The following is a 144,179-nucleotide window of genomic DNA, read 5'->3' on the forward strand; positions in this document are numbered from 1 at the left end:
GCTATTTTGCTATAATAAAATTTCCATTAGAACTTTGTTTATTATAGTACCCCCCAAATAACCATTTTTTAAAGAATTAAATGTATTCTGTCATGAATTTACAGTTGTATACATTGGGGAAGAATTGGGGAAGAGTTGAGGAAAGAGATAAATATATTCAAACCATGTATAAAACTCAAAGAACTGATAAAAAATGAAAATAATAGGAAGACATAAATGAGGAATAGAGAGAAAAAGTTCCATTAGCATTTGGGGATAATGAAACTTGGCAGGGTAGTTTTTGAGAAGAAAACAAAGCCAACACAAAACAACGACAAAGACCTGGGTTAGAACAGAATGTTTTGTTGTTTTCTTATGTATCCTGATGCTGTTCAGAATTAGACTGCTCTCAGGTTCAAACATTTCTTCTGATTCCCTGTTTTCTATCTCCTATATAATGTGTTATGAAAACATGACAATCTTTAGAAATGAACATAAGAATTTTCAAGGGTGTAAATTCAAATTTTGGCATTTTTTGCCCCATCTCCTCATGCATAAATAAGGAGCAACAATTACCACCCCCACCATCAGACAGTTGAGATGAACTAAGGTGATACATGTCAAAATTCTATCTCATACAGATTCAATAACTTAAAGCTATTCATTAGCATATTAGTTTAATGTAAGTTAAAACTTACATAATCAATCTACAATCTTGCCACTTGTCTCCTAGGTCGCATTAGGATAATTTTATTCTGTTTCTTTACTTTTAATATTTTGTTTTGTTTTTTTTCCATCTCTTAACATGCCTCTAATTTTGAACCTTATCATGCTAAAATTCAACCTCCAGGGTATATGGGTTACTCTTCTCATTGTTGAGCCCAAATGTACCTGACATATATGTCACTTAAAGGAAGCAGGGCCATTTTTCAGCTCAGAGTGAGAGGAGATACCACTCCATTGGTGGTCACCTTGCACCTAATGTCAGGAAGCGGAGAGAGAGAGAAATGATGTTGCTGGCTATGTGCTCTCTTTTTTCTGGACTGGGACTCCAGTCTAATAAAAGATGCCCCGCCTTCAGCTTTCTTCCCACCTCAGTTAGCCAATCCAGAAGATTTCTAAGAGAAATCTCCTACATAATTCGTAGGTGATTTTATATCCTGTCAAGCAACAGTATTAGCCATCACACACACACACACACACACACACACACACACACACACACACACACACACCACATATTCTTTAATTGCCCCTTTGATGTTGAAACTAAATTGACTCTCAATCCTAAGTGTCTTTTCATTTTTGGCTATTTCTAACATCATCCTTTTACCCCAAAATGTCATCTTATATTCGCCTACTTACATCTCTGTATTTTTACCCAGATCCAACATATTCAATTCCTTCCTTGCGTCTTCTCTCACTACCTCCATCATTTCAATATGTTTCTCTAGAATGCATAGAAGATTCTTTTCCCATGTCTTGCTTTTCCAACTTCCTGCTGCCTCTCCAAAGCTTCTTTATTGGTCTCTGTGATTATTTCCTTCTTGATTTTCTTTCATCTTGGTTAATTCCTGCAGAATCACTAGCTTTTAGTAAGTCATTGATCATTTAGTAATTTTTATACAGGTTAACAGTAATGAGTTTTTTATATGACAAAAATTTTACATACATTATTTTCTCAAAAGTTTATTAATAAAAAATATGTACTATTTATAAAAGAAGATTCTGAGATGTAAGAATGCAAAAATATCACCCTCTATTCTACCTTCAAGAAATAAACTACCAATAATTTTGTTTTGTTTTTTATATAGTAAGTTGTTCAATTTAGGTGTATGGAGTTTATTTGTGTCATTTGGCCACAAGAAAACTTTTAAATAATAAACAAATGTTGGTTTCAAATGGCTTGTTCACTTTTAATTGTGTGTATTTGTGTGCTATATGTACATGTGTGCAAGTATGTATTCATGTACATGCATACATACACAAGCACATAGATAGCTAGAGATCAATGTCAGGTATATCTCTTTAATACTTTGCATCTTTTATTGGGAACAGGCTCTCTCAGGTTTCTGTGTTAGCTAAGTCAGCTGACCAGGGCACTCTTAGGGTCTACCTGTTTCTACCCCATAGCACTGGAGTAATAATGCATGCACTGCCGCCTCCATCATTTGTGTGGGAGCTGGGGATCCAAACTTGAGTTCTCATGCTTGGGCAGCAAGCAATTTATCCATTAAGCTATCTCCCCAGCCTCACCTCTAATTACATTTAATAAATTACTATGCTGCACTCTGTGAGGATGATATTGATGAGTAAAATCCAACCTCTGTACAATCACCTATTTCATGTTAATCACGAAGATGAAGAGGATCGACATAAATATTTTGATCAGATTTTCAATTGTGGAATGGGGAGTGGAGGGAAAGGAACAAACCATAGAGTCACTGTTCAAACATTTGCAAAGCGCTATGCTTTGGATAGGTCTTAAGGATGTCCTTCAAGGCTTCTTGCACTGAAATTCCATTCCTACTCTGAGTTCTTTTAAGAGTGGAAATTTAATCTACATTGTTTATTGAAAAGGCCTTTGGGAGGTGATTAAGCCTGGGTAAGGGCATTCAGGTGGAGCCTCCATGATTAATCGATCCTTAGCCTAAAGGTTTAATAAATAAATAATAAAACGGCAGAGATACACAAAACAAACATGTATATTACTTGCCTCTGGCTGTACCCTGTATAATATCAGGCTGGGACTGTGTCAGCATGAAGGTCATCACCAGCTGTGCTTCTCAACCTTGGATCTCCAGAGTGAGGAGCCAAAATTAACATCTTGTCTTAAAAAAATAATCCAATCTGTAGTTTGTGTCATTGACAGCACCCCCAATACCCTGAAAAATATCCTTAATGGCGTGTTGGCGTGTAGTATCTATTAATTCATAATTATTATTAACACTTCACAAAAAGTTTACTGGGAGACTATTAAATCCTAAGTAATTTTTGAGATGTTTACCAGGATTAGCTAATGTATTATTTGCATGACTCACATGTGGCACATAGGGGTTCGCCAAAGGTCACACAGGAGAGAGCTGAGAGACAGTCAGTTACCACCGTAGTAAGCTGCCTTTGTAAAGTTTGGAAATGTGAGGCAGGCAGGTCTCAAATTCAAACCATCTGTTTCTTGTTCCCCTTTCTCCATGAAAGTTTGTTTACAGATGTTATCTCTGACAGAGGGTCCTTGAGCTGCTTTCACTGGAGCCAGAAACTTTCTTTATAGGGGTTTTGATTTTTGCTTACCTGTCCTGTATGTCCTCTTGTTGAGAGAGAGAGAGAGACAGAGACAGAGGCAGAGACAGAGACAGAGACAGACAGAGACAGAGAGAGAGACAGAGAGACAGAGACAGACAGAGACAGAGAGACAGAGACAGGGAGACAGAGACACACAGAGAGACAGTGATAATGATTTAAAACAGTTATCAGTAAAGCTGACTATTTTACTACTGGAATGAGTGTTTTACTATAGGAACTGGCTGGTAGCACTTGCAGAAAAAAACTTGCACAAATCAGAGTTTGGATGTGTATGCTGGTCAGATCATGCACAGGTCTCTCAGTGTTTGAGTCAAGCAATGACTAAAATTACAGAAAACAGTGCTAAAGACAGAGACATAGAACTTTGGCTGGCTGAAAAATGTAAATCACTGACTAACTCCCCAGAACCTTTGAGTCTATAGCGATAACATATCTTAAGGGAGAAAGGAGAGCATGGGCGAGGAAAGGAGGAAGAGAAGAATGAGGAAAGAATGCCCACATTCCAGAATGGCCAACGGGCCGCAGTCTTTTGGGTACTAGTCCTTTGAGTGTTGTATGGAAGGATCCCGGTCAAGCAGGGTCCCTCTAGAAACAACATTGTGGTAGAGGCCTTCTGAAGACTGTTTGCTTCTGGAGAACTGTCAAGAATTCCAAACTTTAAATCTCCTCCTACGACCACAATCCTGTTGCCAGTAGGTAAAATCCTACCTCTTTATAGCCGGGAAATCTTAGTCCCAGTGTTTATAGGCTGGAGTTTTACTACAGTTCTAGTCAAAATTTCCTTCTCCTTCTTTCCAATGTGGCCAGTGCTGTTCCAGGGACTTTTCTATGCACTCTTTTTCTCAAGGACAAAGACTTTTTAATAAACGTCTTTGGAGGCAACTTGAGAAAATACAGAGGAAATGAAACTCATAACTGTTGATAAGAGGAACTGTACATGAGTATCTTGTAGTGCTCTGTCATAGCTATGCAAAGTAAGAAAGACACTGCCCCCTCCATTATAATATTAATGGCTGTACAAGAAGAGGAAGAGAGACTTGAGTCAGGCAGCTTTTTCTATCTATTCATGTGTTGTTCTCTGCCCTTTATGGTCTTGAAGAAGTACCTTAAAAAATGGGTGTACCATGCTCCTGGACTTTCCAACCTCCAAAACCATAAGATAAATAAAACACTTTTCTTTATAAATTAACCAATCTGTGGTCTTCAGTTACAGCAATAGAAAATAAACTAAGACAGATCTCCAAATTTGAGGGGGAGAGTATATTTCGTTTCAGAGAGACCATGGTTTGGTCTTGTGGTTAGAGTAAGTGAGTCATGATCTGAGGGATGTTGCTGTTGTTGCTATGTGTTGTGCTCATGGATATGTGAATGTGTGTGTGTGTGTGTGTGTGTGTGTGTGTGTGTGTGTGTGTGTGTGTAGGCCCAAAGTTGACATTAGGTCTTTTCCTTTATTGTTCTCTGCTTAATTTATTGAGGTAGAGTTTCTCATTGAACCTGGAGCTTGCCAATTACAGTGAGTAAAGGTAGCTAGCTCACACAAGAATCACCTGTCTTTGCCATTCAAGTGGAGAAAATACATGTGACCACCATATCTACCCATCATTTCTGTGAGTTCTTGGCATCCTAACTCTGATCCTCACATTTGTTTAAAAAAACAAGTGCTTTATCCATTGAACCATTTCCTCAGCCCCCGATTTTAGTTTTAATGTAATAATTTCTATACTTTTGCAGAGGATTGGGGGGGGGCAATAACATATTGGAGTTGCTAAGGTCTCAAACAACTGAGTCAATGTTGGGGACACAGGCTGGAAATCTCCATGTCAAGAGTTCAAAATCAGGGAAGCTTTAATCTTTTTTTTTTTGTCAGAATCACAATACTCTAGCAAACAAAAACTTTCATTCTACTTTGGTAACATGGCCTATAGATTTAAAATTTTCTGCAAAGACTCTCTAAGTGAAGCTTATGGCAAGTGTACAAAATTCTCTGACATATAGGCTCCTGGTTCATGATTTACCTTTGTAGTTTACCACAAGCCGACTAATGCAGATGGGGCATGCCGTAGCAGACGTTCCCATAAACCGTATTAAAACGTCCCGCCATGGGGAGTCAGCAGAGCCTGGCACACTGAGGTGGGGATGTGGGGTGGCTAGGGAGGGAGGGCAGGAGGGTGGGTTGGAGGGAGGAAGGGGGAACCTGTGGGTGGTATGTAGAGTGAGTAGAAAATTTCTTAATAAAGAAAAAAAGGGCAAAGCAAAGTTATAATGATTTGTTTCAGGGGGCCAGTGGAATGGCTCAGCAGGTGCTTGCTAAGTAAGCCTGAGACCTAAGTTCCGGTCCTCAGAACTGACAGTGGGAGGGGAGAACCAACTCCACAAAGTTGTCTTCTAATCACCACACACATGATGTGGCCTGTGTGCCTTCCCCACAGTGTTAATAAGTGAATTTTTTAATAATACATTTTAATGATTTAAAAAAAAAAACAACGCCACTGTTGGTTGAAGTAGAGAGATTATTTTGTTCTCTTTTGGTGGATCGTGTTGTCTAAAATGTTTTTGCAAGGTTAAAGCCGAGGGGCTCTCGTGGTAGGTAGAAAACAGACCTTCTGCGAACACCACAGGTCATTTGTTGTTGTTGTTGTTGTTACAATTACTGAGAAACTTGTACAGTGACACAAAAAAATATTCCCAACTGAGGGTCTGAAGAGGGCAAGTCCAGGATCAAGGTGACAGCAGATGGATTACTGGGAGAAGTGTCAGTCTCTGGAAGGAGTAACAGTGGTGAGGATTTGGGCTGACTTACAGCGCTGCTGGTATTGACAAAAACCTATCAGGCAATCTTTCAATATTCCGAGAGTCTCCATGGGAGTTCAAAGGGAAAAGGGAAATTGTTTCAACTCACCTGAAGCGCGACACTGATCTTTTCACTTAGCTGTTTTTCCACTAGTTCATTCACCAAGAATTCTCAGAGGTCTGCAATTAGGGCTGTTTCAATTAAAGTTTTCAGTCATTTTTTTAGTTGATTAATTTTGTTCTTTAATAACTAACATGCATGTATTCATATTTTCTCTTTCTTCCCTATCACTCTCCCTTGTCTCTTTCTTTTTCCTATCGCCCTTACCCTGCATCCCTACCAGTGGATTCTAGTTTTCCTTTGTATTTTAAATCTGCTGTTTCTCTGAGTTACAGGCTACTGAGGTAACACAGATGAGAGTCAAGTGATTTTTTTCCAAACTACAGCTGAATGCTTCTAGAGATGTGAGAGAGCCTCTCCCAGGTCTCCAGATGGCCTTCCTTTTGTTTGCTTTGGTTCACGAATTCCAAAATTTTTATCTTAACTTTCGTACAATTTTTAATTCTTCTAGTTTTGCTATGAAAGTTGGATGTCTTTTGTTGTTACCTGTAAAAAAATATAAACACACTTGAGACTAAAAAGAATTGCGTATTCATACCATTTTGTTGCAACTATTGGTAAAAAAAAATTTTTTTTGATAACCTTATGCCCTGGGCTCTCCAACAAATGGCTACAGAATCCAAGGGCAAAACCAGTGAACCCATCGCTCTAAAAGTCTGGTGAGAAACAGTCAAAAATCAGCATCTCATAGGCAAGACAATACTTCTGAAAGTCTTGTCAACTTTTGATAAAGCCTTTGACAAAGTCTGACCAATAAATGTCAGTCTGAGACAATGTCTGCACGTCAGATTCCCCAGGGCTGGTTCGGGGAATTGATTTAACAAGGTTTACACTTAATCTCTTTCTCATGAACTTCCTGTTATTCACTCCCAAAGGAAAACAGCAAAGAGAGCAGTGTCAGAGACAACGTCGTTAAAAATGCAGCAGATTTCTACAAGGGCTAAGTGTGATAAATGCAATCAAATAATCAAAGCATCCCTGAAAGGGACTCTTAGGAGACGAACGTCACTATGCACTTGGTAGCCTGGTAAAAAGTAATTGTTACTGAAATCTAGAGGGAGCTAGAAAAATCTCCAGGCAAGATCATTCAAGGCCATCAGGGGGTTGATTTATTTCTGAATTAAGGGATTTTGGTTTGAGCAATGAAGGAGATATTATGAACTTGGTAGGACCTCTTGACTATTGATTTCCCTAAATAACAGCAGGCCCTCTCGCAGAAACAAAAGTTGCATTTCTGTAGGAGTTATTGTCATGATGGAGAACAGTTTTAAGGAAGGGTCTCAGAGTCAGAACTCAAGAAGTTTTGAGATAGATCTTTAGAAGTGAGGAATTGAGCAGACACCCAATTATACAATTCTTTAGGATTGGCTGGCACCAGAAAGGCTTTAGGAGTATCAACTGTTATTGATAAGCAGGCTGCCTGTCAGAGCGAGAATATTATTTCCTTTAATACATTAAATTTTTGGCAACGGTAAATTTGAAGCCAATGGCAAACTTAGATTGTTTGCCTGCAACCCTACCTTTATCAGACTAGAGTTTTCTAGGAGAAATTAGTAAATCATGTTGACATGGTTACAATTTTATTATTTCATGTTTATACCTGGTGTTAATTTCTCAGAGCCTATGACTTTAAATGGTATTTCAAACTGGAAATTATATAATAGTAAAAAAATAATAAAATCTATAGTCTGATATAGAAATAAAGACCAATATAACTGAAGAGTTCTAAAAATTGCCCCCATGTATGATTTTAATATTACTGAAGAAGCTCAAAATTCTTTTCTAACAAATACAGCACATACACAATTAGCTGCAATAATCAATCCTTTAGGTACAAAGAAAATACTACTGTACTTCTAAAATATACATTATTTATAGTGTAACTACCTACAGCAGAATTATAAAATAATAAAAATTCAACTTGCAAACTATAAAACACAAATCAGTTTTTAGTTAAAGACAAATATCAAAAATAATTTAAGCTATTGTGATGACCAATTTTGGTTGTCAACTTGACTGCATCTAGAGTCAACTAAAACAGAAATTGTTGGACACTCCTGTGAGGGATTTTCTTGATCAGATTACGAAGCAGGAAGGCCCACCCTAAGTGTGGGCAGTACTTTCTGGTGGAGGTCAGATAAAAAGACACGGAGGGAGAAAACTTTGCTCTTTTAACTCTTAACCCTCACTTTCCCTGGCAAGTTCATCTCGCTTGCTGCTAGGAGACCTGGGACACTCCTTCACAGATATTAGAACCAACTTCTTCACGATTCCAGCATAGACTGAAGACCAGCAGCTCCCCAGGGCTCTTCTAGGCCTTCAGCATCAGATTGAGCTAATGAGACATTGGGTTTTGTGAACTGAGCAGCTTGTGGCCTCTCCAGTGTGGGACAGCTATAGTTGGACTCTTCAGACCACATCCTGTAAGCCAATCTAATAAATCCCAAATATAATATATATATGTGCATGTATGTATGTATGTATGTATGTACGTACGTGTGTGTGTGTGTGTGTGTGTGTGTGTGTGTGTGTGTGTGTGTGTGTGTGTGTATGTATTTATTCTGTTAGTTCTGGTCCTTTACAGAACCCTTACTTATACAGATTTTGGAAACAAGAGTGGAGTAACTACTGTGCTGGATTCGACCATGTTGTTCTTTTCTGAAAGACTGTGAAATAATTTTGGAGCTTGGGGCTAGACAAGGGCTATGAGTGTGCAGAGCTTAATGAACTGTTATAGGAGCTTGGAAGATAGGGACATTGAGAAACATGTCAACAATGGAGGGATAGCTTGCAAAGTTTTAGAGGGACATTAAGAAACATGTCAACAATGGAGGGATGGCTTGCAAAGTTTTTGAGGGGTGGAAATTCTCTCTTAGAGCCATTTGTCTGATATTTTGGATATAGGATCTGTGGAAGCAAAACCTTTGCTTTACTGGACAATGGATGCTGGTTAGCTGGGGCTGAAGAATCAGCTGTGATTAGTAAGAGCCCAGCATTATTGAGGTGAAATATTTGGGGGAGTGTTTCCTCAGAGTCAGCACACAGGTGCTGTGATCCAGAGGGAGGCAGGGCTTCATCTCATGCTGGGAGCTGAAGTTGGTAGTGTTGTCTACATGGTGCTGACATTAGAAGCATGAAGAATGTGTGAGTGAATGGGTCATGAATTCTTCCTCCTTGGTTCCAGAGAGCCATTGAGGCCAGGCAGCATGTGACAAAACACTCCAGGTATGAAGGAGACCCTGAGAGGTCATTACGCAAAATAATGAAAATGAACCCTGGGTTTCTGACCCAAAGATGTTATAAATACCAGATCCTTGAGACATCTGCATACAAGAGTGGAACCAGACCAAGAAAAGATGCTTGTTGCATGTAGTAAAGCTGGAGGGGTGGATCCACCTAACCCTTGTTGACACTGGACATGGTATGGCAAGATTTGAAGTCTGCCCTGCGAGGGTTTAGTTTTGCTCTGATCCAGGTTTCCCTCACTATTGCTTTATTACTCCCTCTTGGAATGGTATTGGATATTCTGTGCCTTTGTATGATGGAAGTATGTAACTCCCAGGAAAGAGACTGCATTGAGTCTCAGTAGGCACTTTGAACTTTTAAATGGTGTCATAACTGTTAAGACTACGGGACTTCTGAGGCAAGATTAATGTAATTTGAATTATTAAATGGACATGAACCTTTGTGGGCTGGGGTGGACTGAGGTGGTTTGAAAGACATCGTTTTCCATAGACTCAGGTATGGAAGCTTGTTTCCCTGTTGGTGGTGCTGTTGGGGAGGTTTGAGTGGAGCAGCCTTTCTGGAAGAAATATGTCACCATGGTGAGTGGTAGGCTTTGAGAGTTCAATGCCTTTTTCTACTTTCAGCTTGCTTTCTCTGCTTCATGCTTTTGTTAAAGATGTGATCTCACAGCTTCTGGCTGGTGCAGCCATGATAAGCTCTTATTCCTCTCAAGTCGTAAACCAAAATAAGTTCTTCCTTCTGTAAGTGGCCTTGGTCATGGGGTTTTACATCATAGCAACAGAAAGGGTAACTACCACAAAAGTACTTAAGCAAACTCAGAGATCCCCTGCCTCTGCTTTCCAAGTCCTGTAATTAAAGGTGTGCGCCATCACCACCCAGGCAAAAGCTGTATTTTGAAGTTGTGTTCCTTAGAGACTAGAGCTATGAGAACCAAATGATTTGTCCATTCAATCAGAAAAGTTTGAATTACAATCACAAAACAAAATGAAGGAAGCAAGAAAGTAATTGAAATGAGATACAGGTTAAACTAAAGGAAATGGGCAGAATCTGACATTTGTTAGAGCATGCACGGTGTATCTAAGACACATAAAGGCCACATTTGCTGAAAACACCATTTGGGCCTGAAGTTGTCTCTCCTGCTTGGGTCATATTCCTGCTGAAGTACTGTAGAGAAGAAGTGTTAAGTTCTTAAGATGTGCCAGTCTGAGCCGGGTGGTGGTGTTGCACTCTTTTAATCCCAGCACTCAGGAGGCAGAGGCAGTCGGATCTCTGTGAGTTCGAGGCCAGCCTGGTCTACACAGTGAGTTCCGTGACAGGCACCAAAGCTACACAGAAAAATGTGCCAGTCTAAAAACTGGCAATGATATTGATCAGTCTTAAATATATCTAACCTCTCATCTTTTTTCAAGCATTAAAATATCAATACTTTCAAGATCCCCAAACAGTGAATCTTACAGTCCAGTTTGCTCAGGGATCAGGGATGGGAACAAACACTGATCCCACATGGAAACCATTACCCTACAGAGAAAATTAGGGGAGCCCCCAGCCTTAAGTAGGTACAATCTGGACAGGAACCAGTGCAAACTGAAGTGGCTTCTCAAGCAGTTAACGATTGTCTCCTTGTCAGCAGACCCTCCAAGCGGAAACCAACCAAATCATAAGGAGCACACACCAGCTTGATTAAAAATTGCTCGACCGGACTTCTTGTCCCAGGCATTGCTTCGTCTCCTGTGTAGGCTGGACATTCTTGTCGGTTCCCCAGCATAGGGCCTACAGTCTTCCCAGTGTCGCCACATTGACAATTCCTTTCTTACATCACTACCACTTGACTCTAAGGGACTCTCAAGGTGGCAGGTGACAGAACCTGGCCCCGAGGAGGCTAGCAAACTCTGATAAGAGGCAGACATAGACGTATTGTTATTTGCCATCAAACACGATCCTCAAAAAAAAAAAAAAAGGATTGGAAACCCAATAGCTCCACCAAACTGTAGGTATTATCTAACTGCTATCCAGTTCTCTCATCTCACTTTCTACTAACAAAGTAGTACTTTCTGGAAAACAAAAAAATAGTGAAATGTACCCCCACTCCTCCCCATACCTTCCTTTAGAAGCACATTTAAAGTAACAGTAGCGGGATCTTAAAAGACCTTGGAGGAAGTCACTGATAGAAAAAGGAAATTCAAAACAAGAAAAAAGTAAAAAAAAAAATATCTTTTAAACTTCAAAATATGTGAATGATTAATATAATTTTTTACGTGTTAAGTTGGGAAAATATCCCTAGAAACTTTTGTTTTACTTTCTAAAACTTCTTATTCTGTAAAAATGTGTGCTGTTAAATAATGTTGCTGCTGCTACTGCTGCTGCTTTTAATCCCTAGGCTTCATGCATGATGGGTAAGCATTCTAACCCTGGGTTCTATTGCCAGCCTTACTGTATTGTTTTTAAAGACTACTGATATTTCTTTTATTTAAACACCTTTTGCTAGAATTTTATTTGCATCAAACAGAGATAGCAGTAGGAAGATAACTATATTTAAGTGGAAAAAGTACGTGCTAAGGATTTAAAAAAAATCCTGTCACTAATACATTTTGATACATGTTGAGTTTGTCGATGTTATAGTATTCATGCCATGCTACACCCAGAGGCTGTTGGAAATGTGTAAAGTTCTCAATGCGGGTTGCCTCTTGGAGGCATTCTGACATCCAAGCCTTTTCCCAGAATTTGGTAAATTCTGGTGGTTCGCCAAGCATCTGTTTTTACAGCCACCCTTTGTGATTCCAAGTGCAATAAAAGTTGAGGATCACTGCACTGGGACAAGATTACAAGGACACTCCATTTCTACTTGAGTCACAATCCAGCCTGTCCTTAGCTTTTCTCTTCCTATAACTTTATTAAGATGTGAAGATAAATGTGACAAGTTCTTTAAATACACGTACACCAGGACCTCAGAAAGAGGGGAATACATATTGACAATGTCAAGATCCCAAGTTATCTCAACACATTGTAATGGGCTGACTGTGGCAAGGTAGAACTTCCTCATGTTAAATAACAAAGCCCAAATTAGGGCACAGGAAGGCAACCCTGCCCCACATGCAGAGGACAGCAGACGTGACCAAATTGCAGTATGCACGCAGATTTCTTGAGAAATTTGGTCAACTTTAAGTGTCCATTGCATCAAGAGTCGGTTTTGGCTGCCAGAAAATAAACTTGGTCCAAGGCTATGTCAACAAATGCTTTCTTTCCGGACAAGGAAGACCCTTTTCTTGCACGCTTCACTGGAGTATGTTAAGTATGGAGCCATGTTCTGAACAGCGTGCTTTATGAACATAAACTTAGCATGAAGGATGAGGGTAATTGGGGCTGTCGGGTTTTAAAATCTTTCACTGGTAGGAAAAGTTAGCCCTGGGAGAATGTGACAGACATTTCCAAAATATTCAAGGATCGTACATATGGAACTTAGGTGAGATGAAGTGTGCAAAATGCCAAAGTCAAAAGCCATGGATAGATGGGAGAAAATGACAACAAAGTTCAATAAAGGGAACGTGCAGAGCCATAACACCAAGTGTTCCCTGTTTGCAGGGCTGTTTAAGTGTTTGTGTAAACGTTGGGTAAGGAGACCTCCATATCTTAGGATTCGAATCACAAGGAAACATCTTTCCTCAATCTATAATTTTATGAATTTTGCACATTATTAGTATACTTATATAGTTTGTTTTTAAATAAATAAGATCCTTCATGTTTTGCACACTGTTGAAACTGCTTAACTGGAACTTCTGCAATCTGCCCACTTGACCCAAGGAGGAGAACTGCTGATGTCTCCCATAACACAGCAAAGTCCCTAGGTGTTTTTCCAAAGACAAACTGCATCACAGCAGATTGCGCTTTCAGCATATAAACTGCCCATCCTTACTGTCTTTCTCTTGTAAACCGAAGGTAGGTCTTGCAGAAACTTTTGGGGTGCGTCTCTTTCAGTGTCCTTGAAGACTCGGGGCTCATCTCTCCATCTGCTGGAGGTGTAGAACTTCCTGAAGAGCACTAACCTAGCATCTATCTCAACAGACTGCCCTGTATTCTGAGATGTCCCGCATTCTTACTTCAAGGGACACGACAAAGGAAGCAGTGGAGGTGGTGGGTGGAGAGGACACTTCTTATCCCATGGCTCCCAAAGGTCTCTGCCATAATGATGTCTTTCTCTTGGAGGATGTTTAGAACTCTCAGGCTGATTCCAAACTTCGTGGGGACTCTAAGGACAAAGCATGCGTGGAGTTAAGACTTGACCTTAAGGGACTGCCAGGGCCAAAGCATGCATCTCCTCCTACCCACTGTACTGTCCTCCCCCCAACCCCAACCCTCCCCTCAAAAAAAAAAAAAAAAAAAAACCAAACACCCTTTTTAGCAGTTGAGCCCAGTTCTGTGACCTCTAAAACTGGTCCTGAGGATCGAGCTCCAGTCCCCAGACTTAACTTGAGCCTCTGGTCGCCCCCAACCCCACTCCCGCCCCCCCAAGCCGAGTCCAGGGAGAAGGGGAGAGAAAGGGAAAGCCAAGGAGAGGATGGAGGTGGGGCTGGAGGAAAGCGTGGGGCTGGAGGGAGCGAGCGAGCTTCCGAGGGAAAGAGAGAGAGAGAGAGAGAGAGAGAGAGAGGGGAGGGAGGGCAGACGGGGCTCGGCACGCTCCCTCCCTCGGCCGCTTTCTCTCACATAAGCGCAGGCAGAGGGCGCATCAGTCATGCCCTGCCCCTGCGCCCGCCGCCGCCGCCGCCGCCGCCACCAGCACCAGCACCAGCACCGCCGCCGCTCGGCCCCGCGCGCGCAGGAGGCTCGAGCGCCCGGGAGCTCGCCGGCCTCGCCGCCGCCGCCGCCACCGGGCACCCCGCCGCCCTCCTCCCGCCCCCCCCCCGGCTCCGCCGCCGCTGCCGCCGCCGCCACCGCCTCTCCCGCGGCTCCCGCGGCCCGGCTCCTTTCACTTCGGGCGAGGGAGGGGAGGGAGGAGGGGGACCAGGGACCCGCGGGCTCCTCGGGACGGAGTGGAACATCTCGGGGTGACTGGGCTCCACCAACCCTCCCAATCCACCACCACCACCAGCAGCAGCAGCAGCAGCAGCACCAGCACCAGCACCAGCACCAGCACCACCAGCAGCAACCCCCCTCCCTCCCCTTCTTTGCAAAACGCCAAAACAAAACCCGCGATCGGCGGAGCCGGCCCCCCGGCGCCCTCGCTTCACCTCGCGGGCTGCCACCGAGGGCAGCTCGGATGTCCGGTTTCCTGTGAGGCTCGTACCTGACACCCGGGAGCCTCAACCCCGGCTCGGGGCTGCCATATCCGAGGGCCAAAGTTGGGAGCTGCGGAGTCCCCGGGAATCCGCTCGCCCAAGGTTGGGGCGGGGGGGGGGGGTCTCCCCGAAGGAAACCGCGGGACTGGGACGAGGACGGGAGCTCAGGCTTGCGCCCTCCAGCCTGCGCCTGCCATCCGACCGGCCTCCCCTGCTCCCGGTCCTTCCACCATGCACTTGCTGGGCTTCTTGTCTCTGGCGTGTTCCCTGCTCGCCGCTGCGCTGATCCCGGGTCCCCGCGAGGCGCCCGCCACCGCCGCCGCCTTCGAGTCGGGACTGGGCTTCTCGGAAGCGGAGCCCGACGGGGGCGAGGTCAAGGTAGGTGCGCGGACCCCGGCGGGGCTGGGCTGAGGATCCCCGCAGCGCCCAGCCTTAGACTGTGGGGCTTGCCTTTGCTGGGTGTACAGAGAACCTGCACTGGAGAGTGTGTGCATAATTATTTATTTAACCTTTGGATCCAAAGTTAGAGATTGGTGCACGCTTCCTTGGAGCAAAGTTTTCCTTCTTTTTTTTTTTTTTTTTTTTTTTTCCAGTGGAAAGCTGTTACTAGAAAGGAAAGCAAACTTAGAGGAGGGAAGGGCCCCAAGAGGTGTCCGGTGGCACAGATGAAGCATTCTCCTTCAGAGTGGTCTCCTAGTGCCGACAGGGGAGCTTGCACCCTGCCCTGGTGGCGTGACTCCAGAGAGAATTTCATTGCTGTAGGGAAATGTTCTTTTCTTTCCCTGGCTGGCTCTTTGAACTCCAAAGAGCTTCTGGGGTGTGTGACTAGACAACTTAGGTTTCTGCTCTTGGAGTGTTTGTAGCAGGAGCCCCGGGGCTCTGAGAACTAGTTTGGAAAAAGTGGAAGTAAATTTAGTGACTGGGCTTGAGGGTTTTAGATTTTTAGGATTAACTTGAACTAGCTCAAATCTCAGATATAACAGAGACTGGAAGCTTTTAAATCGTAGTCACGAGAGTCTTTTTCCCAACTTTATCAACTGCGTTTCTGAACTCTGGCTATGAGATAGCAAAAACTGAAGAGTCAATGTGTTTGTTTTATTTTGTTTGTAAGTTAAAACAAACAAACAAACAAACAAACATGTTAAGGTGCTTTTGAAGATATTCAGATTCTCAAAAGAAGCCATCTATCTTGTACTTCTCACTGGAACCTTCTAAAGGATATTTATAAATCTTTAAAGTTTGGAACTCCTGAAAAAGTTTTGTATTTACCGCACTGAAGGCCCCCTGGCTGGAACCAGGATGAAGTCGTTTACTGTAGCTGCCTGCTGTGGGGGAAAAAGCAAGGGGTGTGTTCCTCTCAACTTTCAGTTGACTCTATTGGGGAACACAAATTGAATGTACAGAGATTAAATCACCTTCCCTGGGTTTTGTCTGAGATACACTTTAACATGGACAAGACTACTTTCTAATATACCAGACTACCAGTGTGTTCACATTTGGGAAAAATAAAGACACCAGAATTTGTAGTTCACTATGAGAATTGTAACTTTCAGCATAAACATGTCACTGTAACTCTAGGGATGAGAAAAATCATTGTCCCCAAATGCCACAGAAATAAAGCTCTGAACCCAGTAATACTTCTTGTAATTGGAGCCCTTCAGGTTTGCCAGACCTGGTCCCTTTCTGACTCTTCAAATTCAAAGTGATGTAGGTATGACTTACTCAGACACCATTCGCATTGCCCAGAACTGGCTCTGATTTACAGTAGGAAAGTGGGAAGCATTGGGTAACACGAGAAACATTCCCTGATAAGCCAATAGCTTACACAACAGTCAGTTACCACAGAGTCAGTCCTGAATCACTGTACTGGAGCGTGAATGTGCGTTCGTGCATGTGTGCATGCGTGTCTGAGCACTCAGGTGTGTGTTGCAGCAAGGTACAGACTTGCAGGATAAAAAAGTTCCTTCATTTTTAATTTTCAAGGCTATTGTCATTAAATGTGTCCTTTTCTCTGGAAATCTACGTATTTTGTTTGCAAAAGTCTCTTTTCAAAGTTAACCATCTTTTAAATTCTGTATGTTGAACAAGAACTGATATTTTGTATGTGATAGGGTTTTTTTTTTTATCGGTAGGAGGAAACTTTATTTGTATCTCTGAGTTTCATGGGCAGTGTACTTTGGCAGTACTCAACTGTTCCCTGGTGAGTGAAGAGAACCTTGACAGCCTGTTTTACTGATGCCTCCAGTGAAACTGCTGTGTCCTTGCTCTGAAACTTGCACACAGTGACCCCAAACACTGGTGTGAAGACTCCATGTCTCTCCCTAGTGGCCTTTCAAAGCACCTCAGTTCGCTTCAAGCAAAGAAGAACCAGAGGGAAACCAATTATAAATTCCTAAAACCTCAAGAAGGCATTTCACAAGATACAAACAAGATGTCTATTATGCATTTTAGTAACTCATACAAAGTTTTGTTAATCAATAGATACCCATGTTGCTTTTTTTTTTAATTTACAAATATAGAAAAGCCAATAAGCTATGAGAAAGCTTGCACCCATGGCCATGCAGATAGTTGGAAGTGAATTTAGTAGGTTCCCTTTTCTGTTTTTTTTTTTCATGGTTGTATGATTTAATGAAAAGTTCTAAAATATTTTCTGAAGGGTGTTAATGCAAACAAACCAGTGTCAGAAAGCTAAATCAGCTGGATACTGTGGACATAAAAAGAAACATTCCAAACTTGTTATCAAACTAATGAATATTGCTGAGCTCAGAAAAGCACCTGATTGCTGTAGCTAATAATTTGCAGTCTGAGTCTGGGTAGAGCACACTCTGGTGAGTTGGAATGGAAGAATTTAGTTTTAAGAGATACATTGGTTGACGACAAAAAGTAAATCAGAAGGAAGACTTACCTCATACAAATTATCGCTACCAAACTTTTTTTCCTTTTATGGAAAGTATATTCTTTTCTCACCATAACATATCTGGATGACAGCCCTCCCCCCGCCCAATTCCTGCCACTTCCATGTTCTGTCTCTCATTAAAAAAACAAAAAGACTTCTATGGGATGATAGTAAAATGAAATATAATGAGATAAAACAAAAATGAACTCATCAAGAATTGGAAAAACAAAACAAAACAGAAAGAGCCCAAGAGAAGGCACAAGAAACAGATAAAAATCAAAAAGAGAAAGAGAAAGGCCTGAGAAGACATTATGAGACAAGGAGCCTCCAGAGATGCTGTTGAGTTCGCTTTCTGTTAGCCATGTAGCAGCCTACCTTTAACTGTAGTTTGTTCCTTCTGGGTTAGGGATGGGGTCATGTGTCCATTTCTTCTTTCAGCTCTAGGACCCTATCTAGTGCAGGCCCTGCAGGCCCTGCCATGCTGCCTCAGTCTTTGAGTTCATGTATGTTTTGATCATGTTGATTTAGAGGGCCTTGCTTCCTTGGTGTCCTCCATTCCCTCTAGCTCTGACACTTTCTGCCTCTTCTGCAGGGTTCCCTGAACCCTGAGGGGAGGGATTTGATGGAGACATCCCATTTATGGATGAGTGTTCGAAGGTTTCTCACTCTCTGCATAATGTCTGGCTGTATGTCTCTGTATTTCCTCCAATTTGCTGCAGAAAGAAAGTTCTCTGATAAGTAGCTGATCAAGTCACTGATCATACTTTTAAATACTTTTTAAACTCTTTAAATATAATATTTTAATTTTTTCTTTGAGAATTTTATTTATGTATACAATGTATTTTGCTCATATCCATCCTCCATTCTGCCCTTCCAACTCCTTCCAGAGCCCCCCATTCCCCAAATTTCATGTTTTCTCCATTTTCTCTTGAAAAAAGGTATGCAAATATGTAAGTCTTTACATAGTTTGGTTTACCATAGGCCAGGTTTTCTTTATCCGTTTTTTTTTCTTAATAAGTCTGTATACTTCTGTGTGTTTTAGTTTGTTATTTATGCTGTCTACTAAATCCATGGCAGTGTTCTTCAAAGTGCCATATGTGTGCCTGCACCAGAAGTCCCTAGAGGTCATTGTTTTCTCTTTTAACCTGATAGCAAGTAAATCTCTGGGCTTTGGTTAGGTGTATACATTTGAAATAATATCCCAAGTCATTTCTATTCACAATAAAAGTATTATGTGCTGCATATGACTGACTAAGTTCATTAGTTTTTATCATAGTCATCGTGTTATTATTCAGTTTGTGAACTAATATGTCAGGCAGAGGTCATCTTGAAAGACGTGGAAGGTTTTTTTTAAGCAGTTTATCACAGAGTTGAAAAAGTCAAGATACATTTTTATCTTTCATTATGAAATTGAAATTATGGAATTTTTATCTATTATGAAATTTATCTATCATTATGGAATTAACATTGTGTACATTCTGGTATTTGAGAGAGACTCATCCACATGGCTGTTTGATCTGGGAATCTTTGATCTCTGAGAGGAGCTTTTGGTTGTAACTGGGATGTGCATTTTTAATAGACGAATTCATCAACACCAGAACTATACTTGCTGTCCAGGATGGCATGGGGACATGAGAAGGCATATAGAACAGTTTGGAGCTGGTGTGTTACATAGATAACAGTGAGTTCTCCTAAGTACCAATATGTTTAGATAGTTAGATTTCTACTGGTTGTTTTACCAGCCAGCTGTGGGCCGTGGGGGAAAGATTAGTTATGATCTTAGCAAATAATAAGCAGAATATTGACATCAATAATATTATTAGCTAAAAGTCGTAAAGACTTTTACTTAGGGGTGGTCTAATTAAGAAGTAAAAGAAATACTTTAGATAGAGAGTCATGCACAGCTTCAGCAGGGCAGAGACAGAGGGACATGATGCAGGAGCTGCCCCAGAGGATGGACCCATAAGTCTGGGGATTGATCACAGTGAAAGTTGAAGGAGAGGGAAAAATTAACCCTGGCCTCAATGATTTTGTCATAGGACAGTATTGTTTTCCACTTGTAGAATTAGGCTATTTCGTAAAAGAGGATGGGTAGCAGTATAATTCCATAGATCACTTAAGATACTACTAGGAAGAAGACGTATTTGGAGAAGCAAAATAAACCTCAAAGCCCTTACACTATGGTTCTCAACTCTCCTAATGCTGTGACCCTTTAGTATAGTTCCTCCTGTTGTGAAGACCCCCAACCATAAAAGTATTTCATTGCTACTTCGTTACTGCAGTTTTGCTACTGTTTTCAAGATATCTGATATGCGGCCCCCAAAGGCATCCCACGCACCAGTTGAGAACCTCTGCCTTTATGGGAAGTAACTGTCTAGGGCCAGTAGGACTTAAGGCATGTAATAAACTTGTGACAGTTGTTACTACCATCTCTATGAAAAATTAAAAATATGGTATGTTAACCAGTATTCAACGTATAAAAATGTAATTTTATTTAAGTTAGATAGACAGTAAATATAGCAGCAATATGTCATCATTTGGTCGGAGCCTTGTCTGTGTTTCTGTCTTCTCCTATCTATGCTTCTTGGTAGGAAGCTCCCCCACTTCCACAGCACCAGAATTCCAAGATTAGGAATAAGATACTCTTAAACTCTCTGGACTTCATCCCACATCAATTTCTGTTAGCGTCTGGCTTAGAGTTTGACTTCTCAAGGGTCTCCTCTGAGGAGGGCAGAGGTTTGTCTAAGGGAAGAATTGGGTCGTTGTCCCCCTTTTCTGAATTAGCTGCTATTAAGGACAGACATACAGTGCTACAGCTTGGTTTTTCTCAAAGTATAATATTGTGTTTTTCTTATTCTTCTCTCCGGTTTTTGCCATTAGTCTGTATGATGCTCTGTTTACTTCTCTGAAGGCAGGGGTACCTGGGAGGATGGGACCAATAAGGCCGAATAAAGTCTCATGCAATAGCCAACTTTATTCAGAGCATCAGACAATTCGTACTCTGAGGATTAAGAGGAGTCACCTGAGTGGACAATTACAAGGGCAAGCCGTGCGTGGCAAAACCATGTTTTTCCATGCAGGCATATAAACAAATAACAGCAGGCACTTGTAATGAATAATCAGAAGTAAACCCACTCCTATCCACTACACCTGGGAGGAGCAGGAAAACACATTCCAAGAAAAAATTTATGTTTTTGATGACACTGAGGTCACAAGACTCTTGTTTTCTGACAAGCACTCAGAAATCTCGTCATATGACCCCATTCTTGGACTGTGTTCTGACAAAACATAGATACATATGGGTTTGTATCCAAAAGGCCCAATTCACCTTTCTTTGGGTTTCACTTTTTTGTATTTCTTCTCAACTATGATTTCCTGATTGATAACCATTTGTCAATGTCACACCATGAAAGCTGATTTAGGAAGCAGTCAAGTACTGACTGTAGTGCTTCTTCTTTGGGTCTATAGTCTTTTTCCTGGTCCACTGATTTGAGAAGGCTTGGGGTGGTAGATTTGGGGGCTATAGCTCTGGAGAGGGCCATACAGTCACCTTGTTTGCAGCCTGGGTGTGTGGTTCAGCTGTACCAGGTACCTGGAGACATGGGGGGAATGCCAGCTCCTTGCAGTGCCAGAGCTGGTCTTGCCTTAGCTGCTCCAAATGTACATCACCCTCTAGATATTAGCGATTCCTTAAGCATTGTGAGTAAAAGGGAAAAATCATGATCCTTGTCACCCTGAGAAACTTGTGTATCCTTTGCCTTGCTCGCCTCTCATAATCTGATGTCATTTTGATTTTCACTTCATCTCCGTAGATGGCTGCCATGTTATATCAAGGATGGTAAATATAAGACACAAAACACTGAACCAGCAGTAATAGCCATCTTTAGTCTTGGGGTATAGAGTGTTGTTGATGTTGTATATATGTGTGCATGTGGGGGTGCAGGTGTATTTGCTTGTATGTGCCCATACCTGTGGAGGCCAGAGGTCCACCTTAGCATCCATTTGACTCAATCTCTACTATTTTTTTGAAATGATGTTTCTCTCTGAATTCAGAGCTGATCCGTTTGGCTAGGGTGTTTGTCTCAGTGTCCGGACCCCTCTCGCCCGGGTTATAAGTGAACTCTGCTGTGCCTGGATTATTATGTGGGTACTCTGGTTCAAAACCAGGTCCTTATGCCTGTACCACGGCACTTTTCTGAAAGCCATCTCCCCTCTCAAGAATAGCCTTTTGTTGTTGTTGTTTTTTTTCTTTTTATAAAAAAAAAGTGAACCTTAGAAACATTTATCTAAAATAATGGTTTCACCAACCTTTTGGGTTTGTGGAAGGCTCACGCTCTTATCTCTTTTCAGAATCTCCAACTCTTTCACTCATTGTGTCAGCATGCAAGAAGACAGAGGAAAACGTTACAGCCTTTAGAACCAACTAGTCATAATTACTTATGAATGAGCAGGAACCTTTTCTGGCCTTTACCGTTGGCCACACTGTTGACTAAAACTAGATCCTAGATGGCCAATATTCATCTGTCTGCCTGCCTATCTGTCTGTCATCTGTCTGCTTGCCTGCCTGCTTGCCTGTCTTGTCTGTCTGTCTCTCTGGGTCAGGGTTTCATGTAGCCTAGGTTGTTCAGGAACTCTATGCATTCTGGGATGATGATGAACTCTCTTTTACCTCTCGAGTGATGGGATTACAGGATTTTGCCACAATGCCTGGTACATAAATGCCCCTGGCTTACAGAAATATTGAAAGAACAACTGCTTAACCAGGGCCCTTGCAAGAGTTTCTAATAGATTTTCTAAGTTTGCAGTGTGATTGTGGCGGGGGAGGGGGGACGGCTTTTCATGTCTAAGAAGCCTTCACAAACCAGAGGGTTCAGAAAGAACAAATCAAATGGTGCCTGACAAGAGGCACATCCCTTCTCCAACTGCTGGTCATGTGCTCTGTCATCTGTCAAAGATTGCATTACTCCTGGAGGATACACATTCCTGTTATTAGCTGAGCTGACCTTTTGCTACGCAGCTGTAGGTTCATATTTATGTAAATTGGGAGTTAAGGTATCATTGATTTTTTTTTCAAGTGAGAGAAAATTGGATGCAGCAAAAAGACTGAATAACAAGGGATGCTAATGAGTTTGGTCCGTATTTAAGTTCTAAAGTTTACAACAAACACTTTAGGCTTGTAATTGTTTCTTCTGCCATGTAAATGTTCAGTTCCTGTAGCTCATTCAGGATTTGTTTCAGAATTTGTAGTTTATGAAAACAGAGACTATGTTTAATTAGTTGGTTTTATTGAGCATTAATGGCAAAGTGTGTCTTAGAATATTTTTTTGTATGATGATGTCTCACTGTTCCCTTGTACTGACACTGCCCTGGTAGCTTCGAAAGATGGAGTTTGTGTCTTCTACAGGTTTTAAGTAGACTTTGTATTTGGTATTTATTTTTTACCTTATATCTTGATTTCCAAGTGGTCTTTTTCCTTTCACATAAAGTATATGGTCTTAAGTGGTGAAGGCTGGATCCACGCTTGCTTTTTCCTCTGCCTGCAGAACCCTTTTGCCTTGCTTTGAACTTCCAAGAACAGTGCCTAGAAGTCACCATTATTGTTCACAGCTTGTTGCAGGCACATGACAGCCCAGAGCAGAATCACTTGGACAAAGATTTAAGCAACAGAGAGGGATGTGGGCTCTGTGATACTTCCTGAATCCTTATCCTGTCTCTCCATGTTCACACCCTGCAAGTGCCTTATACTCTCTGTAGGACAGCACAGGTTAGCTTCTTCACAAGAAAGGTGAAGGGAACAACACGATGTCACACTATATCACTGAGGCTTAAAGAGTAGATAGGTAAGTAATGGATGATAGAGGAATGGATTAACACTATGACAGGCATGTGGTTAGCTTTCTATAATGTAATGGTTTGGCTTCATGACTAAGGGGAAAAAAATCAAAGCAGAGATTATATCATGGGCATATGGAGTAACTCTGATTATCCAGAACATTAAAAACAAATTTATTGCATATAATGTATTATAAATTACCCTAATTTCTAAGCAGTTATGTATGTTGAGTGTTAATTGTTCAGACTAAAGCCACACATGAAGTGCTCATAACATGTTTTCACCTGTTGCTGGGTGCCTAGGTTTTTGTCTGTCCTTGGAAGTGACAGCCCTGGCCTTTTAGGAAAATAGTTAAACATTTTAATATACTTTATTATTTTTTAATTATTCAATCCCCATGTATTTGTTTACTAGTTGTTTTGTTCATTCTTCTCTCATATTTTACATCTTGACCACAGTTTCCCCTTCCCCATCTCCTCCCCACCCTTTTCCCTCTCCCCCAGGTCCACTCCTTCTCCAGCTCCCTTCAGAAAAGAGCAGGCCTCCCGGGCATATCAACTAAATCTGGCATATCAAGTTACAATAAGACTAGGCACATCCCCGCATATCAAGGCTGAATGAGGTGTGAACCTCTAAAATCTCAACAAAATTATTATGTACGGTGATAAATGGGTAAATATAAAACTAAGTTAGTGTATAATGCCTAAAATAGTAAAATGCATTTCCACTGAAGAAAGTATGAAGAAAACGCAATGAAAGTTGCACGTAGCAGCTAAACTTCTGTGGATTTGCTAAGAAGAGTGAATTTTCATTGCTCTTTTGGGATTGTCTTTCTGAATGGCAACTGGTACAGGGTGTCCCTTGCTTGCTGTCCATTAGATGAGTCATGGAATCGACACTTTTTAGAGGAGTCTCGTTTGCCTGGGTGCTTTAAATGACCTCAATCTCCCACAGCTGGTTTCACTTGATCCTTCTATTAGGGCATCAGTCAATACTATGAACTGTATGATTCCCTTGCGTCCAATACGGTATGTTGCTGGGCACTGAGTGGTCAGGAAAAAGGAATTAAAAACAGAAGACATCAACTGGTTATCCCATGCCAAATGATCGGCCATGAAAACATATGCATGCAAGTAACATACAGACTAAGCTGGTCATATTTATTTATTTAGAAATATGTATGTAGATATACACACATAGGTATGTAACAGCAATTAAAGAAAAGGAGGCCATAAAAATAAGGGGATACACAATTCTACACTCTAAATATTTTCTAGAACCTAGTCATTTTCTTAGGATCCCAGTACTGATGTTCATTGGAGTATTTTAGGACTTTGAATTAGATATCAGTCCTGCTTCTAAACAGAACACAGTAGCCAGTCAGCGTATAAATGAATACACACATAGACAATACATTGTACATACATGTGTCTACATGCATACTTGTATCATCTTTTTAAAAGTCTTATTTTGAATTTTGATTTAAAGATTAGAATTTCATCTAAGCACACAAATAAGTTTCACAGCATTCAGATTTAGATTTTTACATTAAATAATTTCTTGTAGTGACTTTTCATTTCTATAGTATTTTTCTTTCCTTAAACACGGCTGCACTTTTATTTATTTGCTTTTATTTTGCTTTTTTGATCAAATCACGATCGAAATGACTGCTGATTTAATATTCTGTTACATGCAGAGAACATTTTCATGCAATTGATAATATTTTTGATTCTAGCTTGCTAAAATACTAGAAAAGGTAGAAAACAAAACAAAGTAAAAAGAGAACAAAACTTTGCATGTGTGTGTGCCATGCAGGGACCAACAGCCCATCTCCCTCACGGGAACTGAGGCATACAGGAACCTGCTTCTTTGCTTCCTCAAACAAGCAGTGTGAAATGTTTACAACTTTTTCAGAAATGGCAAACATAGTTACCTTACTTTCAAAAGAGTGTCGGGGGCAGCCTGATCTGTAGCCTTTCATCAAGAAAATGGCTCCTTTTCTCATTTGTCTGTTTATGCATCGGTCAGGTCCATCCCCACCGCATGTCTCCTTCTGACCAAAACAAGAGTAGACACATTTGGCAAAATTAAATCAGATTGGAATCTTAAATAACATTGGTCTTGATTTTCTTTTAACTTGAGTGGCCGCACAGCTGCCTTGTGTCCTGTAATTGAATTCCTATACTCTGTAAAACGCATTGCTATTTCCGCTCACTCAAAAAGTTTCTTGCAAGTAGCCAGTTGCTATCAAGGGCCAGATGTGGGTCTGTTTGAAACCGCCATGGTCTACTTCACTACAGTATCGTTGCCTAGATGGAATATTCTTAATTCTTTTTCTTTTATTTGTGTCTGTTGTGCTTATTTAGTGACTTTGTTCTTTTGAAAGCCCTCTTCCAAGTTTCTGTTTTGAAAATGGAACACTGACTTAGATTCATGTTTGCTTATGGGTCGTGACATTAATGACATCCTAGGAAAACAAACTAATCCTTTTGTCTCGGAGCCAAATTTTAGTTTTGAGAGGAGAGTGATTCATTGTTTGTTATCCTTGAGTCTCCTGACTTTCTTATATTTTTTTTTTATGTTTATCCATGCCAAATTCAAATATTGGGCCAAAATTATTCATAAGTCATGACAATCACACTTGAAACTGGGGTGTCTGAAGTTACTTTAGATGCATGCAATAAGTGAATAGTCATAGATATTTTCCAAGTCATAGATTTTTAATGTAATTTTTTTTCCCTCTCAACATTGCTAGTAATGATACCTGATGTGGTGGAGACGAATTTTAATTTAGAAAAGTACAACTTTGTGATGTACCTCCATGAGTAGAGCATCATTACATTACTGATTTATGGTGAAATGTGACAGTGAACTAGTAACAAGAAATTTACTGACGTATGACTGCTCAATTCCAAGCTCATATGACTGTTCAAGCTCTTAGTTACTTTTCTGTTGCTATGATAAGCTCCATGACCAAGGCAACTTATAAAAGAAAGCATTTAATTTGGCTTATTGTTTCAAAGATTAGAATCCATGATGCCTGACGGAATCAAGGGATGATTGAGACCTCACATCTTGATCCACAACCGCTGGGCAGAGAGAGACACGGGGAATGGCAGGAGTCTTTTGAATCCTGAAAGCCTATCCTAGCACACCACCTCCAGCAAGGCCATACCTCATAATTCTTCCCAAAGAGTTCCACCAACTAGGGACCAAATATTCAAATATATGAACCAATGAAGGCCATTCAAACCACCAAAACAGTCATAAAGGAGTGATGTTTCTGTGGCTGCCAAATTTTACACTGAAGTGACTCTGTTATGATCTATGTGCCCTTCTTCCTTTTTTTCCTTCCATTATTTCTACTTCTATACTTACGGGTTTGTTTGCCAGCCTCTAGTGGATGCTGTTGGGAAGTGGTGAAACCTTCAGGATTTGGGGGTCTAATGAAAATGAATTAACTTAGGTTAATAAGGCCATTCCCATGGAGAGGTTAGAATCACCTCCCCTACCCTGCCCCTGTCCTCCATCTCTCAGTGGGGTTAGGACTCTATATTACCCACCATGATATTCTATTTTTACCACATGCCAAAATGGCAGAGCCAAGTGATCATGTACTGAAACCTGAAAGCCATGAGTCCAAATAAATCTTCTATGTATGAAGTGTTGAGTACATTGTCAGTGTGCAGAAAGCAAACTCACACAAGGCATGCTTCAGAAGCTCCTCAGTCCTACTTTAGCTGACAACCTCTGAAATTCAAGTTTGCTTCTCTTGTGCCATTTTTATCATTATTGAAGCTACTCTTGGTAGAGATTTTACTACACCACTGTGAAATGTGTGCACTCTGCTGAGTATATGCCCGACGTGCCTCTGTTAATAGCTATACTTCTTGTGGGCTTGGACAGCTTCCTCTTTATAGGATCGTCTCAGACCAATAAAAATTTAAATTAAGCAAATAAATAATTTAATTTCTAATGTGAGTTGCAATACCTTACCAGCTAAAGTTTTTTATGCACTCAAGTTAAATTTTTGATAATGAGATGAACTATACATTTTATTGTATCTGTTGTGTATTGTGTATAAAAAGTAGATTTTTTTGCTTAGTGAATGGAATAAGTGAGTTTCAGTAGCACAGTAAAATGCCAAGTGCCCAGTTGTCATTAGTCTCAATTTTAATGAGTTCCACATAAAGGTGTACATGCTTAAAAATCTTTAATTCTTTAGTAAAAGGTCATCAAGATTTCTTAAGTGTGGATTTTAATATAGTGACTATGGATTTCACTCCAAATCAATGGCTTACCTGTGACTAAATAGTCTTAACTTAGAACATTGAAGTTCTGTTTTCTGTAAAAGTTTAAGTTCAGTCTTTATAGAAGTGTTTGTCTGAGTCTAAGACACTATCACACACACACACACACACATATATTATATATATATATATATATATATATATATATATATATATATATCATGAATATATTTTTTTGAGACCAGGTTTCTCTATGTAATAGCCTTAGTTGTTCTGGAACTCACCAGGCTGGCCTTGAACTCACAGAGATTCACCTGCTTCTGCCTCTCAGAGTGCTGGGACTAAAGGCGTGTGCCACCACACCCAACATCTACTATCATTTTAATTGTTTTTTTTTTTTTTTTTTTTTTTTTTTTTGATGAGGACTTTGTTACACTCTAGGTCCTATTATAATGCCAGGATAAGTGTATGAAGGTTAAAATGAGTTTTACTTTAGAGCATATCGTTTGACCATAAAGTAAGGCATCCCATTGGACAATATGCTCTTTGATACTCACCAATGATATAGTAACTGTTTTAAATCAAAATATTAGGCACACAGTAGGAAGTTTTCTTGTAGTACATTCCAACACTGCTTTTTCCAATATATTTAATTCTAGCATACTATTTTTCAGTTAAATATTTAAGTAGCTTTCAAATTACTTTAAGAAAATCGAAAGAGGGAGGGGGATAGTGCAGGTGTACATATACCACAGTTTATGTGTGGAGGGTAGAGGACAACTCTTGGGAGTCAGTTCTCGGCTCCCAACCTTGCTGAGGCAGTCTTTAGTCTTTTTTCTACTGTCCAGTATGCTACAGACTAGCAGGGTGGTGAGCTTCAAGTCAGTTCTTCCGTGTCTGCCTTCCATCTCACCAAATACTAGAGTTCTGGAGTTATAGATGCAAGTTACCCCATTACCCTATCAAGTGGTTTTGTTTGTTTGTTTTGGTTTTTAATGTGACTTCTTGGGATTATACTCAGCCATGAGGTTTATTTACAGGGTGGTGGTTTGAATGAGAATGGTTCCCACCGGCTCACATATTTGAATGCTCAGTCTTTAGTTTGGGGAACCATTTGAGAAGGATTAGGAGGTGTGGCCTTGTTGGAGGAGGTGTGTTACTAGTCTTCTAGGTTTCAAAAGCCCATGCCATTCCTAGTTAGTGTTTCTCCCTTTCTCTGCCTTCTGCCGTGGCTCAGATGTAAGCCCTTTGCTCTAGCTCTACACTTGCCTGCCTGCTAACACGCTCCCTGCCGTGATGGTTACAGACTCACCCTCTGAAACTCTAAGTAAGGGCACAGTGAGCTGTTTTCTATAAGTTGATTTGCTCATGAAGTCTCTGTACAGCTGCTTTCCTGTCCCCAAATTGCGTTTTCTAATTACAGAATAACTTTGTCCATCACTGCCAGGAATTTTTTTATTGCTTATGCACCTTCATATTACAATAAATGTGTATCTTCATAAAATACATGGAAGTATATATTGAGGTTTTTTTTATCAATTTGAGTTTGAACTTAAATTCTTTTAGAAGATGGGGCTTTTTATTATATTTTCGTCACTAATTATACATCTTCCTATTATTTTGGCTTATAGTTGATACCTTTTTTGAGGGTGGATTTGATTTTATTGTAATGTTAGCTGGTCTTATGACTTGAAATGTTTATTACATGTATAGTAACTATCAGTGTAGGACTATGTCTGTATAAAGTATGCACAAATAGTGTAAAGAAGCAGACATTTTCAACTCTGTGACACACTGTGGGGAAAAGCAGTCAGTCTGTGATTGAATTTTGCCAATTTGAATTTCTGGCTGGTTATTGGAAAAATAGTATATTTAGGACATGTTAAGGATCACTTTGTTTCAAATAGCATTCTTTTCTAGAGGAGGGTTCTACTTCCTTATTTGTTCTTTTCCCAAATGTGTTTTTTAAATTTACTTTTATTTTATTTTAGTTTCTCTGTATGTGTGTATCTCATATTTAATTTTGCTTCCTACAGAGGCCAAAAGAGTGTTCATATTCCCTGGGGTTGGGATTTCAAACATTTGGGAGCTCCCACGTGGGCCCTCTGCAATAGCAGCCAGTCCCTGAGCCAGCCCTAGAAATATGTTTTTTCTTGCCCTTTGGCAAATAGCAATATAAGTTCACTGAAACACAGTCGAGTCATAGAAGCTTCCAAACAATGCCACCTACAAGGACTCTGTACTTGTTACAGCTAGACCATCAGCATGGCAAGTCACACTGTCCTCTGTTCTGTGTGTTACTATTTTATATTTATATTTGTTTTGATTAAGATACAATATATTTGTGACTGTAATTGTGAGTAAAATAAAGCTTTATTTAAAAGTTATCGTAAGTTCTTAGATTTTAGGCCTTTAAAAAAAAAGCAATTCAATATCAGTTCAAGTAAACAAAGGAACCAGATACTTAAGTACACAGGGCCTGTGAAGTAGATACCACCAATCCAAACAAGAACAGCCTTGTATTTCTGTCAGTCACTTAATAACATCTGTCAGTGGATTCAGCATGTGGTTATTGCCCTTTCTGTTCTAGTGTTTAAGACTTAAAATCTGGAGGAACCAGGCGATAAGATCCAAGGAAGCAAACTATTTCATGTATTAAAGAGTTTTAAGAGTTGAAACTATTCCCATCTGGACATGTCAAATAATAAGCATCAAAGTAAGAAATACTAGACTAAGACTAACAAGGCTATCCATAACCTAAAAAACTGATGAAGAACATACACTTTAATAAATGTAAGTATTAAGACTAGGATGATATTTACTCTTGATATAGGTGAGTTGTTCATTCTGATATAAACAAGACACTGAAAACAAATAAACCTAAAACTTGTGTAATATTTTCCAATTTTCCTCAAATTCTTGGGCTACAACATTATCATAGAAAACTGCTCTTGAGCTCAGGTCTAGCCTTGGAGTGGGGAGGGGCCAGGGAGTGATGAGTCTTCTCTGTCCTTTCTGGTTCTCATTTTCCATTTTGCTTCAGCTTTCTTGTTAGGTTCCTCTGGGAAGCTTTGGCAACACCTTCGAAATATCTGAGGACATGAATATGTTGGGTTTTTATCTCCTCACAGATTTGATCATAGGTTGTGTCATAGGCCATTGCTCTGTCGGCTCTGATTCAATTTGTTTGTGCAATTCAACAAAATAATTGGAACTACTCATAGCTGAACTCAACTAACTAATTGAGGTCATGGAACCCAGCGTAACTTGTAGCTAGTACTGCCATAGGTTAGTTCTGGTTGATAAAATGTAGTAGGCGTTTATCCACCTTTTTTTTTTTTTAAATCACATTTCTGCTAAAGGAACTATTTTTCTTGTTTCCTTATTTTTCTTCCCTGAAAAACAGAGACTGTTTTATAATTTCAAATTGTAGTTCTGTGTGTCAAAAGATAATTTTTACATTTATGTGGACCAAGACTTTCATAGTTACTACATAAGTTACTTGATGGAAGATTGCCTTTCTAAATTTACACTATGGTGACCTGAATGTATTGACCCTTAAAGCTACAATAATTTGTATCTTTTTAATTCAACTTCTATAGTCAGCTGATGGATCCTTTAAAAATATTATATTTCTGTTTTATGTATGTTTTAAGATGACTTACTCAATAGGAGCTTTCAAATAAATAAAGGTATGTATTGGTAAGGCCATACTCTGCTCATTCTAACTGTTAAAAGTGTTCATAAAGAGAAGTTTCCTTGATGAGGAGAGAGGACTACATTTATCTATGTGTATAAGGCTAAATGTTTAGCTTGTTGGGGATTATGCTGGTTAAATACGTTAGTGGTTGTAGATTCTCTTCCATTATCATGACTTCATTAGTACTAAGTAATTAGGTAGGTTTCCAGTACCAGGCATGATTTCCCTCTTGCTGAGCAAGTCTTAAGTTCAATTAGAGAGTTGTTGATTATCAAAAAGGTGAACATGCCACCACTACTGCACTCTTAGGCTTATTGTGCCATGCTGGTCATTGATATTATGACTCAGGAGTCATCACTGGGTAGGATTGTTGGTTGCCTCCATCCTTTGGAAGATTGCGTGGTCAAGAATCTTCTCTTGCAACAGATGGAGACTGCTACAGAAAACCATAGCCAATCAAAATGCAGAGTTGTGGAGCCCAGTCCCAATGGATACATCCGCAAAACATTCCCACACCTAAGATACAAGGAACATTGTGGAGAAGGGATAGAAAGATTGCAAGAGCCACGAGATTGTGGAATTTGTTGTGAAACAGTGTCTCCTAGTAATGCCAGAAGCTACACCCATAAACTAACATAACTACCCCAAAATGAGCTGAACAAGGACCATGCCAATAGACATGCCAAACTAGACAGGGACAAGCCCAGAGGCCTCAACCCTATACAAAGAACTTCAGACAACTAAGGAAAGCTGAGAGTGGAGAAATAATCTTCCCCAGGGAAGAGCACACCACTTTGTTACCCAATACCAAATGGTCAGTCCTGAAAACATACATAAGTAACATTATACTGATTAAGTAGCTTATATTTAGGAATATATATGTGTATAAGTATAACATGCAATAAAAATTAATGCAAAAAAGACCACGTATTTGAAAGAGAACAAGGAAGGATATATGGGAGGGTTTGGATGAGGAAAGCAAAAGGAGAAATGTAATTAATTATGATTTAAAAAATAATTGTAAAAGAAACGTTTTTAGCCTGAAGATGTACCTCTGGCTAGCCCTAATTGTTTGGAAAACTAGACAGGATAGAGAGAGAAATTCTTGAAGGTTTTTTTCAATTCTTCTTGAAGGGAAGAAATTGTTGAGAAAAAAAATTGCTTGAGAAGTCTTGAAACTGACAAGGAACAAAGTTGAAGAAAATATTTTCTGAAATTTCCTTCAGATCAATGAATAATTAAAACACCTGGGCTCTTCAGAACTCCTGATTGATTATGGGCCTCGGGAACCCTGGGTGTGTCATCTCCGTCATCAGATGGGATCTTAGGAAAGAATGCTCAGTGAAATGTAAAACAGCTGGGAACACAGTTTATGACTTACAAGCTTATCACATCTGTCAACAACAGCCTGCAGATGTCACGTGAACTGTTTTAACTGCAGTTCTGAAACTCAAAGAATGTCTAGAGGTGATAAAAAAGCATGTCTGGGTGACTTGCAGAGTCCTTTTCTTTGGAAGTGCTCTGTCCAACATACTTCCAAATGTGTACAAACTGTTCTACACTGATTAAGTGTTTCAGGTTAACATTATTTTTATGTAGAAAAAAATCAAACAATAAGTAAAATATTATATATGTTAATATAATTTTTCTAATAGTTTACTTATAGACTTGGTACATTCCTTTTAATTAAATTCTTTTCTAAGTCATAAACTGGAGCTGGAGAATACAGGCCAGGCAGTAATACATCTAAAATACAAGATTTGAATCTTGATAAGCCTTCTCCCTCCAACTTACTCATTTCTCTTTTGGGTTAAGAATTTGTTCATTTGAACTCCTGGACATGTTTCTAAAATCACTTCTGCCAGAACATTTCCCATTTGGTTGCCGGTTAGACGTCCTCTGAGTTGGCAGAATTTGTGCAGCATATTTCCTATGTTAAGGCACTTTGACTGTATCAGTTATTTAAATCAGATCAATTGCCCCATCGCTTGTCCTGGTCTGAAGCAGGAGCAATTGATTTTGAGGATATTCTCACTTGGCAGTCTACAGGATATATCAAATCAAGTCAGGTATAGGAAGTAATATTCATTAAAACCTGTTCTGGTGTTTTCCTTTAAGACATAATCTAGATCACTGAATGACATCTCTACTAAGCTTATATAGGGAAAGCAATCTTTTTTTTTTTTTTCAAAAAAACTCCGAGACAGCATCTTCCTATATATCCCTGGCTCTCCTGGAACTTTCTCTATAGATCAGGCTGCCCTCAAATTCAGAGATCTATCTGCCTCTGCCTCTACCTCCCAAGTGTTGGTATTCAAGGTGTGTTCCACCATGCTTGGCAAAATCTATAATTTTATTCTGATTCTTGATTGTTTGGTAAAGTTTTAGTTTCGCATTCTTTTATTTTACATGGTGTTTGCTGTGAACATTCGACAAACTCCATTAATATGGACTAATTGCCCTAACTGTACACAGTTGCTGAAGGGCTGACAGGATGTCTTTTTCTCCTTTGGTGTCTAGGCTTCTGCAGTTATTAGCTACACCACACATTCCTTTGATATTACATAAAAACTAATGTATAAAATTAAATTTTAAAACTATCCTTGAATTTCATAAGATAAAACATTCACTAGAACTTTAATTTGGTATTCACTCTATTGAAATCATTTGCAGTGATGTAAATTAAGTAGTCCTAGAGTGTCCATTATTTAAGAAGTACATAATATGTGTGTCATAAATCTACTTTACGATATGTATCATTGATGATTATGGTTTCTACTTTTTCTCCCCTAGAAATTTACTGAGGACATGTAAGTTTCACAAGCATGGAATATTAAATTGCCATTTATTTTTATCTGAAATGAAGTTGTCTTTATAAGTGTATATCTGAGTTTCTGAAAATTAGCATTTTAAATGAATATTTATTGAGCATAACCTTATCTGAACGAATCAGCTGAAATCACAGAATTATTGCTGCTTTTCATTGATCAAGTGCTATCCTTCTCACGTTCCTCCTTGCCTTTATACAGTTTAACAGTTTGCTTTTAGTTTTCTTACTTAACTCTTCTTTCCCAGGCTTTCTTCTATATGCCTATTCTTTGATACTAGAAAGAACTTTTAATGGGTACAGCAAAACCATGAAATAATTTTATTTCAGTCTCAAACGATTTAACCAAAAATTTGAGATGATCAGTTAAATTGAGATTTGGGTGTACGTAACAAAAGTTGCATTTCAGTCGTTAAAGAAAGTGGGAGTTTATTTCTATGCAATAACCAGACAACCTCAGTGGGTGGTTAAGATACAGTACAGCATAGATGGCCTCTCCGTCACATCTCATCAATGCTCTAGGGTTCAGTCTCTTTTTCACTTGTTCATTTTAGCATGAGTGTGTGGTTTTCTTTACTGTTTCCCCTTTCATGGTTGCAGGGACTCTTATGCCTCTGTAACAGTATAGCTGATTGCAAGGAAAGATTAATGGAGCAGGGATGGGGTGGGTGTGGGGGGTAGTACCCCAACAAAAAGACAAAAGCTTCTCAGTTTTGATCAGAACTGTCTTTTTGGTCATCATTAACATCAAGATAGGCTGAGAAGCAAAGGATGAGTGATTTCAAAGATGTTCAAATTTTCCTTGTCAGGAAGAAATGGAATGTCACAGGATATGGGTAACATTTGTCGCATTTTGTTGCTGATTTCTAGATATTTCCCCTTTTTGTGGCTTATAATCTTGAAGCATCCTTTTTAGAATAACAGACAAGGTTAATGTATTCGAAACACTGAGTTTTGAGTAAGATTAATATGACTATTCATGTGCAAAAGATTTCAGACCTAATTTGCAGAGAGCATTTTTATATGAAATATTCATACAGATGAGGATGTGAACTCACTAATTTTAATGTGTCAAAAGTAGATGAGCAATAGAGAAAGCAAAATCTTGGGAAGGCGATCGTTCTCAAAAAGCACTGAAACAATGTAGGTTTCAGTCAAATAAAATCAAATTAGGTTATTATTACATTATTTTCTGTGACAAAGAATATTCCACCTTCTTTCACTTTCTTATTTTCTATGTACAAAGTTGAAAGCAGAAAACTTTCCAATATTAATTATCCCTAAGGATTTCCTTCCATTGCCTACTGTATGAACCATGACTTAGCATGCTTCAGTCGGAATGCTCAGTTTTTACATGTGTTTGTATGAAAAGTGCTATGTGATTATGGCAAAAAAAAACCCAAGTAATCAAGGCGGGTGTATGATTATATTTTTGACACTACTGTGACACTCCAGGTACACATGCAATGCAGTTGCTAAGGAGGAAAGTAATGCTTCCTTTTCTCAAGTGGATTCCTATACTGTTGGTTCCACTGGGGAACTCTGGAATTCTTCATGTGTGTTCAACAGTATGTACGTGTGTGTCCCTCTTGAACTCTATGATTTACCCACTAACAAAGGATATTAAGAAAGCCAGAAGCTCAAAAATGCATTTAGTGCATTTGTGATGTTAATGAAACATTGGAACACATTTCTCTATTTCCTTAGTATCCTTGATATTTAACCCTATTGATTTTATTATTCTAATTCTTAAAAAGTAGGTTTATTTATTGTTATGTGTATAAGTGTTTTTGTCCACATGCATTACATATGTCTACCACACATCTGCCTGGTATTCACTGAGGTTAGAAGAAGATATCAGATCTCCTGGAACTGGATCCAGTTCATATAGTTGCTAGCCACCATGTGGGTGCTGAAAACTGAACCCAGAGCCTCTTCAAGAACAAGTGCTCCTAACTATTGAGCCATCATCTCTCCAGCTTCTATTATTCTAATTCTTAATCATCCATATGTAAAACACATTTTCGCTAAGTGGACCACATATCAAGGATAATGGGACTTGGACATGGAAAGCACTTAAACAACAGATGAAAACATCTATTCCTTCAAGAATGTTTCCAAATGGAACATTTTCCCACTTCATTTCCTTTCTAGGATTTGACTAGTTTACATCATTTGAATTTTCATCTGCAATTGGATTATGTGCCCTTAATGTTCTGAACTGTTCTACATAGTATGACTGTCAAAATGGACTGTTGGTGTCCACATTAGAATTTACATTTACCATTGATTCCTGTTTTAAAAGATGTTTAAATGATTGCTATAACAGAGGCAATGCTTGCACAGTTATCAGTTATTACTAGTTTTCATTTAGTATGAAGTAAGAGGATGTTGTATGAGTCTCATGAGAACTTGTGAAGTCCAGTGAGAATGGCCACTCTGTGCACAAAAAGGTGCTCATCTCACACACATGACGAACCTCACTGTTCACCAGCCACAGTGCAGTTCCACAACTTTTATTAAACTTTAAACTGTAATCTTTTAGAACCACTGAACAGTGTGTTGGTTTCTAAAATAGCTCAGTTATTCCTTTTAGAGACAGGGCCCCAAAAGTAGATAATATCAAAGTTGAAACATGTTATGTGCTATTTTTATTTCCTGTCTGAGATGTCTACCTTGGGGCTTTATTTTGCTCTGTTGTCTTGGGATAGTGCCCTTGTGGTCACTGGAAATACCAGGTCACATTGTAAAAGAGACTTCATAGGCAGCCAAACAAACCTGCTAAATATATTTTAAATAATCATTTTGATGACTAATATCTTAAACTGGTTCCATAACAACAGTTTTAGTAATACTAGAATTTACTGTTTTTCATCCAAAATGACTTGCCAAATTCGAAATGAAAGTCTCTAAGTAGCCAAATATAATTGCCAGATATATTGTAAAATACTTTTTTTAAATAACAAAAGGCCTTTTTTTAAAAGCACAGATTCCTATTTTTAAGCAATAATATTTACCGAGGCTACTCAGTTGCTTCAGAGAGAAGTGGACCTGGTTTTTGCTGGTATAACTCCTTTAGGTATTTTGAGGTCATTGCCATAAAAGGTATAGCAGCCAACTAACCTCCAAGAGACTGAACATTTCCTCTATTTTAATTTTCCTAATTGCTGTTTTATAGTCCTATATAGTTGCCTGATACTTTGAAAATTGCCTGAAGACATTTTTAATGAATAAGGATTTCTTCCCAAGCATTGTAAGAATATACTTTACTGAATTTATTTACTATGGGTTAGTAGGTAAATAATATTTTTATTAAGTACAGGGAACTCGATTTGACTCCCAAATAATTCAAGTGTATTATCTTTAATCATTATATTTTGAACTATTAGTAGAGAGCATAAGGTAGTTGAAATCACATGGACTTTGGAGTCAGATCTAGGTTTGAATTGAGTATCTTAGGAAGTTTATGTTTTTCTGCCCATTAAGTCTGGGCTTCCTTGACTATAACCTGGAGAAACTATACATCTTTTTGCTTGTTGGAAAGCAAGACCATGCATGCTTTTCTCATTGTGGTCACAAAGTATCTGATGCAAACAATGTAAGGGAGAAAAGACCTACTTTTAGCTCATGATTTAATAGAGATCCCATGTTTCTGGACCCTTGGTGAAGAAGAGCATCCTGGCAGTGGAAACATGTGGCAGATTCTATTATACTTAACATCATGGCAAATAGGAAACAGACAAAGAGGGACAAAAAGTCTAGGCTCAAGATATCCCAATGACATTCCCTCAGTGACCAGCTGCCTCCATATAGGGCCTACCTCCTAAAGTTTGCAAAACCTCCCCGAACAGTTCTACCAGCTGGGGTCCATGTGGGGCATTTTACTCAAACTATTGCTCCTTAGCACTTTGCAAGGAAGTCCATTTAAAACAGTGGTTTAGGTTTGTGTTCAGTTCCAATAAAGCATTGGTTCCTTCTCCAGTGCCTGCCAAAATTGTTAAGTCCATAAGTATGAGTTACACTCCCATCGTGGCTCACAGGAAAAAATGAAGCTCATCTAAGCACCTGTTTATTAATGCTGTCTGTATTTGTTAACTTCACACTTAGGACCCATAGATAAAAATAACTCTTTTAAAGGTACCAATGACCTTCATGGCGTGAAGTCCAAAAAAGGGCATCAGACTCTGTTTTTGTTACGTCACTGTCAGTCACATAAGGACACAGAAAAGGAACAATTCAAGTGTTCTATGCTAATATGTCTCAGACAGTGGTTCCCAAACTGTGGGTAGAACAACTCTTTCACAAGGGTCCCATATCAGATATCCTGCATCTCAGATACTTACATTACGATTCATGACAGTAGCAAAATCACAGTTTTGAAGTAGCAACGAAAGTACTTTTATGGTTAGGGGTCATCACCATATGAGGAACTATATTAAAGGTTTGCAGCATAAGGAAAGTTCAGAACCACTGGTCTAAGAGATAGGATGGAGTGTATTCTATCCATACACGGTAACAGGATGTCTTACTCTGTTCAAGCCCCTGTAACAAAATACCTTAGGACTGAGACCTGGGTACAGCAGAAATTTATTATTCACAGTTCTAGTGGTCCAGGGTGGTCTAAGAAAGCAGTGCGAACAAGTCAAGAAGAGCGAACCAGTAAGCAGTACTCTTCCATGGGCCATTGTGGGTGGTGCCACCTCTAGGCAGGTGGTTCAGGGGGTCTAAGAAAGGAGATTGAGCAAGACATGAGAACAGAGCCATTGTCTCCAGTAAGAAGCATCTTCATCGGTTCCTGCCTGGTTCGTGCCCTGACTTCTCCTCGTAATGGACTGTAATCTCAAAGCTGGAAAAACAAAACAAAACAACAACAACAAAAAAACAACCTTCCTTCCCAAGATACTTTTGGTCATGATGTTTTATGACAGCCGTAAAAACCTTGATCAAGACCTGTATTTACCTCATTCATGAGACTTCTCCCTCAAGATCTAGTTAACTTCCAAAGTCCCTGAACACCACTACACTGAGGATTAGATTTCAATGTGAGTTTTATTTAAAAAACAAAAACAAACAAACAAAAAAAAAAAAACCCAGCTAGTTTTGTTAATTCCTAGACTGAAGAAAATGCTAAGTTTTGTTCAGGTGGCAGAGATCAGGAGGGAAGGGAGAGTGTAGTCCACAGTCTTTACTGGCATTTCTATGGAAAAGGCAAGAGTAGGAGATTTAAATTGTTCAGGATTGACCAGTTCGAATAGTTTTAGTAGACCCTAGAGTTCAAGGTTGACCATTGTTGATCGGCAGCTTTCAAAAGCAAGGTAGAGAAATACTGCTTCCTAGACAGTCGGAGCAGGATAGAGGAGTTGAGACTCTGTAACAACCCTCCCACTTTGTTTAATAACTTCTACAAATAGTTGATTCTTCTCATGCAGCTTTTGTTTTTAGTGATACTGTTTTATCTCACTAATTACCTTTTCTCATTTTCCCTGCTGGCTCTCCCTGCATGCACTCAAGCATTTTTTTAGTTTTACTTTGTTGTTGCTTGTTTTATTTGCTGATTGTCTTTCTTTTGGCATCTATCAGTGTGTGTGTGCGTGTGCATGTGTGTGTGTGTGTGTGTGTGAATGCACACTAGTGTGAAAGCCAGAGATTAGTGTCCCATGCCTTCTTCAATCATTTTCACCTGTCTTTAGAGACAAAGTCTTTCACTGAACTTGAAGTTGGACAGTTTTCTAGGATAGGTGACTAGCAAGCCCTAGGTATCCTTTTGGGTCTTCCTTCCCAACACTGAGGTGGAGTGTATATACCACCATGCCACATCTTTATCTGGGTACTGGGGATTGAACTCATGTCTTCACACTCGTGTGTCAAGCATCTCACTGGCTCAGTCATCTACCCGCCCCCTTCACCTTATTAATATGGAAATATCTGTATTATATATCCACTTTGATTATTTATTTGATTAGTTCATTTAAATCTCTATTTGTTGTCAGTGATCTCTTTTGTTCTCACTTTATAAATTTTCCTGAATTCTCCATCGTTGTCTGAATCTACCTTCTTAACTGTATAATATCATCAGTTCTTTATTATATATTATCACTCTAGCATGTTTAACACTTTCAGAACCAAGTTAATGGACTCCTCACTTCTTGGTCAAATTTGCTCTACACACAGCTTTTTCCAGTTCATGCAACTGCAGCAAATTAAATTGTTTTAAGTAGAACTCCATGTGGTTTTTCTTTATTTCATTTTTATTCTATGTTCAAATCATCAGGTAATCTAGTCCTCTTGACACAGTCTTGAAGGTATTTCCCAAGTGTTGCCACTTTCTCCCAAGTACTGGAGTCTCTGATGTGAGCCTCAAGGATCTGTTCAATGTCTAAAGGGGCCTATGCTTTCCATCTCTAGAGAATATTCATCTCAAAACAGGAATAATGATCATTTTAGAATATAAATAGAAATACAATATGATTTATTGTATCATATTGTATTTCTATTGTATTCTATGTGAGGCACTAGGATGGCTCCCTGCTTAAAACAAGATGTTTAATGAATGTTGGCAATGAAGTTAAGAGCCAGAGTTTCTTAATGTTAATACTGAGTAGTTTTTTTCTTATTTCCTTTGACTTTATGCCTTGCGTTAAAAAAAAAAAAATCTGTATATGCCCAATGTCCTGAAAACAGTTTTCTAGATGCCAGATTACTTTTACTCTCATATTTATATTTATGGCTCCCATATAGTGTTTGTATAGGGCAAAGGGAAGGGACTGAGATTAGTTTTTTCATTTGCATATTCGGTGACATCAGCATCCCTTCTCCCCACAGTCCACAATGTCACTCAAGTCATAAATGATGCTTCCTTACAGCTTCCGTTTGGGCTGTGCTTTGTTATTGTACCAACTGTATTTTGAATCAAGATGTGTTGCTTCCTTAAATTCCCTAATTTCTTATTTAATCTTAATGTATTATGGAGATATATCCATATGACATCTTTGAAACAAGTGCTTCATGATTATGTGAACTAATGGATTAAGTCCAAAAATTTCGACACAGGTGAAGATTTCTAGTCTCTTCTATTCATCTAATAAATAAGGGCTATTTATTCTGACAGTGCCACACTCTAATACAATATATATCTTTGAGACTTTGCTCCAGGAAGTTACCTTAGTTTCACATGTATTTATAACTTTTTGATTCAGTTTTGCCTTTTGGTCTTTTCACTAGCTTTCTTCTTAGGTAGATAACTGGAATATTGTTTCTTAGCAGAAAGTCCTATTCCTTTCAATGGGAAATTCTCCAGAGGCATTTAAATGTAATTCAAGAATAGTTGATTTATAAATGAGTGATTGCAACTCTGGTGTGTGTGTGTGTGTGTGTGTGTGTGTGTGTGTGTGTGTGTGTGTGCATGCGCGCGCGCGTGTGTACGTACGTGCATGTGCATGTGTCCATGCAGTTACACATACCTCTAGAAGCCAGAAGCCAAAGGTTGGTACTGGGTACCTTCTTCAAAATGCTATCCACATTGTTTCTTGAGACTGGATATCTCAATGAACCAGGAGCTCACTGATTGGATAGATTGGCTGGCCAGTAAGCCCTAGTGTTCTTCCTCTGTCTTCTCCACACTCAGATTACAGGTATGTGCCATGCCCAGCTTTTCATGTGGGTACTGGAGATCCAAATTCAGGTCCTCTGCTTGTGTCCCTAGTGCCTCACTGACTGAGTCATCTTACTATTGGCCTTGTTCAGGATGACATAAGCTCAGGAGTTGAGCACAGAGCTGAGCTTTAATTAATTAATTAATTGAGGATGAATGCTTCGAAGAAGCCTGGTTCAGTTCTTTTTCTCTTTCTTTATTAGGAAATTTTTTATTCATTTTACATACGAACCCCACATTGCCCCTCTCTTCCCTCCTCCCACTCTCTTCCCAGCCTTCCCCCCAAGCCACCCCTCATCCCCTCCTCTGACAAGGTAAGGCCTCCCATGGGGAGTCAGCAAAGCCTGGTCCATTCAGCTGAGGCAGGTCCAAGCCCCTCCCACTGTGTCAAGGCTGGTTCAGTTCTAAGAATGATCATCTGATGGTGGCTATGTAGGAAAGGATTTGAACATGAGCCTGACAAGAGAAAAACATTTGACAACACAGGTAGCAATGAGGTCTGGTGTTTAAATTCTACACAAACTAAGAAGTGGCCGTTACAGAAATCTAGGCTCCGTCTTTGCATATAAGTTATAAACTGTATTCACAGACTAACAACCGGATTTGGGAGAGAAATGCATTTCCTGGAAACAAGTTACCCTGCCAAGCAAAGCACCGAGTTCAGAATGATGTTGACTTGACAGATGCCACCTTGTATCCTTCCCGACGTGGATCAAGATGGATAATCACAGTTAATTTAGTTTTTGTCGGGATGGACGTTTTCTAGTGCCAGCTGCCAAGACCGAAAGTGTGCGTGCCCTGATGCTCAGGACTGTCTTCTGTGATTGATGCTTGGTACTTGTTCATCTAAATACAAGTTTAATGCTAGGAAGCTAAGCTATGCTAAAACTCTGATGTTCTGTTGGTATAGCAGCAAGGCAATATGGTGCATCAGGATTCAGGATGAGTAGAAAATAAAACCTATGAAGAAAATCAGAGACAGTTAAAAGATTTCTTCGCCAAAATGAGCCTTCAACTATGTAATCATGTGTTATTCGTTTCTGTCCATTAATCACACACTTGTCCATTTGCTACATTCCATGTGAGTGAACGCTTTTTGTTTAGGTCGTTGTAATAAACAAGCGTATGTTATTGAGTGGATGTTTACCGTAAGAAAATGTTGGGATGTCGACTACATGGTTTCAGATTGTGAAACACAAAAAACTTTCAGTGAGGTTGTGCATTCACCTCTATGGAAACAAAGGGGAAAAAGAGACAATGTTTTCCTAAAAGACATTGATTGACTCTATAGACTTTCTGAATGTAAGTTGTCCTAACAAAGACTGCCAAGGTGACAAATCATTAGGTTAGTGATAGTTTCATGTTGTTTAAAGAGGCCTGCTGCCCATCAACATTAAGAATAATCATATAGTAAGGAAATGTGAAAAAATTTAGACTCTGAGGAAGCTATGAAGAAAGGCAGCAAAAGGTATGTTCAGAAGAAGAGAGATCATTTTAAAACCGATCACAAGATGATGAGGAACATGTACTATATGTGTAGTGTGTGTGTTGAGGATAGCATTTTGGGTTCATTAATCTCTTTAATGTGTACTTTAGAATTTACATTAGAATTCAGTTGCCTATGGTTGAAACAATATTTTTTTTTATTGAGAGTGTAAACATTGCTTTTGATTGTGCCTATTTGTCATAGTTGTTAACAGATCAAACTCTTGGTCTTAATGGAATACCTTGGAATATAAATAGTGTCTGTGCTCATATAAGCACAGATTCAGGGATCTCACATCTTCTAACTTTCATAGTGACTATTACCTATTCAGTTCACAATTAACATGTACTACATTGAGGACTAGTGTCATATGTGTGACTTTTTATAGATTTTGTTTGTTTGTTTGTTTGTTTTGTTTTTCAAGACAGGGATTCTCTGTGCATCCCTGGCTGTCCTGGAATTTTTTCTGTAGACTATGCTGGCCTCGGATTCAGAGATCTGCCTGGGTGTGCGCCATCACCACCCTGCTGGTTTTTTGTAGATTTAATATTAACAACCTACTTAGGCTGGTGGTGGTGGTGGTGGTGGTGCACACCTTTAATCCTAGCATTGGGGAGGCAGAGGCAGGTGGATCTCATTGAATTCAAGGCCAGCCTGGTCTAAAGTGAGTTCTAGGACAGCTAAGACTGTTATATAGAGAAACTCTGTCTGGAAAAACCAAAAAAAAAAAAAAAAAAAAGCAACAACAAAAAACCAACCTAGTTAGATGGACCTAGATTATGGATATCTTCATGGAGAAAAAAAAATTATGTTAAGAAATAATTGTTTTAGCCACTACCTTATTTTGCTGCCTATTAGTGTACACTCACCCTGGTTTCTCAGTTAACTGGTCTATATTTTAATTCTCTTTCTGTCCATACCTGGTTTCCATTTCATTTACTGGGTGCTTCCTAAGTGCCAGACATTGAGTGTGGGTGTATAATTAAAATGAATTTATGAAAACCATTAATTTTTTTGTTTAATATTATTGCCTGAAACCCTCGAGTAATCTGTCAGTTAGTCAGCTTTTCTCTTTCTCTAAAATGTGTCTTAAATCCATGAAATTCATACATTTCAACTGTTGCTGTTCCTAGACTAGGATAGTATTATGCCCTGCCCTGTTCTCATGACTGCTGAAAAATCTAAGTGGTCTCTTTTTTTCCCCCTTCATTCCTTCGCATATTCAAGTCGAATCTGTTCACAGAAGACAGAATTTTTCTCTAATTGTGAAGTTACACCAACCCTAGACATACGCTAACACCGTGGAGAACACAACTCATCCTGCTTTGAGCACTAAGAACTTCTGTGAGTTTTATTCCCACCACGATGCCACATACACCATTTTCAGAAGAATGCTGCTTTTTCTCTGTCTGTTTGGTAATCGCATTCTTTTCTGAGAGCTTGGAATGTTCTTCCTTAGATGAACATGGCTGGATCTGCCTTTTGTTGAGGTTCCAACTTCAATGCCAATTCCTTGTGTGTGTGTGGGGGTAATACTTTCTTTTTCTCTTCCAAAGTAACCACTAAGTTCCTATTACAGTCCTCTGTTTGTTTCCAGAATCATTTTGATTATTTCTTTATTTATTTGCACATTTCCTAATTGATTTTCTCTCTATTTATAAAAAAAAACTTCAAAGCTTTGAAGGATCTTATTTATAGCTGTGTATAGTTGAATGCTCACAACGTAGACTGAAATATATTTTTCTTCCTTCCCTTCTACATATCATTTTCTCTTCTATTCTGAGACAGGGTCTTACTTTATAATTGAACTTGACCTGAAACTTCTTGTGTAACCTTGAAACCCTCCCGATTCTGTTAGGTTTACTGACACATGACACTCACAGATTAAAGTGATTTCTGACGTTAACAGATCTCTAAACATTTAATTATCTTTATTCAAAAGCGAACTTTTATAAAACCTTGGTATACCATTATAATTTTAATGTCATTATTATAATTTTATAGATTATAAAAATCAACAATTTGCCTAGGGTTATATAGTAAGTGTCATGTGACAGTCGGAATTTGATCTCAGCACTGTTACACACTAAGGGATGATTAGCTCAGGTGAGTATTACTCCTGGAAGAGACTAGTATGGTTCTCAAAGGATGGCTAAGTTTCCACAGGAACAGGCTGCACTTCAGCAGTGAGCCTGGTTCCTGTTCCTCACGCTTCCCCTTCCTATCTCTCCATTTGAACTCTTTGCCATGTAGATGCCATCTGCCGCATTGGGTGGCTTAGCCAGAAGGCCTTCACAAGCCACCCCTTGGGACTTCTGATCTTTGTCTTTTAACCTTCAAAACTATTTGCCAAATAAATGTCTGTTCTTTGTAGATTAGCCACAGTCAAGTAGACTTCAATAACATCAAAAATGGACTAAGGCAATATGAATATCTGAGTAACATACTGGCCAGGCACATTCAAGGCCTTAGGTTCATGCTGAGCTCCACAAAAGAGCAGCTGCACATGGTGGCACATGCCAGTAATCTCAGCAGTGGAGAGGTGGAAGCAAAAGAGGGTCCCCAGACCAAGGCCAGCCTGGGTTTAAATAGTCAGACTGTGTCTCAAAACAACACAGGCAAGTAAAGAAGAATGGAAGAAAATGAGAAAATCTGATCACCTGTGCATGTATTACCATTTAGAATTTGCATAGCATATCAGTCAGTCATGGAGTTATCTATAAATATTTGTGATTATCTTAGTTTAACTTTTTCCTGGAAGTAAACTTTGAACCATATTTGAAGGAAGAGTTTTCAGGAGGAGGGATTCCAGGGTAGCTGGCAAGGAGATAACAAAGTGGGACAGAGTAGGAGAGGGTTGCCACTAAGAGAACCTGAGGCTTAATTTTGTGGGGGAATCTCTGGAAGATGGTGTGGAACATGTGCCTAGGTGAAATCCGGACTGAAAGTTCTGGGACTGAAGTGTTTAATTTTACTCACCAGTTCATGTTAGCCACTGGTTAAACAGCCAAGGGCTGTTTTAGGATCTTTAATCCCCAAAATGTCCATCCTTCCTGAAACGGGCATCATGAACTTTGGCAGTAAGAGAGACACTCAAGCAACAAAATGCAGATGCTGATGTTGGAAGTTGGAGCTTGCTGAAATTGGAAGGACATGAACATATTATGAGAGGCAGCTTCTTAACTTTTTAACTACCCATCTGTGTGGTAATCTGTATGCATCAAATATAGGATGAATAATTTAATTAAATTAATGTATTTAAATTCAACAGTAGCAATAGAATACAGTCAGTCTACTAAGTAAACTGGCTTCTATGTGAATGCATACATTGATGTAGATGATAAGGCAATCTGTATTAAGAATTTTAGGTATACTATAAAAAGTTACACACACACACACACACACACACACACACACACACACACCGTTTCACTATGTAACCTACGGTGTTGTGGTACTCGTAGTCTTCCAGGTTACTAAGTGCTTGTATCATAGGCATGTACCCCATACTTAGTTAGAGAAAGTCCTAACATTCCTCTTCAGAATGTATCAGTAACACTAAACTTTTCTGTATTTCTCTACTTATTCACCCTCATCCCACACTGATAGATTTTTTTTTTGAGACAGGGTGTCTCTACATAGCCCTGGCTGTCCTAGAATTCACCATGTAGACCAACCTGACTGGAACTCATAGAGATCTGTCTGCCTCTGTCTGTCCAGTGTTAGAATTAAAGGTGTATACCACCACACCTGGCTCACTTAGAGATTTCTGGTAACTCAAACCTACCTGTATAACCTATGATGACCCATGAAGATGAGCATGTCCTATGACCTAGATAATGAACAATTTCCTACATGGCAATACTTCTCTGCATTAGCAGAGGGTGCTAAGTGAAGATTCTTAAAATGAGAAGACTGTGATCTGTGCCCTAGGTGCTTAATGGGGTGTAATGAGTACTTTCTGGTATTTCCACATTTCTTTTGTTCTGGAACAAGAATGTGGATATATGGATAGTGGCAAAGAAAGACAAGCTATTAGGAAAGAGCATTCCCAAGAAAGGAAATAGGTCAGAACTGGGAGAAAGATCAGAGGCTCAGTGGCTCCAAGCAGAGAGGGTTGTAATATTTTATGGCTCATTTGCTTAGTGCTGGCTTTTCTCTCCCATGCTCTGTCCTGTGCATGTTGGCTTGGTCAGAGGAGTTTCTAGCCTTTCTCCTTGACTAATGGTTTCTTTTATGGTTAATTTTGACCTTACTCTCTACCCTATTCTTCTGCTTCCTTTGGGTGGGGCCCCATGTAATAATGTGGGTCCTTCTAAGTTCAATACAGAAGGTAGAGAGTGCTTTGGAGTGATGCAATAGAGCAAACTTCCCTGATCATGGCTGACCTTGGAGGCAGCAAGGCCACGAGCCAAGTGATGTGGACAGCTTCTTGACGTTGGAAAGGGAAGATATGATCCTTCTGTAGACCCTCATCAGAGGTTCCATTGACACCTTGGCTCCAACAGAATCATTTTTAACTTCTTACCTCTACATTGTAACATAATACATCTGTGTTGTTTTAAACAACTCTCCTTGTGTGATTTATTCTAGCAACACCAGGAAACTATTATTTTTCCTAATCAAACGCAGAGATACAAAGTCTTCTCTCCTCAAGTGAAAGCAGCGTAAAGAATTGCTGTTTTAAAATTAAAGGAACACTTCAATTTTCTGTATATCTTCATGTAGTGATAAACGCTAAGCTACATGAAGGGACTTGAAATGTAAGTAAGCAACAGTGGGTTGGAAGTCTTCCTAGTTACTCTCCATTAGATCTTAGATAGTTTCACATTTCTCTTGGTTTTAAGTTCATCATCAGGAAGATGATGACAGCAATGCTTCTTTTGGAAGTTTGTTGTATTAATTTGCATAATTAATATAAAAATACATTGCAGATGGCAAAGCGGTGCATGCAGTCTCGTTTGTCTCTCAATGATGGTTGCAGAAGTCGTCCCCAAAGTCAGACATTCAAAAGATAGAAACTAAGCTATATAGTTCTAATGAGGGTATTTGTAAATCAGACTAGCTGCATGGATTTACAGCGTGTAAACCATCACAGTTTATGTGAGAATGAATGTAGTAACTTTAGATACAGAACCCTTTTTCACTTTGGAAGGATTAGCAGACTGGATTCTAGCTTTGCTTTAAAATGTTGGTGAAATTGTGCTGTGTGTGTTTTCTTCTCTTCTTCACATCTATCTTAAAATGAGCAAAGACTCCTTTGGGTCACACACACACACACACACACACACACACACACACACACACAGAAGAGCCAATGGTCTCTGATGAAAGGGTCACCCTAGATTCCAGTGACCAAAAGAGTTGCCTGCTGACAACTTTGTAGCAATCCTCCAGGCTGCCACAGAGTCATGGCTGAGGAATCCACACAGCTAATGAATTCCATAAGGTGTTTCTCTCTTCTGAAGCCCGAGGCATGCATGCGGCATTGCTGCTCATTGTTTTATAGTGCAGACTCTAGTTCATTCTTGACACCCACTGCCATTTCCTGTCCCTCCCCAAAGCACGCCCCAAACAGAACAGCAATACACAGCTTTCTATTTAATTTCAAACAGCATCAGCAGCACTCAGCTGGTACAAATAGAACTGCTGCAACGCAGAAGTATCTCACTGGGGTCGGGCTAGAAATACGAGCAACAGGGATGGATAAGGCAAAGCTTCACCTTCTAAAGGACTTCGGTTCACTGCTTGCAGTTCCAACAAACTCTCTTGGACCCATTTTCATGTATTTATTTCCATCAGTAAGTTATATGTAAGCACCACTGAACAAAGAATGTGCTTTACATTGTACTTTTGTCCTTAAAATAGTATCAGGACATGGACATTGTTATCATTTTACAAATGAGGAAACATTTTTAACAGTGACCAACCTTGCAAGCCAATGGCATGGCTGATGGATTTGGAAGTTAAGTCTCTGTGGCATCCTTCTTCTCTTTTATTTGAATTCTGTGGGGAAATGATTGCTTCTGAGTTAAGTGTGAGAAGAACCCTTGCTATTCAGAGAAAATGTACACATTTATATCTTAAGTTTGACATTATTATTAGAGGAAGGGTTTTATTAGAGGTTTATTTCTAGTATCGAGAATAATAAAGTAGCCATTTCAAGGAAACTAGAGGTCAAGAATTTAAACACAATTTAATATGAAATTTTAATCACATTACTAATATTTTAGTAGTGATTTTATATTATACTTCACATGTTTTGTAGAAATATATGAAGTGTGATATTTCTCTGTTTGTTTTTCTTTTGTAACATATCCCAAATACAGAAGAGAGCAAAGACCCAAAATCTTCATGGTCTCTAAAATTCCTTACATCTTGCCTTATATTGCCGTGTGTGTGTGTGTGTGTGTGTGTGTGTGTGTGTGTGTGTGTATGTGTGTGTGTGAGTGCATGTGTACCATATATATGTCATATATATATATATATATATATGATAACATGAGGCCTGCACATACATGCATGCACTCATATACATGCACACACATGTAAATATGCATATATACATGCATACACACCACACATATACAAAAATAATTGTGTATTTACAACCCAGACTTGTAAAGAATATTCAGAACAGTATTGTTCATATATATGTGTGTGTGTGTGTGTGTGTGTGTGTGTGTGTGTGTGTATGTTTTTTTATTTTAAGAAAACCACATGGCAGCTATGAATGTAGGCTGCTGAACAGCTCTTTATAGATCTCATCCTCTTCCTTCACCATAGCCAGGATTCCAGATCCGGAGCTTTCACTCAAAGGATGTGCTTATAGTTTACCACATATGTTCAGGTCCTTCATCTTTCTGGATTTTTCTCATATCACACATACATCCTTCAATATGTTATGTGTGTGTGTGTGTGTGTGTGTGTGTGTGTGTGTGTATGTGTGTCTGTGTCGGGGGGATGGTTAATGATTTACTTTAGAAAACAAACTCTGTTGACACCCAGAACTTTTCTGAATGTCTAGAAATCAGCTGAAAAATCCATGACTGAATGTTTTCTGGTAGACAGATATTCAGGTTGATTCAAACATTTTACCTATTCAATTATTGCTATAGCGAATATTTTTTTTTATATTTCCATATGAAACAGAATGCTTGTCTTTAAGGAATTCTTTAATCAGTTGATGTATTAATAATACATAAATTATCTATTAAAATACCTTCTTTTCCTCTTTTTGTGTTTTTTTTTTAAATTTGAGACAAAGTTTGTCTATATAACAGTCCTGGCTGTCCTGGAACTTGCTCTGTAGACCAGGCTGGCCTTGAACTCATAAAGATTCATCTGCCTCTGCCTCCTGAGTGCTGGGATTAAAGATGTGAGCCACCATGCCCAGCTGAAATTTCTTAAATTTTACTTAAATTTTCTTTGAAAAAAATTGGCTGTATGTTTTCAAACATTCATTGTTTCATTCCCTTATGATTTTTACTATCCCCTCAATACATAATTACCTGTTTTTAATTCAAAATTTTTTTCTTTATGAATTCGAAATCTGAGTTAATCTCATTAGAAAACTGCCTACTTTGCATTCTATTTTTAAAAGTAGGTTGTTTTGACCCTACATTATGTTTTTACTATTTTATGTTATTGTCCTGATTAATAGCCTTCCTGCTTAAATACATTTTCATCATTTTTTTCTAACTTGAGTTCAACTAAACTTTGTTTTCTGTCTCCTAGCTTTTAATAAATATCTTATGTTTTTCCATCTTAAACTTATTCTTAGACAATTTGAAACACTGACACTTTCATTGTAAAACTCTGGTTTTTATTCCCTTCTTCCTTCTTTCTTTTTCATTTGGATGAAGATTTTCCCCTATGATCCATAGTTACTTTTCTAAACATTTATAGAGTTTTTTTTCTTTTCTTTTTATTTTTTTTCTTTGTAGAAGATTTTACTTAGCTATTTCTGCCATAACTGTACTATAGTCAGATTTCTTGTTCCACAAATTATTGAATATTTAAAATAGTTTGAGACTTCATGAACGTTTCTGACAGGACATACTGTTTGGCTTGTATACACAAACCTATACACAACACACATCTGTGAGAAAAACTTGTTAAATCTGTGGTGAACTTTCTCTGTACTAGAATCTTACTAGAGGCTTGCTTTCAACAAAGCGTATATGCGTACAGCTCCTTTCCTATTTTGAGACATTAAAGTAGGTTTGTAATTAAAATGACTTATTCGGTAGTGTACTGATGAATACATTGTGCATTTACATTATGTACTAAATTTTTTCTCGATGATATTAATAGTGTTATAACTTCCTAAATAGTTATTTTATATACAGTTTATCTTTATTAACTTGTATTTCAAAGTGAATGTAATTTTGTTTTATGTGTCATTCTTTATAATGCCGTTTGTTTTAGAACAAATCCTGAATACCTTCGTCTCAATGTGTGAGGAATCCATTTCATTGCTGATATGCAGGAGTAGTATGTGAACTCATTCCCCTTCAGACTTTATTTCAGTGCTTAGGCTTAAATATGTACCTGCTTTATCATCATGGCTTTTAATAAGGACTAATTTGTTTAATATTATTTCTTTGTGTTCTTTGATTTGTTTATTTTTTCTTCTGGGAAATACATTTATTTTTACATTTCATTTTTTTCTCAAAACAGAAAATTCAATTTTAGAAATAAAGAACACCTAGTTCTGAGGTTGGTGAGATAGGTTAGTAGGTTTTTAAATGCTTGCTGTCCAAGCTTGGAGACATGAATATGGTCAGGTCTCCAGCACCCACGTGAAAAATGGGCATGGTGGATGGGTCTGTAACTCTAGCGTGTGGACTCCGGGGGAGATAGGGCCTGGTAGATCTCCAGCACTTATTGGCCAGCCAGTCTACCCAATCAGTAAGATCCTGGTTCTGTGAGAAACAACCTTATCTCAGAAAGTAAGATGGAGAACAACTGAGAAGATCATAGAGTTAGTTAACCTCTGGCCGTCTCATGTACATGCATCCATGAGCATGCACTCTTCCCCTAACACATGCATGCATATAAGCATGTCAATACATACATACATCACACACACACACACACACACACACACACACACACGCACACACACTTGGTAGATATTTATTGTTTACTGATCTATTGTCGTTTTCCATAAGTTCTCATGAAATGTACTATTCAAAATTTTTGAAAAGAACTATTCAGCTTTTTTTTTTTTTTAAAAAAAGCAGAGAAGTATGTCTTGTCATGGAATATTTTTTGATTAGTTAAGAGTTCTAAATTTTATTTCAGCCTGTGTTACTACTTAACTGCTGCTGTGTGTAAAAATCATTTAAAAGACTGACCCAAATTTAGTTTTACGGAGTGTGTCTCAGTTGGTCTTTCCTTTGCATTTATTTTCCAAGATCTTCAATCTTTTAATGATCTTACAGGGAGGGAAGCTGTTCCAGGATTTGTGCTAGTGTCCACCCCCTGTAATCTTCTTTATTATCCGGATGATTGGTTACATTCAGGGACATTGCATTCTTCCCTCTTTGATATCTCCAACATCTCCTCTGACTTCTATATACTACCAGTCTTTAATGGGATCACAGAATTTAGATTATCACATGGTGGCTTTGCATGATAAATGTTCTTTTTAAGAATAAAATGATTATTCATCTTCTTAGTTTTTATTAATAATCAATTTATTATTATTTTTTTGTCAGCCTGATCACAGTTTCCTCTCCCTCCCTCCTCTCTTCCTAGTTCCTCCCTCCAGCCTCCCTTCCATCCACTCAGCTCATCTTTTTATATGATAGGCTTTCCCAGGTGCTTAGATCAGTATCTATTTTATATGTCTTCATTAATTACAGCCTATTTTCTCCAACATGTATTGCTTTCTCTCTTGTAAAGTACCTTTATCTCCTATTCATTTGTCTTTTATTTTGGTGTTATACCCTATACCCCTTCAAGAATTGCTCATTGCCCTTCTGGGTTGGTTTGCTTTGCCATTCATTATGGTGATTATCATTTACCTCCACAGTTGTTACTCATGACCTATTTATAAAGTACAGAAAAATTTTCTCTCAACTTAAAAGAAATGTTATAGATGTCATCACATGATAATGACATCTAAGGTGTGGGGTCAATACAGAGCTAGTTTAATACAGCCTTGATAAAGTGTAAAATTTTTAGGAATACTGATAGGCACACTAAATGACCCTGTACATACCTTAAATGGCTTTGCCAGTCTCAGTTTATTTAATGTATTGATTTTTATTTTTGTTGAAGGCTTTAAAAATATTAGTGTAGCACTTACAGCTGAGGTCATTTCCCAGGACTGACACAGGGCAGCTCACAAGTGCCTACAATCTTAGCTCTGCAAGATCTGATGTGCTGTTCTGGCCTCTGCAGACACCTGTATGCATGTGGTGTACATAAATCCACATAGCCTAGAAATACAAACAAAAACCTTAAAAATATTAGTTTAAATTCAAGGTTTATCAAAGCAAATAATTATTGTTAGGCCCAAACTGCTTCCTTCTAAAATCTGTTTAATGAAGCACACCCTGATTTTTACGAATACGATATACTTATATACTTAAGGCATCTACTCTTCAATTCTGACACTGGGTTTGTAATCACATTCTTTATATTTTTGAATGAAGACTGATTGTGGTATTTCTTTTTTTTTTTTTTTTTGTGGTTTTTTTTTTCGAGACAGGGCTTCTCTGTGTAGCTTTGCGCCTTTCCTGGAACTCGCTTTGGAGACCAGGCTGGCCTTGAACTCACAGAGATCCGCCTGGCTCTGCCTCCCGAGTGCTGGGATTAAAGGCGTGCGCCACCACCGCCCGGCCTGATTGTGGTATTTCTTTAAAAATAGTGTATTCATTTTTAGCTCATTTACTTTGCCTTTATCATACTGTTTTTAATTATTAAAAAAAACACTGACATCAGCAAATAATTCTAATCAATTCATTTTCTACACACAGCCCTACCAGAGGAGAGCATTTTGAGCTTGTAACTTCAGTTTGCATCTATCTTGATTTGTCTATAAGTGCATCTCATTTCCCCGTGCTTCTGTTTTCAGTGCTTATGTAAACCACATGGCTAAACCTTATGCATGATGTAACAGGATACGATCCCATGATATATTTCCATGATGTCAAAGCATTGCATTATGTAAATGGAAACATGAAGCAGAAGCCTGCCCCTTGTTCAGTATGCACTGTCACGTGGCATCATGCATAATCAAGTGAGGCTATTTAGCTCCCTATCTGCATTTCTGTAAAGTGCATATCTCCGTGGTATCTAAGCACTCAGGCAGTAAGTCAATTTCTGCATCTGGTTAATAAACTCAGCACACAGGAGTTTATCAACATCTGGCATCTGCCTTCCTTTTGTGAGTTTCCACGAATAACTAATGCATGAGGTGACCTTTGATAATTTCTAGGATTGCTTAGAATTTCAGTGATGGTTCATGTTATTTCTCTGATATTGGGAATTTTAATATGACCAACCAGCTTCCTCATGGTTACTTACCATACACTGGAATTCACGGGATTAAACACCCACATGTTATTCAGCTCTTGGGTTTTACACATATGCCATAACTAACTAGTGCAACTTTCCAAAATATAATGAAGTCAAACAAGATAATGGAAGAATAATGAAGAGGAGGGTTACATTTTTGAAAGTATTTAGTAGGATTATTTTTTATCATGTACAATACAGTACAGAGAGCTAATAAAAACAACACAGACAATCATCTGGGAGGCTTCTGGTGTTCTAGACCTAAGGCACAATACCTTGTTTCTCTTTATCCCTTTTTGTCCTTCCTCAGCCTCTCCTTTCTCTATTTCCCTCCCTCCCTCCTTTGCTTCTTACATCCTGGTATTAGTGTATTGTAGCTAGAGTTTTCCTGCCTGGCCCACGGTCAGGGCAAATCTCTCTCACCCGCCAGTCCCACAGCCACTCAGACCCGACCAAGTAAACACAGAGACTTATATTAGTTACAAACTGTATGGCCGTGGCAGGCTTCTTGCTAACTGTTCTTATATCTTAAATTAATCCATTTCCATTAATCTATACCTTGCCACATGGCTCGTGGCTTACCGGGATCTTCCCATGCGGCTTGTCATGGTGGCGGCTGGCAGTGTCTCTCCCTCACCCAGCTTCCTGTTCTCTCAATTCGCCTCTCTGTTAGTCCCGCCTATACTTCCTGCCTGGCCACTGACCAATCAGTGATTTATTTATTGACCAATCAACAACACATTTGACATACAGACCATCCCACAGCACTGTATCCTGTGTTTTTCTTAGTAAATAGTTTCCCAAAAGGCAGCATTATTATCCTGGCATGGATTAATTTTTCCTCTCCTAGATGGAGTATAGGCAGAGAATGGGCAGCACAGGTTTATCTAAAGCAGGCAGAAGATGTTTTTGTGCACCCTGCTTGTCACATTTAAATGGTGAAAAAAATAAAAACAAAAACAAGGTATTAATGAATAAAAACTCACCAGCCAGATACCTTCCTTACTGCCTCTCACAAGTTACTTACCTTCTTATATGTTGTTCTCACCCCTCCACATTATGTTCCTGAAAACTCCTAGATTAGAAAGTACTGCATCTCAGGAAACCATTTCTTACATTGAACCAACGTTTTGTCTTTGTACACTGTCTCTGATTGTATAAACTGAGTAACTGAAAATATGTCTTCTGCAGGTCATCACAGTAAGTGCATACGAAATGATGTTACATCTTCTGTTTATGTTTTCTATGCTGTGTATGTATCCCCACAGTGCCATTAATAATACATTAGACAGCCCGACTTGTTGCAGTTGTTATCCCCTTGTCTTGAAACACAGCAATTGCAATTGAACACCATATTGTGTTTGTCAAGGGCCTAGGTCATACCCAGGTAGGCCATTATTGTTGGAGGTTTTTGCTCAAATAAATCACACACGGAGGCTTATTCTTAATTATGATTGCCTGGGCTTAGCTTGGCTTAGTTTGTTGCCAGCTTTCCTTAACTTATCCCATCTATCTTTTGCCTCTGGGCTTTTCCCGTTCTCTTAATTCTGTAAATCTTACTCCATTGCTGGTTGTGTAGTTAAGTGGCTGGCCTCTGATGTCCTTCTCCTTCTCTGGCTCCTCTCTCGTTCCACATTTCTTCTTCTATATAGTCTCTCTGCTTGCCGGCCCCTCCTATCCTTTCTCCTGCCTTGCTATTGGCCAGTTCTTTATTAGACCATCAGGTGTTTTAGACAGGCACAGTAACACAGCTTCACAGAGTTAAACAGATGCAACATAAACAAAAGTAACACACCAACACACCGTAAAATGATATTCTACTACAGGCCATGACAGAGCTTTAGCGGGACCTCATATGTATGGCTTGTGATAAATTTGTAAGTCTTTCCACTCTCTTTCCCATGAATCCCTGATAAACAAGGTTATTTAGGTTGTGTTCACATTTGTTGAGACTAGTTGACATGATTGTCCCTGGAACTAGATCTGACATTTCCCTAGGCTGGCAGCAGAGCCTACAAATAACCCACAGTTCTTGGCAGATTTCAGTAGAGTGCACTACGTAGTGAATGTTGTCGAGACTCATGTCACATGGAACGCTTGCCCACCAAACTGTCTAGGACTCATAAGTCAGAGTTAAAAGAGAGGGGCCCGAACTTATATTTTAAACAGCGTGTGTTTGTGATTGTGTGTGCTCACGTTCATCACAGGTTTTAGAGTAACTGTCAGAATGAAGGTGGTAGCAGTGATTCTACAGACAAGTAGTTGGGCAACTGTATGACTCACAACAGAAATGATAAAATGTCTTCAGTACTCAAGGAAGCAGTGACATTCCGATGTAAATAAGGATAAGTGGCTAGGGTATGACCCAGGGCCTTCTGTCACTGTCTTAATCCGATGTAAATAAGGATAAGTGGCTAGGGTATGACCCAGGGCCTTCTGTCACTGTCTTAATCTGTACTTTGTTTCACCAGGTGGGTGGAGGAAGCTTGTCAGAAACTGTCCACTCAGACAGAAGTTCTCCAGGGGCACACTACAGCCCGAGATAAAAGGCCATTTCGGAATTGCGCAACTAACGTATCATAGTGTGGATAGTGCAGGCTCCAGAGGAGAATCATCAGGGAAGAGAGTCTGTGTTTTTCTCTGCAGCTTAGTCACTGACTCAGAACGTAACTGCTCTTTAAACTTCAACTTCATCTTATATATTCTGACATTTTCTAGCTTGAACTGCATAAAATAATCATGTATTAATAAGCAGCCCCGACTCTGGTCAAGAAAAACAATAAAAAAAATTCATATCGCTAAAGATGATAATTATGTTTGCCATGTTACGCTATGCCTGCTGACAGCTCAGCTGCTGAACGTTATAGTTGAGGGCATTTTTCACTGAATTTGCACTTAGAGTTATTAATTCTATTACCTCTCATTTGGACCTAGAGTTTCCAAAAGAACGAAGTCATTTATTTTTGTTTTAATTCAAGAGAAGAGTATTCTCATGTCATAATGAAATTTTAGTCGTGAGCATTGCAAGACATAAGAAAATAAGGTGTTTTCCTTTTTCAAATGTGTGCTAGCTGTCCAGGCTTCTGCAGACGCCCGGATCAGCCTGTACCTTCTAATACAAACTTCCTTTGTCAAAGGCCCCATGAACAATAAACTACGTTTATGAAGTGGCAGCTGATAAACAATGCAATTGGCTTTGTTTTTCTGTTTTGCTTTTTGGCACTGGGGATTGAGCCCAGATCACTGCACGTGATAATAAGCCACAATCGCCTTCATAAAAATAATTTCATGGCCAGTGACTTCATGGTCAGCCAGTGGATTTTCAAGAATGAGTGTGCAAGATTAACTGCAGTCAAACATGGTCAACACAAGAGACATTTCATTCTCAGAATGGGACTTTTCCCACATTCAAGTTTTATTAATGTTGTAAACACAAAAAGTTTTGAGTCCGGTGGAGCATTTGGAAATATATGACTATGACCTTTGAAGTACAGTATGGTTTAGAATTAGCATGTGCTTAGCATGAAACAAAGCTATGAGTAGCTAGCACCAAAACCAAATCAACGCTGACATAGCTAAACCAAACAAACAGAACAGCACAGCTTCTGTCAGTTACAATTCCATACCTGTGGCTAGTTTCCTTTTTTGGAATGAAGACTAGAGCTTTTGGAAATCAGAACTTTGATACGTTTGTGTGAACTTAATTATAAACAAAATTAAGTGTAAAATGGAGATTTGAGACCATAGATTAAATGGTATTTATCCCACATTTACTTTATTGGGGATATTGTGAAGAATTTGAAAAGGTTGTATTTCTTTGCTTGTAGAATAAATGTTTTAAAACTCAATAAATCATTAAGGGCCTTAATATAGTCATCATTCTATGTGCAAAATAGGTAAACTAGCCTTGATTTTTCACTGGGGAGTTTTAAGCTAGTTATTTATAATCAATATCATCAGACATGTTTTTAGGTATCTATATCTAAAAGCATTATTATATATACTATTTTATACATAGCACTTATATATGTGATTAAAATAGGTGTTCTTAATGTATATTATAAAATAATTTTTACATTTTTCATATAATTTATATATAACAATCACATAATTGTAAATGAAGAACCATATCTTAAATATCTTGTCATTACAAGAGTTTTCGTCACTTAACCCTATTTTATGATTCTGTTGTACAACTTTTATTGGATATCGATTCTTATTAGTGAGCAAAACACCCAATCTGAAGCCACATACTTGATTAGGGATTTTCTTGTCCCAAGTATTTTGACTGCTGTGTATTATCAACATAAAAATTGATATTTTGAAAACTAACTGCTCTGCCTTCATTCATTTCAAGGAGAATAGCATACCCAGGGAAACCCACGTTGGAATGTACAGGGAGAATCACCCATGGTGCTCAGCAGCATTGCTCTGTCTACCTTTGCTGTTCCCTTCTAACCAGTTACCCTCCTGGCTTCCCTGGGTTACTCTTCTTTTGTTGAGTATATCTGGCTTTCAGAGTCCAATTCCTCCTGTGCCATTGAGCCAGCTCTCACTGAGCCCCCCTTGGAGCTTGACTCATCTCGGTTGCTGTCATGGTAATTCAGTATTGCTCCTGTCTCAAATTAGGAGATGCTATGCACCTGTTGTCTTCATACTCTCGTTCAGTTCTAGGCAAGTAATTATTTCGTGACACAAGATTAATACTTGGCCTTTTACATCATTGTGGGCAAATATTACATTGCAAATCTCAGAGAGATTTGAACAGAACTGACTGGGAGGAGAGTTGCTGTTCATATTTTTACAACTTAAAAATTATTCCTGAGGGAATGGGTGACAGTAGTGATTCACCATTCTGAGTACCATGTGTTTCAGTCCTTAGCATTGCCCAAAAGATTTTTGTGGTGAGGCACATTTAAATATGATAAAGCTGAACTTTAAAATGATTGTTCATGTTATTTGAGCATAGATTTAAGACTGGTCTAAGACTTGGGGTCTGAATTAAGATGGATGTAATTCCAAACCCTTGATATTCCTCCCAAGTCATACACAGGTACCATGTAGAAGGAAGCAGAAGAGAAAGAAATGAATAGAGGTAATTGTTTTAATGGTGTACCATTCAGTGTTTCTTTCTAAACATGGCAAATGCCAAGGCACTGTATAGCATGGATAGATATAATTTCCTTTTCCTTCTTTTGAGTAAATCTTAGTTTCAGTCCAGAGTGTTTTCTTTCTAATAAACAATCCATTCAGCAATACTCAAAACAAACATTTTAATTTATGACATGCGTTAAATGGCTTTCCAAGCAAAGGTTACACTTTATCTTTTTTTTATTAGCCACAGCATAATATATTGTAGATTGTATAGAACACTGTGTATTCTATTAGCTTTAAATTAGGAACTAAGAATCCGAGGTACCACATACATAGCATATTTCAGTAGCTTCTGGCAGTTTCCCAATGGCTGTGATACTAAAGATAACCATAGCAGATAAATCAAGCCCCAAAGTGGACTCTCCAGCCCAGATTTCTCCAGCTTTAATGTGCCTGTGCAGTCTCCCAGTACAATCTTCATCACAGCCGATTACACAGCTGCCACTGCCTGGGGCACGGAAGTGATTTACATAAGCTAAGTCATTATTCTAACAATTAAATCATTTGGAATTAGCGCAAGCCCTTTTTTTCTTGCTCCAATATTAGGCCTTAAAGTCAATTGCACGCAACTCTCCATATGTTACATAATGTTACTAGAAAACAATAGAAAGGCAAACAAACAAGCCTGAGAGAACTCTTAATCTGAAAATAAGTATGTGGATATTCAGGTGAACGAGACGATAGACTATGCAGGAAATATTGGATGATGGCATTGCAAATTTAGAATGTAAAGCATCCTTTAGCTTGATTTCCCTTTTTTCATTATTTTTTTTTCATTTTTCTTTCTTTAATCAGATTTGAACAATTCTTTTCAACCTCATCAATTGATAGGTTAATCACTAAAATACAAGCAAGCATTTGTTGAGTACTTGCTATTTACCTTGATTGCCAAGACACTTGTTTCAACCCATGAGTGTTAATTCAGTTCCAGTCTCACAAAAGAACTGCTTAATACGCAATGAAAACTAAATGCCTGAGCTCATGGCGAAGATGATCTACCTTGGCTTAGGCAATTGGTGTATTTAATTTTTATTCTGTAGCAGTTATTTTTGTTAGTCTGAAATGCCTGAATGATGCCATCTATACAGATAACCAGAATCATCTATAAGTCTAATAAATATTTGTTTTATTTGGCAAGACAGAGTTTTATCCAAGTGCCTATGTGAGAATAAACTGAAGGTTTTTTTCTTCCATGTTCTGGAACAATCTTGAGCTCATGCTTTTGGCATGCTCCTAAACTGGCTGACTTTACAGCCTCTGCCACAAAACTCCCAAAGAACCAAGTAGAGCATCAAGAGGGCCTGCTTGGTTGTCCTACTGTGCACGAAATGAGCTGGAGACTGACTTCTTGGAAAACTAGACTTACTGTACCAAGCTATAAGTAAAGGATCAAGTGCCAAAAATAGGTGGAACCTGAAAAGACACCACTTAAATGTTATATGATGTGTCTCAGAAGGTGATATTATGATCAACATTGTACTTTGTTTTTATTTTTCTGTTTTTGTGGTTCTGGAGAGGAGACACAGAGTCTTGTGCTCACTGGATGAATACTCGGCCTCCAGATCTAATATTAAACTCTTGATACTTTCAGTTTAGTTTAGCTTGAATTTTGACCCAGAGAAGGCTCCGTACAGACTTCACTGTAGCCAACTTGTTCATTGCATGTTTCCAGAATTTCAAAGTATAACTTCCCATTAGATTGGCGTGTAGAAAGCGTCAACTGAGTAATTATTTTATTTCTTAAAAGATTTCAAAACATTCCTGATGACAAGTTGTAGTTTATTGCTGTCTTTTGCCTGGCTTATATTATATTATATTAGCGCTTATGGCTGTTTTGGTTTGTTTGTTTGTTTTAAAATTTTGTCTTTTAAAGCCTGGTATTTGATTCTTTAGATAGAAGTAATTATTTTATGAATTGTTTGAGAAGTTTATACATTGTACTTTGATCGTATTTACTTCTATCTTCCAACACCTCATAGATCCACCTTCTTTTCCATACCTACTCAGCCTTCTATCTTCACTCTAAAAACCCATCCAGTTCAATTAGTGCTGGCTGTGTACTCAGGTGTGTGGTCATGTATTGGAGTCTCTTTTCCAAAACAGGGTCCGTGCCCTTAAAGAAAACTGACTCTGTCTTCCCAGCAACTATCCATGGTCTAATGACTCGTCAAAGCAGGTCCTAATGACCTTCTCCTCTTTCTGTTCTGGGATTCTATTTGGTTTGAGCTTGCACAGGTCTTGTGCATGCCGTCACAACTTCGAGTGTGGCACTACCCTGTTGTTTCAGGAGTTTCCTTCTAGTCAGTTACCACCTCTGGCTCTTTTTTTTTTTCTTCAGTCTACTCTTCTATGATGATTTCTGAGTCTTGGGTGCAGGAGATAAGATATAGATGTCCCATTTAGGGCTGAACCCTCCATAAGTCAGTTATACTATGCACTTTGATGAGTTGTGGGTCTCCGTGTTAAATGCCATCTGCTGAAAAGAGAAGCTTCTTTGATGAGGTATGAGGGATATACTAAAAAAGTATAAAGAGAAGTCATCAGGAGTGGGTTTAACACCATGTCCTGTTAGCAGAGTAACAGTAATAGGTTCTCTTCTAGTGCCTATGACCTGCCTAGTCCCAGGTTCTTAGCCCCGATAATGGTCCCAGGTATGGATTCTGTTTTGGGAAGTAGACCTTAAAGTATAATCAGGAAGTAATTTGCTACCCTCCCTCACATTCACGTCACTGTTGTACCACTGGGCATATCTTGCCAAGCCTCAATTATTGCAGCTCCCAGAGTTCACAGCTGGAGACTATTGGTCACATTTCTCCTCTGGTAGTGTGCATTGACATCTCCCAGCACTTTGAAAGCTAGCCAGTAGGATGGAGTTCCCATTTCAACACCAGTTTGATTTATCCATGTTCTATTACTCAAGTAAAGTCTGGAGTGTAAGGAAGAGCAATAACAAGAGACTGTACTATCTGGGGGTTGTTAGGACCTCACTGGCCAATAACTCTAGTAGAGGCAGCCCATCTCCAGCATTGTGCATTTTATTTCTTAGTCTGTGGTGTCTAGTAGGGCATTGTTATCCACTGTAGTGGATTGAAACTCTTTTATATGTGTGTATGTTTATGTTTTAGGAAACTTCTGTGGTAGTAGTTTTTCATATAAAATTTTCAGAAACTTTTTAGTGTTGTTCATCACTGCCTGTGTTCATCCCCTCCTCTACCAGGCCCTCCATCCCTTACACCATTTAACCCTTCCTTTTCCATTATTCCCTTTTAATCCTTTGTATCACTGTGTTCCATCTTCTCCACCTTGCCACCGTCCCCAGGGGCTCCTCTGAGCTTCTTGACTACTGTGAGTGTTCACAAGTATTTCCTTTTTGAGACAGTCTTTCTGTGAGGCCACACTGAACCTGGAAGTCACTATGTAGAGCAGGCTAGCCTCAAACTTGTGAGTCTTCTCTTTTCACCTCTGAAGTGCTGAGCGTGCTCCACTGGGCTTTGGCTGTATCCTAGCATTTCAAGTGCTTACTTTTTACTTGATACATTACTGACATGGTTGTAACCAAACAACCTTTGTTCAGCCACCAAAGAAAGTGGCGCAATGCCTCTTAAAGTCAGTAACAAACAATTCTACTCATTTATTACGTTCTTCATTTGCAACTTATAAAGAAATAGAAATATACGTCGAGGCAAATTTAAGAGCCATATAAATGGAAGTTGAAACCATCTGTAATTCTGAAGTAGCACTAAGGTTGAAACATGATAAAAATTGAAAGCATGGATGTGGTTTTCTAATGCAGGTTTTATTTGACAAAATAAAACCCCATAAAGTCATGCAACTAGACTCTTCTTACAATGTGTCTGTTCAAAACATTAACTTATATTGAAATATGTATCCTTCATTTTAATCAATTAAAGATTTTTTTCAAATCTCTATGAACCCCCAAATAATTTTTTTAATTTGAATAAATTCTGGGTTAAGTCTAAAGTTGCATTTCAAATATAACTCTTTATGTGAATTGAATAATTATAAGATTTTTTTGCAGAAACTTATTATATAATCTCTGTTGTTTCAATTAACTAATTTTCTTAGTGGTTTACAATTGCCTTTAGAATGTTTACTACTTAATGAGCCAAAGTGGGTGGTCTCTTAAATTGTTGTTACCATTCATTTTGTGAAGAGTTCCAGTTTTACATACCGCTTAAAATAAATACACACTAATACATTAGATATTTTGTTTAAGTATTCTTAAAATTGTGGAACCAGGAGATCATTATTTTAAATGGCATCCTTAAACATAATATCAGACATGCTTCTCTGTGTAAGTAGCTCATTGATTAATATTTATTTTGCAGTTTTGTTTGTCTTTCTGTATTTGTTATTTGGTGAGCATATTTAGGAATGTGGAAAGCATCTAAATGGTTATAAAATAGTAATTTTACAAAAGAAATATTTAAAATAAATATAATAAATATTTCCATAGAAATGAATGATTATATGCAAGTCTTTCATTCCTTGTATGTGTATACATTTAAATTTTAAAATTCTTGGCAGGCATTGGAGAGATAATTATTTAATATTTACTTAATGCTTATTATGTGTCCCAAGCATTATACTGAATTCTACCAAGACATCCCTTTTAATCATCACAGCAGTTCATGAGGCAGTATTACAGACTCTTTAGAACAGAAGTAATTGGGGCACAAAGAAACTAAATAACTTACTCAATTTCCACAGCTGTCAGTGAAAGATAAATTATATGCTCAGGCCAGTTCAACACTTGATGTTATCCAAATGGCCAAGAAACAATGGGTATCTAAAGACTGTTCTCTTTGCTTCTATTTTTGGTGCACAGAACAAATGTAATATTTAATTGTAAGCCAAAGAAAACTGTTAAAACTGTTAAACCGAGCTGTAGATATTTATGTAAAGTATGGTGACATCATTATGTAAGTATGTGTAATTTGTGGGTGAACTCTATAGTTTCAAAGCAGGGTAATTCAAAGTTGTTGTCCAAACCATTCAATCATTTAAGTTTGTATTCTTGTATTAGGTATAGTTTTTGTTTTCTTTAAAATTATTCTTGTTATTCAATAAAAACTTAGACTTGGAGCCCTTAAAGAATTTTCTGCTAATAAAAATTAATGTGTATATCTCCACAGACAAAAGATGTTTTCTCTCTAGCAGTAAGCAGTGACTATAAAACCTTTTTTTTTTTTTTTTTTTTTTGTCTAATGGTACCTTCATTTCAGTTAAGGTGGATTGGTTTCTAAAGCCTTTGGTGTTGTAGCTTTTATAAAAAGGCTATGTATATGTTCCATTTTAATGAGACCCACTTTAAATATTTTTTCCACACCATACTAAAACAATTCCATGGTCTTTCCAAATGGTGAATTTGAAAACGCTCAGAGGGCAGGCATCTCTTTACAGTGGTATTTATTGGCTGCTGGTCCAATCTCTCCTCACACTGGGAAGTCAATACTAAGTCCTCTTGAACCCAATGTAAACTTTGCAGTTCCTGTAAAAAGAGGCCATGTTCAGAGGCCTGTTTGTAAACTATTAAACTCGGAGCTTCATAATTTCCTTCCTACGCTGAACTCTTCCTATAATTCCAAATGAAGAAAAAAATAGGAATTTTATTTCTGGACAAATTTCTTCCAAAAGCCTCTGTCCAAAATAGCAAGTGCTGAAATTTTTTAAAAAAAGTTCAGTGTAGCATATGCTAATTTATACTTTTTTCCTCTTTTCGTCTTCTGTTCTTCCTTTTAAAAAAATTCATAAATGATAGAACAGTTAAATGACCCACATTCAAAATGTTGCACATTTTTTTCTGTTCCAAATATAAATTACTCAATACTGTTGTTATTTTATTAACTGTGCTCTGTGTGTATCTAAAATAAAACCATTTTTAATTGTGAAAAACATGCAATGACTAATACTGTGGTGAAGTAACCAGCAGGGATCCCATTTTTGATGCTAAAGGTGTTGATAAAAACGATGAAAGAGGAATGATGTTTAAAAATTCATAGCCATGTGATTGACTGAATTCATGTTTTCATTTATGCTTAAATCCTGGTTTAGATAAATAATAGCAGGAGGTAAGTGTTGGAAGAAAAATGTTTGGCTAGCTTTAAGGCTACAGAAAAGGCTCCATGAGAAGAGAGAACAGTGTACAGGAAGGGGGAGAAAGTTCTCAACAGATTGGAAATAAGCAGATTCCAAGAATCAGCAGGGTAAATTCAAAATATATACTTATTTTAAAAATGACAGAAAGAAGAACATAGGAAAAGAGTAGAAATGCTGCCTGGGAGAGAACCAATATAAAATGGGCAAAATACAATGGGTATTTTAAAATGCAAGAGGGTGAAAACCAGATTTGCAAGGCTAGCCAAGTAAATAGTCAAGTAAACGAATGAATGGTTTAAAAGTAAAAGAAAAGCCTTAAAAGGTACCTTTTCTCTCTCAAAGAAAGAACTGATTCCAGCCACAGATGACTTTTAAAATTAGATTGTTTGATTTCCTAATCATTTAAAGTAAAAAAAAAAATGCATGGTTGAATATTTCAAAGTATATTTATTAAAATTTTGCTTAATTGAAAAGTCAGTTATTATGATATTTAATTCTTTATTAAAATTATTATTATGAAATTATATGGCTAGATATTAGGTGACCATTTCTACATAGACATTTTATAAGTGATAATGAGTAGGTAATACATACTTGTAAACACACATAAATGTTCCAAATACTCTTTTCAGATACTTTTACACTTATTTAGATTGTTCCCATTGAATTTTTGCTCTTTTATCACTTTTGAAATCAAGTATTTGAATATAGTTTTGTTGAAATATCTGTTCAAGTATTCTATTTTTTAAACAAGGTTATTTGGAAAAATTCATATATTCACTAGAAATTCTTTATCAGATATCTGATGCATAATGGTTTTATTCATAATTTCAGTTTGTCTTTAATTGTCTTTAAATTTTTAGTATATTTATTCATTTATTTTGTGTGTGTGTGTGTGTGTGTGTGTGTGTGCATTTGGGTGAGAGAGAGGCAGGGGCTTAGTTGTGCAAGTCAGGGAGATTTGTGGACCAGTTCTCTTCTTCTGTCATGTGCATTTCCATTATTGAACTTAGGTCTTCTGGCCTGGAGACAAGTGCCTATATTAGCTGAACTGGTTTTTTTTTGTTGTTGTTGTTGTTGTTTTTTGTTTTTTGTTTTTGTTTTTCTTAAGGTTTTTCCATTGGAGAACAGAACTGTAATTTTGGTTAATCCAACTTATTCTTATTTTCAAAAGTTCTGCTTTTGATGTCATGTCAGAGTTTCAGTGAGCCCAAAGTCACAAAGAGGAAATTGCATTTGGTGCTGTAAGTGTTGTAGTTTCATCTCATGTATTTAAGCAGGACCTGAGATTTGGTGTCCCCACAGAATGAATCTCTAGGTTCCAGGTGGGATTTAAAAACTGGGTTGGCTTGATGGGATAGCTCAGAAATATGAAAGCAACCTTTAACTAAACTTTAATCGGTTCACCAATTTATTCTCTTATCTCATCACTTCCATTTTTGCATAGCAGCTAGTGTATTAATAGATCTTTTATGTGGAGTTTTAATCCCATGCTTCATATATTCATTCTTATCAATAAGCACATCTGTTCAGCTTTCTCTCTTTGGGTAAGCCATCTTAAAAAATTGTACTCTCTTACATGCGTCATGACTTCGTTTCTTTTTATCTCTATGATTATAACATACTACACCTATTTTAGTAGATTTGGAACAAATCCAAGCTGTAAGCCTGCATTCAGCCTGCCATGTTTTATTAGATGCTGGAAGATTAATTTTCCACTTTCAGTTATTTATTCATACATTTTATTTATTTGTTTGTGTAGGTATGGGCATATGTGCTTGTGGTGCGCATGCGTGTGTGTGTGTGCAGTCATTTGTACAGCAGAAGTGACTTCCTGTACTGCTCCCTGTCTTACTGCCTTGACTCAGATCTCATGCGGAACCTAATTTTCATCCATATTTTGAAGCAGTGTCTCCTAGAGAACCTGGCACTCATCAATTTGCCTAGGTTGGCTGGCCAGAATTTCCCCGCCAGACACATACAGAAACAAAGACACACCACACACCACACACACACACACACACACACACACACACACACACACACACACACACACAGAGATCTTCCTGTTTCCATCCACTGACCAGCCCTTAGTCCTCAAATTACAAGAACATGCCACTGCACCTATCATTTTACATGGGTTCTGGAAGTATAAACTTGACCCCCATAATTGCATGGCAAGCCCCTAATTTCTCACTTATAATTCACCTGCCCTTAGCTCTTATCTCTTAGCTCTTAGTGCAGCAAATGTTTTAAGACAATGACTAGAAAACTATTACAAAACTTGAAGACATTTCGGGACATCGCTTTGTCTTTGTCAAGGCCTGTGACTGTTATTGCTTGTGTAAGGCTTGCACAAGAGTCAACACATTAGAAAGAGTTCTGTCATTGATAGTTTATCTCCACAAGGCAAACGCTATACGAATTACTCTTCCCCAACACTGAGTTCAAAGTCCCCACTCCCAATTTTACCTTATGGTTTACTTTTTAAATTTGGTACCACTGTATTGGGGGGTGTACTTGGCATGAGGGTGTACATGTCACAACTGTACTGGTCTGTGCAGCCTGGCTATGCACGTGGAGAGAACAAAACTTTAGGTGCCTTTCTCTACTGCTTCCTTCCTTGACACAAGGTCTCATACTGAACCTGGTTGAGGGAACTTTAAAGATCTGCCTGTTTTTTTCCCTCCCAGTGCTGAGGCTACAAGTACACACAACTTTGCCGTGCTTTTTATGTGGCTTCTGGACATCAGAACTGAGGACCTCATGCCCTCGGGTCTGCAGAGCAAGCCTTCCTACGCTGGAGCCCTTTCCACAGCCCTGTTTAGTAGATTTCCACACTAGGACTTTTACAACCATGTTTATTCTTCCATGCTTGTCATCTTCGTTTTCTGTTATACTAGGACTGTGATTCGAGTGAAATGGGGTTAGTTACATGAGTAGCAGTAGTCAGTTAGTCAGTAAGAGGCTTGGACCAGGCACGAATGACAATCCAGTAGGACCCTCTGTACAGCACTTGTGTAGACAGGTGATTTCGTCATTGTCTCTGACTTGAGATTTCAAGCCTTTTGGAAAGACATGAAATCAATATTTCTTGCATTATATTAAATGGCCCTTATAGAACTTCTTCTAACAGTCAACTATTCATATTACATTTTAGTTGATTTAAAAATTTAAAAAATCATATTCAAAAAACATAAAACTTCTGAGTTTATTATCCTTTGCTTTGCTTTGCCTAGTTGGAGAGTTACAATGCTAACATGGTAAAAAACTTGGCTGAAATACACATATTCTTTCAATCCTCACTCTAAGAAGGAAATTGTGTTTATTTTCTTCATTCGTGATTCAGACTAAAAAAGGAAAGCCTCCTAAATACCATTAGGGAAGCAGTCACTTTTGGAGCACCTTTAATGAAAATTTGAAATAAATTACCTTTAGCTGCTTTTATAAGGTTTTGTGAAAGTCACCAGCAATGTTATTTAATGACATGAAAAATGAAGAGAGACTGCTTATGTGCACCCTGTTGCATTGTGGGAGTGCTGCAAAGAAGAAGCACTCAGAAGCAACAAATCAGATGTGGAGGGGAGTAAATGAGAACAAATAAGGCAAAGAATGAGTGAGGATGTTTTCACGGCACCATGGATGGTTTGAAAGAAATAACAGGGTCTAAAATAGAATTTGTGGCTCGGGATATAGAGTTACATCAGATGGAAGTCTGTAGTGATAATTTGATATTTAAGTTGACCTTTGGCCAAGAGAAGGTACCAGCCATATGTAGTGCCAGGAGAATCTAGTTCTAGGAAAGAAAATAGATCTTTGTCAAGGTTATTTGCTTAAAATAAGCTTGAAGATTGTAAGACACTGAAGTTCTAAAGTGGTGGTTCTCAGCCTTCCTAAAGCTGTGAACCTTTAATACAGTTCCTCATGTTGGGTGACCACCTGCCATGAAGTTATCTTCGTTGCTACTTCATAACTGTAATTTTGCTGCTGTTAATGAATCATAATGTAAATATTACTTCTGGAGAAAGAGGTTTGCCGAAGGGGTCCCGATGCACAGATTGAGAGCCATTGTTCTAAAGTGAGGTTTAGAGGGTGGTATATGCAGTTGAGAAAAACTGAGGCATCAATAGGAGCCAGACAATCCAAGTACTTAGTGTTGGCAGGTGGATTATATTTAAATATGATGGTGAGCTTCTTAAGCAGATGAGCTGGGTAAGTGGCTTCATTAAGTGAGCATTGGTAAGGACCCCTCTGATTTGTGGAGAGAGTCAATTGCATGGATTTAGAAAGCAAGTGGGAAGACCAATTTTGACGATGATGCTGTGAATCAGGCAGAGTTGATGGTTGTGTTGACCAAGAATTGCAGAGCAAACAGGGATGACATTGCTATAATTTAGTAATAAAGCATTTAAGACTTGCTGGTAGATTTCATTTTGGAATAAGAGTGAACTAGTACATCTGATTTCCAGACTCTTGAATTAGATACAGGTTAGTAAGTTCTGTGCATATGGGGAAAAGATTTTAAGGGGAAATTAGAGAATTCTAAGTTAGCTGCTAGGAGTGGTGTCTTGAGAGGTCTAATGACAAGCTTGAGAAAAGTTTAGGCTGAAAGCACACATCTCCATCTTCTCAGAAAAGGACGTAAGATGATGGGAGGCAAAATAGTTCTGAACCTTTAGTACTCAAATTGGAGAGATTATGTATAGGAGAAGTAAACAAAGGTCCCGGGTAATAATAGACACTGATGGAGAGGAAATAGCAGAAAAATATGGTCTCCAGGAGGCACAGACACACACATGGCTTTAATAGAAAATCAGAGCAATGACCTATGGGGTAGTTCCAGTGGACTGCTGGGGAGAAGAGCCCAGATGGAATGCTGGCTGTAGGCTGACAAGGAAAAACCCAGCACATGAGTCCTTTCAAACTGTTAAGTTCTGAGAGAGGAGAAGGATATGGACTTCAAGATATTTTTATCTGCTTGATGTCTTCTTTGTATGCTTATATTTATTGTGTTTATTTATTTTTTAATTCATCAGAACAGCAGGTTTGTATGCGGGGTGGGGGGGGGGAGAGAGAGAGAGAGAGAGAGAGAGAGAGAGAGAGAGAGAGAGAGAGAGAGAGAGAGGGAGGGAGGGAGGGAGAGGGAGGGGGAGGGAGGGAGAGAGAGAGAGAGAGAGAGAGAGAGAGAGAGAGAGAGAGAGAGAGAGAGAGAGAGAGTACTCTCAATAACAAGAATAGTTAAGTGTTGCTTCAATAAGATAAAAGTGATGCACACATCTATGCAGTTAATGGCTCTGGGGAGAATGAGAAGCATTTGATTAGTTTTCTTGAAAGGAGGAAGAAAGATTGGGAAATGGGATTCTTGCTCAAGGTCAGCCGAGGTGATCAGATATGATCCAGGGGATGCTGGGAAATGTGCGATTTGATCAAATACCCAAGGTGATCACCTATGACAGGAGATAAGGTTCTCTCGAAACTGACTTAGTAGGGAAAAAACTGTTTTAGTCAGATTTTCATCACAGCATCAAATAAGTGGGGGTGATTATGATGGAAAAATGTTTATTTTGGTCTTACAGTTATGATGATTCCAGTCCATGAACACATGCTTATAGGCCTATGTTTAGGGAGCACACCGAGACAGGAGTGGTTAAGTGAAACTGAATTCTAAATCATCATGAGCCTGGAGGAAAAGAGAGCAAAGAGGGGTCAAGGTCACACAGTCTCCTTCAGCTGCATGTCCTCAGTAACCCAAAGAACCTCCTACTGAACCCCACCACTTAAATGTTCTAACGCCTCCTGTGGTTATCCTCCAGGGGCCTAATACCTTCACAGGGTCATGTGAGAGACTGTCAGCATCTAAACTATGACATTTACTTTCCTGAAGGAAATGTTGAGAAGACTCAGCGATGAGGCCGATTAGATAGGGGTTCAGTGGCTTGTTTACAGTTCACTCTAGGAAGAGTCAGTGTCAGCATGAGCTAGTTATAGTTGAGATTATTAAAGCACTTGATACCCATAAAAAAAATAAAACCCATTTTCAGAACAGATAAAAATAGATGAGAGTAGTGCCATATTAGTTTTGTGAACACGGCTTTGGTGTACATGTTCTAGTTTCTCCTCTATATTGGAGTTTTCTGTTGGGAAATGTGGGCCCTCCAGAGACATAAGAGCTCCCTTCACCTAAATATCCAATATTATGAATTGTATTAATGAATATGTATAACAAATATGATTGACGTGCTTTTCTGCTAGATAGATAAGCTTGTTTCCTTCTCCCTTCTCACCCTCCCTCCACCCCCTTCTGTGCCCCCCCCCCGTTCCTCTCCCTCCTTCTCCTTCTCCAGACTCCTAAGTCAAATAATATCTTGGGAACATAGTCTTATGAACAAGAGGAATAAGTAAAGAATATTCATTTCTGTTATCTTAAAATCAAATCCAGTTCGGTAAATATACTGGTCATGTAGAACTGTACCTGGCAAATATTAGCAAAAATTCAATTTGGAATTTTACCAGCTAAATCAAGTGAACTGAGCTCCATAATGTTTTGGTTGTATCTTAGGGTCAGAAAGCTAAATGCAGACAGGAGTAGAGAGTCCAATGTTTGAAATTTTCTGGTTCAATTAAATGGATAGTTTCCTCTAGTGAAACGTTAAACATGAATTCTGCTTATTGGCACAGAGCATTGTAGAATGTAAATATTTAATTCTAAACTTGACCTTCACAGGTCAGATTTTTTAAGCTGGAAATAAAATGTGGCCTACGATTATTCTTAAGCTAGTATCTCAGCTTTAAATTATGAATACTGGTTGCGAATTTCATTAGCATAATAGTTCTCTTCTCTTATTTAATGAAGACTTTGACTCGTCTACTTACATTATCCTATAGAAAGGTAGAAATGTCTGTCTGTGTTAAAGTTCAACTGAGTTTTTAACACCATACTCATTTGTCTAAATTCTAGTTTGTTAGAACTCGGAAAGTTATAGCAAATATTTATTATGACAGGAAATCTGTTTTTAAATCTTCATCTTCTATTAGTAAGGAGTGCTTCATTCCTTAATATCTCTGTACAAATAGTTGTATTTGCAAAGACACACCTGCCGTCAGGCTTGTGAAATTCCAACCGCACAACGCATGACGTGAAGAAATACATACTGTGGGAAGACATTGCCTAAAGCAGCCTTGACACTGAGTAATGGAACCGGCTTTAGTGATGTTCCTAAAGTAAGCAGTTAGGGATCTAGGGAATCCTGGGGTGATAAGGAAGTGTGTGTGGCTTGCCAAAGTAAGTGTTTCCCTGAGCTCACTAAGCAGACTGACCTCAGGCAAACTTAATGATGAATTAGGTATAGTGTAATAGGTAATAGTTCCTTTTCCAGCTTCCTTCAAAAGTATGTAGCTTCAGCATATTCTAACCACTAACTGCTACGCCCCTTCTCTCTCTCCCTGTCTCTCCCTTTCTCTCCCCACTCCTTCCCTATTTCTCCCTCCCTTGCCCCCCCTTTCACACACACACACACACACACACACACACACACACACACACACACACACAAAATTTCCTAAAAGCAAAATACAACTGTGGACTAAACAGTGTCATCATATAAGATGATGAGCTAATGGATATTATTTGTTCATTCTTTCATTGATTCATTCATTCAGTTCATTCATTCATTTATGTGTGTGCGTGTGTGTGCCACATGTGTGTAGATGCTATATTGGTGAAATTATTAAGGCCACTCCACGCAGTTAAAAGGGAGGTTTATTTTGTGGGGTAACTTACAAGTGGAGGGATAGGTAGGTTGCACGGTCTGGGAAAGGTGTGGCGTAGTCTGGCAGTGTTCTCTGGAGAACTCTGCTCGGTCTACCTCCAGCGTCCAGGGTCCAGGAACCAAGAGAGAAGGCGGAACATCCAGATCTCTGGTCTTCAGGGTCCTTTCTCGGCCCCGCCTTGTAGGCATGAGAGTTACTGAAGCCTCAGTGGGGGTTGGAACTTCCAGATCAAACCTGGCATGGCTACCCACTACATCACTATCAGGGTTAAAAGTGAGTAGTGGAACCCTTTGAACTATAGTTACCGGCAATAGTTTGCTACCCTATGTGGAGAGTTGGGAACTGAACGTAGATCCTCTGGGAGGGCAGAGATCTCTTGCAACCACTGAGCCATCTCTTCAGCTCTAGTAAAGAGGTTTTTAAAAAGACAATTAAAAATTGATAGTCTGCCTCTCGGAAATAAGTTCTGAAGTAGGTTTTAGTCATAGAAAGTAATTTAACAACTCATGAGTTGGTGAGAGTGCAGAATGGAAGTTTCATGTTTTGAGATGCAGTACTTCTGGTTAAATAATTCAACTTTGTTTTCCTCAACATTGTTTCATAGCAACAAATTCCTCTCCCTGACACTTTAGTAACTAATCTGGAATCCTTTAGACACAAGCACATAAACTACAGAGAATTTGTCTGGAATTAATTGCCTTAAACAAAACAGGTATGTCTTAAGATTTGCAAGTTCCTCAAAAAGCAGAAATTTTGGAAGCTGCTGTTTAGGATTCTTAGCTCTCAAAATAAACATATGTAATTTCTAGCTTAAACACTGCACTAAAGGAGAGACTTTGTTCCAGAATAACATGCCTAGAACATTCCTTGGCACACTATAGTCATTCAGTAGAAAATGGTGACTTCATGATCTTTTCTCTTTTGCCGTTTATTTAAAATACTTTGTTAAAGGTAGGGGCTGCCTAGTTAATGTGTCTCAGTCCTCTGCTCTTTACAGAGATATTGGTTAAGTACTAGAAATATAAGCTTCTCAAGGTACATCTCATGATATAGTTTTTGTTTGTGGACAGACATTATTTTTGTTGTTATCTACACCTTAAAATGTATTAGGATTTCTAAATATCAGCTGAAGAGGCAATGGAATATATATATATATATATATATATATATATATATATAATTTTTAAGAAATTAAGTAACAGACCACAGTTCTGCTTCAGGATCTTCAGGAGTATACAGGATGCTTTAGAAGAGAAAACATGTGCCAACTTTAGTTTCACACAAATAAGTAAAGCATGGACTTCAAACGTAGCCACAGTAGGGCTGGAAAAAAAGTGTAGGTACCTCCCAGTACCCCTTACCATTGTCATTCACTTTAATTCTGGACATTTCTTATATGGATTTTGCCTGCCTTTGAAGACTATCTTTCGTTTTGTGTGAGATGCATTATGTTTCCATGTAAGCCCTCGTGGGTGTTATGGTTGTTTTGAGAAACGGGCATGCAAATCCTTGAATCCTCTGGATTATATGATGCTTAAGAGTGTCTCAGCCCTTTTCAGCTGACTCTTTGCTAAAATGGAACAGCTGGTGGAATCAAGGAAGCTGTCGGTATCACCTCCACACCTTACTTAAAGTGTGGACATCAAAGAGCCATTTAAAAACCCACTAAAGATCCAGAGCTCCAGGCCAGCTTCTCATTCCTGAGACTTTTAAGCTGTCCTTAATTCTCATGAGCAGTTGCAATATGTTCTTCTGGTCTGAGATAATCATCTCCTTTTCTTCTCCCCACTTTTCATCCTCATGGGATTAAATGGGCCCTGATTACCAATGAAGAAACCCCTTTGTGGGGGTAATGATGCGCCTTAGAACTTCTTCAGGGATTTCATCATTTTGAGTACCTTTCACCTTTTGTGGAAAGGCTAAGCATGCCTTGCCACAGGGAGAAATATGTGTTCCTAGCTCCCCTACATACAGGATCATAAAGTGAAAAGAATAAAAATTAATTAATTAATGTTTCTTTGTGAATGGAAGCCTTGGAGAAAGAAAATCAATCATCTATATGAAATAGATTGGCATAATAAATTCAGTTCAAGCTTAACCATAAAAGGAAACTAATAAAACATCATTAATATGGGAAGAAATTTTAAAGAAATTAGAAAACCATAAATAAGTGTCTGGCTACTTACATACCTTATTTCACAGGATCACATTAAAATTTTACAGCTGTCCTCATGTTTCACCTGAAGAAATGAGCCCTGAAGATCATGTACACAGTAAATATGGTGGCTAAGTTTGCAAAACGAGTTCATCTATCTACACTGAACACATGTTCTTACTGTTGTATTATGCTGTGCACATAGGCTTTCTCAAAATATGATATGCTAGAAACCCCAGATCCTAGACAGATACTATATTAAGCATGTGTCTCTAGGTGGGCAATGTGTATATTTAAGTAACATGCACATATAACTGAGAAACATGAGACTTCACAGAGTGCAGGTTGTAAGAAAAACTTGAGAATGAAGAGAGCTTTGAAGTAGACCTTGCTATATAAGAATGAATACTCCTAATGTAGTGAGTGCTTAGATGTTTAGTGTTGTTACCAACGCTCTTAGCTATAATCATCCTTAGGATATACCACATATGAATCAATGGGTGTGATTCATTTGACCTGCTGATTCATGCAATGAAGAACACAAAATCTTACTTTTTTCCAAAAAAAAAAAAAAATGTAGCTGAAATTTGTGATAGAAGAAAAGGGAAATAAAATTTCAATTCTTTTGGATATCAGTGCTGTTGTTGAAAATCAGGGAATCACATGTACAGCCTAAATAGTGTGCTTAATAAATATCAAACTTCATTATAAAGCTATTATAGGTGCTGGTGATATAGTGTGAAGTAGAGTACTTGTTTACCAGCACATACCTGCAAGATCCTGGCTTCAGTCTCTAGCACCTCAATGTTAATGAATTAAACACTTAGAGTTTTGAACTAGCATAGGGGTAGATAATTAGAAAGAGGAGAAGGGGATCAGTTTTATTCTATGCCAAAGTGATGAAGCTTTGAATAAATGACACAGGATCAATTAGATGTGAAAAAATAGGATTCTGGCACCTACCTCACACAATACTGAATAAACAATTCCAGGTTCATAGTTGTCCCAAACATGAATAAAAATTTTAGAAAATAATATATGATGACATTTTCATGACCCTAAGTTAAATGTCTTTTAAAAAATATACCAGTAACATTAGCCTTGAAAAAAAATCTCTAATATCATTAGTATAAAAAAACTTTGTTCTCCAGAAATCACTATTGAATGAGTGATTTCTCATTCAGTAGGTTGTGTGCAATCTACTACCTGGTAGCATCAACTACCTGGTAGCAACAACCTGGAAACTCAAGTGCTTTTTTTAAGTACAGAACAGGGGAAGGTGTAGGCTGAAGTTTCTCTCCCGCCTCCCTGTTCCCAAATACCCAGCAGCCACTTCCCAAATAATTGACTCAGAGGCTTAATGTTAATTCCAGTATATGTCTGTGATTTACATATCCAAAGGAACACAATGAAAAGAACACTTATCCAGAGTACTTTTATAATTCTCACAAATAAAAGCACCAAAGATGGCTAACAGGAATGAATAAAGAGCTTTTAGTAGCTGCCTCTACAAACAGCTAAAGACATTAAACCACAATGGAATATTATTACATACATATTAGAGTGGCTGAAAACTTAAAAACAACTAATATTTGTTGGCAAAGACACAGAGCAAGGGAACTCATATTCAACCTTCAGAAGTGTAAATTGATACATTTATTTTGGCTTTCACTGGGCAGCTAATTATGTGATTAATTCATGAGCCTCAATTCTTTTTTTTATTGTGTACCTCCCCAAATGCATACTGCATACACATAGACTAGAGAGAGTGCAGTAGTTTGCAGAATGGAAAACCAGCAGCTTTCGTATACAGTTCATTTTCACAAACACAAGGTTGAGAAAAAAAACCCAATACTATGGATACATACTGCAGCATACCACCACTGTAAACTCAAAGCAATGTAAAATCCAATTAAAGAACCTGGAATAATGTTAGCGGCATTTAGCTGAGAATTATAATTAAAAAGCAGGATAAAGAAAGCTTCTAGGGTATACTTAGTGTTCTCTGTGCTCATCTGTTTGGGATTACAGAAATTCATTTTACAAAAGTCCACTCAAACTGTGTGGTCATGATCTAGTCACCTTCTAATGGAATATTATATGTTTATTAAAAATGTTAAAATCAGGGTTGGGGATTTAGCTCAGTGGTAGAGTGCTTGCCTAGCAAATGCAAGGCCCTGGGTTTGATCCTCAGCTCCAAAAAAAAAAAAAAAAGTTAAAATCATGCTATTGATATTACAATCGGTAATAAATAATGTCAGCATCGGTTGTTCCTTAGCCTATCAAAAAGACGTTACTAAAAATAAGCGTTTTAAAACCTATTACATGCTTTAATTTCAAGAGAAATTTCTAAATATCCATTTGTCTATGTGTGTGTTTGTGTGTTTACAGGTGTGTGTGTGGAGACACGTGAATGTGTGCTCGTGAGCATAGAGACAAGAATTGACACTGCTGCTGTGTGCCCTGTCTATTCCTTGAACCCAGAGCTTGTCGATTCCCATCTCTGTCTCTGAAGCACGAGGGTCCTGGCCTGCATTCATGTGGGTCCTGTGGGTTCAAACTGGTCTTCATGTTAGTGTTACCAGTGCTTACCCACGAAGCCAGCTCCCAAGCAGTTGGGTGCACGTTTTTCAAAGACGTAAAGCTTGCTTTTGAAATTATAACCAATACAAGGGAAATAATTCATAAACATTTGGCATTTACTTAGGAATACTATATGTGAATGAATACACTTTGCTGTTTGTTACGAGCCAAGGGAACACAGTTAAGAAATGCTTAATGTGAAAATGGAAAGCGTGCTCCCGTCACTGTGTGATACACATTAATCCAAGGACATAGTCGTATTTAAACCCACTCACTCATTCATGCCAAATTCCAAGGGATTTTATAGAGTGAAATTCATAAAAATTTCCACCTTCTGGAATGTTCTTGAGAGTAGTACATGACGTTTGCATTACGTCATCTATCTGATGAAGTTAAATTATCCCACCTTAATGAAGCCCTCTACTGCCCTCTGCAGTGTTTTACAGATGCAGCACTGTTAAACATCACCCTAAGACAATTCTGTAGGAGACTGACCTGTGAGTGTGTGATGGTGTCTTGGCCACTCTCTTCTATTAGTAGGAACACTCACATTGTTCTGAAAAAAACAAAGATATTCTAGACCTGAGTTAGATGTTTCCAGATGTCTCTAGATGGACAAGAATCAAAGCTGCCGTAAACGCTTTTTCATTATCTGCTTAATGCTGTTTGCAGTCACACCTGAGGAAAAAAAAACGGAATAATTAGTATTTATGAGGTCATTTTGCCTTGGTTCAAGAAAGCGGAATCAATGGGAGTTTAATTCTAGAGGAAAAGGTCTCGCCGGTTGTTTTCAGTGCCCTGTGCCTTCAATGTGTCCTGTTTTCCATTGCGTTGACTGCGCAGAGCTGACTGGTGAAACAGGAAGTTGGCTTTGAAATAGCATAATTAGAAGTGAATAAAGCGTTCTCCACCATATCACCCAATTTTGATAGGGAAATAATCTGATTTTTAAATTTTTCATTTCTATATGCAACCAACGAAAATGTGGCCTATTTAAAAACAACTCACAGTTTCAATGATAGGTATAAATGGCATCTATTCTTTATTAGAGAATTATTTTCAACATCTGCAATAGAACATTCCAGACAAAACTGAGAAATTCAAACTTCTTAGAGAAAGCTTTGAACACTAAACTAGAATTGAAACAACCCTTTCCAACTTTGGCCTCTGAGGCTTCAGATTTGTGTAGATGTGTTTGGCAAGAGGACTGAGTGTGAAATAAGCCCAACTCTTCACTTTCTTTGAGACCTTCCATAAAAGGACTTGATAAGGTTTTGTAAAACATTTACAAAATTCCTTTCCTTAAGATAGCATTTGAATTGCCTTGTATGGTTATGAGTTATCTCAGAGAATGCCTTAAAAGGTGAATTTTATAACTGCATGTTAAAGTCTTCCTCAAATCTAAAAGCCTCATTTTCCTGTGGTGTGTGTGTGTGTGTGTGTGTGTGTGTGTGTGTGTGTGTGTATGCTTTAAATAATTAGGATGTGATTTTAAGTTTTTATACATTTGCCCAAGAGAAAACTCCATGTGTTAGGTAAATGCCATTGTTAAGTAGGACCAAACAACCAAAATAAAACACGTTTCAGTTTTATTTATTTATTATTTATATTTATTTTATTATTATCTTAGTGGATGAGTAAATGGAATAGCCATTTACTTTAGTGATTTGATCTGACCCCATTTCAAAAAAGGCAGTCAGCAATTCTATCAGTTCCTGACCCTGTTAACTGTGGGAGGTGACATCTACCCTGGAAACTGTGGGAGGTTACATCATCTACTCTGGAAACTGTAGGAGGTGACATCTACTTTGTTAACTGTGGAAGGTGACATCATCTACTCTGCTAACTGTGGGAGGTGACATCTACCCTGGAAACTGTGGGAGGTGACATCTACTCTGTTAACTGTGGGAGGTGACATCTATTCTGTTAACTGTGGGAGGTGACATCTACCCTGGAAACTGTGGGAGGTGACATCTACTCTGAAAACTGTGGGAGGTGACATCTACTCTGAAAACTGTGGGAGGTGACATCTACTCTGTTAACTGTGGGAGGTGACATCTATTCTGTTAACTGTGGGAGGTGACATCTACCCTGGAAACTGTGGGAGGTGACATCTATTCTGTTAACTGTGGGAGGTGACATCTACCCTGAAACTGTGGGAGGTGACATCTACTCTGAAAGCTGTGGGAAGTGACATCTACTCTGGAAATTGTGGGAGGAGGTGACATCGTCTACTAATAATTTGGTTTCTTAAGCTAGAGAGGTGATCTGCATGACAAATAATACAAAAAGTTTTCTGTTTGGTAGCTTAGTCAAATTATTTTCCTACTGAGCCAATACTTTGACCATGGAATGTAAGATAAAATTATAAGGTAGATTCTGCTAGCTTATAAATTGTTTACAGTAATACAAATCATTACTAATAATATACCATTAAAGATAATATATAGCAAACTTAAAATTACAAACATCTAATATTTAAGCTTATATATTGCTATCTTATTTTTTACCCACTTCTAAAATATAGATATATTGGGTAAGCAATCAGATTTATATATACACCTTTTGGGCTCTCATAAAAATATAATAGAATGATAAACTCCTTTTCATTGACTCTTACCCATTATATCACTTCTGATTATTATCATTTGGTAACAATATATAAATTTAAGAAAAAGAAAGTTTTCATAATAGCAGTGTACGGATTTCCCCATGAGTTTCAACTCCATCCAGTTATTAATAAACATTCAGTTTATACATGCATACTATAATACTTGATAGTAGTTTGAAAAATGCTTAGCATTTGTTTATAGACTTTTAAAAACAAATTTTTATTCTTAGCAAATTCAGCATGTCTTTCATGATTCCTATCTAATATTGATCCTCTGGGATTTTTCAAGTAGAAATACATACATGCAATCGTGTCTTCTCCCTACCAGCCATCTGAGCAAACTTTAATCAAACCAAGGCATCTGAAGGAACATTAGTGTATGACATAAAGTTACCAGTTACACCTGAGAGCCCTCTTTCTTTAGGACTTTCTCAGCTTCTGTTATGGCTTTTCATAATGGAGAAGAAACATAGAATGCAGGTGAAAAGGCTCTTTCTCATTGTGTGATTCCAAGAAATAGAGATTGGTGCAACACAAGTCTTAAAAGGTCTTATTAATAGAAAACCCAGAGCCAGATATTGGGGTGAAAGCTGAAAGATCAGAGAAGCAGAACAGCCAGCCATTAGCTTACCTCTACAAAATCCTCAGTCTAAAGAGAGTGAGTTCCTGTTTCCTCATGCCTTATATGCCTTTCTGGGTCCTGCCATATTACTTCCTGGGATTAAAGGCGTGTGTCACTGCCTGGTTCTGTTTCTCTCCTGTAGGCCAGTGTGGCCTTGAACTCACAGAGATCCAAATGGATCTCTGCCTCCTGATTGGTAGGATTAAAGGTGTGTGCCAGCACTGTCTGACCTCTATGTCTAATCTAGTGGCTGGCTCTGTCCTCTGATCCTCAGGTAAGTTTTATTGGGGTACACTATATATCACCACAGATTGGCGTCATTGTTCTGCTAATGTTGACACTGAGGTGATTGTTTCCGTTGTCATTCTCTGCTCATTGCGTTGCTAACTTACCTTTGACTTTTGTTTCACCTGAAAATGTTTCACTGGGTATCTTTGGGGTCATTATTTGCTAACACATCGATGCCAAAAAGACATCCAAGGACAACTACTAATACCTCCTAGTTGATCAACCCATTTTTAACATGCAAAATTATATTCAGTTGTAGATTGCATTGAAGCTTTATTTCAAGTTATGTATCTATTTGTAAGATACTCTCTCTTTTAAACTGCAGGGAAATTCTGGAAAACGAACACCACAAATATTCAAGCAAATCACCTGAGTGTTCTAGAAAATAGTGAACATAAAGATTGAAAAGCCTGTTAAGAATAAACTCGACTTTCGTGTAAATAGCTCTTCCCTTTGAAGGATTTTTGCATGTCACTTGCTCAGTTGAAAACTCATTGTAGATTGCTGAGGACTCTTCATGTTTTCAAAAGTAGAATATAAATTGAATGCTTCACAATTAGATGGTCAAATGTAATCTTTTGGAGGAAATGTACATTCGGAAGACAAAATGTAGGTCTTCCATATACTCTATCACTATTCCTTGGAATACTAACTGAGCACCTACCACTCCATCGCCAACAGTGCTCAATTCCTAGCTTGCTAGTCACTTAGTGTGAAAATGCAGGGGTCTGATCAGAAGAAATTCTGCATCACACCTTTTGATTACAACAGTATAAAAGCTTCATTTTAACTAAGGACAATCCAATGACAGTTCCTCTGCTGTCTGCAGCAAGTGCATTATACTTTTAAGTTGTTCCCTTTGAATCATCACAAAAACTCCATGAAAAGACATTATTGCTATTTTACAAAGTAAGATGATGCTCAAAGAGTTGAAGTTTAATATTAGACAATATATTAGGAGATTTCAATTCAAGATGGAGATCATCTGGGTCTTTCAATGTTAAAAGCTATCTTTCATACAAATGTAATACTGTAATGACTGTCTAGTGGGAAATAGGAAATGGGTAGCTCAGCTTGTAACCCACTTTTATTCCATTTATTTGTTATAACCTCTTCTCTTTTCAGTGATTATTATAATTTAAATACTATATCAAAGACACATTCTATGAAATTATAAGAGCTAATATGATAGCCTGCAATGTATTTACAGATGATTATTTTTATTCTGATTATTAAGAGTTATGTGTGTACATTACTTAAAACTTATAATACAAAGTATATTAAAAACATAACTCACCCTAAGCATAATTAGTTTTTGCTGTATCTCATTTACTCAAAACAGTATACATTTATTCAATATGTAAATTTTGTTCAAAAAGTATATGTTTTGTTCTTGTGTGTTAATGTACATATTGTGTACTTTTTCCATGTTTCAATCACCATTTTGTAATGTGATTCTATTACTTTCTGTGATTTCTGTTGTTTTTTGCAACCTGTTTGACCAATTCTTTATTTTCTATATAACACTTGTTCACATTCATATATGGACAGACTTACAATGAGTTTGTAATGTATCCCTTGATAGAACAACATTAGTTATACAAAGTATAATTCCAAAGTGAATTTGCTGTCTTCACAGAAAGTGTAAGGTCCCATGAGCTTACAATACAGTATTTTCCTTGAGCCATTACAAATATATACTCCCACTGATACTCAAAAGAATTATTTTTCCCTCCGTGTGGTTATCATCCAGTGTATGTACCCATGGTCCATCTAATGTTCCGTGCATGTCCCGCATGTGGTAGAAGTGTCCTGGTGGTGCTGCTCTTCTTCGTTCAGTGAACACATGACCTATTCTGCATTTCTATGGGATATGATAAGGTCAGAAGTTGACTGTAGTCTTAGCAGAGCTGTAGGGGAAGAGCTCTAGCAATCTTGCTGTCACACACAGGCCCTCACTGTTCCTTGTTTTCTGAAGGCTATTTAACCATTAGATGCTAATAGAAGCATTATGACATTTTATCGTACTTGGCAGTTGCCAAAAATATATCTGATCACTGTTTTATTCTCTAGTTTTATTAAGGATTGATTGGCAAACAATCACACACACACACACACACACACACACACACACAATGTATTAAATAAGCCTTGATACACATGCACATGGTATTTTGAAATGCTCAGAAGCTGTTATCACATGTATCATCTCATGGAACAAGCTTCCTTCAGTCACTTTGCCTTCATAACTGTTCTCTCCATCAGTAAACATTTTAGATCTGCAAACTTTTGATTCTTGAGCTTTGTGTTATATGTGAGCGTATCCCCAAGCAAATATACCATGTATATAAAATGGGAAGTTATGATATTGTATCATTTTTCAGTAATGTTAAGATCTCCTCTAAAGTTCAACTTCAAGTATGGATTTCATGCTACCATAACTGGTCCAGCTTTTTCTCCTTTCTCTTAGTGCTAGGAATCAAGCCCACGGCTTTGAGCATTCTAAGCAAGTGCTCTATCACTAATACAGCCTTCACTCCAACTTTAAAAGTCTGTTACATAATTGTGTTTTAATTAAAATTAATATATATCTATTTTAAAGACTATATGTTTAAAGGCTAGTTGTATAGATGCTGGTACATAACTTTAGAGGAAATTCGTGTCAGTTTGCTTATGTATGGTGGGAGGGAAATATATATGTGAATAAATTTTAAACCAACAAATTTGTCAATATGCAAAAAAGCTGTGACTACAGCAAAGAATTTTAAAATCATTTTAAAAATTATATCTCACTTTTTTGTCTTAAAAACAAATACAGCTTAACTGTGCTAATTCAGAGACATTAAGTATTAATATGAATTTAATTTTACCATAAGATTTTAAAGCAAGTCAGTGTTTGTTAATAAGACTTGTAGTAGCAGATTTAGTGTCTGTCATGTTAAACCAGAAGGGTTTTGAGTTTGTCTTCCTAAACTCTCAGTGTGGTGAAGAGCTGATCTTGTACTTTTGTCTGACAGGCTTTCACAGGCAAAGACCTGGAGGAGCAGTTGCGGTCCGTGTCCAGTGTGGATGAGCTCATGTCTGTCCTGTACCCAGACTACTGGAAAATGTACAAGTGCCAGCTAAGGAAAGGTGGCTGGCAGCAGCCCACCCTCAACACCAGGACAGGGGACACAGTAAAATTTGCTGCTGCACATTATAACACAGAGATCCTGAAAAGTAAGTACGGGCAACGAAGTGCGTGAAGAGCCTCAGGCGTTCCACAGTGGTGATGATGATGGTGTGGGCCTTTGCTTCCAGCTCAATATACCTTAAGTCCTCCCACAATAAAGAAAATAGAAGCGGCCGGGCGGTGGTGGCGCACGCCTTTAATCCCAGCACTCGGGAGGCAGAGCCAGGTGGATCTCTGTGAGTTCGAGGCCAGCCTAGACTACCAAGTGAGTTCCAGGAAAGGTGCAAAACTACACAGAGAAACCCTGTCTCGAAAAACCAAAAAAATAAAAAAAAAATAAAAAAAGAAAGAAAATAGAAGTGAGCAGAAGTACTTTGAATAAAACACTTGGGGAATTCTTTTTACATAGTTAGATGATTTCTTGAAATTCATAACTAGGAGACACATGCATATGAACACACTTTTATTTTGAGAATTGAGACAATAGTAAACTGTAAACATGTGAAAATACTTAATAAATTTTCTAGTACTGTGTTAATTTATTTGAGTTACTTAGGTTAGTTTAATGGTTTCTGTCTCAAGAAAATGGATATTTTAAGAAAAACAGCATTGCATGAATTTTCTTTTTTTATTTCAATTTAAACATGCTCAATTTCACTTTTGTGCTAGAATATTTATTCATTGTGCATAAGATGCATAAAACTCTGGGCACTATTTTCATAGACAGGTGGACAGACAGACAAACACACACTGAAAGTAATGAAAGAAAAATAGTTGCTCGCTACACCTGACCTTCCGAAAGCTATTTTCTGGCTCATTACCTCAGAGATAACTGACTCAGAATTGCCTTTTATGAAGTAGCTAAATAGCTACCATAACATTTCACAAAAACATTATGATGTTGTGTAAAATGGTGTAATATGAGTGGACAGGCCAATTTAGAAAAAGCTTTCTTTAGTTTTGAATATTTCTGTGTTTTAAAGTTTGATATTGGGGACAGGTAGATGACTCAGTAAGCAAGACAGCTTGCTATGCAAGCACAAAGACCTGAGTCTGAATCCCCAGGACCCATGTAAAGGTATGCATAGCTACGGGTGCCTATAACCCCAGCATTGCAGAGAACAGACAACAGAAATTCCTGTGAACTAGATCGTCAGCCAGCTTAGCGTCTGGCTCACTGAGAAAACCTATCTCAAGACAAGATAGAGAATGATAGAGGAGCCAAGTCTTCTTCTAGCTCTGTGGCACCCCACCACACACACACACACACACACACACACACACAATATGATAGTGCAAAGTATGTTTAAAGCAAAACCAGACAAATTAACTGGAATCATGGTGGAATAACCCATAATTTATTGTCCTTAAAAAGTGTTACTTTAGAGGAAATATGGAAGACATAAACTACAGCACTTAGAAACTGCATCATTTTTATTATAGTAGAGTCAATAGTATCACAGGAAAGCCAACAACTTATGGAAGCAGACGTCCAAGAGAAAGCATATGAAGGGAATAGGAAATTTGATTTTCCTGAAAAGAGTCAGTTTAGGTTACAAGTTGTAATAGGTGGAAAATAACCTTGCTTTACACATAGCTACTGTCATGACATTATCCAAAAGTGTCGGATAGCTTGCCTGAAAACGAGTTTTGAATTGACACCGAAACCATACTTTTCTTTTCATTTACTTGTCAGTTTAAAAAGAAAAGCAGAAACATGTTGTTTACTTTTGCTTCATTACCACAAAAATTGTACATGCCAGGCAAAGGGCGTGGCTTTGCTTTTGCACATCTTGTAAACATCCATATATTAAATTTTCCTTTTTTTAAGCAAGAATAACCAAACATTTGTGTTAGGATAATGGTGTAACTTTTTAAATCCTTAACTCAATTCTAATTTTTTGTTACCTCCTTGTAGAAATCATTTTAACAGGAAACTTCCTCAGTCATCCTGCTAAATCTTATTTACATTCCCATACAGTCAGTGGTTTCTTTAATTTTTTACACTAAATCTTAAAGTCTCAAGTCAAATATGATTAACTCTTATGTTTTTTGGTTGTGAGCCTAGCCTTTAAGGGCTGAGCCATCTCTCCAGGCAACAGGAAGTCAAGGACTGTCCCACTGAGGGAAGCTTCAGAAAGAGTAAGCCTCAGTGGATTCATTTGGGAGCTGGGTAGTGGGCCTCTCAATGACTCAAAGAGCAAAGAATAAAAAACAACCAACAACAACAACAAAAATATATGATGAACTTCCCGACGCTGTAGGCTTTGTTTCTCCCTTGGTGGCTTCTGTGTAACTTACTGACTTCCCTATGACTCTACAGGTATTGATCATGAGTGGAGAAAGACTCAATGCATGCCACGTGAGGTGTGTATAGATGTGGGGAAGGAGTTTGGAGCAGCCACAAACACCTTCTTTAAACCTCCATGTGTGTCCGTCTACAGATGTGGGGGCTGCTGCAACAGCGAGGGGCTCCAGTGCATGAACTCCAGCACAGGTTACCTCAGCAAGACGGTAGGTATTTCAAAGCTCGTTTCTGTGTGAGAGCCCTCTCTGTCATCCGGGGAATAGGAACGTAGACTTCCGATCCCATTACAGCGACTTACTTCAAGTGGGAAGGTCTTATGTTTTCTTGGGGGAATGAAGTAAATGTTTCAATTAGCCTGTGTTTTGGAAGCTCCAGTTTCACAAAGAAAGAAATGAATGCATTATAAACTCTGCTCCTACAGTAGAGTCAAAGTCTAGTCAAGAAAACAATAAATATGCATGACATAATACAATTGCATGTGTGTATACAGAGTTATACTATATATCATCTACAGCATACGTAGAATATAGAATATATATGTCTACCTGCACTATGTATACACTCATTTATAGCTGTGTTTGTGTTGAACTTTAACAATAACCATCATCAGGGACTAGAGAGAGAACTCAGTTGTTAACATTGCTTAATTTGGAAGCACACGGTTCTGAGCTCAATATCTAGTACCAATGTACTGCACAGTCATATGGGTTTACAATTCCTATGCTAAGGAGTCAAAGACAGGCTCACTAGCCAGCCAAGCTAACTCAATAAGCAAGCCCATGTCTCAGTGAGAGACACTGTCTCTAGTACTCTAGTAACACAGTAGATGGCTTCTGAAATATTATACCTGAGGTTGACCTCTGGCTGTCATATGTACATGAACTTGTACTCCCTCACACATGGACACCACACACACACACACACACACACACACACACACACACACACACACACACACCAACCATTTTTCATTTAGCAACAAAGTGCTTATTTAAACATTTAAGTTTAAATCCTCTGGCTTTAGAAATGTAGCAGAAATACACACTCAAAATATAGAGTTAAATAATCACACACTGTGGTGCAATGAAAAAGGAAAAAAAATTGAAACTGTGATTTAATTTGCACAGTGTAAAATTTTGTCAAATTGATTGTTTACTGCACACACACTTTAGCTGATCAACAATTGTTTATCAGCTAAACATTATCTTACTTTGTTGTAATGTCAATGACTGTGGAAATTAAGACCATTCTCTCAATTATTACTGGTCTATCCAGTTAAAAATTAATCTTTAAGCCTAACTAAGAGGTTTGTGTGATGGTACTAGGGCAAAGGGGAGTAGGTGATCCCTACGAATTGAAGAGAGCCAAGAAAACAGGATGTACAAGAAGGGTCAGACAATAGTATATTAGGAGATACTGAAGGGTAAGTTACAGGGCAGTCATCGGGCCTTGGTGAATACTATAATCTTATTCTAAAGGCAATGGGGCTCAGTAAATGACTTTTAAGCTGAGGAATGACAATATTACACATGTCTTGTTTACAATAACATGCCGGTGTTAACATGAGAACAGGGGGTAGAGGTGGAAGAGAGGAAATTGAGGTGTGGAAAGCAGAAAGGATACCATCTCACTAACTGGGAAGAGCAGCAAAGGCACCTTGGTGCACTATGACAGTGGAAACATGGGGATTCGCGAAACTTGGGGGACGGCTAACATTTGTCTGGAGACCCCTCTTATCCAATTGCACACTCATGGTCTCTCATCTACCACTGTGTTTGCTTTTCATGGTGATCCACTCCACGTCTCTCCTGGTTTCCATAATCCATACTTAAAATTGTGACTCAGCTTGCTTGCTCCTAGAAAGTCGGGCAGTATGCCTATGATTGCCTGAGAAGCAACCAAGTCAACCTCAATTTTCCCCATTTCCAATTTATTGTTACACTGTCATCAATTTGCTCAAGCCAAGCATTCTTTAAACTGAAAGTTCAATCAAGAATTCCACTAAATAAACGTAACTTCCAAGTATCTCTGGAACCCAGATAATGTCTTCACTCTGATGTTGTCCACATTTATCTCTGACTAGGACCATAAAACATGAATCTAACAGCTACTGTCCTACGTCCATACTTAGTTCCTTCCAACACACTTGCAACATTTTGTAGTGATGTAAACTCCTTCCAGTAGTACTGTATTCTTGAGTCTGGGCCAGCATTTATCCAGTGTACTGACAAGCTTGTGTTTGCCTGTTGGAATACCCAGAAAAGCATGTGCCCTCATCCACAAAGACCGAAAGTTGAAATACGTTTTATCGTTCCCTTCTTTAAGACGTGATTTCCCGGGCCCGCCATAATCCCTGCCTCTCAGCTCCCATCTCTGATTGCTTTGACCCTCAAAAGCTGCTTTTCACTGCTCCTTAGATTCCGTTAACTCTTGGATCATGTAGCTGTTCTCCTGCCCATCATTTCAGTGTTGTGCAGCCTGTCAGAAACATCACCTGACTTCTTCCTGCTTGGTTCCCCAAGTCTCCGTTTACCCAGTGAGGCTCTGCTCACCCTCAGGGTTACTTATTCAAGCCATTTCTGCATTTCCATGACATCGTGCTGTAATTGTTCCATAGCTACTTTTGTTACCCATCATTCGCCATCATCACATCACCTGTCATGTTTTTATTTTTGTTCTTTATTCTTTTCCCTTAACTCCAAGAAAACAAAAAATGTTCATTAACCTAGAGAATACAGTACAATACTTAGCACGTAGTAAACACTTAGCCTGAGTAGAGTGAATACTCAAGTAAAAGGATATTACTTCAAGATCAGAGGTTGAGTTTGGGATATGCTGGTTTTTGAGTTTGAAAATACTAAAAGGTGCAGATATTAGAGTGACGTTGGACGTAGAATTCTAGTGATGTGGCTGGGTCTATTAACTTTTGATTTGAGAGAAAGCATCATGTTGCTAATTGTTATTTGAAATGAAGTTTAATGTGCTTATTAATAGCAAATTTATTTATCAGAAGAGAAAAAAACAAATGCCAAGGTAAAATCAGCATTCATTATTTATTGTTATTCATGATTCATTATTTACCTCAGCCACTACTTCGCTTTATTTTGTAAAACCATGCTCTCCTCCTACCCACAGGATCTTCTTGCATGGTTTTATTTAGATTAAAAGAATGCATTTAACTTAAATTCAGTTAAATGAGTGGTATCTTATACTGTTTTACAGTAAGTTGTAACATATACATCCTGTCCAAATAGGATTTAATATGTGGCCACGATAATTGTATTTGGGGCTGGAGAGATCACTCAGAGGTTAGGAATCCTGATCTCATACAGGAACAGAGTTCAATTCCCAGCACCAAGATCTGGTGGGTCACAAAGGCCCGTAACTTCGGCTTGGGGGGATCTACCTTCCCTACTGTACATATCCCCCACGTCTGCATATACATACACAAAATGAAAACTCAACTTATAAAATAAAATTAATATTCATCCAGTCATTAAAAGTGGTGTAGGTGTTATGAATGAGGACTCCACCAGTTTATGGAAGTCTATTCAATGAACTTTATATCCCAAGTGGCTAAAGCATGAAACTCCCCAAGGCAGGAAGGAGTGGTCAGTTATGTTTTCTGTTTTTAATGCAGTTTGTTATATCTACTTGATAACTTTCTCCTAAGTTTATAAAAAAAAATCTTACCAATTTACATGTGAGAATGTGTGAAGATTTCTCTCCAATTTAAAAAAAATAACTTTCTTACTGCTAAATTTCTTTAAGGTAAAAGAAAAAACAAAAACAAAACAAAAAACCCAAACAAATATTTAAAAAAAACCATGCAGCTTTATTTTGTTAAAGTTTCAGACACATATTTGAGCAATCAAAGTCACCAGTCTGAGTCATATAAACTTTAAGAACACCAGGACTTCAAGTGTTGTGTCTGGATTGTTGATTTTTTTTTAAATGGAAACTTCATAGAAATGTTTTCTTATGGGTCTCCGTGAAGGGCAGGTTATCAGAATGCGTGAGGAAGCCAGTTTCTAGTTGCAAAGTAAAACCACATGGGCTGAGCATTCCAAACTGAAGTAATCAATAACAACTGCTCAGAGGCATCCCCCTTGAACATCCAGAAACATACAGATTGGATGCCATCTTCACCTCTTGCATAAACATGCCCTAAGTGTATTTTCTTTTGTGAAGTTGTATATTTAGGAGACAAAAACCGAAAGCTAAAGTGAATCTTGCAGAAAGTAAATTATTTGGTGGTGAAAGTAAAGGCAGAAGAAGACATCTTTGAAGCCACACGCCTGGTGTAAGAAGCTCTCGAATATTCCTTTTTACCCTAAATGCCATCCTAAAGATGGGAATAAGTGAAGAAAAGTTACTAGGACCATGGATCTCACTGGAAGGCCTGAATTTTGCTCTGAAGAAACTGGGCCCTTTTTGCATAATCATTAGCACCAGGCCAGAGCTGCCTGCCTAGCCTTCATGAGCTAATTGTGAGCATTGTTTAAAATGCGGTGTTTCCATCGCAAAAAGAATTCTCAATTTATGTTTCATTATTTTTATAAAATCACATAAACATATGTATTCCCCAAAACATTCCTGTCTATATTTAAATAAAATTTGTCATAATCTCTTTGTAGCATAATATATTTATGCCTCAGTATAGACTGGAAAGTTGTAGTAAAAGTGGGCATACTATTGCTTTGTACTGTAGCTGGAAACGCTTCTTCCAGAACGCTGCGGTAGTGGGAAAGATTAATTTATTCCACTCATATTTATTCATATATTGGATAAATAGAATGTGATTTGTGTTGTATCTTTAGCAAGTTAATATTTGGCAAGTAAAGTTAAGAAAACAGATTTTATCTTGATGGGGAGAAAGAGCCCAGGAAGGGTTAGCAGAAAGTTTTGCAATAGTCATATTTTCCTGAAGAGAGTAATGTAGGCATCTGTAGAACATGCTAATTTGGTCCAATAAAGATATTGATATGTTAAAATTCTATCAAGTACTCTGAAAACTCCTGATTTGGGGTTTTAACCTATTTGGAACACAGTGTATGAATTTCATGCATGACAGTATGTTAAAATTTAGTTCAGAGCTGGATGTCAAAACTGTCTTCTCTCTGCTTTTCATTCCAGATCCCATCTATGTTCCACAGGCTTTGAACAGCTGCATGTGCTGTTCATGTGCTTTGAACTTTCGTCTTTTCCCATTTTTAGAAATTATTAGTTTAAATGTTTGGTAGTTTAAAGTCTGATTTTACTATTGCTAGTGTACGCTCTAGCCACAGCTTTTTATTTTTGTGTTAAATGTGCTCAAAGTTAGGATAGTTAGAGGAAATGCAAATTGTATTTTAGACATGAAGATGTTTTAAAAGTCTCTATTAGTATGCAAAAATATGCCCTTTGAATTTAGTAATAAACTGTAGCCCAGTCTATTCCCAACAAAGAAGTTCTGCACTTTTTCTTGAACAGCTTGTAAGGTGTATGGAAATGGGAACTGTTGATCTGCAGCAGTTGCTATGCTGGGTAAACACTATTGTTTCAAAGTGTGCTTTATTTGAAATCCATTCTTGTTGGTGAGAATTGATCATTATATATTCTTATTAAAGAACGCCAGTAGATAACAACAGAGAACCTAAAGTCAGAATTATTTCCCATTTCTCTTTACTTGGCACACATAGACAGAATATAAAATCAGCTGTTTTTCAATTTCTCGACTTTAAAGAATGCCTTCTTTATATACATGCCTTTTTAAATCTATCCACAAACCAAAACAAAGCATATAAACATATATAACACCTGTTCGTAAGGAATATCTTTACAACTTAAATATTAGATAAAATATGAATTAATATTATGTGTTGTTCTGGAAGTACTTTCTTCATAGCACAATACTGTTTTAGTAAATATCAGGCTGTAATTGATTACATTTTTACATAGATTGTGCTATCTTTTAGTACCTACTGAATAGACACATTGGATATGGAACATTATTTAATTCTGTAAGCCATGCCTGAATTTTATACTTTGAGCGTAAAGTGAACAAAAAATGCTACTATGTACAGATTAAAACAGAAATTAGTCTAACAACAGTGTGAGAATAGTATTGAAGCATGGTAGAATCCACTTGCTGTTTCAAACATCAATATGTTTATATAGAATCTACTGACAGAAGGTTGTAGTTAAGTGTTCAGATGTCACATAATGGCCAGAGAAGACATCACATGAAGGTTCACCGCAGTTTCCTGTTTACTAAGAGCATCTATTAGAAACTATGTGGTGCCTTAAAAATTCTCCCCTGGTATCTGTCACTGTGGTGTATTCATGTGTGTGCAACAACATGTACGTGTGTGTGTGTGTATGTGTGTGTGTGTGTGATCAGTACATACACACATGTGTGTTGCCATTCACTCTTACTGATTATACTATTAACCATGAGCTGCTTAAGGATAAACATCATTAATGACAGCTATCGTGCTGGAATTCCAGCAAGGACCTTTGCTGTTTATAGATACTCAATAAATAAATTATTGATGATATGAACAAGGAAAATAGTTTAAACAGTAACAAAAAGTAAACATCAGAATCCATTTAACAAATATTTACATTAATCTTGGCAGCTGTTGTTGTGGTTAAAAAAAAAAAAAAAAGGAGTGGGGAGAAGGCAGAATCCAGACTCATCAGTAGACATTACCATTATCACCATTATCATCATTATTTTATAGATAATGGATTGGAGGTTTAGGATTATGATAACTGTTCCTAAGCTACAGTTATAAATGGCAATTCCAAGACTCTACCCGTTACCTGTTATTCTTTAAGACCTCCAACTTGCCAGGCGGTGGTGGCGCATACCTTTAATCCCAGCACTCAGGAGGCAGAGGCAGGCGGATCTCTGTGAGTTCGAGGCTAGCCTGGTCTACAGAGCGAGATCCAGGAAAGGCACCAAAACTACACAGAGAAACCCTGTCTCAAAAAACCAAAAAAAAAAAAAAAAAAAAAAAAAAAAAAAAAAAAAAAAAAAGACCTCCAACTCTTGGTTCTAGGGAATGACTAAGGACAAAAGCAACCAACTGTTTGAAGAGTATGTATATTTAGTTTGAAAGTGGCACATGCATTTTTAAAATGTACTTCCAGTGATTGATTATCGACTTGTGTTTTAAAGTTTATGCTTTCTAAGCATATATCATCTGATTAGGAAAAGAGGCCTATGCATTCATTCTAAGCAATATTGAATTTAGCATCGTTATTGAAAAATCACAAATTAACATGCGAATCAGCACACTTACAAAATTTAGAATGTCAGACATATTTCTGTCAACATACACACACAGGGCAATACAAAAGGAAATTGGAAACTAGAGGAGCCCCCTGAGTATGCAGCAGAAGCTGGCATAGGTGCAGTTAGCTTCAGTACACACACACAATTGGCAGTGTTTCCCAAGTTGATAGATGGATACAACCTAAGTATAAAGAATCCTACTTTTCACATTAATCAAAACTTTCTCTGGATCCCTAACCTTTCCTCACTGACATCATCAACTACAGAACGAAGAAAGCTCCCTGAAAAAACTTGTCAAACGCTTTGCAAGGAAAGTCTCTTGCTGTCAGCCTATTTGTCCCTGTAGGTCATATTAACTCAGTGCAGCTTCTGTGTTGCCCACTTAGCCACAGTGAAATGTGACAACATTAGTTGTGATTAGTTAACCAAACTTGTGTTTGGTTAACTCCGAAGCACCACGGTAGCTGCCATGCTTATTAAAGCTCTCAGCTTATGACAGAAGCAGCTCTACACAGTGCTCTGACTTTAAGCCTCTTCAACTGCTACATCATCCCTTTCCTTATTTATTCATGCACACACCCCTTCCTACCTTCGGATGCTCACAGCCGTGTTGATTTTTCTAAGAATATCCTTTATTAATACACAGTTTAACTGTCCTGCATCTGACCAGAACATTCTTCAAAGCTCTTGCTATTAAATACAACCCATGCATGGGTGAATATTATCTACGTGCTTGTAAGAATGGTTCCATGATCACTTAGGCTGCCCATTGTGGCCTTCTGGTCCCTTTCCCCCTTTGATCGAACTTGGAGTTAGTGGCAGCAACATTGTGGGTAGAGATGCTGCTGCCGAGGCTTGGGGGTGGGGCACTTCAACCGTGTGGCATAGGCATTATCTCCAAAACTGTCTTCTCTGTCACTGCTGGATTCTGTGTTCCTCGTCATGTAAGACAGTGTCAATGGTGCAATAGGAAACCTGTAACAGCAGATGCCCCAATGGTCCGCCACCTCTGAGTCCTTTTCCAGTCCTACTGGTCTTTCTTCCTGCCCCCAGTTCACTTTGCTGCTCCTCTCCTAGAGATTTTGCCCATCCACCTCCTGCAGAGCTACTTGTGATGTTCCTAGTCTCCACCCAGTCTCAACCATTAGGTAGGAGATACTTGCCTGACACTGAACCAAAGGCGCCATTTTCAAGTTCTTCTCTCTTTCTTCGCCTCAGCTTCCATTGTGTATTCCCTCCGGGCTTCCCCCTGAGTAGTTTACATTCTCACAAGATACTTGTTTTCTCTGCCTCCTCTATGCTCCTGTCCCCCAGGATTCTATTATTACATATGTTCTCTTTTCATTCTCAATGGTCTCACTGCATATCACAACAATGCCCATGATTTTTTTTCACAACTTTGATACTGACAGCTCTTACAAAGCTCTCCTACAGCTCTAGATCCAAATATTTATCTGTTTATTATATAATCATTATTACACCTGTATTTACTGACCTTTATGCCTTGCTATCATTGCTTATATAATTTAAGATATGTTTAAATATGCAAGTGAAATCATATAAAACTATAAAAATATTAAGAACTGAAGCACAGCTCAGCATTACATCAGATGCAAGAGCCCAGATTCTGTCCCCAGTGCCACAAAAATTAAAGAATAATTTATAAATATATTAAAATTCCTCTTTTTATGCACAACCCATGTATCCTCTGTATCACTTACTGGTATTATAGGCTTAGCGCAAGTCCTAAAACAAAAGAAAAGTTGTAGCGTATGTAGACTTACAAGTTTTTTTCATAAAACAGCTATCTATAGATAAGGAATGTCTGCCGTCAAATGAGAAGTTTCATGTCAGCAGCATAAACAAATGCATGCTCAGAAAAGAATTGCTCAAAATCATAATTCTGGCATGTTGAGATCATATATTATCTATAAAAATGTATAGTATTCTGGAAAATGCATAGCCTTGAGAATTTATGCAAATAATAGCATCTCTATAGCAAACTATATACATAATCATATTCATGTACACAAGGTTATATAATTTTCATAACAATCCAAAGAAATAATACATTAGTTATTATCTTTAGTTAACTGATTATTAAAAAATATATATATACCATGGTAAAGCTTAACCACTTTTCCAAACCCTTATAGTTCTTAAATGTGGAAGTTAAGAAAACTATCCTTTCTGGGTATATATAATCTTATATCCATCTTTCATGAACAGGTTATGTTTTGCTAGAAAGTAGTTGAATTATTGAATGTTATCTAAGTACCCTTCAAATAAAGAAAATGTGCATCATATAATTTAGATGGTCCTTTTTCATCAGTGTAAGTTTATTTTGATACAGTAAAAACACAGAATTTCATGGATTGTGTACTACATATTGTTTAAATATGTACACATTGTGTAATCAGGTCAAAAGCCTATTTTCTCAAATATTTATAAGTTGTTTCTGCAAAAATACTGAATATACATCTGGCTTTTTGAGATGTACAATACACAATCCCCGTAAGTGGTCCCCTCACTGTGAAATGGTACCCCAGAGCTACTTATTACCTCCTAACTGCAGCATGGCCCATCATTCCTCCCCAGTTTCTGGAAGCCAACATTTCTACTCTTAATTTTAATGACATCAGTTACTTTATTTTGCACATACATATGAGACCACATAGTACCTGTGTTTCTGGGCCTGGCTTATTGCACTTTACACGGTCTTAAAGTCCACCCACAATGTCATAAATAATTGTATTTCTTTCTTTAAAATTCAGCAGAAAGGTCTTCCTGGTGTGTGATTAAAACTGTCAAATGTATTTTAACCCCTCACCACTGTCAGCAATTGTTAAGTGATGGCATGAAATTACGGCCAGGGAGCAGGGAGCAGTTCCACAGCTCTGAGGCATTTCTCCCTTTGGAGAACTTCTCAGATTGCTATGGCAATACAGAGTAACACAGGGTTCAACTGTCATTTTTTTTTTTTTACTATAAATAGATCTTACAAACAAGCAGTTAATGGGTAAGGTTACCATTCTTTCTAGTAATAAGTTGGCTTGTGATCTTTAGAAATTAAAATCCACTTAGTCTGTAGGTTGCCCCTCCTGCCCTTTTTGAAATCTGTAATTTTCTGCAAACTAGAAAACACCTTAGTCACATCTCATCTTTAGACTCGAGTCCAACAGCATGTAAAATGCCCCCACTTTATTTTCAACTCCTTTTTATGAGGTCTGTCAAGATTGCAATAACACAGCTTTGTTTGTTAAAATAATAGATCACTTGTTTTTATTTTAAATGTTGCAAATTCTTGAGATCTGAGATGTGTAAAACATTCAAGAAGAAATTTCATTTGGAATGAAAATTAGTTTTATAACTGTAATTTATGGCTATGGATTTGGTTTACATAAAATAGGACTTAACTAAGCATTTCTAGGCTGTGTCCAGTAGCTTTGCTCGTAAGTCAGGAAGATATTTACTACAGAAAAATCTGTGTTGAATTTTAAATCCCTAGGCTTTTAAGACCTTGATACTGAGTAATCCGGGACTCTGAAATAATTCTTTTTTCCTTGAACACACTGGTCTGTCACTTCTCTGTTCTATGTCATTAGTTGGTCATCATACTTATAATATAATCCATAGCTAGTGATATGATGTAAGCATGTGAAATATTTATTTTTCTGATGGAAGGTACTATTTAGGAACAAACCACTTTTTATTTTGTTATCATTTGAAAAGCACTAATGCTCTGCCTATGTTACACAAAACCAAGTCATAACAAGCTAATCTCATGCACTCTTTTGGACTCCAACATTTAGCATAGAAGTCCTCGGTAGCATCTATATAATATTTTTCTTCTTTTTGTCCCTTTGTAGTTGTTTGAAATTACAGTGCCTCTCTCTCAAGGCCCCAAGCCAGTCACAATCAGTTTTGCCAATCATACTTCCTGCCGATGCATGTCTAAACTGGACGTTTACAGACAAGTTCATTCAATTATTAGACGTTCTCTGCCAGCAACATTATCACAGTGAGTATGAATTAAGTCTGTTCTTTTCTACATCTTCTCCTAACTTAAAATTATCTTCAAATAAACACAAGTTTATTAAAGGAAATTTTATAAAGATGGTTATAGTTCTCATCAAATACAAAACATAAAATATTATGCAATAATAATAGAATTATACTGACTACCCATTGAATAAGCAGGGTATTTCACCATATAAAAGGACATTCTATAGAATGGTGCACATCCCACCACTGTTCATACAACTATTGAAGTAGCCACATTGATTTAACATCTGTGAAGTTGAGTACTCACTTAGAAATTATGCTAAAGCTTAAAAATTTAAGCCTTAGTGATTTAAGTTTAAAACAAATATCAACCATACATATTATGATGATACAGTAAAATACGGTTGAAATATAGCTTTCTATTTCTTGTTTCAGCAAAGATTGACTATTGAAATCATATTTAATTACTTGAATTTTCTCTTCATATAAATAACTTGAAATAACATTCAAACTGTCATTTAACATTCAAGCTGTTCTCCCGTCGTTCTTTTAGTATAGCAAAGAGTACCATTTTTCTAAGGGAAGGGCAGAGCATCAATTTGGACACTGTGAATAAGTTATATTGGAATAATTTTTATTGTCATTTGGGTCCTAGGAACTTTGAACCCCCAGACAGAGATGGAGCTCAGTGTACTTTTTTATTCCTATGTAGTAGTATCATACATAATTCCAGCACTTATTATAACAGCATAAGTAGATGGACAATATGTAGTACAGAATATTAAAAAACACACTCACCTTTGGGGCTTCCACAGAAAATGTACTGCACTAACAGTGGTCTTCCTATGGGATTTCTTCATGATGTTCAACTTAAGTTGGCAGATAAGTGACTCTCTTTGGGACATTTTAGGGGAACTCGGTTATAGCCTGATATTAGCACGAATCTGTCCTCCTTGGCTTGAAGAAGAAAAAAAACTCACAGATATCTCTGAAGAGCAGGTCCTCCCTGTCATCTCATTCATGCAGCCCTCGGAGAGCTGGTCAATTTCTAGACCTTATTTCCTTGGGCAAAGCATCCATTCTGAGAACTTTAGGTATCATCTTTGTGTTCATGGTTCCCAAAAATTTCATTTGAAGATCTGATCATATTCTTGCTTGTCAATAATTTTCTACATGTATCTTTTATGTCCTTACAATTATATTAGCTATATGCTAAACCTAAAGACTAGTTCAGTCCATTCTATTTCTCTGTTTGTCAAAGCACAAAGTTCTCATATTCTTTCGAGTCTTTGAAATTGCAGTTATCCCCAATTATTGCTTCTTTTATCCCACACAAGTATTATTCATGATTTGAGAGGTGAGGGAGATACCTCTTCCAACTTACACTCAATTCTCCTCACTTATAGTCGTCCACTTTATTCTGTGTGGACGTCAGATTTAGCATATCAGTGTCAAGTCAGTCTCTTGGTAGCAGGTCTTTCCCCCCATTCCTGTCCACTGTTGTAAGCAAGCTTCAAAAGACATCATTTGATCTGTCCAAGCAAGAATGGTGCCGTCTGTTGCTTAAAGAATTGAGCACAAATTTCTCCCCATCATTTTTCTTTGTCATCTTACTTGGCATTATTCTCCACGTCTGTGTTGCACAAAATCTGATTCCCTGGTCACAAGGTCATTTCCTCTGCTGTGTCTTGTTTCTATTATGATTTTTAGCTTGAAGTAAGTTCTCTTTCTTTTCTTCCTTTCTAAGGCCGCATCCTTTTCTTAGGGCTCAGATGAAGGTTTTCCACTGCATTTGTCTCATCAAAATTCCACAGTCAGCACTGCTTCTGTGTTAAGATGGCAACATTGCTTTTTGCTCTGGACGTTATGCTTTAGAGATGTAACCGTGTTATTACATGTGCATCAAGTTGGTTTATTTCACAGGTACTATATTCTATTAAACTGATAAGTGATTATGTTTCCATGACAAATATGACAGGCAAATCAATGTGCTACAAAATAGAAATAGAAGGGTGTAAACATAGAAGGAATACACACACACACACACACACACACACACACACACACAGAATGAGAACGTTATATTATGTAAAGACATAAGTATCTTTCGAGATATGGTTTCTCTCTGTAGCTTTGTCCTGGAACTTACAGTGTAGACCAAGCTAGCCTTGTACTCACAGAGATCCACCTACCTCTTCTTCCTAAGTGCTGGGATTAAAGGTGTGAGCCACCACTGTCTGACAGGTATCTTAAAGCTACTAGTGGTGAATTTATTGGTTAATTGGTTGATGCCTGCTATGTCCAATGAAGATGTAAGGAAATTGAACAGTCTAGTGGCAATGGTTAATGGATGATTTAATTAGATTTTTGTCCATTAAATCAGTATGGTATTAAATAATGAAAAGACTAAGGCTGTGAGTTTGAAGTAGTGAACATCAGCCTAGGAATCCTCATGTTTTTGTAAAAATATGAGGCTAGAATAGGAAGTTTAAAGATAGATAAGTGACATGAAAAGGTTCAACGTGGTAAAAGCATCTTAAACTGTACTTAATGCATCATAAAATGGCTGCAAATTATTATTTGAAGCCAGTTATGATACGATGTCAGTCTTTGAAGTAGTGTCAACTTGAAAAGAAAGATAAAGGGGGTTGTAAAATAGAAAATTCTAGCTCAGATTATAATTCATCTTTGATTTGTTTACTGAATTGTTATAAAATATTGGCACTAAAATACTAAATAAAATGTGCTTGATAGTAAGAAGTTATATTTATTGGGATTTAAGGGGAGAGTTTCATTATTGTAAGGACTCTTATCTTTGCTGGGGAGGACAGAAGATACATAGCCCAGGCACCTTCTTATTTAAGACTTGAGAACTCAACGTTTTTAGTCCATTAATCTATAATAGATCCTCAGTCCCATTGCTTAAAGGTTCAAAAGTCATGACATTTCCTTTTCCAGCTTTAATTGCCCAGTTTTCCCTTTAAGTTTGAAGATCATACATTAGTCTTGTTCTTTAAATATAAATAAACAGATGAGCATAAAAATAATTTACTAACATTTATAAAAGAGTAGATATAGGATACTCCCATTAAATTAAGACTTAAATTGAGACATAACCTTAAACTATCTCATCAGAAAGAATTTTTTCTCAGCATTCATAAGAAGGCATTTTTGGATGTTCTAGAAATACCCTCTTTGCAAGTTTAAAATCTGTATGGACATACATCATTATTATTTGAAATCTTAAAGTATATGTCTGCTCATCATTTTCTACAAGTATTTTCTCTATACATATACAAAATATTTATGCATATATATACATGTGTTTATATAGAGAGATAATAATATATACATATGTTTACATATAAATATACGGGTATAGATTATATATGAATATATGCATATGTTTATTGATACAGCTATAGAATATATGTGTATATATTCTAACATGCTCATTTAGGAGTTCTTGGCATGAATGAACGTACCAGTAAAATTCAGTCAAGAGAAGCATTGTTTAAACCCTGCAGCATTATTTTTTTTTCTAACAAGATATTATGTAGTAGCCGCATGGTCTGGTTTATCGAAGATTGCCTTCGACATCACAGCATTTCTGTGGCTGGCTGCTTCCCTAGGAGAAGAAACAACAAAGTGTAAATAACAGAGTATTCTTGCCAGTTCTTCTTCTTCATTGACACCATGCCTGTGATTTTTCCCAGCTGACAGCAAAATTAGAGTGATAAATTAAAAATACTATGCTATGCTTTTAAACCATTAAAGACCAGTCTAAGGAGTCTTCTTCCTTTGGTTTTTTTTTCCTAAGGTGTTGAGGAGAGTAGAAAGTTTTGTGTACTGAAAAATGGCAAAACAAATTTCAGTATAACCAAAGCATTCTATGTGTTTTAATGCTCACAAAATGGAAAATAATTATTATTTAACCTGGTTGATACACTATGTCAGTTCTTGTGAAGGGAAAGATACAAAGAAGATGGGGTATATTTCTTTTCATCGGTGAGCGAGTATTATAATTAATAAAGTTCCACAGGCTACATGAGAGTTCTCCTTGTAGTACATTCTATAATTGGGCCAATGACTAATGTCATGTATCCACCATCATATTATTACACAGAAGAATTCCATTGCCCTTGAAATCCCATGGTACACCTATTCATATCTCCTTCCCTTGTACTCCTGACAACAGGGAGTTATTTTGAGGTCATGTAATTGTCATTTGGTTTGGGTTTTCGTTTCCTGCTAGTGAGGGATGGTTGTGACAGTGTACTAAGTCCAGAGACACTGATGGATATTTTTTTTACTGCATTTCTGATTACATAACTTTATGCATTCTCTGGCTTAATTTAATTCACTTAAATTCAATGAGGAAATAAAATCTGACAAACTGATGTAGTAGTTTTTATTGTTCCATCCTATTAAAACCTCTGTAAAAACAAATAAAGCAGAGGTTTTGATACCTGCTCCGCATACCTTGTTCACCTGGATCCTTCCTCTCCTAATCACACAGTTTTAAATGCCAGTACTCTGTGCCCAGTTAACCAGTCAGTGACCATACAGCGTGATTGCTTCATATCCAGTGGTGGGCAGCCTTTTGTGACACAGTAATGCTTTAAAACAGTTGTTTGGAACTATATAAAAAGAAAAGGTATTTGATGTTTTCAATTCACTTTTTAAACTAATGAAATACTTTCTTATTCTTTCAAATAATGCTTGTCAAATTTATGAAATGCATCCGTTAGACTTACGCACCATCTTTTTCATTGAGAACTGGACAAACCCTGCTGCTGTCCACTCTTCTTCCAGTCAGCAGACTAACAGAACACAGGCAAGCAACATCACAGACAAGGCAACAACTCATGGGGATCAACAAAATTCTATTCAAGACAAATAAGCATATGCACATTGTTTAGATGTAGGAATATTGACTATCGGCCTTTATGTTTTAAACTTCTGAATCTTAATACATTTCTTGTTATTTTGGATGAAAGAAGTTACATGACAACATTGAATACAAGGCCACTTTGTGCATCAAGTCTTTCTCTATCCCACCAGCCAGATCCCAGATAATGACATGGAGACTAATTACTAGTTTTGAAAGCTTAGCTTTAGCTTAGGCTTGTCCCACAAGCTCCTATAACTTCAATTAATCCATTTATATTAATCTATGTTTTGACTTGTGGCCTTTTACCTTTCTTTCCCATTCTGTGTGTCCGAATCATTCTGCTTCTCTCTGGTGCCTCAATTATCTCCTCCTACTTCCTCTCTCTCTGCCCAGAAGTACCACCCTCTAGCTCCTGCCTAGCCATTGGCTGTTCAACTTTTTATTATACCAATCACAGCATTACACCTTCACACAGTGTACAAATATCCCACAACCACTTTATATACATGTGGTATGAGTGTGTTTGTGTGTGTATCTGTGCGTAGGAACTGAACTATAGTAAAAATATATAGTAACAGACACACATGTAGTAACAAACACTCTACCATTCAGCTATGCCTCCAGAAGCTTTACTAATTTTTATTCATTGTTAAGTAGTATAGAAGAGCTGTAACTGAATAAGTGTCTATATAAACATAAAAGTGTATTCATGAGACTTGAATAATGAAGTTAAGCTAAAAAAAAAAAAATGGAACGAAGCTAGTGGAGGATTTTATCCAGAATTCTGTAGCCTTTACATCACCAGAATTCAGCTGTCCTTCCATTTGATACTCAGACAACAATCTTTGAAAAAGTGTCTGGATATATAGAATTGAAGTTCATCGATTAAAGTGACATCGACAGTTGACATTTAAGAAAGCAAATCTTTAGCTTGATATTTACCAGAATTGTTAATGTAGCTAGGATTCCCTTTAATTACTTTCTTGGCATATGCAGGGTTAGGCTTATACTCATATTAAAACATCATTTTTGTAGCTACACAATATAAAATTTTGTCAATTACGCTATAAAACTACAAATAAATTAAGGTGATTAATTTATAAAGTAAATTATAAAGATTGTAGTTCTTTGAAAGAATCATAACATCTCAGTTCATTTCTGTCAAATGTCAAATCGAAGTAGTAGTGTGTTTTAGTTCATTTCATGTTGATTTGGCAAGTCAAGGATCTCTAAGTATATAAAACCCCAGTGCCAAAATGTAGAACAAATGAGTCACAAATATAACATGCATGAAGTAGCATGCCAAAATATTCAAAGCGTAGGAGCTACTAATCATTACCCAACATTTAGAATTACTCTACCCTGAATCCTTTCTAAATTTTTAGAGATGTAATGGACTAATAAAATTGACTTTATCATTAAACACATCATTTTTTCCCATTGAGAAATGTATAGAGCCTTGAATTCATGACCACTTATTTCAAACAGCAAAATCAATTGCTAGCAAATCTGTCAAGGAAGTTTTCAAATAATGAAATAATTCTTATAAAAGCAACTTCATCCTTCATAAAAGTTACAAATTCTGTTTAAAGGGGAAAGTAAGAAATTTTTATTTGCTTACATGGTTCCAACATAAATCTACATGAAAAAATATTCTATGCCTTGCAGAAAGTGTATGCTTCAAGTAATGTGCTTTGTAAATGTAGCACATGAAATATCTTATTTATAAAAATGTATATATACATGTTAATCATTCATTACTTTTGAATATCAATTTCAATGGCATGAAAATGCCTTGAAGATTGAAAAATAAAGCCTATAAGCACATTGTGCTAATCCTTCTATCTATTCTGACACTACTTCCTTTTATTACAATATAGTAACATTTAAAAATTTTGTTTCCACCTCATTTTTAGAATACTATGCTATAAATCCTAAGATTTTGCTTCTTGCATATGAAGGAGGGAGTGTCATTTAGTAGTTATATAAATATATTTACCCCAATAGTGGCTTCTTTAATTCAATAATATCCAGCATAATTTCAGGTTTCAACATTAGTATGTTTATGATTAGTAATATTTTCTTATTTGTGTGAAATGTCTCATATATTTTAGAAATTTAAATTGTGTTTCAAGACGATTAGAATCCAAAACAGTTAGTTCCCTTTAAGCAGACCGTTACTAACTGCTCTGAAGTGTGTGTGTGTTGACAAGCATGTTGCAGGTATAACATAATGGAAAGTGTTGTTTAAAGCTTCTGTTTTTGTTCCACATGAGCACGAAAAAGAAAAAGAGGTGATACAGCCAGATCATGTGAACTTTGCATTTACTACAGAGGAAAATACATATCTGGATGTTTGTATAACATTCCCAAAGTAAATCTCTGCAATTGTGTCTACACATAAAGTTCATATATTTAAATTTATAGTTTTGAGAATGCTATACCATAAAAAAAATGAAAACTCTGTGTAGAAGAAAGAAAATTGTTTTCTTTTCCTGCTTACTGAAGGTGGAGACCTGCCTGGGTGGACAGAACAAAGGCGTAAACCCTCCCAAGCTCCCCTAAAAAGGAAGATCCTTATTGCTCCAATAACTGAGGGCTAAAAGCTGAGAGGACTCCTGTAACTCTGCCATTTAAATAGCTTAGATCTTTGTTTTGTCAAAAATTTAGACTGAAAGAAAAAGATCACTGCAACCAAATATACACATACCACAGATGGGAGAGGGGACCTGTGTCTGAGACTTTGTATGAACATATTAATGCATGTTTGTATCTGTGTGTAACTGAAAAAAAACCTGTTGAAATTCATTTTTACTACATCATTCCGCCATTCCATTGGGGACTATATAGCCTTGCCTTTATTTGGATTTTTTTTTTTTTTGAGAAGCTTTCTCACATAGGACAGACTAGCCTCAAACTTATTATGTAGCCCAAGACGATGGCCTGGAATTCCTGATGCATCTTCCTTACAGTCTTGGGTGCTGGAAGTAGTGTCATATGTCATCTCATTGGGCATAAAATGTACATTTTGACTCTTCAATTAATTTCATGTTCCATGTTCCAGCTGTAACCAGCAGCTAGAAACACACTACATCAGACAAATGTAGGATAAATTACATATTGCCAAAATGAAAAAGAAGTTATTTCTACAGCCATCATAGCAATATGTGTCCACCTATAACCAATATGTGTTATCACTGTATATAGAAGGATAATAAAGATTGTTTCATGGTAGGATACTAAAGTCTGGCTAGAACTTACATACTAAATTATTACTATTGGTTTGGAAAACTGATAAATACTGTTTAAAATTATCATGGACAATACACATTCATGACCAAACTATAAAATAAAATAATGACTGTATTAGTTACTTTCTATTGCTGTGATAAAATAACCAAGACAACAGCTTAAAAAAAAGAATTTATTTGAGGGTTTATGGTGCCAAAGGGATAATAATCCATTACCATCTTAATGGGGGATCATGGAAGCATGGTTCTGGGGCAGTAGCTAAGATCTTGACCCACATGCATGAATCAGAAAGCTAACTCAAAATGGCATCAGTCTTTTGAAACTTCAGTATCTGCCCCCAATGACATTTCCTCTAGCATGCCAAAAACATCTTCCCCAAACATCTATCAAATGAAGACCAGGTATCCAGCTATCTGGGACTTATGGGGAACCCCTCCTTCAAACCACCACAATGACAAAATAATGTAGTGGACAGAGATTTTCCCTTAGGATTAACTGAATATTTTAGGATAGTATGACATGTTCCAGCAAATACTAAGTGGACAAACAAAGTTTAAACATGTTGCCGTGTTGTTGACTTTTACTTTTGGTTGTCTTCCAAGAAGAAAGACTGAAATATATAAACAAAAGTAGTAAGAAAAGTAATAGCACACTGGTGATATGGACCAGAATGAACGTACATTTCTCATAGTCTTAATTCATTGTCACACAAGTAAATAAAGATGTTACATCTTTAAGATTAAAAACAAAAGGCATATAGCATACCCAGGATAAAACAGGCAACTATTTGTATAAAGATTGTTGGAGACCAAATATTTCACTGGAATTTGTTAGTATGAAGTGAAATATGTGTACTGAAAGTCCTAGCTATCCTATGTTGGTTTTGGAAATAGTTGATCTTCCTTTTGCCTAAAAATACATACATGCTTATCTTGCATAAGATCACTTGCTTATTCCAAAAAATATATGTGGCAAGCATGTTTAATTTTATTTTAAATGAAAAAAAATACAGCGAATTGTAGTTAACTCTGAAGCATAGCTTATTTCTAATGAATTACCATAAATTATAGTGTTTGTACAAAACAACTTATTTTAATAGCATCTATTATTGCTGCCATTAACATATACTTGCTTCTAGGTTATCACCTGGACTGTTTTCATGCTTTACTAGAGGCTGTAGTTGCCATGACATAGCAAATAACACAGGGAGAAAAAGTCAAACTTAAACTAAATCAAGAAAAGCCCCATAATAGACTCTCTCATGAACCTAAAGGAGCCATGACCCTTAGGAGAAGTGAAGAAAGGAAGAGTGAACCAAATCAAATTAGTCAGTGCCATTTGCCAAAGGTGATGGTATGGCTGAAACATATGGGGGGTTTTAGACAAGCTGCCATATTGAAAATAATGAATAGACCATTCCTTAGAATTCCTGTAAACTGCTGGAAAGGAAAACATTGATAAACCATCAGAGGTGATGTTCAGAATGACAGTAGACATGGTTATAACATGCAGATTTAGAAGACAGACCTAGAGATATGTCTGTAATCCCAGCACGGGAGAGGCCAAGGATCACAAGTCCAAAGTCCGCTTACACTACATAGTGAGGGCTTGCTTCCAAACAAACATAATCCAGAGTTGCTTTTCCTGCAAAATAAAACCCCAAACAAAATCTTTGTATAGTTTCACAGTAGTTCTTAGGCTCTCATTGAAAGAGTGTTTTTATCACATTGAGTAGTCTATATAACTTTTCTTAGCAATGTCCAAAGCACATGGCCTATTGGTTTGCCTTCAGTGTACTTTTTAGGATTTCCACAGATTATTTCTGTGTTGTAACATTTTGGAATTCATTCAGCATTCTTCCACCACATGTTGTTGTTTATAATATTGCTTTAAAATGAATGATGTGTGATATCTAAGTAAATCTTTGCCTATTGTCCACACCAGTGTCTGTTGACAAGTCAAGTAGTAAAGATCAATGTATGTTCTCTAAGTTAGAATATAAAAAGCCAAAGAGCCTCCTGAATAGACATTAACCAGGAGAACAGTCTGCAGAATGTATCTGCATTTGACTCAGAAGATCCAGAAGAAATTCAATCTAATGGCACAGAACACGATTAATCCCAAATGATAGTTTATAAATGTCATTTTCTGAAGTAGTAGTAGTAGTGATGGTGATGATTATGATGATGATGATGATGATATGCAATACTGTGGCTCTGTGAAAAATGATCCACTCTAGGTAGAGGCAGTGAATACCTGAGGTCTGTCATACTAAAGTGCCCAATGTTGTGGTCATTAATACGAATGGGCTCTTGTTAGTCAAAGGCAAGATAGTTGGAACATCCGAGGAGTAATTTAAGTCCTTGATGGAAGACCATTTGTTCAATTTTTTTTTCTAAAACAAATCATGACTATTGAGGTAGGGAGGAAGGAAGGAAAAGAGGGTGAGAAGAACGAAAAGAAGGAAGGAGATGGCCAAGAAAACAAAAATACAAGAAAACATGCTCTTGGATATTTTTGGTGGAATGGAAAGTGGAAATTATGCTTGATCAAGAGATATTAGAGCTATGGGTTCTGTGTTTCAGAAATAAGACAGTAAATGTGTTTGTATGTGAATGTCACCATAACTGAAGTAGGATTTGCGAGGCAAAAGCTAAAAGCCACTTAAATTGTTATTATAAGAAATAAAACATATTACAACTTTTCATGAAATTTTGTACAGCCACTAAAAGTTATGTAGAGAAAAACTATCAAATGACCTCGGGAGTTGCCTGAAATTTATATTTTATTTGGTAAAGGAAATTACAGGGTAATATAGAAGGCATCATTGCATTTCTTATTAAGTTAAAACAATGTATCATTATACAAAGAAACCTGCTTGCATTTAAAAAGGGTAAATCGGGAGTCCTTTTTGATCTTATAACTTATAAGGGTAACCTCAGATTAAAAGCTGTGGGCAGATGGGGTGGGGATAGTTTGAGAGGAGACATTAATGGTTCATCTCCTCTGTTCTTATGTATTTTCAAGCTTTCCTGTAAGCATGTTTTGTAACATGCACGTGCAAAGAATTATACTTCTGTATGCCAGTTACACTGTTGTTTAGCTCCTGTTTAATTTGTTTCCCCAAAGGTGTCAAGCAGCCAACAAAACTTGTCCAGCCAACTATGTATGGAATCACCACATGTGCCGATGCCTGGCTCAGCAGGATTTTATCTATTACTCAAATGCTGAGGATGGTAAGTGAAAAAACACTTCTGTCTATATCTTATCTGGATTTTGATTATCATATTTTCATATTAAATTACCACAATATTCTGCTCATCACTCATTGAAATGAGTATAAAGTAGGATATCAGCTGCTTCCTTTGCTCTTACTTTTAACTTCTATGTAAAGACATGTTTACATACATTCCTTTACTGAAAAACTAAAAGGGAGGATGTTATGAATGCGTGTATGTTATGTCACATCCTGAACCAAGTAAGGTCCAGTGGATATGTATTGTGTTTTCCTAGACGCAACCAATGGATTCCATGATGTCTGTGGACCCAACAAGGAGCTGGACGAAGATACCTGTCAGTGTGTCTGCAGAGGGGGGCTTCGGCCATCCAGCTGTGGACCTCACAAAGAGCTAGACAGAAACTCGTGCCAGTGTGTTTGTAAAAACAAACTTTTGCCCACCTCATGTGGAGCCAACAGAGAATTTGATGAAAACACATGCCAGTGTGTATGTAAAAGAACCTGTCCTAGAAACCAACCCCTGAATCCCGGAAAATGTGCCTGTGAATGTACAGAAAACACACAGAAGTGCTTCCTAAAAGGGAAGAAATTCCACCATCAAACATGCAGGTAAGGAGTCTACAAAAACAGCGCTAATTCCCTTCTAGAAAATGCAATGTTCTCGACCCAGAGCCATTTTCTCAACCCACACTAGCAGCTGCTTATTAGAACGAAGCCAATAAATTATCTGAGAAAGAAATGCAGTTATTTAAATCAATGCTGTTCTTTCTTGACACTAGACTTTTGTGAGATTTTTAGCTTCTTTTGCTATATAGCAGGGCTAACTTAGAACATAGCATACTCTTGCCTTGGTATCATGAACTGGAGGGATTTCAGGATTACATGAGCACATTTGGTCTTTGAGACTTGATTAACCCCAAAAGCAACCCCAGAACATTGAGGCACAAAAACAAGCCTAGGTTATATTCAAAATTAAATCTTTGTCCTAGAGACTAATGTAGCAGGGTCCTATATAAGTTCTCTTAGAGAATGTATATATTATTTTAGAACTGCATTCAGCAGTCCAGGTCTGATGCCTCCAGAAATTATACTTCCAGGTATAATTTAGGACCACATGCTTCCGGTGCATCATTTTAATGCTTAAAAATAAAGCACAGCACCATTTCCTGCAGAATTTTATCAGAAAATGACATATTTGTACTAAATGCTTAATGAGAACTAGATAGATGTTCTAACTTGCTTTCTGTTGCTATGATAAAATGCATGCCGAAAAGCAACTAGGGGAAAAAGGGCTTATTTGACTTCCAGGTAACAGTCTATCACCAAGGGAAGTCAAGGCAGAAGCTGGAGGAATGGAAGGAAACCTGGAGGAACACTTTATATTACCTTGCTCCCAGACTTCCTTGCAGGGCCAAAGCCTACCTGTCTAGGGATGGTACCATCCACAGGGGGCTGGTCCTACATCAGTTAGCATTTAAGAAAATGTCTCATAGACATGGGCATAGGCTAGTCAGTTCCTTCTTTGAGATTCACTCTTCTCAGATGCCTCTAGATTTCTGTCAGGTTGATTGATGAAGCTAACTATGACAATAAATTAAAATGTTGTTAAAAGTCACTTGAACAACCGGAGAGACGACTTAGTGGTTGAGAACACATGGTACTCGGTCAGAGAACCTGATGGCTTCCAGCACCCACTTCACTCAGTTCACAACTGTCTTTAACTCCAGCTCCATGGGATCCAACACCTTCCTCTGGCATCTATCTATCTGACCACCTGTACCACATGGCATGTAACCAGAGACAAACACAGACATAAATACATAATTAAAAATTAAAAACAAAATCATTGGAAGTTACTCAAGATGCATTTTTTTGAAATGCTATTTTATTTTACCTGTATGGGTGTTTTGCCTGGATGTATGTCTGTGCACCATGTATGTTCCTGGTGCCCACAGAGGACAAAAGAAGACACTGGATCCCTGGAACTGGAGTTAAGCAGTTGCAAGTCAGTGTCTGGGTTCTGGGTACTGATCCTGGGTCCTCTGAAGGAACAGCAAGTACTTAAACCACTGAGACATCTTTCCTGCACCATCAGTCATTTTTTTACAGCATGGTTTTGTTCTCTTTTTCATCAAGAAAAATAAATGAGGTTCATGGACACAAAGACTTTCCACTTTTATGTCTGAATTTATATCTCTTTCGTCTCAGGAAAAAAAAAAGACAACTACTGTTTAATCTAGATCTTTGTTTTCAATGGTTTTGCCATATGCCTTCAATGTTGGTCCAGCAGCCACACCTTTGCTTAAGATACCTCAGTATCCTCAGCTCTGTCTTCCTGCTCCCTCAGTTCATGAAGATTGCAGATTTCTCTTGTTTTATTGTCCTCTTACTTTGATGCTGAGAACACGTCATGCTGTTTGTCAGAGTTGCTCCACTTCATATGGCTTTCTCCACTCTTCCATCTCCAATCTCAGCAGGGACTCTAGCCTGGCAGAGGTCTCTCTGTTAAACTGTGTTTAAGCCTCTGAGTTCCTGGATCCAGTAAAGATCATCATATTTTATCTAAAACCATGGTTTTCAACCTTCCTAATGCTGCAACCCTTTTAATTCAGTTCCTCCTGTTGTGGTGACTCCCAACCATGAAATTGTTTTCATTGCTATATTGTAACTGTAGTTTTGATACTGTTATGAATCATAATGTAAATATCTGATATGTGACCCCTGGGAAAGGATCATTCAACCTCCCCATGGGGGTCATGAACCATAGGTTGAGAACTACCTATTTAGAGTGTCCTTAATGTTTCTATTTTTCTAGTTCTCTTCTCAGAGTCCATGAGATTCTAGTGTCCTGCTGTTCATTAACTTTTCTCTTTCATTGAGTCTCTTCTTCTGTCTACCATTTAAATACAGACAGTACCCTTTCAAAGTCTAAAAAAAGCCATTATCTTTTGATTTTTAATATTGTATCCTCATAACTGTTTATCATTTGTCTTGTACCTCAGTAAGTAGAGCCGGTCTTTTGAGTCTCAAGAGTTTGTGTTCTCATTTTAACTTATAATTCTGAAGATTTGTCATTTATAGTTACTGAATAGTAGGGTGCTACTAAATCCAGGAATTTCATTGACTGTATTTTTCTCCTGCGTTGTTGCAGACTTCCTTACAGGAAAATTAATACTTACTTTAAAAGACATTTTGAATAATACACATTTTCCAATTTTACTTGCATATTCATACTCCACTTAGCAAAAGATATTTCCAAAATACAACATTATATCCACAAGCATACAGCTGTTATATTTCAGCAAACCTGATTAAGCCATGTTCCATATTGAATCTTTTTTTCAATGAATCTAGTACATATTGCCAAATTTGAATTTTTTGTGACTGTACATAAACTAGCCAGACATCATAATTTTCTACGGAGAACTGTCACTTTAGCTAAGTAGATCATATTTATATCTTTATATCTTTGCTTAACAAATCTTTCATAAGATTCTGTCCTGATTTTCTGGTATCAAAGGTTTAAGCTGGAGTGTCCTGGGCAAGGGGCCATGGAGCAATACTCCCAGCCCTGAACCATATCACTAGGTTAAGTCTTTACATTTACTGCAAATTGTAGTGTGCTCATTTTTCTAAGTGTATAATCCCCGAGGTTATGATGTCAAATGGATGGCGCAAAATGGAAAATTGTGATATATATATATATAGTTATATATATATATATAGTTATATATATAGTTATATATATTATAAAGTTGTAATATACATATGCACACTTCTCTTAATATATATTTCAATGAAGAAAGGCAGAGTGTTTTCTTTTTCCTGCCTTAATCATCAGCTGTCATTGACCACTGAGAACCTTATGCTTTTCTAATAAAGAAATTGTATTCATTATGTAGTTATGAATATTTTTAAAGTTCTTAACAAGACTTTTATACCATCATCCTCTAAAGCTCAGACAACATTCCAGAAATAAGGACTGAAAGAATGTAAGAGTTAGGAAGATAGAGCAAAGGGTGGCAGACTGTCTTCTTCTAGGAAAGACACAGCCATCACAATTATAAGCTAACTGTAGTTATAGATGCTCACATCTGGGTTATGCAGGAATAGATCTATGTGGGTCAAGGATGAAGGAGAGGCTAAATACAACCCCTTATGGCTGAATTATTTGTTCCTGGTAATTCAGGGAGAGAGGGCTCGTTGCCGTCAGTTGTATACCCACTCATGACCTCCTCCCTCTCAGGCTCCAGTGAATCCTTCCAATCCAGTGATCACTCAGCTGGCCATGATTAAAATGAACAGTTCATAAACCAAAATAAAAGTCATGAATATGTGAAAGGGGCTGGTAGGGAAGAGAAGGAGTTGCTAGGGGTGGCAGGGAGATAAGAGAGAGTAAAAGATGAGAGTAATCCGGAGGCATTATATATGCACATGAAATTGTCAATGATAAAATGAATAAAATTAACAATTTTAAATATGTTTTAAAAGATCATTGGCTGTGCTTTCCTTTCTACATCAAATGAGGTGAAATTTGAATTGTTTAAGGGTCCTTACTTTTACTTTCTGGTCCATTACACAGTGAGGCATATTCCTCTTCCATGACATTTGTCAAAGCTAGAGTCAATTCACTATAGCAAACAGAACTTCCAAAAGTCAAATGATGAGTAATTTGTTCTTTCACCCACTCCCAGCAATTGGAAGTCTAGTGTGGATGAAGAAGGGCCCCTAACTGTTCATGTTTCCCCCTACCATCCGGAGTACAGGTGGAGAAGGATGAGTTATCCACCATCATCCAGCCAGCTGCAGAGTAAAAACACAAGAGTGTGGATGGGGCTGCTCGCTAAAGACTATGGTTTTGCCAAGATGGCTGGGTTTAATTGCCTGGAAGTCTGGGTCCCAGGCACATCCCAGACTTGTGTGAACATTGCCAGACTTATGTGATCACAGGAAATCAGCAGACCTTAAATACTCACTTTCAAAATTTCTGTTTTATGTTACTTTCATCCACAAAGCAGAAAGCACTTCAAAAGAATTAATGCTTACAATAGCCCAGCTTTTCATTGCTATGTCCACAAGAGAGACATGTTTTTAAAGGCTTTTCCACTCCTCTACAGTTCCGTAAACATAAACACACACTTAAACATTTATAAGCCCAGAAACACATTTATAATGAAATTAGTAATTTTTCCTGGTTTAAACTTAAGAAAACATAAAAGCTGATTTTTAGCATCATGACTTTCGACTTTGGTCTTCACCATGTGTTTCTCTCTGTTTTTCTAGCTGTTACAGACGGCCATGTCCCAATCGACTGAAGCATTGTGATCCGGGACTGTCGTTTAGTGAAGAAGTATGTCGCTGTGTCCCATCATATTGGAAAAGACCACATATGAACTAAGATATACCAGTTTTCAGTTCGTCATTTTACTGTCTTGAAAAAACTGTTGCCACGTTAGAACTGTTTATGCACAGGAAGACTCTGTGGGGCCGTGGTGACAGAGGCCCAAGTCTGTGTTTCCTGGACCATGTGGTTAGCTGCAGGAATGGACGGGCGCTCATCTGAAAAGACCTCTTCAAAGAATGGTTTCCTACCAGTGACCAGACAGCTGAGGTTTTTCTCTTGTGATTTAAAAAAAAAGGAAAAAAAAAAAAGAATGACTATATAATTTATTTCCACTAAAAATATTGTTCCTGCATTCATTTTTATAGCAATAACAATTGGTAAAGCTCACTGTGATCAGTATTTTTATAACATGCAAACTATGTTTAAAATAAAGTGAAAATTGTATTATTAGCTGTGAAGTTCAGTCCATTGCCATCTTACATTATATTCCAGGTTTTAGGAAATGAAATGTCAATTTCCAAAATTCTCTCATCACAGATATGTGAGTTGTCTTCCGTTTTTTAAGTGAGGAGTACTCTGCAGACTCAAAGCAGATATCATGGACACTGTGCATTCATTTACATTCTGGATACACTGGATAAGGCCTACATTTTTAATTTTGATGGAAAAAGGAAGAGAGGGAGTGAAAAAAATCAAATTGACAACAGCAAGATGTTTTTTTTTTTTTTTAAAGCAAGTTCAATGGTATTTAAAGAGAAAAATCATGAAGATCATAGTCAACCTCGTTGAATCCGACAGGCTAGCATGATCCATGTTCATCCAATGTTCTCTATCTTTGAAACTCATCTGAAATCCAAATCATTTTTCAACTCATTTCTTCTAAAAATGAAACAAAACATATTATGTGTAAGTTACTATCCATTTGGCAAATCATTGTTAGATTTCATACACTGGTAATGTATTAATTATTTTAGCTATTTTAGCAAATAAAATCTTAGCTTCATTTGGTGAGCCATCTGAGACTTTGTAAAGGTTTGAACCCGATACAAGGACTGTTATGTATTAGCTTGAATATCAATCTAAATCTTGTGTTTCTTAAAATATATTGGCAAAACAAAACAATTAAAAACAAAATCCACTAAACTAAAAATTAAAGCCAGAAGTATCCCAGAGACAAAAAAATTTATTTGTCCCTGGAGGTGTAATAATTTTGATGGAAAAGCAAGAGTAGCATAGACAAAGATAATACATTACCAGAGAAGCTTGCAATTTTATGTGGACCATAAAAATTCAACACATTGTAATAAATGTTTGGGTGGGGTTTTTTTTACCATCAGTATAGACGGACTAGCGCTAAAGCTGAGCAGTTGTTTAGAATATCCACATATGTGATTTAACAAAAAGCTGAAAATCAGAGTGAGAATGCTCTTAAACTCTGCAAAGAATCCCAAGATACCATGGCTGATCCAAAAGATAAAGCTGAGAAAACACTAGAAGCTCACAGCAACAGCTAATAGATCCAAAACTTGGAAAGTTTATAAACAACATTTCATGTCCAGAAATCTAATATTGTACACTCAGTCTAAAAGGCTGAAGGCAAAAAAAAAATGTTTTGCTAAGCAGTTGTGTAAGATTTAGCTTCCAAATTGCTTTTGAAGGAGGTTTTAATATTTACAAACTGTTTGAGTGAAACTGATTCCATTATTAGAATGTCTAAAAATACCTCCTTTCCTCCATATGTGCACCACTTAGAACAGAGTTGAACGGTGTGAATATAAGATTAAATTCCTCAGTGCGTGATATAAAAGATGAAGAAAGGGCTATGAGCTTGCCTGGACTCAAGCTTTTCTTTGTGTACACCTTGCTCCTGGAGGAATGCCACCGAGTGGTGGAGAGAAGAGTTAGATGCTCCAGGCGAGAGGATGTGCATAGAATAGTTTCACCACAGTGCTACCCTGAACTATGGTCTAAGTTTCAACCTAGAACATGCAGACAGGGCTGAAGGGAAATCTTCAGATTCACACTTTTCTGTGTGACTCTGCTGTCGGCAAAGCATGAGCTTTAACTAGAAGACATTTCAAAAGATACTTTTTGAGTTTATGAGTTCTAGAATGCTCTCAATTAATATATCATTGAATCCTTTAAAAAAAATCACATATGATACCCAAATAACTATTTAATAAAATCAGTGACACATTTTAAAACACTACTTACAATTACTAGCTGATCTATCAGTGTGCTTGAATTTCTGTTCTTGTCATTATTTTGTTCACTGGAAAGAGACTGTTGCTCATTTACAGGACCTGGGATCCTTTTAATTCCAGAGATGACAACTTACTGCTTCAAAGAGGCATGCTGTGGTAGGAGAATCCAGTCTCCTTGGGCATTGAACTGCAAATCATGAACCATGTTAAATTCTGGCATACCTGTGTCCCTAAGAAAATCACCAAGTTCCCTGAGTCTCAGCATATTAGGCTTTGAAGGGAAAGAGCGGATTAATGCAGTATTTAAAGCCCTGGCTCTAATGTTACAATTTGTCTTAACTATAGAGGAAAATCAAAGCCACAACAACTGAGAACTTCATGGAAGCGTCATTTAAATGCTTCATATATGAAATTATAAATAAAATTCTGCCTCCCTCATGTAGTCCTTCTAATTTTCTCTTTAATCCTGAGTAGTGTAGATAGCTAGGAAGCGCCATTTGTCCCGATCTCTTAATATAAAAGGTTGGCTCATATAGAAGCAGAAATTTTTCTTTCGTAAATATCTTAAAAGTCAAAACCATGCAACTTTTGTAGAATGACATTAAGATTTCTTGTATCCTTCCAAACCTCAATCAAATGTACATAACTCACACTTAATCCAGAGTCTTTGAAACAGAAATTGACTTTGACCTATGGCTGTTGTCCGCCATTCTGACCATAGCATTTGTTTAGGCATTAAGTAGGATTTGGAGTGTACACATTTATAAGTAGAGGGACCAAAATGCTCAGAATGTTCGTTTGGTTGACTCATCAGTATTAACTATATAACAGGCTCAAGACAAGGGGGTCCACAACAGATAATGATAAATGTTTGATTTCATGAAAGTCACTAAGACAAAATTAAAAGCTCGTTTTTCAAAAATGTGAGTTATGACTGATTGCCTGAGAAACAATCTATTCTATGTAGCCGCATACAGAATTTCATCCTTAATTTCAGCAACGAGACAGGAAATCAAGCCCTATAATTTCACCCCACTTAGGAGGGTGAGACAGGAGGATTGCTGTTAGTTTGTACCCAATGGCCATTAATACACAAGCTAGTTCCAGCACAGCTTGAGATACATTGTGAGAACCTCTTTAGAAAACAAAAGATAAACAAAACACATTACTTTTATTTTTATTTACTTGTTCATTCGTTTTGGAGACGGGATCTCGTGTAGTTGAGGCTGACATTGGACTTCTGGACCTAGTGCTCTCACCTCCCATGCTCTGGGTCACCAGGTTCAGCTTTGTCACAACTGACAGGAGAAAACGGTTCCTGTAGGATTCCACACACGCTGTGTCTTGTAGCAATGTTTTGGGTGGGCTGCTGTGGCCGCTTTGTATTTTTAAAAACCTTTTTGAAAAAAAAAATCAGTCTTTCTGACATGTAATATACAGACAGAGTTTCAATAGAATTTTATTGAATGGTTACTATACCTACAAACTATGATGATATTACCGAGGGCATCTATCTCAACGTGGTGGTATCGCTTTAAACGGCACCAGGATGGCGGAATGGCTGAAGGCCGGGGTTCACTTTCTAGTTCATGCTTCATATTTCTTTTAAATTAGAATGTTTTAAGATTTGTGTGTGTGTGTGTGTGTGTGTGTGTGTGTGTGTGTGTGTGTGTGTGTACCACATACATGCAGAGGCCTGAAGGTGGTACTGGATTGAGGTACTAGGGGTTAGTCAGAGTCCCTGCAGGCACACAGATATGGAAAGGGAACATAGGCAAGTAATACAGATGTCAAACATCCAGCTCCTTCCTGACCTCCCGGACCTAATGACAGAGGCCTGGCAACTGAGCAACTGAAGACACAGTCTGGGCAGCTCTTGTTCCCATCAGCAGACCTGCCACCTGCTCCTGCTTGTGCTCTGCACCAACAAGTCAGATAAGTTTAAAGGCAGATCAGGACATGTTTAGCCCAAGTAGCCTTTCTTTGTTTATGCTGGCCAACCTTGATTGGGAGAAGACCACGAAAGACCATTAAAGCACTCAGCCCTCCAGGAGAGGCCAGCCTAGTCTGCTTCTCCTTGAGAAGGCCAGGCAAATACCATGACAGGCTCCTGATAACTCGGTTAAGATCCAGGCCTCAGTTCCTGCCTCGTGAAACTGGATAGGCAGTTTCTGAGGAAGCCAAGAACAAGGAACAATTAATCTTCCATGCTTCTGACGTCAGGGATGAGGGAGATAGCATGTACCAAGCCTGGGCCACTGGGCCGGCCCCCACATTTAGCAGCCCAAGGTAATCACCAAAAAGGACAGAGCCTGGGACTTATCCAGGCCTGCCCTAAAATGGAAAAGCTTTAGCCTTAGGCAGTCCTTGTTAGCCCTAGCCAACTAGGAATACACTAATATGATTGTCCGTCATATAACCCAGTCATATCTGAGATGACCTAACTGTCCCTGAAACTCCCCTTTAGCTGTGCTTAAAAGGAGCCTGCAAACCTCTCTCACGGTTACCATTTTGCCTTTATGTAGGATGTGCAGCCCCAGCATGCTGGGACCTTTATTCTCCAGGAAATAAATGCTCTGGTTGATTGCATGGGTGGATGGTGATCTTTTGTGGGATTTCTCCAACACCCTAACACTCTTCCTTCCACTTCTCCTCCCCTTCTTCCTCCTTTCTTCTCCCTTCCATCCCTTCCTTGCCCCACCCAGCTGTTCTTCACTTTTTAAAGGTGTCTTTCATCTGTCAGTTCTGTGGCTGGGTCTGAGATGTTTTTCCCTTGCTGCTACCTAGTGTTTCTAGATTTCTTTTTCCTGCCTCTTATTCGTCTAACAGGCAGAGAAAACTGACTGATTCTAGACACCTTACATGGTGACAGGATCCCTTGAAACCAGAATTGCTGGCAGTTGTGAGCCACCCGAAAGCGGTTCTGGGAATTTTATTCCAGGCTCCTCTGTAAGATGAGCAAATGCTCTGACAACTGAGCTTTCCAGCGCCCTATTACAGTTTTAAAGGAACTGTTTTATTTCTCTCTGTAGTCACTCATCCTTAAGCAGTAACCCTTTAGGCCTGCTTTTGGTTTGTTGGTTGGTTTGTTTTTCTTTTTCCTTTTGTCCGTGCTCTGATGTGTTGGCAAACACTGCTCAAAGGCAGGAGAAGGTACACTCAGAATCAGATGGAATTTTAATATTTAAGATCGAACACTCTCAGTTTTCCCTGATTCTATTCTAGACATTGCACTGAAATACTGGGATTCATTTTAAAACATTGTTGCTTTTTAGATTTTTTTAATTAACATTCAAAATAAGAGTCATTATGGCATTTTCATATCTGCCTTGTTGACCCTTTCCTCCCATTCCCCTCCTTGATCCCTGCCTCCCTCCAACCCTCAGGATCCCTCACCATTTCTTCATGTTGTTGTGTTGGAAGCTCATATTCCCCTCAGGATACACAGTCAGCAAAGTATCAGAGACCTGACCTTGGACTTGTTCCCATGATGAAGGGAAAATGAAGAGAGAGCAGAAATGAAGAAAAGAAGAAAGCAGGTATAAAAGAGAAGAGAAATCAGATAGGATAAGAAAGGCAAACAAGAAGAAAAAACAAACACACTACATTTTAAAGTAAAAATTAATGATGTCTACCATGTTAGACAGGGACCGGGAAGATGTGCTAATTCTTAAGCTGCATAGAAATATTTCAGTAATTTGTGAACAAGAATGACAAAAGAAAATGTACATTTCCTATTGAAACAACTTTGAATGAGACCGTAAATGAGTAATACCATCATTGTTTTATAAAATTTTTGTTTCAGTAAACATTGAAATATAGCATAGAAAGATCTTTGTGATGAAAAACTTCAGCTCTGTTTTCCATGTGGATGTGTTGGATGTTACTTCATCCCCAATCATCCCCAGTGGTGCCTTGCAGTTAAGAAGGTCAATGGGAAACCTAAACTATCCTTTCCCACACAGATTAAGGACAGATGTGGCTAAATGAAAATTCATATCATGTGAGAATCTCATTCTCTATCTCACTGTGGGTTTTCTCTAACACAGTAGATGACTTATTTCCTCTCGCATTAGACGACAACTCTTTGTTCCTGTGACATCAGGGTAGGCAATCGTGATTGGCAATTTGCTTGACAGAGCACCTACAGAAAGCTTACTTTAGCCATAGTGTGTATTTGTAGTCTGTGCTTCATGAATCTAGGGTTTCAATATGCTGAAGAGGTTTTCTACATTGTAGTTTATTTGAAAACACTCTGTCCAGTCTCTTTCTGCTCTTGAAATAATCTCAGAAATGTATGTTAGACCTAGGAGGGGTTTTTAATAATTATAGAGGATTGTCTCTCATTTTTAGGATAAAACAACTATACCTGGAACTGGTAAAAAACTTTCGCTTCACCACACAGGTAGTGAGGGCACAACAGCTTAAAAACGGGGAAAGATGGTCTTTCCTCATGTTCTTTCTGCTCCTACAGTAACACATATGTGGGCTGCACTGAAGTACCAGCTGGAGAATCAGACTGTTAGTCCTAATTTGATCAATGTAGCCTTGTAGTTATTGTTATTGTTGTTGTTATTATTATTATTATTAATCTGTCTTACGTCAAAATATTGGGGGGGGACATTATTGTAGGCACAAGCATAATTCTTACACCAGATTCGTATTCCTTAATTCTCTCTGCCTTTGTGAAAAGCTGCTGTACCAAGTACTTTGATTTTTCATCTATCATGGTATCTTCCTCCCTGCCCTCCCACTCTGTCCCTGTTCCAGCTTGACCCTCCCATTTCCCTATGTTCTCATCCTCCACATCTCGCCCTCTGCCACCCCCCCCCACACACCCAGTCCACTCATGTAGATCTCATCCATTTCTCCTTCACAGGGTCATCCATGTGTCCCTCCTAGGGTCTCTTCCTGTTAGCTAGCCTCTCTGGAGCTGTGGGTTGCGGTCTGGCCATTCCTTCTCTCCCATTTAGTATCCACTTATGAGTGAGTACATACTATGTTTGTCCTTCTGAGTCTGGGATACCTCACTCAAGATGACATTTTGTAGATCCATCCATTTGCCTGCAAATTTCATGATATCATTGTTTTTTTACCGCTGAATAGTACTCCATTGTGTGTATGTGCCACATTTTCTTTATCCATTCTTCAATTGAGGGGCATCTAGGTTGTTTCCAGGTTCTTGCTGTTACATATAATGCTGATATGAACATAGTTGAGCATGTGTTCTTGTGGTAATATTGAGCATTCCTTGGGTATATGCCCAAGAGTGGTATAGCTGGGTCTTGAGGAAGAATTGTTCCCAACTTTCTGAGAAACTGCCATACTGATTTCCAGAGTGACTGTACAAGTTTGCATTCCCATCAACAGTGGAGGAGTGTTCCCCTTGCTCCGCATCTTCTCCAACATAAGCTGTCTTCAGTGTTTTTGATCTTAGCCATTCTGACAGGTGTAAGATGGTATCTCAGAGTTGTTTTGATTTGCATTTCCCTGATGACTAAGGATGTTGAGCAATTCCTTAAATGTCTTTCAGTCATTTGAGATTCTTCTGTTGAGAATTCTCTGTTAAGCTCTGTAGCCCGTTTTTTAATTGGATTGTTCAGTATTTTGATGTCTAGCTTTTTTAAATTTAATTTTATTTTATTTTACAATACAATTCAGTTCTACATATCAGCCATGGATTCCCTTGTTCTCCCCCCTCCTGCCCCCCTCACCTTCCCCCCAGCCCACCCCCTATTTCTACCTCCTCCAGGGCAAAGCCTCCCCCAAGGACTGAGATCAACCTGGTAGACTCAATCCAGGCAGGTCCAGTCCCTTCCTCCAAGGCTGAGCCAAGCAACCCTGTATAAGCCCCAGGTTTCAAACAGCCAACTCATGCAATGAGCACAGGACCCGGTCCCACTGCCTGGATGCCTCCCAAACAGATCAAGCCAATCGACTATCTCACCCATTCAGAGGGCCTGATCCAGTTGGGGGTCCCTCAACCATTGGTTCATAGTTCATGTGTTTCCATTCGTTTGGCTATTTGTCCCTGTGCTTTATCCAACCTTGGTCTCAACAATTCTTGCTCATATAAACCCTCTTCTTTCTCGCTAATTGGACTCCCGGAGCTCCACCCAGGGCCTAGCCATGGATCTCTGCATCCAGTTCTCTCAGTCATTGGATGGGGTTTCTAGCATGGATGTCTAGGTTTTTGAGTTCTTTATATACTTTGGAGATCAGCCCTCTGTCAGATGTGGGGTTGGTGAAGCTCTTTTCCCATTCTGTAAGCTGTCGTTTGGTCTTATTGACTGTGTCCTTTGCTCTACAAAAGCTTCTCAGTTTCAGGAGGTCCCATTTATTAATTGTCACTCTCAGTGTCTGTGCTACTGGTGTTATATTCAGGAAGTGGTCTCCTGTGCCAATTCATTCCAGACTATTTCCTACTTTGTCTTCTAGCTATGTCTCAGAAGGCTACTATATACTCAACTTCCCTTTTAATGCATTTCTGTCCTATATTAGTCATAGTTGCCATAAAGTAATATCCAAGGTTTGGGCTTAAAGAACATAAATGCATTTTCCCCTCAGTTTTAGAAGCCAGAAATCCAAGATGGACTTGGGGTTGGGCTCTGGTGGGACCTCCCAGCTTTCCTCTATCCACCTTCTCATAGCATCCACACATGGACATGCTTTGGTCAAATAGTAGAGATATATGCTGTCCCATTGTGAGTAAATCACACTACAACTTTTCTTCTCTGTTCTGAATGACTGCTTCATTTCAGAAGGCAAAAGGCTGGGTCCTCTACCAGTTTTTTTACCTAATACGAGTATAGAATTTTATAAATTCCTCCAGATGCTGCCTACCATCTGTCTGACAGTCTATTTTTAGTGTTTTGTTATTAAATTCTCAGACCTACTTAGAAGAAGTGAGAGATTTCATGAGTCAGGTGTGGTTTCTGTCCCCACATCTTACCCTTTTAGAAAGTCACAAATTACACTGAGCTTTGCCAACATGGAGAAAGGAAAGTTGGTGTCCTCCATAGCTCACACTCTCTTGTGAAGAGTCCCCCAAGGATTACAGAATTTACACCAGTATCCATGACCACTGACATGACAGGAAATTTAAGAGACCCCAGTGATGATACGTTGGACCAAAGAAAATATGTAATTACTTCCTTCTCTTCTCATGACATTTTTTATTGTTGGTAATCAGGTAAAGATATAAGATCTTTGTCAAAGTCAAAAACCATTTGGAGTGGGAAGACACTTGGAAGGAGAGCAGAATGTCAGTTCCTGAAAGGAAGTGTTATTTGCAACTCAACTAAGGTTTTGTGTCAAACCACAAATGCTCCTTTGGCATTAATTTGGTAACTGGCAATAGAACGCATGGATTGCTGAATTATTTTTCAAATTTAAATACATTAAAATAGTGTTTTTAGACTCTGCCAATGGTGTGTGCCTTAAATTAAAATATATTAAGATAGAAGAATTTTAAATTCTAAACATTTGTCCTTATACCCACAGATAAGTGTAGTTCTCATCATTGATCATGCAAATTTTATTTTGCAACCATTGAGGTCTATTACAGAAAACCACAATCTATCAAAGTGCAGAGTTGTTGAGCCCAGTCCAAATAGATACATCTACCAAACAATTTTCATGCCTAAGGCTCAGAGTCATCGCAAAAGGCGGGCAGAAAGACTGTAAGAAGGGGAGGATCAGGGACTTGGCTTTGAGATTGTGTCTCCTAAGAATATCAGGAGGTTCACACACAAAGTCTCACCAACATGGTTTTCTAAACATGAGCTGAACTAGAAAAAGAGCAATAGACATGCTAATGTGGATGGCCTCAACTCTACACAAAGTACTACAAAAAACTACACTATGGAATGCTGAGAGCAGGAGGGAAATAGTCTTCCCCAGAGAAGAGAATGCCAATTGTATATCCAACAATTATTTATCCAGTATCAAATGGTCATCCCTGAAAACATGCATAAAAGTAACATTATTCAGACTGAGCAGATTGTATTTATGTATTTAGGAATATGTACATACACACACTTGGATATATATATATAAACAATTGATAAAAAAAAAAGAGGCCATGAATTTGAACCAAAGGGGGTATACGGGAGGATTTGGAAGCAGGAAATAGAAGGGGTAATGAAGTAATTATATTATAATCACAAAATAATAAAATAATAAATTATGGCAACCTTAAAAAAAACAGAAGAGTTCTGATATAAGTAATCTGAGCTCATTGTTTGTGGCAGATTAAAAGTTAATAAGTGAATATTATTAGATGTGATAGAATCATGCTTTAACTATAATTCCATTTTAGTGTATATGCACCCATACACTGCTTACCTGGACTTTCTTAGTAGGATAAGGTCTGATCAATGGAATTGGTTATTGGCTTTTTTGCAGGTTATAATGCCTTTTATGTTTTCCAAACAGAAGCAAAGTAAGTTGCCAATGACAAAGGAAATTTAAAATATTATACTTGACAGCCTTCTATATAAAGCAAATAATAGTTATATTTTAAAGAACAATAGAAAATATAATCTCAAATTTAATTTTCCTCTCTTATTCTGTTGCCTGCCTTTGTATGTTATAAAATACCTAGCTAAGCATGATGAGGCCTGTCTTTCATCACAGTACTTGGGAGGCAGAAACAGACAAATCTCTGTGAGTTCCTGGTCAGCCTGGTCTACATAAGTTTCATGACTGCCAGAATTACCTAGCCAGACCATTTTTATAAATAAATAAATAAGCAAGCATGTAGTAGAATATTATTTTAAGGTGTGTTACTTTTGTTTATATTGTATTTGTTTAACTCTGTAAAGATGTGTTACTGTGCCTGTGTAAAACACCTGATGGTTTAATAAAGAACTGGCCAATAGTAAGGTAGGAGAAAGGATAGGTGGAGCTGGCAGGCAGAGATTATATATAGAAGGAGAAAACTGGGAGGAGGGATCTAAGTTCTAGGAGCCAGAGAAGGAGGAGGACTCCAGGGGCTAGCCACCCAGCTACACACACACACACAGCAAGCCACAGAGTAAGAGTAAGATACAGAAGTAAGAGAACGGAAAAAGCCCAGAGGCAAAAGGAAGATGGGATAAGTTAAGGAAAGCTGGCTAGAAACTAAGCCAAGCTAAGGCTGGGATTTCATAAGTAATAGTAAGCCTTTCTGTGTGAATTTATTTGGGACCTGGGTAGTAGGTCCCCAAAAAAGAGTAAAAATCAACAGCAAAGCAAACAAATGAAGCTTTAAGATTTATTTTGTGTGTGTGTGTTTGTGTGTGTGTGTGTGTGTGTGTGTGTGTGTGTGTGTGTGTAGGCACACACATGTGCCTATGTGTGCAAATGCTCACAAGGTTCAGAAGATCTTTTGGAGTTGCATTTACAGAAAGTTGTGAGCCTGGCTGCTCACACCAGAGTCTGGCCTTCTGCAAGAATGCCAAGTGCCCAGGCCTGCCAGGGATCACTGAAGAGGTCTCCTCAACATTCAGGCCCTGAAGCACAGGAGTGATCCCTCCCTAATAAATGGCTCTTTTGTGGCCACCCATGACTACTATAGGTTATCCCTGACCTCCTTGTCCAGCAACAGCTCCTGTGGAAGTGCTGAGTACCCCACCACCTGGTTCTCCCCAGAACTAAGCATAGCCTCTGGTGTGCCAGCTACTTTTTTTGGGAAGTCCACCCTCCAATTCATGTCCACAGTGTTGGAGTCTCCTGAGCGCTCAACATAAATCCACCCCCAACACACCTCCGCCAGCCTCCAGAAGTGAAATGACCACTGATGGCCTGGCTTCTAAAACTATGAAGAAACTAGTCATTCATCCTGGCCAGGCCAGCACTAGGGCCCCATCCTGGCCCAGCAGAAAAAGTGGCTGTCGCAAGCTTCACTGTTGCTAGGCTGGAGCCCCATCCACCCAACCACCCCACTGTGAAAAGTAGGCAGGCTGCCACAAGCAGCAGACACCAGCAAGAGTTGGATAGAGCCTGATGGTGGTGGTGCACAACTTTAATCCCAGCACTCAGGAGACAGAGGCAGGCAGATCTTTGTGAGTTCAGGGCCAGCCTGGTCTGCAGAGTGAGTTCCAGGACAGCCAGGGCTACACAGAGAAACCCTGTCTGGAAAAACAAATCAAAACAAAACAAAAAACAAACAAAAAAAGAGTTGGATAGAGCCCTCCTCTTCTCTCACTGCCCTGAGCTTTCCTGACTCATAACTGTTCCTTGCACTAAGCAGAAAATAAACACCCACCAGCCATCCCCCAACAAAAAGAAAAGCATATCAAGTGCTCCTAACTGCTGAGCAATCTCTTCAGCCCCTTAGCCAATGAAAAATTAACCAATCAGTAAAATATTCGTTACTATAGCAATTCAATTTTAAAATGTTTGATGCTATCAACTAATTTTTTTCTTATCACCAAAGAAATCTAATTATGATTTGCTGAGAAGTTTATTACAAATGAAATAGAATTTAGGAACGTTAGACAGAAGCTTTCTTATCAGAGTTGTGTCAAGCCCTGCAAAGAGAGTAAGTACATGGTTCTGATCCCTCTCCGACTTCGCTTTTTCATATGTACAGCCTGCTGACCTCTTCTATTTTCAGAATAAGATGATTTTCAATCTCTCAGAGCCTCCTGAATTTCTATGACAGCTAGTTATATTTATATGAAGCCAGACAATTTCAAGTTCCCTGAAATATTTTCTCCATAGCTACATACATTAACTAGTCAACTCTTGAGATATATCTAAAAAGAAAATCTTAGCCATCTCAAACCAAAGGAATGAGTTTCATTGAAATGTTTCCTGCCTTCGGTGCCTTGTCAGATAGAACTATTAAGTGTTATACAAAGTTTAACTCAAACTGAAATTAAATAGACACAATTGAAGTCCAGCCTAACTTGTAGAAAAAGAAGAAAAAACTTAATCAGAAGAGTTTAATTTTGCCGGGCGGTAGTGGTTCATGTATTTAATCCAAGCACTTGGGAGGCAGAGCCAGGTGGATCTCTGTGAGTTCGAGGCCAGCCTGGTCTACAGAGTGAGATCCAGAACAGGTACCAAAACTACACAGAGAAACTCTGTCTCGGAAAAAAAAAAATTTTTCATTTTGCAAGATTTATGTACCTTTTTCCTTGGGTTGATGAGGGAGTGTAAGGCACATATAAACAATGGAAAAGCTAACAAGTCTGTTATAGTTATAATTTTCTTCATTGAGAAATTTGTTATATTTATTTTTTCATCATTATATCAATTTAAATTTTTATTGTAGATGATGATCTGTTCTCCATTGGAAATATTGCACCGAGGACCATCTGCCAAGATGAAAGACATTTTGCAGGACTAGTTGAGTGCTCAGAATCAGAGCGTCTCCTAAGAGCTAGAGTCCCAACATTATTTTGTACCTACAATCAGCATACATGTTAATGAAGGACTTTGGTAAGTTGATTAACGCTTCAGTCAATTGGGGTAAGGTTTTGGAAGTCAACCCAGAAAGGAAATACTCTACATGATTTCTCCTTTGCTGGATTCTGTTTTCAATATAAAAGGCCTACATTCTATCAATTGAAGTTTTTCTTTTTTATTTTCTGCATTTACTTCAGAGCTCTCTTGCACACAGTTGGACACTGTAAATGGAAGTCTTATGGGAGATTTCCAGGTTGAAGCAGTAAAAAGCCTGTGTGCAAAGATACAGCCTTTCTCTTCATTTCTAAGAGGCCACTCCAAAAAGATATTGTCTTAAAATGGAAGAGTCACAAATTTAACTAACTTAAAGTTTAAGAGGACTGGGCCCTCTGCATAACTGAGACAGTTGTATAGCTTGATCTGCTTAAGGGTCCCCCTGGCAGTAGGATCAGGATCCATCCCTGGTACATGAGCTGGCTTTTTAGAGCCCACTACCTATGGTGGGATACCTTGCACGGTCTTCATGCAGGGGGAGGGTCTTGGACCTACCCCTACTGAATGTACCAAGCTCTGCTCCCCATGGGAGACCTTATGTTGTTGGAGGAGGGAATGGGGACTGGGTTGGGGGGGAAGACTGGAGGTGTAGGAGGAGGGAAGAGAGGGGGATCTGTGATTGGTATGTAAAATGAATAAAAAATTCCTAAAAAAAAAAGATTGGGGAAGGCCATCTATATGGGAGAGTTGCCAAAGGTAAAGAAGATTACTATGAACAGTGAGAAGGAATTTTTATTACAGAAAATCACAGATACATTGGTTTGGGGCTGTTTGTTACAAAAATCGAGCCCCACCATTTCCTTTCTGGAGTATCCTTCCATTTTAAAGAAAAATTATTATCATTTGCATTATGTATTCTCATAAATATACATAGTACAATGCTACCAGTGTCCATTTCTTGTATTTCCTAAGGCCCTGAATAACAGTTTACATAGTGGGCTAATATTTGTTCTGAATTATTTCTATAAAGAAAAAATGAATGACATATTCCAAGATCTTGTTCGTATTGTTTAAGTTTATGCTGTCAGCTTGATAGAGAATTCTTGGCATGCTTTCCTTTAGTTTCATTAGCTTTTAGACACCGTTCTTCTAGACAATAATTTTTATTACTTCCTTTATTTTTGAGATTATATAATATAATTACATCACTTCCCTACTTTCCTCACTCCAAACACTCCCATATATCCAGCTGTGCTGTCTTGCAAATTCATGGCTTCTTTCATTGTTATTACATACATATATGTACATGTATATACAGACATACTTCAAAGCTAAGTCTTGCTCTAGTTTGGTCTTTGATTATTTGTAGTAACAATAAGTTTAAGCTTACAGCTTCTGTGATTTGTCATTAGATATTTAGTGTTTAAGTTTTTATGTCCTTTTTCATCTTCAGGAGAGAACCCAGGACCTAGTGCATAGTATGCAAGTGTTTAACCACTGAATTACACTCCCAGTACCAATCACACTTTTACACAGAATGTATGTACATGTTTTGTTGTTCACCTCACCTAGAATTGGCTGAACCCTTTGGAAATGCAGATTCTGGCTATTTTCAACTCTAGAGTTATGTCTCTTGTAATATTTCTTGCACAGAACCTACAGTTAGACTCCCAATAATTCTCACTTTCTCATAGCCACTCCCTTGTGTCATCCCACAGAAGTTTGTAGCAAGTTGGTCTACTAAAGCATACAGAGGAGTGAGTGGATGCCCCTGCTGGTACTGGATTGTGTGTCTCTGGGTTCTATCCTGAGAATGCCTGTGCACGAATTCATTTTTTTTCATTCATTTTATATACCAATCACAGATCCCTCTCTCATCCCTCCTTCTGTTCCCCCCTACACACCCTCTCCCATCCTGTATCCCTTTCTCCAACAGGGTAAGTTCTTCCATGGGGGGAAAACTAAGCCTGGTCTATTCAATTGAGGCAGAACCAAGCCCATCCCTGCTTTATCAGGGCTGAGCAAGGTGTCTGACTATAGGTACTGGGATCCAGAAAGCTGGCTCATTCACCAGAGATGCATGATTTCATTTATCTTTTGTAGAGCCCTTGCTCAGGGGAAGGCTGTTCTGTGAGTATGTCAGTGGAGAACATCTCTGTGGTAAGAAACTGGAGCTTCTTGCCAGAAGCCACAATGAGTTGTCTTGAACTTGGGTGCTTCACCAACACTTAGGTTGAAAAAGCATAGCCTCTGCCAGCATTCTGACTGCAAGCTCATGAAAGAACTTGTAAGAATCAGGCTTTCTGGCCCACAGCAACCATAAGATAATTAAAGTGCAGTGTTTAAATTACCCTGGGTTTTAGGATAATTTGTAATAGAAAAAATAGATATCTAACATAATGCCACTTTTCATTTATTATCTGTCAGTTCATTCTCCTTCTAAAATTCGTATTTGTGACATTTACCTTCTTAAATATATTATACTAAATTTGTTGTCTTTCTCTTATCATTTTTTTTTAATTTGGAGACAGTGTTTCTCTATTTTAGCTCTGGCTGTCATAGAACTTGCTCTGTAGACAGACTGGCCTCTAACTCAGAGATCTGCCCGCCTCGGTCTCCTGAGTACTGGGATTAAAGGCCTTCATCACCACCACCCAGCCTTTCTCTTATGATTTTTAAGCTTCTCATGAGTCTTCCTCGGGGCATTTGAGCTACTTTTCTCCTTGATATTCAATATTATTCAACTTTCCAAGGAGCAAATCTTTTGGAGTTATTTCCTAAGTGTTTAATTGGGAAGCTATATATGTATTTGAATTCCAATGAGTCATTACTGACATGTATAAAGTTATCCGCTCCTGCAGAAATACCTATAGTAATTGAATCTTTTCAAGACAGAGGAAATTTATTCTGTACAAGGAAATTTCTCCAATTTTGAGAGTCAGATCAATAATGCAACATGGACATGGGCATTCTTACAGATTTTAGAAAGTTCTCTTCATAGGATAGAAATTATGCTATGTATTTACAAGTGTTTTGACTCTTCAAAATTCTGTCAAATTTGTTGTAATGTTCTGCATTTGAAAACTTGAGAAATACTGATTATTTAATCTGGAGTCTAAGAATTATCATAACTAAGGTGGAAGCACTAATTTTATCTATCGCTGGGATTTTAATAATATTTTAAAGTGAAAAACTAAAGCTACATGAAGTGATGAGGGATGATAAAGTAGGGAGCAATATATTTTCTAATTTTTAGTAAAAAAAGAAAAACTTAGTGAAGTCCCTCTCGTGTGTCATCTACCTAGCCAGATTTCCCACACCCTTCTCCAGTGTCTGGTCCTGTTAATCTGCTTGACCATCCCCTCCACACAACCTCTGTAATCTGCCATATCTAGTCTGGATCCCATATTTTATGCCCAGGTCTAGTCTGGACACCCCTGCCTACTCTACAACCAATCTCTAGGCTTCTTCCTGGACCCAACATGCTTACCTCCCAACCCACAGGCCTCTCAAATTCCATACCCAACCTTTCCACCCATCCAGATCTGCCCCCACACTCCAAGCATCAGCCAGGTTATGAACTACAACAAAGACCAGATGGATTGATGATCCTAAAAGTGCACTATTGGCACATCTATGTTGGTGGCAACCAACAGCTCTCTATTTGGACTTAAGACATGCTCAACCACAGGGGAACTATGCCTCTTGCTGATATCCTAGCTAACTACCCAGGACTAGTGAAGCGATGGATCTTGGATAAGAATCTAAGATCACAACTTTACTAAACCAGCATAATTCTTAACTACATTCTAAATATCTGTCCTCAGCCCCACAGATAAGTATAGAGTTCTTACCCCTCATCAAAGATTCTTCTCTTTTCAACAATTGAGACCACTAAAAAAACAAAACAAATAAAAGACAAAGCAAAAAAAAAATCACACTTAGCCAAAATGCACAGTTGTGGAGCACAGTCCCAATGGATACATCTACAAAAACAAAACAAAAACAGACAACCAAAAAACAATTACTGCACATAAGGCTCAGGGAACATTTCATAAGAGGGGGCAGAAAGATTGTGAGAGCCAAAGCACCAGGGAGTTTGCTGTGAGATTGTGGTGTCTCCTAATGTTAAAATGTACACCCATCAAGTTTCACCAACATGACAGACTAAACACATCCTAAACAAGAGGAACAGTAGACATGACAAAGAAGACAGAGAAAAGACCAGGAGGCCTCAACAATACACAAAGAGCTAGGCAACTCAGGAATGCCGAGAGCAGGAGAAATCGTCTTCCCCAAGGAAGCACTCATCAATCAGTCTTCCAATACCAAATGGTCAGCCAGCCCTAAAAGCATATAGACAAGTAACGTTGTGCAGACTGAGCAGGTTATATTTATAAGTGTGTGTATACATATATGCATACAACAACAATTAATTTTTTAAAAGTCCAAGAATTTAAAAGAGAGCAAAGAAGGGTATGTAAGAGGAATTAGAGGGAGAAAGGAGGAGGGGGAAAGGATATAATATTATCTCTAAAGTAAAATAAATATTTTTTCAAGGTTTAGTATTCAAAGTATTAAGCTGAATTATAACTTTGTATACATATAATGCCATTATACTTTTAAAACTATATTTACCCTTAACTACTATCCCCCATCACCATCCATCCCTTTTGTTGTTCCCCTTTCTCCTCTCAAAATGTTCATCTGTCTCTTTTCATGTTACACAAATTCTCTTAGCTGTAATTGGAAGTTTTCCCATGTCTTACTTGGTCCTGCAGCTGCTCAGTCCCAAGTACCTATGGCTCAGACTTCTTGCTAGCTAGCTCTTATACTTTAACTCAACACATTCCTATTAATCTATGTGTTGCTATATGGCCGTGGCATTACCAGTCTGCTGGCATCTTGTTGCTCCTTGGGCAGCAGGCTGGCGTCTCTCCTACTCCACCTTTCTCCTCCCTGTATCTCTGCTTGGATTTCCTGCCTGTCTCTAAGCTGCCTTGCCATAGGCCAAAGCAGTTTATTTATTAGCCAATGGGAGCAACACATATTCACAGCCTGCAGAAAGACCATCTCACAACACTTAGCTGCTTTTGCCCAATCTTCAGATCTCTTTATCCTCACCCCCTAGGTCCCTTTCTATATTAATTTACTTCATATTTATCTATGTGTTATGCATATGCTTTTACATGAATTTAAATTCAGATTCATCAACTGACAAAGCATTACTCTTTCCAAGTTTGTCTTGTTTTAATATGATGATATCCATTTTCTTTCCTTTATCAAAATTGACATAATTTCATCTTCTTTTCCATGGCTTTGTAAAATTCCAGTGTGTATGTGTGTGTATGAGTGTGTGTGTGTTTTCTTTCTCTGTATCCTTACTTGCATTTATTGCCATATATTCTCTCAATAATAGGCATTCTGACTGGGATAAGACAGAATCTTAAAGGAGTTTTAACTTGATTTTCCCCAATGGCTATGTTTGTCGAACTCCTTTCAAATATTTATTGATGATTTGTATTTCTTCTTTTGAGAACTGTCTGTTCAGTTCTTAGTACACGTATGGATCAAATCAATCTGAATTAAAAAGGAGGATGCTATTGGAGAGCATATATTTTTAATTGCCTTCAAATAACATAAATTAAGGCACAAAGAATAGGAATGAACATAGAAAAAAATTGCTGGGGGGAGGTAAGGGCTATGTTTAGAATTAGAGTTAAGGTTAAGGTTATGTCAAGCCACATGTCAAACACTCTGAACACTCTTCTTTAAAAGTTTAAGAGAAATAAAGGGAGAGTCCTAGCACCTCAGAAATAGTGACCACGTTGTTATATTCATGTGCATATTTTAGCTGCCTTGAATGCAAAAGTACTTTGAAATCAGTATGATAAAGCAGTATTTTGCTCAAAAGGCCTTTTTTCTTCCAGTCGCTTAAAATCCAGCTCAAGAATCTGCCAAATCCTGAATAATTATGTGAAAGATCTAATCATCTTCCCACGTCATTATAAATCACAGGAAACAATGTTCTGTTTCGGCCCCACAGAGTTGGAGCTGCAAAATGCACAAAGAACACTTCAAAGGTCACGTACCATCAAATAAAATTACGACCATAATGGTGCTCACACATGTCAACAAAGGAAAATAGAACCAAGATGTTTATAGAGAGATGTCTTACAAATCAAGAACACGCACAGGTGCCTGCCTGCAGACAGCCCACTAGGAAAGCCAGTGCAGCCGCAGTGAAGGTTCAGGGCTTTCTTCTGCTGCAAATTCAGTCAGTCATCACCAGACAGGAACAATAACGTCTCAAGATCAGCCCAATCTACAAATTTCAGCTATTTCCCTCTGTGAGTGTCAGCCATACCTTTATCAGGTGGGAAGTTGACCAATTGGTGTCTGGGGGACATTGGGAGACTTCCAAAGGGGGGAAATGTTCCCATTATTAAAGTCAGTGACAGAGAAAAGATGAGGAAAGGAGAATTACTCATCCATGAAAGGGTCTAGATGACACTAATGCGCAACTGTGGAGGTGCCAGAGTCTCAGAAAAGGCAGGCTGCTACAAGCCAAAGGTCATGAAAAAAAAAAAAAAAAAAAACAAAAAAACAATAATTATTTATCCAGGCCCAGCAGTTCCCAAACTACACTCACAAAAGTTTGTCTAACCTCTGAAAAAGTAAGGAGAGGGGATCTAATTTTTTAAAATTTTATTTATTATTATTATTGTGTAAGAATATGCATGGTATGTGTGGAGTGTGTACATGCCACAGCATGTATGTGGAGGTCAGAATACAATTATGGAGTCATTTCTCTCTTTCTGCCTTTGCATGGGTTCCATAGACCAAACTCATGCTGCCAGGTCTACACAGTGGCTGCATTTACCCACTGAAGCATCTCATCAGCCCCTTAGACTAACTTTTCAGAGTTGGTTCTTGTATTGTATCATCATCATTTTCAGAATGGTTATAAAGTTCTTAAAGTAGTTGTCCTTTGAATACATAAAAACATATGTAGCTAAAACAAGTCAGATCAGAAAATAACTGTCATCTATTTAAGAAAAAAAAAATCCACTCTTCTCTTTCTCAACATATTTTCTATAGTCACAAACTGAGAAAATATTTAGTACAGAATAAATGCATATTTAATATTACTGTAAAATAAACATACTGCTAAGATCAATTATATGGATCAATGTGAAAATACAAAACAAAAGATTAAGGATAAATGATACAGGAAAACCTTTTCCAAACTTATTGAGAAATTATTTATAACTTCCAAAGCATCCAATTTTCCAACTTTTGAGAATTGTTAAGACAAAAATATGGGATGTGAGTATTAAAAATGTTAATTTTCCTCAATGAAGATTACATTTTTTACCATATAATTCTTTAAACATCTGCTAGCCCTCAAACACTCATGGTAATACCAAAACTTAATGTTTCATGTATTGGGGTGGTGTAAGGGTGGGAGAGCAAGGGTAGGTGTGTGCACATGTATGCACTCAAGTGTGTGTGTGTTGGGGGGGTGTATGTGTGGGTGAGTGGGTGGGTGGGTGTTAGCTATTTAGTAAAAAGTGGGCTGAAAAGCAGACTTGTTATATGAATTACATATTGATTACTTGCTATTTCTTATAATGTCTTATGTTATTTATATATAGCTTTTGATTTGGTCTTCATTATACCATAGAAGGTGGATAGTTTTTTTACCACTTTACAAGTAAGGAACTTAAAGCTCAAAAAAGCTATAAAAATTTCCCTAAACTACATAGCTACAATTCTTTGTGGGGCAATTGAATAGAGTACCACTTCTGAATACACACTATAAACGCTACACATTAAGTCTTTTGTGCTATTTAAAGATAGATTTGCTATAGAAATGATAGGTTTTCTGTAGAAATTCACTGGCTGTGAATGTGAGTCCGATCAGCTTTTTTGCCTTTTATCCTAGAGAAAGAAGATATACTTTAGATTAAAGGCTTAGAAAGAAATAAATAAGTAAACCACACTAAACGAGATTGTGGCTTGTGGCATGTTCATCCTCTGATAGTGGCTGAAGTAGTATTGCTTATCTAACCTGCTGCACTGCAGGGATGCTTTACTGTTCCCTCTTTAAAAGACCCATCCTTGGTGTTGGTGAGATAGCTCAGTGAGAAAAGGTGCTTGTTCACAAGATGGATGATGTGAGCTCCATTTCCAGGACCCACATGGTCGAAGGAGAGAACCAAGTCATGCAAGCTGTCCTCTGAGATCCACATCCGCAACATGAGTGTCTGCATGTACATGCGCATGTGCACACACACACACACACACACACACACACACACACACACACACAGAGACAGTAAGAGGAATATAATACAAAATTTGAATATAGGTCCCATCTTTTGACACCTGATCTCTCCAAACAATCCTGAAAGATTCTCCTTTCATAATTCTGCTTCCATGCCCTGAGAAACGCAGGCACCCAGGAGAATCTACATGTTAGGCTATGGGGCTATACTCTGAATCCTGAAAGAAAGAACTTCTTAACTCCTCTACAAACTAGTTCCATTAGAACACTGGAAACACTTCCACTGAAGTGATAGAGGTGATTTAAAAAAAAAAAATCAGTCAGCAACTGTTCTAATTGGCTACATGTTGCAGTGCCAATCAATGACAATAAGCAACTTGCGGAAGAAGAGGGTTTATTTGGCTTCCACTTCCAGGTCACAGTTGATCGGGAGTGAAATTAAGGCAAGAAGTCAAACAGAAACTTGAAGCAGATTCCGTGGAGAAGTATCATCTGCTGGCTTGCTGTCCGGCTTGCTAAGGTTCGTCCTTGGCTAGTTCCCTACACATCCTAGGACCACCTCCAAGGGAATGTTATCTTCCACAGTGGGGGAGGGTCCACTTATACCAATTAATAATCAAGACAATTTCCTAAAGTTGTACCCACACGCCCATCTGATCTAGGCAACTCCTCAGTCGAAGCTTTCCTTTGAAATGACCCGAGGCTGTGTTATTTTAACAATTATAGCTAACTAGGACAGTGATCCATCTCAGATACACAAATCTTAATGCATAAAAACAAGAAACATGAAGAAAATTGAGGCAGCATGACTCCTCCAAAAATTACTAGTATCACAATAAGGGATGCTAATAAAAATTAATTTCATGAAGTTTCAGGAAAAGAATGGTTATGAGAATTTTTATCGAACTCAAATAAGACACAAATAAAGTCCTAAATGTATACAAAGCCAACCAAAAATAGATGAACAAAATATAGAAATAAATACAAAATATGAAATAGTCCAACAAAGAAATAAAAATATTTTTTAAAAAAATGAATGGAAAGTTTGTAAATGGAAAGAAAGTTCAATAAGTTAAATTTAAAAAAAAACAGTGGAAAACCTCACCAATAGAATAGATCAAGAAGACAGTATATCAAGGCTTGAAGACCTGACATTTAGGCTATGACAAATATAAAATAATAATATATGGACAGAACATACACCATCTATGGGAAACTATTAAAAGAACAAATTTAGAAATCATGGGTATTGAAGAGGAGAAGAAAATGAAGTCATAGAAAATATGTGCAATAAAATCACAGAAGAAAAAATATCCGTTTCTAAGGTAAGAAATAACCATCCAGAAACACAAGGCACTTAGAATGACGAACGGAAAATAAAAAAAAAATAAAAAAATAAATAAAAAAAAAAACCAGAAAAGAACTTCTTTGTATCACACTGGTGTCAAAACACCAAGCACACAAAACAATACTTCCAAATTGAAGAATTAAAAGGTTTATATGATAAACACAAACTAAACAACACATGCCCACTGTCAGCACTACAGAAGACAGGCGTGAAGGTAGACGTTACGTAATAATTTAGAAAGTTAACAATCCTCCTTCTCCAAGCAAAAGACATAGGCTAGCAGAACGGATTTAAAAAGCAATTCCATGTGTTGACAGAAGAAAGACATTTCACTAACAAAGATAAACACAGTCTTAATGATAAAGGAAAGAAAAGATGTTGTGAGCAAATGGAACTAGAAAAGCAGCAGGGGTGTATCTCACTAACATCTGATCAAACAAGAAATCAAATGAGAATATCAGGGTAGATAAGGAAGGTAATGCCATATTGATAAAGAGCATAAACTGTGAAGGGACTATTATCACTCTAAACACATATCTACTCTACATTGGCACACTCAGTTTCATAAACCAAAGACTACAGGACATAATGATACAGAGTGTGTATTGGTGTCAACACAATATTAAATTAATTCAATACCCTGCTCTCATCAATAAATAGATAATCAAGATTAAAAATTGAGAATGGAACACTGATAGTTCAAATAGTCTCAGTAGGCATTTATGAGAACTCATTTCAAACATTGCAGACTATGCATATGCATTCATCTCAGTGACCCATATAACTTTCTCTAAAATAGATGACATTTTGTGATACAAATTAAGTCTTTTATTCTGTTTGAGCTTAACAGAAAAAAAATGACAAATCAAGAACAAGAGAAACCAGAATACATAAAATCTTGTGGAGGCTGAACAACATATTACTAAATGATGAGTTGGTCATCAAAGATATCAGGAAAGAATTTTCCTTTAAATCTTGGAATCAATTGAAAACACAATGTACTAGAACCATGGGGGATATAGTACAATAGCAAGCAATTTTAAAAGAAAGTTTTGTAGCAACAAATGTCTATATTTAAAAATCAGAGACACCACAGATGCAACTAAAAGCCTTAGAATAATAATAATAAATGAAGGCCCAAATCAATAAAGAGAAGACCAATACAGAAATGAATGAAATGGAAAGAAAGAATAGGGAAAAACACAAGGGCCAAAGAGTTGGCTTTTTAAAGAGACAAGCAAGATTAACAAACTCTTAAATTAACCAGAGAGGAGGGAAAGACTCAAAGTTATAAATTAGATGAAAATGAGGCACTAATACAGACATCAATGAAATTTACGGAATCATTGGGGCATACTTTGAAAATTTATATTTCAAACATAAGACAATGGGAAGTGAATGAATAAATTTCAGAATATATATAACCTACCAAAGTCAAAGACCATATAAGCAATTTAAGTAGATCAGTAACAAGTTGTGAGATTAATCCACTAACAAACAAAATGCCTGCCATCTAAGCAAAGCCCAAGCCAAAAGAACCAACATCAGTGGTTCTAAACATAGTCTATAAAATAGAGAGGGGAAAGATGCTACTAAACTCATATGATGAATGCAGATACCAAAACCAATTAACATACACACACACACACACACACACACACACACACACACACACACACCCAAATGGACTATCTCCCAATTCAACATACACTCAGAAGATCTCAACTAAATTCTTAAAAACTAAATTTACTTATAAATCAAGAGCATTCGCCATTACCAAGGGAACTTCATCCAGAAGTATAAGGATAGCTCAAACTCGGAAAAAAAAAAAAAAACACATGATCATCTCACTAGATGCTGAAAAGGCATTTGACAAAATCCAACACCCCTTCATGATAAATGTCTTGGAGAGATCAGGAATACAGGGAACATACCTAAACATAATAAAGGCAATTTACAGCAAGCCAACAGCCAACATCAAATTAGATGGAGAGAAACTCAAAGCGATTCCACTAAAATCAGGAACGAGGCAAGGCTGTCCACTCTCACCATACTTATTCAATATAGTACTTGAAGTTCTAGCCAGAGTAATAAGACAACATAAGGAGATTAAGGGGATAGAAATTGGAAAGGAAGAAGTCAAGCCTTTCCTATTTGCAGATGACATGATAGTATACTTGAGCGACCCCAAAGATTCCACCAAGGAACTGATACAGCTTATAAACACCTTCAGCAACATAGCAGGATACAAGATCAACTCAAAAAAAACAGTAGCCCTCCTATATACAATTGACAAACAGGCTGAAAAGGAAATCAGAGATACATCACCCTTTACAATAGCCACAAATGACATAAAATACCTTGGGGTAACACTAACCAAGCAAGTGAAGGACCTATATGACAAGAACTTTAAGTCCCTGAAAAAAGAAATTGAAGAAGATGTCAGAAAATGGAAAGATCTCCCATGCTCATGGATAGACAGGGTTAACATAGGAAAAATGGCAATCTTACCAAAAGCAATCTACAGATTCAATGCAATCCCCATCAAAATACCAACACAATTCTTCACAGACCTGGAAAGAATAATACTCAATTTCATATGGAAAAACAAAAAACCCAGGATAGCCAAAAGAATCCTGTACAATAAAACGACCTCTGGAGGCATCACGATCCCTGACCTCAAACTCTACTATAGAGCTACAGTAATAAAAACAGCTTGGTACTGGCATATTTAGAATTTATAAATAAATTTTAAAAACCCTAAGTACCACAAACTCTAAACAACTTGATCAATAATAGGGTAATAAAATTAACACACTCTTCTCCAAACAGGAAGTGAAAATGGTCAATAAACATGAAAAAACTGTTTAACATCATTATCAAACAAAGAAATGTAAATTAAAACTATGCTGAGATTCTAATCACCCCCGTCAGAATGGCTGTCGTAAAAAAAAAAATTAAAAATTATAATAAACATGCTGGTGAGAAACTAATGGTAGATTGTAAGGTGTGACCAATGTGAAGTTAATGTGGAGGGTCCTCAAAAACTGAACGATAGAATTATGGTATTATCCAGCTATAACCCACATGAGTATATCCTCAGAAGACTCTAAGTCATATCACTTAGGTACTTACACATGAATATTTATAGATACCTGTGTGTGCATATTTATTCCAAAACTATTCAAATAGCCTTGCTGTGGAAACAGATTAGGTGTCTATCAAAGATGATAGGATAAAGAAAATGACATGTGCATATTTGTGTGTGCATATGCCTGTATTTGTGTGTGTGTGCACACATGTACACATGCATATGCATGCCTGCAATGAAATTTTATCCAACCACAGAGAAAAAACAGATTATGTCATTTGTTGGAAAATAGACAAGTCTGGTGATCATCATATTAAGCAGAATAAGCCAGACTCAGGAACACATAGTTGCTCTTCTTTGTGGATATAGATTATAAATGAATGACATGGAAGGATGAATATGGCCAATGTACATGATGTATTTGAAAGAGTTTTATAAAACCCAACATCATGTACAATGAGCAATTAAAGTTGTTAAGAGAAGTAAACAAATGTGAATTTTTGTTCAGTTGTAGACTAAGCTGTTGCTTATGTAGAGAAAAAGTATGACAAGAATAGCACAAAGAATCCATGATGACCCCAACAGTCACACAGTTCATCTCTTAGGTTGCAGATGTGACTGAATCAAGGAAATAAATACATGTTCTCTGCTGGATTTCTTAATTATTATGAAACCATGGTCCCATTTTTTTTAATTAGAACAATTTTCTTGCATTTGTGTTACTATTGTGCAACTAATGTTTGAGGAACAAATAGTTTCTTATCATTTACAAGTCATACTGAGGGAAATCATGCTAGAGGTATTGCACTCAGGGAATCTCACCAACATAAGCTCATTTGGACAAAAATTTGGATTTTGAGCCTGAAATTCATAACGCAGTGAGACTTTGAGGGGAGTTGGGTGCTATTATTTACAGTGCAAGTGTGTTGTGAACTATGGGCAGAGGGCAAATAAGACTATTTAAAGTATTTTTCTAAAGTGTGTCTTGCTACTCTCCCACCAATAACAGCTACTGATTCACCTTTCCCTAGTGGATTTATGGCTGTGCAGTGTACAGTAGATATGCTGCTGTGCACATTTTATTTTATTTTTCTAGGTCATAAGCACCGAAGTGACTTTTGGTCTGGTCATTTGAAATTCCCCTTTGGACATTCTTTTGGTATGTTCTCTTTTAAGACATGGGGATTATGTGGGGAATATCCTAAGTCTCAGGGGCAGACCATGGTTAGATTCTCCAGGAAATAGTCCCAGCCACACCCAGCCTTTGAGTCATGCCAACTCACCAGTTATTAGAAACTTGCAAATGATTCAGGCCTCAGATGTTTGAGTCACCCTCACTTGAAGCCCCAGGCCTTATGGAACAGACATAAACCATCCCTGACCCACAGAGTGACATGTGACACAGTTGTTGCAGCTCTATAGCACTGAGTGTAGTGGCTTGTTATACAGCACCAGTAGCCAACAAGAATGGATGAAAGAGTGCCACAGTGATGGAGGAACTGACTAAGGAAATACTGAAGAAGTGGAGGCGTGAGGCTACAGGTGCTGTTGCTGACTTGCCTAGAGCATCTCAGCAGTCAGAGTCTTCATGAGACATAAAGCTCCAGGAAAGGTATAATGAGACCAATTAGAGCAACATGCAATATAAACAGGTCTTGAGGAATAAGGGTGGATAAAATCCACGCACAACAGCAGCAAGAAGAAAGCATGCCCATCGACACATCCTGTGTTATTGTTAGACAGATGCTTGAAGAAATCTCGGCAAGGACTTTGTTTTTAATCTTGCCTCATTTGCCAAAATACCAGTGATGTTTTAAGCATGGTGGCTGGAGGCAGGAAGAAGGAGGGAGAGTGGAAAGGAATTTTAAATTATCAAAGAAAGGTTCAGCCCAAGTCATTTTAATAAAAACAAGACTTTCAAACAAAGTTGCCAGACACTCCAGTACATTGAAAGCACTTCTGATTCCTAACAGTGCACAAGATACTCTTGTGTGATGACTTACTTCCATCACAAATGACATTTTGTAGATGGCATTTTACTATCAGGTAAGTCTTTATATCTCTTATTAAGAACACACTCTAAGACAGTGGTTCTCAACCCTCGGGATACTGTGACCCTTTAATACAGTTCCTCATGTGGTGGTGACCCCCAACCATAAAATCATTTTCATTG

At 37.9% G+C, this 144,179-nt stretch overlaps 1 protein-coding gene across 1 annotated transcript; it reads left to right on the forward strand.

The window, feature by feature from the left end:
- The first annotated feature begins 14,637 nt into the window (after nt 1-14,637).
- Vegfc (vascular endothelial growth factor C) lies at nt 14,638-116,276 on the forward strand. The gene is made up of 7 exons (XM_059244696.1): nt 14,638-15,087; nt 85,205-85,406; nt 87,683-87,873; nt 98,819-98,970; nt 110,230-110,336; nt 110,614-110,947; nt 115,622-116,276. Exons 1-7 carry the CDS (start codon nt 14,941-14,943, stop codon nt 115,734-115,736), a joined length of 1,248 nt encoding a protein of 415 aa, XP_059100679.1. The 5' UTR covers nt 14,638-14,940; the 3' UTR covers nt 115,737-116,276.
- The last annotated feature ends 27,903 nt before the right edge of the window (nt 116,277-144,179 follow it).

Source organism: Peromyscus eremicus, chromosome 17 (assembly GCF_949786415.1).
Source record: "Peromyscus eremicus chromosome 17, PerEre_H2_v1, whole genome shotgun sequence".
NCBI lineage: Eukaryota > Metazoa > Chordata > Mammalia > Rodentia > Cricetidae > Peromyscus > Peromyscus eremicus.

Coding starts and splice junctions, on each gene's coding strand:
- Vegfc (XM_059244696.1), top strand. CDS start 14,941: ATGCACTTGCTGGGCTTCTTGTCTCTGGCGTGTTCCCTGCTCGCCGCT. Junction 15,088..85,204: donor CCGACGGGGGCGAGGTCAAG/GTAGGTGCGCGG, acceptor TTTGTCTGACAG/GCTTTCACAGGCAAAGACCT. Junction 85,407..87,682: donor TAACACAGAGATCCTGAAAA/GTAAGTACGGGC, acceptor ATGACTCTACAG/GTATTGATCATGAGTGGAGA.